This window comes from Eumetopias jubatus, unplaced genomic scaffold, assembly GCF_037043125.1.
Source record: "Eumetopias jubatus isolate StellerSeaLion01/CBP00866 unplaced genomic scaffold, mEumJub1_p1.0 scaffold_12, whole genome shotgun sequence".
Lineage (NCBI taxonomy): Eukaryota > Metazoa > Chordata > Mammalia > Carnivora > Otariidae > Eumetopias > Eumetopias jubatus.
This window is the reverse complement of record NW_028274818.1, coordinates 39,523,511-39,667,689: the sequence shown is the minus strand read 5'-3', so window position 1 is coordinate 39,667,689 and position 144,179 is coordinate 39,523,511. Positions and strand designations below refer to the sequence as shown.

The window sequence follows — 144,179 nt, the reverse complement described above, 5'->3', positions numbered from 1 at the left end:
TTTTCAGTGTCTCGTTTGTGGACCTGAAGGGCTGGGAAGGATTGTGGGGGCTATTGTTAGCCGGTAGGTTAATGGTTAACTCCTGCAATAGGCCTAACGGAACACCTAATCTTTGATGAGACCCACTGCTCGGAATGAGTAATGGTTAAACCATTCTTTACCTTTGACTGAGACCATATACCTTCCATAGTTTGTGCTCTTAAATATGTGAGACTGCGAAGGTTTTTTATTTTCCTTTTGCAAATAAAATTTACATGGCACAAAAGTCTTATGACTCATTCCTTGCAAAGAAAGCAGGTGGTATCCGTGAACAGTTTGCCCTTTTCAGGGACAAGTCGAATTACTGCTACCGAATCTTCATTTAACTCGATCTCAGTTATGTAGACACCAGTATAAAAAATCATTTTATGTTCTTCAGTGTTAAACAACCAATAGTGCTCCCATTAACAGACATGTCCTTTTAGTCTGCAGAGCTGCACGTGACAGTGAGATTTTCTTATTTGTGGGGACCAGTCTGGACTGAGAAAAGATAAAAAGTTTAAGAAAAGGGGAGCAAAGGAAAATGGGAGGTCTCCCTCCCGTCACAGGGGCTGCTTCAGGCTGGGTGCATGCCAGCCTCCGAGGAGTCAGCCACCTCTTTCCTAGTTAACGCGGGGTGCGCACCTGATAGAACGCACCACCGTGAAGATGTAGTTTCAGGTTTTCCATTTATTATGTCCAAGTGAACTTTTTGGTGCTCTTTCCCCCTTAAGAACATTCTAGAAACATTAGAAATAGCCTTTATGTTAAAAAAAAAAAAGCTCTGCTGAGAATTTCGTGCTTTATATATTAATGATTCCAAGCTCATTATCAGGGTCCTAGTTTTCTTTCTTAGAGACTGCTGTAGTGTTCTTTGTTTCCTTTTCTTCCTGGTAGTCTGTCTGTTGTCTCTGATCTAAGGATGCATGGCTGACATGGCCAGTGTCTCTCTGGCTTGTATTTACCTCTGAGAACTCATTGTAAATCTGTTCTGGACTAACAGTTTGGTCTGTGTTATAGTTCTTGCTTATTATAAACTCCTTAAATTAAACAAAAAAAAAAAAAAAAAAAAAGACTGGCCTCTTTCCTTTGTAGCTCAGGTTTTTGCGACAGTTCTGAGAGCTGGCTGCCTCTTTCAGGCTTGGGCTCCGTGTATTTGGCTGGTGGCGCCATCTCTCCCTGGGCACTGCGTTTGCCAAGGGGCCAGACATAGCGTAATGGCTGCAGTGTATATTTCTCAGCCTGTTTCTTATTTGACTTTCCTTTGGAATTTGACTTTGACCTTAGCCCCCTCTTCGAAGCATTACTTTCTTGGGCCCCCTTGACGTTCCTCTCCTACCCTGGGTATTTTCTGTCACTGTCCTTTGAAGGTTCTCCTCCCCTGATCACCTGTTGAATGTAGGTGTGATCCGGCATCTATTGTCACAGCCATCTCCAAGACTACTCGTTTAAGCTCCTCTGTCACTCATACCCCTCTCTCTTTGGGGCCCGCACGTTCCAACTGCCTACTGGATTAGCCATGTAGATTGACTTGCAAATATCTTAAACTCAGAATGGTACAAACAGAATTAATTGGCTTTCTCCTCAAACTTGTTCCTTTCTCTGTTTCTCACTTTGGTGGTGGTGTCACCTCCTATCGAGTTAAACAGAGTACTTGAGTCAACCTAAGATCCTCATTCTCCTTCACCCTCTATATGCCATAATCACCAAAACCTTTTCCTTACCCTACCATAGCCACTTTTTTCCTAATCCTAGGTAATCCCACTGTCCTTCAGATTCAGTATATACCTTGCTTCCTGCAGAAAGATTTCCCAAATTGCAGACCTGTGCCTTATCCTGGGTTATGCTTTACCTGTTTACCTGTTGGTCTATCCTTGATTGATTTTGACCTCGGCTGGGGCCATGCCTCCTTCACCGTAGTTTCCCACTCACCAAGGCAGAGTGGTACCTTGGAAATACGTCATTTAGTGCAAGTGTCTGAGTACTAGTCCATGGCTGATGGGTGTTCTACCCTTTACATGGACAACCGGTTGGGGCTGGGATATCAGTCTGTGGACTTTCTGGTCCTGGAAGTCCTGTTTCCGTGATGTCTGCCCTTTGTTTGCTTGCCTCAAGTTGAATGAGACTTCTGTGGGAAGGTGATGGAGGGCAGGAGGCAGTTTTGGTGCATTGAGAACACAGCACTTTGCTATAAAGATTAGGGAAGAATAATGCATCAGAAGCACCTGATGAGTAGCTGGTTCTCAATAATGGTGTGTTCAGGGCAGCCACCCATTGCCAGGGGCCGGGCTAGGTGCTTGGATGCAGCAGTGACAAGGTTCCCTGTCTGGTGACGTGGTGAGTGATGGAGGTCACCTCTTCATCTTTCTGACTCCTTGAGTGCAGTGTCAAAGTGGGGATCGGGGGGAGACAGTGGCAATTGCTTTACATTTTCAGTGTAAGTTGAAAGCCTTTTCTTTAGTCTCGGGTTGAGTTTCCCAGGTTCCATATGCGTGGGAGGAACTAGGAAATCGTGCCATCCCTGGTAGCATCTCTTGGCCGTCTGCTGATCCTGCGGTTTGGGGAAGGTACCAGTTTCCCAGCTATTTCTCACATGTCTCAATAACGAGAAAGCCATCGAAAGGGTTAGAGTCTGAGGAAACATGTCCTTACTCTGAAAGCTCAGAGACTCACCTGTGAGCTAAATTAAAGGAGTAAAAAGACATGAGGCAAACCTTATTGGAGTAGGTGAAGTCAGATGTGTTTGTTGCTGAACAGATAGACATATTTTATGTGCAGATAAAATAAGATGACTCCTGATCATTTTGATATTTGTGGTCTTTCTGCAGCTAAATATGTCCTAAGATTTTCCCTACTTGCCCCACCTGGTTGTTCCCAGGCCAACCTTACAAAAGTGGGCTCGCAAGACCGCACGTTCAGGTGTTGTGCTTTGCTTTGCTTTGCTTTGCATAAATGGGACAGTCCTGAGATTTGAAGTGAAACTGGAGTGCTGGTTTTGATTTTCTGCTTCTTAAACTCTATTTTTTTTTTTAAAGTTGATCTTGTCCTGCAAATACACACCTGCATACTAGAGGTAAGAATGGAAGAGAGGCAGCTGCTGATAAATTTATGGCTATGATTAAATAAGGTCCAGGCCTTCTGATGACTGAGCTGTGTCCAAGGTGCCAGATCCAAAATGTCTTTCCCCACCCCAACCGCAAAGTCAACATGCGCTTAGCTCAGCTTACCTCTATTGTGTTATTAGAGACGATTTGGAAGATTTAATGAATTCGTTCTTAATAGATTACTTAAGATAGTGTCTGTCATAGTAAACACCAAATAGTGCTTGCTATTTTATTGTTGCTGTTACTTATTTTTAACGAAGTTGTACTTAAATTTTGCTTTCAGTGACATGTTTCTCCGAATATAAACTAATGGTGGGATTTTCGCAGTTTGAATTTAAAGCTCAGAATCCCTCCCTTAACTGGATTTTGTCTTTTTGGTTGCAAATTTCTTTTGAGATACTTTGCTTTTGTCAGATTAGAGCTGCTGCTGTTTTTGATCAATAATCTATACTGATTAGTTTTTAAATGACAAATTTTCAACAACTTCCCATTTCATTTTTCTGTCCTGTTAAAAAAAACTTTGAAGGAAATCTGGTTATATCCATGCAAATAATTGCAATGAGAATGATGGTGTGGTTTCATTTATATTTTCCACATAGATATTTTCTGTAATACTGTTATGTCTAACGTTATCATGCTGTGTTTTATTAGGGAACTATTTTACATGATCAAATCACTGTGCCTTTGTTTTTGATAATTTCTTCTTAGTTCCTTGACAGATGCTATATTTCCTCCAAAGCTTAAATTACAATGCCTATCATTTTAACTTAGCTTTTAAATTATAGAAATGTTTAATATTACAGACATTTTTCAAGGCTTATGACGTGTTGGGCACTATTTGCATCTGTTTTTCATGTGGAAGTCTTGCCACTCTGTGAGCTGTAGTTCAGGAAAATGAGGCCTATTTTGCACCTGGGAAAATAGCCCTAAAAAATGCATATCATACACATACCCCCACCCCCACATACAGGGCACATCATTTGCTGGGCTAGTAAGGGACAGAACTGGATTGAACCTGTGTTTAAAGTCCAGACTCTTAACTACCACAATAAAAAATTTTCAAAATAATCGCTCTTGGAGTCGATTGAGTATACAGCATGAAAAGTGGATTTCTATTAGTTTTTCTCTATACCCTATGTAGTGACCCCAATTCATTTCCTTAGCAGCTATTTATTGAGCTCTTACTATGTTCCAGGTATGGGGTTGGGTAGGAATTCAACACGTATAAGACAGGCATAGGGTCACCTCTTAAAGAGTTGATAGCTGCTTGTGCATAGAATTCTTACCGTGTTTTTGCTGATGAAGTTTTCTGTTTCGCCAGCTCTCATATGGCTTATGAGACTATAAAATTATTATAGTTGCACTGTAATATTATTAAAATATTAAGAGATGAATTTGACATTTTTGTCCATTTCTGCTGGATGAATTTCACTATTTGCTGTATTTTCCCTTGAACTTTGGTGTTGACTTCAAACTGCACACCGTATCAATCAGAATATGTTTTTGTCTTTATTTAGTTTTCTCAAACTTACTATGGAGCATGGTGAATCCTTCATGGTGCGTGTTTTAACAGTAATGAATAGGGATTGCCTGGGTGGCTCCGCTGGTTAAGCATCTGCCTTCGGCTCAGGTCATGATCCTGAGGTCCTGGGATCGAGTCCCATGTGGGGCTCCCTGCTCAGCGGGAAGCCTGCTTCTCCCTCTCCCTCTGTTGCTCCCTCTGTTCGTGCTCTCTCTCTCTCCATATAAATAAAATCTTTAAAAAAAAAAAAAAAACCCAGTAATGAATAATTACCATCTTCCAGATGTCTTTTTTAATCTCTCCTGTAGTGTGCACAACCATCCTCCAGAACCGAGTCTGTGTTTTCCTCCTATTATTGATGCAGGGACCTGAGGCACCACATGCCCCACAGACATAGTTCCAGAGAAGTCCTCTGCCGGCTTCAGGTTTCTTTTAGTCTTTCTTCTGAAGACCATACATGGGCTGTAACAAAGTGTAGACCCTTATCCCCTTCTGGGATAGCTAAGGTTCATGTCATTGAAATCTGGTGCGACCTGATGATTGAACATTTCTGTCTGTCTGCTCCTCAGTGGTTCTGACACCTAGAAGGTTGTTCTTCTCAAGACAGATTTCCGCCCCTTATTCAGTAATCCAGTGGTCTTAGAGCCACTTCTCTCAGGAACCAAAAAAGAGTTGTTGTTTAATGAGCCCTAGAGGAGGGTATTGGTGACTTCCTTGTGTTGCTCAAAGGGTGGCACTGATTATAGGAAGCCTGTCTCGTAGAGCACATGCAGGAATGTGAAGCCACATCCTGTGGAAGAATCTGGGAAGTTGGGCGGAGGGGTTTAAACGAAATTTGAATTGACTTGGGGATGTTGTAGAGGAGATTGAAGACTTGGCTCAGAAGGGAACGGGGTATGGACCCTTCTGATTAGGGATCTGGGACCTGAGTCCATCTCTTGTCCCATCCAGGCTGCTAAGATCACTTTCCAGGTATCTTTCCTAATTGCCACAGATATGTCAGCAACATGAACACATGTGGGTGTGTGTTACTTATCTGGGAGAATGTTCTGCAGAGAACTCTTGTTCTTGGGCACATCCTCACTGATGTTTTAGAATTAAGTATAAGGCCAGGACGCCATAAACTGGAATTACGACTCATTGCCTAGAATGAGAGAGTTGTCACATGTGAGTTGCGGCAGAAACACAGGTAGGACTGTTTGCCCTTTCCCCTCCTCAAGTGCCTGGTACAGATGTGTCACCGGGAGCAAGAGTTCCTATAGGAACTGTAGTGGCGTTTGAAGTTGAGTTTCCTGTCATGTGAAGGGCGTTTCTGTGTTCAGAGACATCAAATAAAACTGAGTATTTTCTTTTTAGGAATGGCCTCATAGGCATGTTTAGAAAATTTAGACTTCAGTTGGAAATAATATAACAATGTTACAGAGAGTTTGACAGGCCAGCCGTTTAAAAAATTGCAGTTCCTTGGACTTTGGCAGACTTTCTGAGTTCACATAAAGGGCTAATTTTACTGTATGGAGTATTGGCTTTGAAGTTTTCTTTAGAGGGCAGAGAGAAATGTATTATATTTAAACTCAAAGTTATATTTATTTTTGTTCGAATGAGTGAAAAAAAATAAGGCAAAACTTTAAAAATACAAAAGGTGATGTGGTAAAGTCTTTATTCTACCCTGTTTTCTAGTCTAAGGTTCCCCTCTTAGAGGTCAACTGTTTGTAGTTTTTAATATGGTCTCCCAGCAGAGGTATTTTGTATACATACAAACATACATACATATTCCTGCCCTCCTTTTCACACATAGCTAGCACATTACACCACCCCTGTTGTGTATGAGAATTGTCTCTCATCCTGGAAGCTATTCATTTCAGTGTATAAAGGACCTCTTCATTCATTTTTCCCTTCTTTGGGCACACCATTATTTACACTGTCTTCTGTGATGGACTTTTTATGTTGTTCCCAGATTTTGCGATTTCAAAGAATTTTTTCACACGTGTGAGTCTTTGGATAAATTTCTAGAAGTGGAATTGCTGAGTCAAAGACTTGTGCATTTGTAATTTTCATAGATATTGCTAAATTGCTTGCCATGGAAGTTACACCACCAGCAATGTATAGGAGTACCTTGTGGAGGATGGGCTTTGAAGTCTTGGGGCTAGGAATTTGAAAATTTGAAAATATGCATATTTAAATATATAATACGTGCATATTTAAATATGTTTCAATAGACATGTCATTACCGCGTTGTCATATTTGAGTCTCTTTTCAAAAGGTGGCTGCTTAAAGTGGCGATTTTCAAATGTAAAGCGCTATCAGACTGAGAACAGATGAGTAATAAGGTAATTTGAGAAACTGGGCTCACATCCTCTTTTTCTCTCTTACGCTGCTCCGAATTCTTTTTTTTTAAGATTTTATTTACTTATTTGACAGAGAGAGAGAGAGCAAGAGCAGGAACACAAGCAGGGGGAGTGGGAGAGGGAGAAGCAGGCTTCCCGCTGAGCAGGGAGCCCGATGCGGGGCTCGATCCCAGGACCCTGAGATCATGACCTGAGCCGAAGGCAGACGCTTAACCATCTGAGCCACCCAGGCGCCCTGCCTGCTCCGAATTCTTTAAGATCCACTCACTGTTGCCTTTTTCCATGGAACTTGCTCTAATTATTCTAGCTTTTATTGATATGGGGCAACATTTAGCTCCCATACTCAATTATATGTTTTTATTATAATTAATCTGTATCATGTTTTTATCATGTCGGAAGAATCAAAATGTTAGAGTGGAAAGAGCAAGGAGGGGTTTAACTCTTGGCTTTGCCCTGTGTTTTTGGTCTTGTTCTTGGGACACAAACAATAACATTCAATAAATACTATTTTCTCAAGTTTTTTTTTTTTAAGCTCCCCCTCAAGCACTTCATTGTAACATTTGAAGCATAACTCTTAATATTATTCTGAGTATAAAAGCAATAATGATCATTATAGAAAGTGTAAGAAATAGAGAAAATTTTATAAAGCAGCGAATCAAAATCACCTAGAATCCTAACACCCATATGTAATTACTCCATCAGTTCTTTTTTCCGTGTGTGTGAGAAATTAAATTGGGAGCAGCATGGCTGATGTAGCTTTTTGTGTTTTTTCCCGAAGATTTTATTTGTTTATTTGGGAGAGAGAGAACGCACACACGCAAGAACAGAGGGAGGAGGGGCAGAGGGGATGGGAGAGGGGGAGAGAGAGAATCTCAAGCAGACTCCACGCTGAGCTGAGGGTTCAGGGCTCCTTCTCACCACCCTGAGGTCGGGACCTGAGCCAAAACCAAGAGTCAGTGGCTTAACTGACTGAGCCACCTAGGCACCCCTGAGGTAGTTGTATATTCTCCCTTTTCACCCTGCCAGCAGCTAATGTTTGGGGTGTGCCCTCCCAGAACTTTTCCTTTGCACATACATAGGTAATATGAAATGTAAAGAAAGTTTTTAAAACAAATTAGAAGCAAAACTATACCATGCATGTTTTTTTGCTGCTCAGAGATACATGGTCAGTCCCCTGTTTTGTGAGTTTGTGTTGGTCTGAATTCTAAACATTTGCACCATGTTCCCTACAGCACTCTAGTGTATCTAGTTTTCCCTATTATAAAGAATGCTGAAGTGAACATTTTTTTTTTAATAGATGCATGTAGAATCTTGTGGACAGATTCCTAGAAGTGGAAATACTGGGTTAAAGATCATGCACACCTAAATTTTTACAGGTGATGCCAGATTTCCCTTTAAAAAGTCTTACTGTGTGTATATTTCAATAAATAACACTTCTATATCATCAGCACTGAAAATGATCAGTCTCGAGGTTTTTTTTGCAACTTGAGAGATTTTTTTTTTTTTAAGATTTTATTTATTTGAGAGAGAATGAGAAATAGAGAGCACGAGAGGGAAGAGGGTCAGAGGGAGAAGCAGACTCCCTGCTGAGCAGGGAGCCCAATGCAGGACTCCATCCGGGGACTCCAGGATCATGACCTGAGCCAAAGGCAGTCGCTTAACCAACTGAGCCACCCAGGCGCCCTTGAGAGATTTTTTTTAAATGACCTCTTTTGTATGTTTAATTTACCTTTTCCTGATAGTGAGGTTGAATGTCTTCATATGCTTCTTAGCCCTGTTTCTTTCAGCGATTAATGGTCTGTTTTTCTAGTTTCTTAATGGTTATTGACATTTCTTTCATATTAACTTTTGTGTTACATATGTTGCAAGATTTTTCTCCCAGGTGGTTATTTTGTCACCTGCTTTATGTTGTCTTTAGCCATATGGCATTTTTAAATGATGTAACAAAATCTGATATGGTTTCAGAGTTAGAGATTTTAGGAAAGACTTCCGTACTTTCACATTTATAATGTATTTTCTTGTGATGTTTTATAATTTTGTTTTCTTGCATTTAGACTGAGCTAGATTGATTGGATGGTTGAATTCTATTCCTTTCCCTCTGTAGTTTGATCATGGAAATTGGCATATTTTTGTATAGGATTCTTATGACTTAACAGAGCGATTCTGTATAATAATAAATCAAGTTAAAATTGAATGATGGAAATTTACATGTGCCAGATAAATTTTTTTCTTGAGGATTTACTAATCTTTCTCCAGCTCTCCTTTAGTTTGTCTTTTCAAATAGTGTTTCCTGGTCATGTTGGAAGTCCCAGGCCTTGGAACTGGGGAAGGGGGGGTCACAGAGGATATACAGGTGCCAGGAAGTCAGTTCTGTTTTTATCTGTAATGTTTTATTTGAAAATAAAGGTGTTGCTTAAAAAAAACAAAACAAAACAGAAAACCAATGATTTGCTAATGTATTTTAAGTTTTGGAAGCTGGGCAGGTAATAGTAACTCATTTTCCCCGAGGGGTTCCTGCGTGTTGGTGTTGGTCATGCAAACGGTCAGTGTTCACTGGAGCTAGAATTCCTTGCCCGGAGGGGCTGGGCTGGGTTGGGTTGAGCCTTGCTCTGTTTCCAGCCCTATCCTGTTACAGTTATAAAGTGTGTTCTGTGGTTTGACCTTCTGCTCTAGAACACTTTGCCCGCTATTATTCCACATTTCCTCTTGGATACCTTTCTCATCCGTACCCTGGGATCTAGTTATGTAGAAGCAATAAATACTTCAGAGCATCAATATTTTTGTTAAGACCCGAAGTACTTTTCTCAGTCTGTGAGCACACTAGTAAAACGGAAAGTTACTGAGTACATTAGAAGCTCAGGACCAAGAATGCCAGGAGAGTTTTATTTTTATGTTTAGAAAAGAAACATGAAGTGTTGCTTATCCGTGGGTGTGAAAAAATATATTAAAATAGCAAATGGTGACTATTTCAAGAAGCCTTTTTTTCCCCTGCCCCATCTGAATTTGACAACTGCAGTCTGGTCCAAAGGCACTTTTTCCTGAAGCAGATTAATGGCACATTATTTCTTATTTGGACTCTCTTAAGGCACTGCAGATTTTTTTGACTATTCAATTCTTATTCCTCACCTTTAATTTGTTTTTCAGAAGGTATCAGATTAATTTTAGTTCTTAGTATCCCCTTTCAAATCTTTTTATTTTTTGAGTTAACTTTTTTTTTTACCTTTCCTCTAATTGTAATAGCTATAATAATAGATAACTTATTAGGTATTTCACTGTGGCCAGATACTCTGGTAACTGCTTTATATGCATTACCTCATTTAATCCTCCCAATAACCCCGTGATGTGTAGTGACTCTTACAGTTGACCCCTGAGCAATGTGGTTGACCTCCTCCCCCGCACACAGTTGAAAATCCATGTACGACTTTTGACTGCCCCCAGACTTAACTATTAATAGCCTACTGTTGACCAGAAGCCTTCGTGATAACATAAGCAGCAGCCTATTAACACATAGTTTTTAGGTTATATGTATTATAGCCTGTATTCTTACAATGAAGGAAGCCAGAGAAAAGAAAATGTTAAGAGAAAATACATTTACAGTATCGTATTGTAAAAACTCCACATGTAGGTGGACCCATGCAGTTCAAATCCATGTCATTCAAAGACATTTATTTTCATCTGACAGATGAAGAAACTGAGGCTCAGAGAAGTTAAGTATTTTGCCCAAGATTTTACAGTTAGTTAAAACTCAAACCTAGTATCCAAGCTCAGGACTCTCTTACTTCCAAGCCCAAGCTCTTAACTATTATAATGTCTTCAGATTTTTTTTTTTCACCTTAGGGAGTAACTGGATGTGTCCCCATCCATTTCCAGGATGAGGCTAAGAAGAGAGAATACATCCCACCACAATGGCTGGTCCCAGGTCTCAGACAGTTGCTACTTGATCCAAAGAGAATTATGAAATCATCTCCAAGACTGGTTTAGTTTCATGAGTTGGACCAGAGAAATTCCACATCTTGCAGGCATCTCTTTCCCTTAAGTCCACTTGTGGTGAAGATGACTTGGGGTTAGCGTTGCTAAGTTATCCTCTCCTCCCTCTTTTCCTTGAATCTTGTCAAGGAACAGAGCCCCCTCCGCTGTTCCCGCTCTTCCATTCAATAATGCAGTGGTGACTCTTGGCGTTAGAAATGTCACGAGAGGCTGCACTTCCTTTGAACTCCCGTGTATTTTGTTAGCTTTGGTTCAATCTGCCTCGCTCATGCAAGAACTTCTGCTGTATGGGCAGTTTCCTAGCATCTTTTCTTTCCACTTTCAGAAAAAAAAAAGAGCAGCTCTAACTTCCTCACGTTAGCTAACAATGACACACAACAGAGCATGCAGTTGAAGTTGGGTAACTCAGTGGGTAAAGAGAAGTGTATGCAGGGCTCGCTCCTGTTTTGACTAGAAAGCATTAAAGCTAGCAGGAATTTCCAACCTCTGTAATGCTGGGGGATGCTAGCCCATCAGTAGGGCCCATAGGACCACTGACATCCCATGTAAGGTGAGGAAGAGGGAAGGGGGGAAACGAGGGGAAGGAAGGCACTAGGGATGGGGGGGAGCGGACACTGGCAGGGAGGACCCAACCATTTACCTTGTTGTCTCTATGTTAAAGTTGAGCACTGCTAAAGTTGAGAAGTTGTTTCCTCCAATAGATGCCAACAAGACTAAGTTCTGTAATAGATCCTCCTCCTGGGATAATCACTCTGCCCCTATTTCAGGTTTGAGCAGCTCCTGGTCATGTATAGGTGACCCCATAAGAATATAAAGTGGGTCTGGCATGGGCTGCCAAATGAGCTCGTATCCTCCTCACTGATCCCACTGTGCCTCTGAATAGATTAAAATTGTGTAGAAAAGGTCAAGTTCTCGCTTAATGTTCTGTTTTTAGACAAGGTGCTAGTGTAGTAAATGAGCCTTTTTTGGAGGGAGAGACATGAAAGAAAAACATGAAAGGGAAACGATGGAAGTTTGCTCTGGTCTGTTACACAGATGAACTAACCTGGGGGGGAACATCTTGTGTCCCCACCTCAATCTATAGTCTCTTTCCAAAACCAACTTTGTAAGTTCCGAAGTTTTCATGACATGCCTGGCGGGGGGGGCAGCTGGGCTTTTACCAAGACCAGTGAGTGAAAGTTGGAAGATGCCAGCAGCCTGGGTTCTCTGTACCCTCCGCAGAGCTCTTATCTTACACTTTTATCTGGGAAATAATATGACATTGCGGCACCATGAAAGCATGTCAGGGGAGCGTTGATTTTAGAGTTTTTCTGGGCCATTCCTAGTCCTACATAATTATTATAATGAGCTCTGTAGATTTTAAAAACCTATTAAGGAAAATGTAATTTTAAAAACAAATCATTCCTAAGCCACTGAATATGGAGTTACACCGTATGAAGTGAATTATATTTTTTTAAAGTAGCGTAAATATAACTGGGAATTCTGACATCTTTCATGGTGCTGTCATGTGTATATACAGAATGGGAAACCCTTCTGTTGTCTAATGTATAGCCAAGGATGTTTTGGTGAATATGGCATAAAATGACGAGGATCTTAAACTATGACCTAGTGATGCACACTATGCGGCTACCGATACTGCTGTCAAAGGTAAATGTCACACAGGCAACTGCTGTATTCGGAGCTAGGTTATCGGTTCCCAAGGAAATGCTTGTCTTGGGAGAAAAGGTTAAGTGTAAGGTTTTGTGTGACACATTGTTTTCCCCTCAAAATTTTATGGAAAAGCCTAAATCTTTATATTTTTTAAGATTTTATTTATTTGAAAGAGAGGCTGTGCAGGGGGAGGGGCAGAGGGACAACCAGACTCCCCGCTCAGGACTACGAAACCATGACTTGAGCCAAAACCAAGAGCCCCCCACCCAACTGACTGAGCCACCCAGGCGCCCCAACCTAAATGATCTTTAAATATTTAGGTCTGGAAGGGACCTGGATTGGTTGTGGAAATGAGCCTTTGAAGCCCCCCCCACCACATTGTGGAAATGAGCCTTTGAAGCTCCCCCCAACCACATTGTGAGAAGAGTGACTATATTTGCTCAGAGCCTTGAGATTAGAGGGGAGAGAGAAGCCCTATTGAGGCAGAGTTCGTTATTATTATTAGAGGGCTGGTTTTTGTCCTATACTTTACTACTCATAGCTAACGTTGATTGAGCACATACTGTGTGTGCCACTTACTGAGCTAAGCTGCTAAATCGAAGCCCTTGGAACAGCCTTTTGTGCTAGGTGCTACTTGATAGCCTTCATTTTGTAGATGAGAAGGCTTAGAAAGGTGAGTAAATTTGGTCAGGTCGGTAAGAAATGGAGTCAGGACTTGAACTCAGGGATTTCTGGTTCCAGAGACCTAGCATAAGTCCTTAGCCTCCATTCTCTTCCCTCATTCATTTGTTCAACCAACTGATAGCGCCGATTTGCTGCCTGCTTTGTGTAAGTGCTCTCCCTGGGCTCTCACTAGGGCTGTGCAGCTGCAGAGTCGGATATCAGATGGCCCATGGCCTTGAGCAGCTCATGACCAAATGGCTGTCATGGGAGAGTGCTGGGGGAGAGGGTGGGTCCATGCCCAGGGCAGAGCCGATCCAGACAGGAGGCATTAGACTTTAAAGGGGGCGTCCAGATGGGTTTTCTGGCAAGGTGACTCCAAATGAGTTCTGAAAGACAAGTAGGAGTCAACCGGACGCAGACTGGAAAGGAATAGTACTTAACAGCCTGGAGGCTAGAGACGCCACCACTGCAGGTGTTCGGTGCCCTTGAGGAAAGGGTGGCTGAGGGAGGCCACGTACGATGGGGAAGCATTTGGGCTTGACTCGGCCACATCCTGGCATTGTGTTCTTGAGCCAGATCTCTTCAGTCCTCAGTTTCCTCATCTGTACAATGGGGGTAAATAATATGCCTCTCACGTAGGTTTGTAATCATCACAGTGCTTGACGCATAGTAAATGCTCAGTACATTGAAGATGCAGTTATTAATTACCATCGTCACTGTCAGCATCCTCTTCCTCCTCATTATTTAGGTAGACAAAGAGCAGATCTTAAAGGACCTTCCTCATACTACTGTATTTAATCTTTAGGAGCTGCCTTAGCCACAGCGTTGACTGGGGAAGATTCTGATGCCTTTGAATGCCGTGGTGGGAGGGTAGACTGAACTTCATATTTGGAGAAGGGGCAGAAAGCTCATTTGGATGAAATGCATTTCAACATAGCAGAGAGGTCAAGAGCCTGTTCTGAGGTCTGTGCTTGTTATAGGGACATTTGTAAGGAGAAAAAGGCAATAATATTACTTTGTGTCAGTTTTGCAAAACACTTTCTTAAACACAGCTGTTAAAGCTCTTTCCAGAGAATGCCATTTGCCCTCCGATTCTCAGGAATTCACGCTCCTTAGTTTATGAGCTTCTGAAGACAAGAACCGTGCTGTCCGCTTTGTATTTCCACTGATACCTGCTAATTGCTCGGAAGAAATGGTTGAGTGAGTGCAAGTTGGTGGTATTCCTTAATATTCTGGTATTTGATAGTTCAAGGAAGGCAGATACTGCTAAGAAGAAAGAGAAGACTTGTGCCAGTGCGTTAATCAGTGATTTTTATATGCTCAGCGATAATACCGCCCTGCTTAATTTCAGTTCCTTGGTGTGCCTGTGCGGACAGTTGTTTTAAGACAGTTAAGGTGTCTTATGGTAGGTGAGCTCTGTGAGGACAACACAGCTGTGTCTCTTCTAAAATAGTTTTATCCCTACTGTCTAGCCTAGTGCCTGGCACGGAGTAGGTCCTTGATAAATATTTGCAGTAATGAATTTCTTTTAAAAATGTGGGTTAGGTCGTTGTCCTGAAATATGATCTTTTTTTAAAAATTTTTTTATGTTATGTCAGTCACCATACAGTACATCATTAGTTTTTGATGTAGTGATCCACGATCCATCGTTTTCATATAACACCCAGTGCTCCATGCAGTACATGCCCTCCTTGATACCCATCACCAGGCTAACCCATCCCCCCACCCCCCTCCCCTCTAAAACCCTATTTGTTTCTCAGAGTCCATAGTCTCTCATGGTTTATATAATCTTAATCTAACAAGGGAAAACACATTTGACTTTCAGTTACTTCTCTTGGTTCCTAAGTAGGTGGATTGCCTGTGGTCAGTACAAAATTCAAGTTTGGGTGGAAATGCTCTTCTGTTTAAAAGGTTGGCTTATGTGCCAGATGGTGTATCCAGAGCTTTTTCTTTCTTCCACTTGTGTCCTTCATTAGCAGTCCTGTTGTAAGGGCAAGGTCTTTGCGCTGTGTGGGTACAGTGCTTTAGGGTGTGGACTTTAGGTCCCAGCTCTGTTCCGATTCCCTTTGCTCGTTACCATGACGGGATTATGGGAGGTGCGGCAGACCAGGGAAGCCATCCAGTAATGCTTTCCCCCCACCCTCTCTCAGATGCATCCGTTTCTGTGGCCTAAAGATCCTATTGACAGTATCTGCCTCCCCTTCCGGAGCCTCCCTCCACCCCACCGGCTTAAGTTTAAGTCACTGTGAGCATGTTATCTTGCGACAAGATGCTTTCAGACCTTTTCATACGTTATTTGCAAGGCACAGGTTGATAAGCTCTTTTCCCTTGTTGCTCTTATAATTGGATTTAAGAATCTTTGATTCACTTTCCTTAATTCATGTCTGGCTAGTTTTTGAGACTTTCAGTAAGCTGTTCACTGCCTCCTTCCTTTCTTTTCCTTTCTCTACTCAAATGTGAACTATCCACAAATCAGTAACTTTACTTGAATTTGTTTCCATACTGGAATTGGCTCACGAGGAGCATGTGTGGTGCAGTTTGTGTTCACATCTGCACTTACCCATGATATTTTCTATTTAAAAAGCATAGCTTTTTTTTTCCTGGTATTCTTTTAATTTTTTTAAAATTTCAGCTTTATTGGAGTATAAGTACGTATAAAATTGTAAGGTATTTAAAGTGAATGCCGTGATTTGCAATACATATATATTGTGAAAAGATTCACACACACACACACACAAACACACACACACACCCCGCCCCCAATCTAGTTAATCAACACATTCATCACCTCCCATGTTTATCTGGTATTTATTATTCTGTTGGTAGAATGAAAAGATGCTTTGGAGAATTTGACCGAAGTGTACAAACTAATACAAATAGGTAGAAGGTTGTTACCTCTGGGTGACAGTGGGTCAGCTTTTCTAGATTTCCTGAGAAGTGCCAAAGTTAAAGCTTGGGCTGTCCCAATTTGTCATGTAAATATCTAAGACCTTTCTCACATTTTGGTTTATTTTTTTTTAACACTACAATATCAAGATTGGCCTCCGTTCACCTTTGGGAGGAATGTGAGGATCCATGGGAGGTTGTTTTTGTCTTTGAAAGAGAGGAACAATATGGGAAATGCCAGGCATATGTCTAGAGCAAACACTGGGCTCCTGTGGGTGAGGACTTGAGCCTCCCTCTCCACTCCTTCTAATCTCAATTCTTGCTTTTTCTTCTGACCCTGGGGTTATCTAGCAACTTCTTCCCATTGTCCTAACCCTAGGTGCTCCAAGAGTCTGTTTTTCTAATGTGGTTAACTAGTTGTATACAACACTGTCAGTAGGTCTTGAGCTCTAAGTTAGATTTCCATCGGCAGAGATTGACTTCCCTGTAACCCTCCAGACTCTGTAGAAAAGTCCTAATAAAGCCTCCTTTCAGATATGGAAGAGGGGAGACTACGTAGCCTGAGACTGTGAATTCCATCGCTAGCTAGTATGTTTCTTAGGTGAGTTAAACTCTGTAAGCTTCAGTTGACTCATCTGCAGAATGGGTATAATGCCTACCACAGGGTTGAGGATGTGAGTACTAGAATGTACAGAGTTTAGTATGGAGGAGATGCTCCAGAAATGGTAACTATAATTTCAAAAACAAAAAAAAAATCAAGATCCAGAATTTTGATTTTAATACAAAAATGTGTTCAAGAAAGAAAACCCAATCTAAACACCACAATTGGCTAAGCTGTAAACATGACTTGCGTATTTATACTGAACAGAAAGCACTGAACTGAATCTAACCAGAGTATTAGTGAGACGATTCTAGAATCTTTTCACAATATGTAACACAAAATAGAATTAATATATACAATATACGTGGATTTAAATTAAATTCCTTTGAAGCCAACACTAGAGCCATAGTCATTGAAGTAATAGTCATTATGTATATATATATATAAAATATGTATATAATTCATATATACACTATATGAATCTTTTCACAGTATGTATTTCAAATCATGGCATTCACTTTAAATATCTTAGAATTTTATATGCAGTTACATCTAATAAAGCTGAAAATTAAAAAAAATTTAAACATACTAGGAAAATTTTGATTTAATTAAATTAAATTTAAATTCCAAATTTTTGAATTTCTGATAAAATTAGGGCATGGCTTTGGTCATGAACATTTGGTGACCATAACATCGACCCTCTCAGTAATACCGCTTTTAATGGTTCAGCGTCTCTGGATGTCCGTGCTCAGGGGATCACCACATACATATAAAAAGGCTGGATGTCTTCAGCCCCACTCTTCATGGGTTTAGGCTCAGTACAAAAGCTGTCTGTGCTTGCGTTGAGATTAACCTTCTGTATTATTTGGGTGGTGGAGGTGAGGAGTTGGAGGGCTAGGTCAGTTCTCTTCAGGTCCACTTCTCCCAGCTCCGTGTCCACTGGCCCTTCTTTATTCATCTATTCTTGTCTAATGAGGACTTACTTCTGGCAGTTATCATAGACTTCCTGAAGTTGGGTGGGATGCTTCGCCTGTCCTTGCTGAAAGAATTCCAAAGGCTGACTGCAGGACATTCGAAGGAGACTTTCCTTGCCAGAGAAACATCCCTCTTTGCTCAGTCTGGGAGGCTTCATGATACCTTTTGTTTTGTGGCAGACTCCTGGTAGAGATACAGGACCCACTTACGAGGGCTCAGTATGAGAACTATAAAACCTGCGAAGTGATCCATGGTGTTAGCCAGGATGATGGTGATGGCAGCGGCAGGGAAGGACCTTAGCTCATTTATACCCCATCTTCCTTGCCACCATCATTCCAGAATCGTTGCACTAATACTCTGGTTAGATTTAGTTCAGTGCTTTCTGTTCAGTATAAATATGCAAGTCATGTTTACAGCTTAGCCAAGTGTGGTGTTTAGATTGGGCTTTCTTTCTTGGACACATTTTTGTTTTTTCTTGAGTTTGTAAATGCTTCACCTTTGCATTTGCTTGGTTTTCTTGAAACATCTGACTCAATCTTCCCACACACCTCCAACTGCTTTGAGAAACTCTTACACGACTTTCCACATGAGCCGGTCTTAGAATATTTCACCCTGCTCCCCTCTTTCTTTCCTCCTGGAGCCCTCTGACTTCCTGTGCCATCTGGACTGGGAAGAGTAACACGCCCTTATAAAGACATTCAGACAATTCCCCTAATTTCAAATCCTTCCCTACACACTTCACAAAAACAAAAGGACATACCCACCTCACAAAACAAACCCCGACACCTGGTACCTTGTGCCTCTCAAAGTTAAGCTTCCAGAAGCCCCACCTAGCTTACTCTCCCAGGTTTTTTCCTTCTGTATTTGTATTTTTTTTTTTTTGGTGTGGGGTTTCTAAAACCCCCCCTTGCTTCATCAGACATGGGGCTTGTATCATTTGTGTTGTGTTCCCCTCCATAATTTGAAGTGATTTTTCAATGGGGGGAACATCTTTGTTTTGTCACCTAAACCCTGTTGTCTCCCAACTTCTAGCTTTAACTTTCTAATTATTGATGGGATTCAAGTAACCAGACGGAGCTAGGAATTAAGCCTAGGTACTCCAGACCCACTTCATACTTTTTTTTTCCTTTGTCACATTCTTCATTATCTGACACAAATGAGAGCATGGTGGGGCGCCTGGGTGGCTCAGTTGGTTAAGCGTATGCCTTCGGCTCAGGTCATGATCCCAGGGTCTTGGGATTGAGCCCCGCATTGGGCTCCCTGCTCAGCAGGAAAGCCTGCTTCTCCCTCTCCCACTCCCCCTGCCTGTGTTCCCTCTCTCGCTGTGTCTCTGTCAAATAAATAAATAAAATCTTTAAAAAACAAAACAAAAAACAAATGAGAGCATGGTTAGATTTTCTTTTGGTGTCTTCTCTAGTGAGCGATCTTTTTGTTCAAGTGGAAATTTCATGGGCAAATCCAACATGTGTTGTCTGTGTTTTCTGAAATAAGCCCATCCCCATGAATTAGGTTGTAAAGATAAACTTGCCTCATTTTAGGTCTGCAACGAAGAGAAAACAAGAAGGATTTAGAGTGACTAGGGAACCACAGAGATGATTACAGGGCAATGAATTAGTACCTCAAAAGAGAAGACAAGCAAGGTAGGAATATTTATGTTGGAGAATCTGAGGCAGTGTCGTAATAAGAGTGTTAAATATATGAAAGTGTGTTCTGGAGAGGATGGTTCCCAGTTTCCCTTTTCAGGATGAAAGACTTCAAGGAGGAAATAGATAAAATTATCAGTAGAGATATCAGTATATTTTACAAAGAAGAAATTGCAATATGGTTGTTGAAAGATTGTTACTGGACTGAGCCATCAAAGTATGGCCATTTTGAATAATTTTGCTTTTTTTTAAGATTTTATTTATTAGAGAGAGAGAGAGTGAGAGCATGATGAGCAAGGTGAAGGGCAGAGGGAGAAGCAGACTCCCCACTGAGCAGGGAGCCCAATGGGGGGACTCGACCCCAGGACTCAGGATCATGACCTGAGCCGAGGGCAGACACTTAACCAACTGAGCCACCCAGGTGCCCCGCCTTTTTTTTTTTTTTAAGATTTTATTTATTTTCATGGGAGACAGAGAAAGAGAGGCAGAGGCCGAGGGAGAAGAAGCCAGCTCCCTGCTCGCAGGGTTCCATCCCAGGAGCCTGGGATCATGACTGAGCCACCCAGGCGCCCTGAAAAATTTTGCTTTAATGTGTTTTATTTTAATGTAGATTTTATTTATTTGAGAGAGTGAGAGCGCATGCGCACGTGAGTGGGGGGAGGGGCAGAGACAGAGAATCTCAGGCAGACTCTGCTGAGCATGGGGCCCAACACAGGGCTTTATTTCACAACCCATGAGATCACGACCTGAACCCAAACCAAGAGTCAGATACTCAACCGACTGAGCCACCCAAGTGCCCCCGCTTTGTGTTTCTAAAAGTTCTAACTTAGTATGGAAGGGATTCCCCACCATTACATTTTTTTCCTCCCAGTTAGCTCATTCTCCCTTGAGAGGGTCCACGCACAGGTAGTAGAACGACATCTTCACTCTTTACTACTTGCCTATTTTAGTTGCTAGATCAGAATCCTTGTTTACCAGTCTGACTTTCATGCAGCAGGCGCCCCTGAGGACCAGTGACGATGCTCCAGTGTTGGCTTCAGTGGAACAACGTAAAGAAATAGAATGTACTAGTAGGATGAGTAGAATAACTTTTATTCTTGCCTTGTGCTGAATTTGTGTGCCCCACCCCCCGCATTGCTCTTGCTTCAAATACTGCATTTATATAGAATAAAATGAGCTTTGACATAATCTTCAGTCAGAATCTCTCCACGCGGGCTGCTCTTCTTTTTTCTGCCTTTGCCATCTGCCCTTCTACCTTTTATAGATTATCCCGAACCAGAGAGCAGCCTCCAGGGGGTTGGTGTGCATTTTCATCCACTCCTCGTTCCTTTCTTGTGTCTGGGCTCCTCTCTTGCCAGCTGCCCAGCCTATGTGCTGCTGCTGTTTTTATGCTTACCTAGCATTTCCTACAACTTGGTAGGCAGAGAGGGTGTTTTTACTTGTTCTTTGGGATTTCCCACAATCAGTAGTCTGTGCTGAGTGAATAATAGTTTTTGAGGAAATGATATATAAATATAAGGAAGTACAGTCATTTGATGTGCAGGCCAAGTAATCTCCATAGTTACCACTTGATGGAGGACACCACGTTGTATTTCTTAAAAGCTCTCCTCAGAGCTGCTTCTGAAGTTGTGGTACTGGGACATAGCGCTGTAGCTATCAGTGAAGGGATCCTATTTATTGCAGGCTGGATTTGGGGAGACATTCTGCTGCCCAGACCTGCTCTCACCTTAGGACTTTGATCTGTCCTTTTTGGGTTGAAATTTTCCTTTATGAAAGCTTTTCTGCCTTGTTGAGGAGCCATGCTTAAGGTAACCCAGTAAGAGAAAAAAAAGCTGTTACCTGATCTGGGTGCTTTTGACTCCCAAGTTTGATTCCTTTCTGTTCTCCGTTATGCAGCTTTTCATTGAAGCACTTGAGAAAACATATTATTTCAATCATTTTGCAGGTAAAGAAATGGAAATTGTGGCAATTTATCATAGCTTCTGCATTTGACCTTTGGGAATCAGTTTGGGAGTATGCAGTAAGAGACGTCTAGAAACATACAGCTTTTGGCTTGATAACTAACTCTCTTCCTTAAGAATCTACCCTAAAGGGGTGCCTGGTTGGCTCAGATGGTTACTCGTCTGTCAGTCTGCCTTCGGCTCAGGTCATGACCCCAGGGTCCTGGGATCCAGCCCTGTGAGTTAGGGGTCCTGGGATCAAGCCTGGCTTCAGGCTTCCTTGCTCAGTGGGGAGTCTGCTTCTCCCTCTGTCCCTCCCCCTGCTCCTGCTCTCTATCAAATAAATAAATAAAATCTTAAAAAAAAAAACTACCCTAAAGAAAGAATCAGAGGTATAGGCAAATCATTTTAAACAATCACAAAAAAAATCAGAACCAACCCAACATTTCAACAATAAATAAATGTTGATCTTAACTTTGGAATATTATGTAACAGTTTAAACTTGTTTTTGAACACCTTTCAGTAAGTTTTACTTATTGAACTTATTTTCAGTAAGCTTTTCAGAAACAATAATAAGGGAAAATAATAAGTAGTAATCAGAAAGACTGAAAGATATCAGACAATGTAGTACAGTCCAAACTATGTCAACAAATTTAAAATATACTTAATTAAAAGAATGGGATTAAAGTATGCGAAAGTTTGAAATTGATCCTGTTTTAGTGGTGACATTTTGGGTGATTTTTGTTTTTCCCTCATAGTTTTCTATAATTTTCAATTTTTTATAATGAATTTTTAATCAAGAAAGATTAAAGATGATTAAAAATTTTAAAGTAGAAGAAGAATAGCCTGTCTAGGCCTAATAATTCAAAAGAAGGAAAACTCATGGAAGTCCCAGGGATTAAGTGGCTTTAATTCTCATTTTGTAAAGGAATGTTTGATCCCAAGTGATTTTTTTTTTAATTTTGCTTTTGTTCTTCATCAAGGTATGATTTATATGTGCTAAAAGCCACGTGGTTAATGAGATTGTGTTCTAAATATTGTTATTTGTGAAGGGGGCATATATGGTCAAGGTGCATCTTACTGTATGTATAATCTAATTGTGAAGACAGAGCTTTGGAACTTTGGCCAGGTTATGTAGTCCCAGTTTCCTTGTCTGTAAACTGGGATTGTGAGGGTCAGATGATACAGTGCCTGTAAACGTCTGGCTCAATTCTGGCACATGGTAATCACTCAGATGATATTCTAGCTCATGTGGTAAATGATGACAGATAGAATAGTAGTCCTGAAGGAAGACTTCTCCCTGATTTTTTTTATATCTAGCATTTAGGAGAGGTAGTATTTATTTATTTATATTTTTATTTTTAAAGATTTTATTTATTTGAAAGAGAGAGAGGAGAGCATGCATGTGCATGCATAAGGGGAGGGAGGGGCAGAGGGAGAGGCAGACTTCCCACTGAGCAGGGAGCTGGACTCCACTGGACTCAGGGCTTGAGACCAGGACCTGAGCCAAAGGCAGACACTTTATCTGCTGAGCCACCTGGGCGCCCCAGGAGAGGCAGTATTTAACATAAGGGTTTTTTGGTTTAACACAACATTAATACTCCAAAGACTGAATAAAGACAAAGTAGATGTTCTGTTTCCCCTTTTATCCCTCTGAAGATGGACATGTTTCACACCTTTCTCCAAGCTTGTGTAAGCATGAACACATACACGATGACTAGCTTTGCTTTGATTTTTGCCTTATGTATTACCCTGCAACTTTTGCAACCAGCCAGTAGGTATAGAATTTTTAATGGGTGTTGCTCTGAGTTCATAGGTTCAGAGTTAACTAATTTTTGATAACTGCATAATACCCTAAAGTGGCTATGCCAGAGTTAATTTGGTCATAACTCTATAGATAGGTTGTTTTTAGTTCCCCACCTCCTACTACAGACGATGTTTGCTGCACCATCCTTCTACATAAGCCTTAAGATTCATTGCTTTTATTTCCACAAAGTGGCATTGCTGAGTTCGAGTATGCGTTAATTATAGCGCAGAGGGATTTGGGGTTCTAAAAGCTGTAGAAAGCATTGTTGGTTCCTGGCCTCACACAATCTAGTTGAAGAATAGATAGGCATTTATTTTCCCAGGGATGTTTTTGCTGATGTACAAAGTTTTCTGTAGACAGGGTTTATTTCCAGGGAGATTTGAAATCCTTAACATTCTGAAACGTAGGTATAAATCAGGAGAGCAAAGGGAGCCTCATGAAGTAGGTTTACTCTGTGTAGTGTTTGCTGTATTTATCAGATATGAATTTGTTAGAAATCGTACATGTTTAAGTTTCTCAGTTTTTAAGAGCTGAGAGTCCAACTTGAGACCTGAAGCACTTGACATTTGCCCTCCTGTTTTTTCCTGTGCCTACACCCTCCAGGGCTGCGGATGTCCCCCACCCAGGGGGAGAGCCATCCTGCAGGTAGCATCTTGTCTCTAGAGGCCCAGGTTTGCTCGACACTGATGCACGCAGCTGAGCATATCTTCAGTTTTGAGGTCACCAATGGTAACAGGAATGTTGGTATGCTAACAAATTGTTTTTATAACAGCAAAGTGACTGTGCTAGAAGCAGGTGCCTTTTCTTTGTAATGTCCCTGAGAGCTGCTTAGTACGACATACGTTTTTCCAAGTACCCACTTGAGGGTGTGTGTGTGTGTGTGTGTGTGTGTGTGTGTGTGTGTGTGTGTGTGTGAGAGAGAGAGAGAGAGAGAGAGAGAGAGAGAGAGACAGGGGACAGAGAGAAGACAGGACGATTATGACGGGCTTCCTGTGCGTGTGTGTGCATGTGCACATGTTGGCTACCTATTATGTAGATGCCAACCTGTAGCATGACCATCTCTGTTTAGAAGCTTTGTTTTTTCCCATTAGTAATTAACATCTGGTTACGTCAGTTGGGATTATGCAACTCTGAGCAGCTGACACTAGTTCATACCTGTTTCCATTCTTTCTCCCCTCTGATTCAGCTTCTTGGCTCTGGAGAAGTGATTGCATTGTAACACTTTAGACCCTGCTTGCTTGTATTCCTGACTCACTGAAATGGTCACCGTATCTGAAACCCACTGAGCAGCCTGTCATGGTTTCCAGTCCGTGAGACCTGTAGTTGCTTGTTTTGCATTCATGTTTTATCGCCTTGTGGGACATCGCCTCACTTTTAAAAATTCGATAACCATTGGCTTGTTGGAAAGCAGTTCTTACCCTTGTGACACTTGGCAGTCTGGGTTTCCTTGGGCTGCCTGCAGTACTCAGTGACAGGAACAATAAGGACAGTGACTGCGGACGAACAGCGCTCACCGTGTGCCAGGCACCGTGCCAGTGCTTGATATATTACTAATGGGTATAATCCAGCAGCTCTGGCTGGTGGGCATTGTTACTACCCCATAGTACAAACGCAGCAAGTGTGGCAGCTTCGGAGCTATGATTCTACAGCCTGTAGGTGGCTTATGCAGGGAAATCACTCCACATCCGGGTGAGGTTCACTGGTGGGGCTCGAGAAACCAAGGAACGGGGCGATGTACTCAGGGAACCTGGGCGCTGCATGCACCGACCCACTTGGAGAGAGAGTTGGCAGAGAGGCGGGGCTGCTGCTGATGTTTGGATAGGAAGTGACATGGGTGAGTCCTCCCATCTGAAAGCCCTGGCCATGTGAGGGGGAAGTTGAGGGAACTCAGGCATGGGCAGGAAGGAAACGGGAGAGGGAGGTGTGGAAAACTTTGCTAACAAGGGAGGTCACTGGTAACAGCCTCTCACAGAGAGTCCCTCTCTTGATCAGCTTTGTCCCTTCGGGGTGCACATCCCGGAGGAGGGTGAGGCAAGCTGGAGGTACGTTTACCTTCAGCGAGTTTCTTTTGTTTTGATGAGTGAGTCATATGAACAGGCTGGAAAACCTCTTCAGTTGCTCTTGTGATTGTGTTTTTCAAATTGGTTTTTGAAGAGGTCGTATGTGATGGGCCAGGATGACCCCTGTCTGCAGCACAGACTGGAACCGTAGAAGGGAAGTTGTCTAGGTAAGAAGCACCGGGTTGGGGGGCGGAGGTATGGGATGCTATGCCGGGGCAGGACCCTGATTCTGCTGCCTTGCCCTCTGCATAGAACCTCCTAGGGCTCAGGATACATTTCCGCCGTATCTGAAGAGCGTCCACTCTGGGTGAGCAAAGATAGACTGCAGATGGCATGGTGAAGCCTTCCTTACAGAATGTGGTTGTTTGCTCTTGTCATGGTTATTTTTATGTCACCAGGTCGTTTTCTACCCCCTTTCTGGGCATTTTTAGCATGGTTTTAGCACTGAGTAAGAGCACAGGGTAAGACAGTGTCATTAGTAACTGTGTGATCTTGGGCAGGGTCTTAACCTCTCGTGCCTTGGTGCCCTAGTCTCAAAATGGGGGCATTAGGAATAGCCATTTCATAGGGCCGTTGGAGACAATGCTTAGCAGAAGGCCTCCATCATTGTATCTGCTTTAAAAATGGAGGTGCTCATTATTGCCTTCTTAGTGTTGTGACACTTGCAGGACTCTCCCATTCTGCTTCCTATGATTAGCTGTGACCTTCTAGGACGCACATCACCCTGGGTGTAGACACTGATGGCGAAAAGAACTGGATTTGGAGAGTTGCGGATTCTACAGTCTCTCAAAGAAGGGTGGAGTCTCTTAGGACAAAGCATTCCTGGCATGAATAGACAGAGAAAGCTCATCAGAGAAATAAGTGAGAGTCAGGTGTTCTGATAGAGTTGATTAAAAGCAAGTTGCACAGGAAGAGTCCCTTATCCTCTGCCTGATTGTTCTTTGCATTTTATTCAACTTGTCAGCTTTACCTACAAAAGGAATTTTTCTTGCCTTCTTTTAAAAATGGAATGCAAAATGATTACTGTCAATTTGATGTAGTTAAATGCAAGCTTTTTTGGAAGGGCAAGAGGGGTTTGCTTGGAGGAGAATTCTGACCCCTTTTTTCTGTGACATACCCCTGCAAAGTGGGCACTGTTTTCTATTTTACCAGAGTACTTTATTAAGTGCCGTTTAAGAAATACTTCTTTATTAAACAACAACAACAACAACAAAACCCCCTAACTTTTAATATGGAAAATTTCAAGTACATACAAAACTGTAGGGAATGGTATAAGCCCTGACATCCCGACTGTCTGCTACCTACAACTGCCAATATCGCTTTACCTCTACCCCCACACAACCCCCCTACCCTGTCTGTTTGTTTGTTTTGAGAGAGAGACCATGGGCACGGGGTGGGGGGGGGCGGCGGCAGGGCAGAGGAAGAGAATCTTAAGCAGCACACTCAGCCCAGAGCCCAACATGGGGCTCGATCTCACCACCCTGAGATCTTGACCTGAGCCGAAATCATGAGTCCGATGCTTAACCGACTGCGGCACCCTGGCGTGCACCACCCCCACCCTGTTATTTTTAAGCAAATTCCCGACAAGATATTATTTTATCTGTAATATTCAAGATGTACTTTGAATGCCTTAAAAGTTTGAGTAAAGTCAAAAATGAACACTTTCATGTTTTGAGATCCTTCCTGTGGGAAGATCATGTCTCTCTAGAGACCTAAGGGCAGTGATCCTCAAAGCAGGGAATGGGGAAATGATCTTTGTCAATGATGACTCGGGGGCTTTTTCAAACTCCTTGTCTCCCCAGGCTTTGCTCCCTCCCTACCACCCCCTCCCACATACAGTTGAAAATGTAGCCTTTGATTCTTCATAGAACTGGTTTGCTTTGAGTGTTAGAGCAGGAATAATCAATAGAGAACCACTGCTTGGGGGAAAAAGTGATTCCAGAAGCTTTACTACTCAACCAATTTTTTTTGTTGTTGTTGTTATTTTTAACCACCATGCATGGGACCGTTTACAAGTATATTTGTTTACTGCCATCTTAACCAAAGTATGCTGGATGTTAGTCAGCCGTCCCTATTTACTACAGGGTGCTTTCAACACAGTTTTCCATGCTGTGGAGTGATTATTTTTATAGTTACCTCCCTCATTGCCATTTTATTCCCTGCCAACGTACTTTATCTCTTTTAAATCTGCTAAAGGCTAAGAAGCAAGGTATGTGAAGGTATATCAAGTTAGAGTGAATGAACTGTGAGGGTGGTTTTCTTTTGTTTGTTTCTTGAGCACAGTGTATGTTGTTGGAATTAAGGACTTTGTGATATTTGATAGCTTCGAGGACTTTTTGGCTCCATTTCCTGGTTTCCGGCGCTATTCCGCGTGCGTGTAGTTGGCATGCAGCCCCCTTTCATGGAGGTCAGGTACCACTGTAGTGGGTCCTAGAGCAGGAATCATTGTTCTAACCTCAGATACGGCTCCAAATACAGAAATGTAGACACATTTCTCTACCTCCCACCACGGGATGTTTGCAAGAGAGTTAGCTGGAGGGAGAGGAAGGAATTTAAAAATGTGACCATTCTGCTTTTGTTCTAGTTATTTAGCAGCTAACAGTTAGGGGCTTGTGCTTTAAACCTTGCACCACATTTTACTTGGCTTCAAATAATTCGGTATATGGCTATAATTTGGGTATTCTATAGTACTAAAATTTATAGAAGAAACCGACAGTGTGATTTTTTTTTTTCACCGAACAGAACTGCGTTCCTCTCAGCTCTTCTTCAAGGGGGAATCAGAGAAGGCATTTTCCATAGTCTTTTTTGCCCCATGCCCTCCTAACCCTTTTTAAAAGTCTCCTTAGAAAAATGACATAGTACTTTTCAAAACTGAGCTGTGCCTCATGCAGGTTTATACACAGGATGGACTAATTGCATCATTTTTTCCTTTCTCACACCCAGACCAGGGTTACATAGTTCTGTGAGGTGTGCTTGGGAGTTGTAATAATGTGGAATGCTGGAAAAATTCCAGAGACTGTTAGTAAATACAGAATGCAGCTGAACAGCAGTTAGCTTCTGTTCGTGATTTCAGAACTCACCCTTAGGAAAAAAGCTTAATCCTCTGTCCTGAATTACCTGCACAGTCTTCAGGGTGCAGGTAATTCAGGACAGAGGATTAAGCTGTATTTGGTTGGTATTCTGAAAGGTCTCTCCACTTCTTACCCATCATGTTTAAAATTTTTTAGATCAGCCAACTGACTTTTTCTATATTATGAGAAAGCTGGCTTTGCTTTGTGTTTTCAACTTGGCAGGTGTTTTGTTGATATGTTTGTGGGGGGAGAGAAAGAAGGTAAATCCACAGCTGATAGTTAAAAGATGGGAACTTACATAGTAGATCTTTTAGGAAGCTGATTGGTCAGGAATGAGTTTTAGAAGTGACTTTGAAGCTTTTCTGTATGTTCTCTCCTACTGTAGCCTATTCTATTGAAGGCCTTTAAAGTGTAGTGTTTACAGAGCAAATATCCCTACAAATTGCTTTCGGCGATCATGGGCACATTGGATTATCACGTGACTAATTCCATTGTAGTTTTTGCAAAGAACTTCCATGGGATGTGGCATCTCTCTGGTCTCTGAGACCACCCCCAGTCTAAGACACATCAAGGGCTGGAAAAGGCAAACTCGGGTGGCGGGAATGTTCTTTTAGAAATCTGGGTTCAATTTATTTTTTTTCCCCAAAGAGCACCAGTGAGCTGAGTGACTTCTCATCCCTTTCCTTCTCCACAGTTTAGCCTCTTACGGCCCCGAAAGTCAGACCTATCTCAGGCTCCAAATTCCTCAGGTGTCACTTGAGGTCACCTGGAGGCCCCTGCCCTAGCTTGGCCTCAAAAACAACTATTTCGGGATTCATTCTTTCTTTCATCATAATGACAAATATTTAGTTAGCTTTCTGCCGTGTCCAAAGGAGACCACAAATCTGAATCTGACACAGATCCTTCCCTTCAAAATTCTCTTTGGGGAGCTAAGACACATCCAGGGGTTTCTCTGGGGTGAGGGAGACTGATATCAGCTCTAGAGACACAGCCGTGTGGATTATAAGACCAACAGCAATTTGGAATCAATTTCCACTGGAAAAAAAGTACAGTTGTTTAACAAGACAATATACACATTATTGATGAAGATAAGAAAAAGGCTACAGCCTGCTTACCCTCTTAGGATGGGCTCTTTATGGGAGCATTTCTTCTAATGATGGACGCCTTTCTGCTCCAGGTGTCAGTGTTTGGGGGATTACAAGGTGGAGTGCTAGGAGAGTACATGGTTCAGGTTTTATACTTGGTCAGTTTCGCTGTGGACTTGTCATACCTTCGTGTTCAACTCCTGTGTTGTTTGCTTTTTTTTTTTTTAATGTAGGTGGTAGGGTACTCAAGCCCTTCCTTTTTTTTTTTTTTTAAAGATTTTATTTATTTATTCATGAGAGACAGAGGGAGGGAGAGAGAGAGAGAAGCAGAGGGAGAATCAGGCTCCCAAGGAGCAGGGAGCCCGATGCGGGACTCGATCCCAGGACCCTGGGATCATGACCTGAGCAGAAGGCAGACGCTTAACCGTCTGAGCCACCCAGGCGCCCTCAAGCCCTTCTTTTCATAGCTGCTGTGCTATCCTTTGAGCAAACTTGGCTTCCTGTGCAAGGGGGAAGGGGACATGTGTACACCCACAGAAGCATTTTCTCATTGACTTCTCACAAACCGGTGGGGTGGGTATTATCTTCACAGATGAGTAAACTGAGGCTGGGAGAGGTTAAGCCACTTGGCGTTCACGCAGGCCGGTTCTTGAAGGAAGGTTTGCACATGTTCCGTTTGTTTCCTGAGTAAATTTTGGTCCTTGGAGAGGACCTCCCTGCTCCATTGCACGTCCCGCCTTCTGTCACGTGGGTGTCCTTTCTCTGGGCAGCCTTCAGCATGCACTTGTCAGTTACTTCATGGACCCACAGACCCCGCGAGCTGCCGGGGAGGTCAGAGAGTTGGTGGCACTTTCCTTGCGATTTTATTTTTTTTCACATTTGCTTCTTATTCCCAGCGACTCTCATCCCTAAAGGGCTAGGGTCTAACTCTTATCCAATGCTCCTTTTCTCACTAAGGTACATCTTTGAAAAGGAGGATCAGCAGATGATGTTTTGAAGTTAGAATATGTTCCTGTTGGCCTTGAAAAAAAAATCATGAGTCAACACTGTTGGTTTTACTGTCTATACTGACAATAACTACAAAGAGTCCCTTCCATTAAACTTCCATGAATGGGTCTCAGCAACATTTGCAGCTTGGTGTTATTTACTGGATATGTTCCTGAAGAGTAGATAAAACTCTATCTTTTAAGTGACTTTATTTGTAAGGGAACTTTCCATTAAAAAAACAAACAAATCTTACAGTAAATAGAATGATGACCCCCTAATTTGATCTCTTGAAAACCCAGTTTCATCAGGAAAATCTAAAGCAGCATAAACATGTGACCTTTTCAGGAGAATATGGCACTTAGTTCTAGGTTTTATAATGTTGTTCATGTGCTACAGTAAATATGAGGAGGCCCCTGAGAACCACATGGGCGAAGTAATTAGAGTGCCAAGAGCCAGACTGTTTAACAGAGAGGACTTGCTTGTAATAGGTTTTCACATCCAGTCTACTGTCCGGTGGTGTATCGTAATCCTTGCTCCCTCTGGCTAGCAAGGACAAAGAGGAGGAATTAGGCTTAAAATACAGAGGGTGCTGGGTGCTGGGTGCTGGGTTCCGTGTAATGAAGAACTCTGTGCCTGTTTAGTAGTTAAAAGATGGACTCGTGATACATGTGCTATGGATTCTTTTGAGAGCTAAACATGGCAGATAATTCATAGACTATTAAGATGGTAAAACAGAAAGGGACTAAGAGGTCCTCTTCTCAAACCGTATGGTTACAGATGAGTGTCACATAGATTATCTACTTGAAATCATTCAGGTGGAGCCCATGCTAGAGGTGAGGGGTGTCTTAAATGAGCTCCTGGAAGCCCTTCCCAGGGTTACAGCTCTATGACTACACAAGTTCTGGGTGTAAATACCAGGAGCTTTTAATTTAGGTGGAAGATGTAGGTGTGAAAGATGGAGAAAATAGGTCTCTGGCTCTGGAGGAGTTTAGAGTCAAATGTGCTAATACTTTGAACACGAGTTTGATTGGTATGTTAAAATACACAGAAATGATGTGGGAGTTCAGACAAAGAAAGAATACTTTGCTGGGAGGGATCAGAGAAATCTATTGAAAGAGGCAGCTGCATTTCAACCGAACTGTGAGGGCTCTGTTTGGTACTGGCATTGAGGGTTGCCTTTTTTTTTTTTTTTTAATCTTTTGACTAGGAACATTTTTAGGTATACAGGAAAGCTGAAAGAACAGTGCAGTGAATATCTGTACACCCACCATCTAGATTCAACAACTCTTAATGTTTTGTCATATTTGTTCCACTCTGAATTCTTATATGTACATATTGGGTTTTTTTAGCCATTTGTGAGTAAATTACAGACATTATGACATTTTTACCCCTAGATGTATCCATTGGTATCTCCTGAAACATTCTGTTAGACGAGCACAATTCCGCTATCAAAAACGGAAGAAAATTATCAGTAATACATTAATATCTAATTTCCATTCCCTATTTCAAATTTCCCTGTCTCATGTCTTTTATGGCTGTTTTTTTAAACCTGGATTTGATTAACGTTCACACATTGCATTTTGTTTTTAGAAGTCCTAAATCTCTTTTACTCGAGAGCCACCCTCCTCCCCCACTCCCCCGTTCAATTTTTTTGTTTCATGACATTGACTTTTCAGACCAGTTTTCTTATAACTTTTTTCTTGATACCTTACCTGGCAAGTTTCTTACAGATTGAAGATTTAAATTGTTTTAAAACTCTTTAAAATCGTTTGGTATTTTCTAGGAGATATATTGCCAGATTGTCAGACGTTGCTTCTGACATGCCATTTTTAATAGCTAACATATTTAGAATATGCTAATCTTTATTTGCAAAAATAACATAAGGCAGGGCACCTGGGTGGCTCAGTCATTAAGCGTCTGCCTTCGGCTCAGGTCATGGTCCCAGGGTCCTGCTCCCTGCTCCGTGGGGAGCCTGCTTCTCCCTCTCCCACTCCCCCTGCTTGTGTTCCCTCTCTCGCTGTGTCTCTCTCTGTCAAATAAATAAATAAAATCTTTAAAAAGAATAAGAAATGTGTACAATATAGAGAGTTCTATATAATTAATCAGCTCTACCTAGCCCTGTTCATCCTTTTAGTGAACTTACATTCTTTCCCATTACTTTGCGTGTTTTCATTTATTATAAAAATTGCAATCATCTCTGTGTGTACATTTACTTTTTATTTCACTAATTGTGCAGTATGCATGGCGTCCTATAGAATACACAGCAGGGATTGTTTTTAATAGTGGCTGGGATAAAGGTGTACCCAGCCAGCCACATTCTTTCATAGGTGTTTAAGGTGAGACACACCCAAATATAAAGTACCTGGCCCAGGATTAGAAATGTGGCTTCTGCCCACAGTGCAAATATTTTTCTTTGAGGCTCCCTGGTTAATATACGAGTGAAATCTTGGTGTCTTCTTGCCCTGTGCTTCAACAAGTGAGGGAATGAATGTGTGAGTAGTCAACTCTTAAGGGGTCTGTGTTTGAATTCGGGCTCTCTCTTTTTTGCTTTTTTGGGTGGGTCCCTACATCGTCTCTTCTGCAGATATCAGATCATCAGGTTGGCCTACCTTAGAGGTAAACATGACACTCTGCCAACACAGAGTGATTTAGAAACGTTAATAGATCTTACCAAGCCACAGTCTCTAGCATGTGTATTTTAAGCCATCATAAAACATACCTGTCATGCTAAGGAATGTGCCAGAGGGCAGGCATCAAAGACGGGCCGAGGGAGTCTGGGGAGTATGTTTTGCTGTGTTGTAGGGTTGTGCCCTGACAACCTCGGTGAGGTCTGGGGTACTGACAGGGAGTAGTTCCTAAATATTAAAGTCACTTTATTTATTAATTCAGGAATTTCTGTAAGTAGTTATTCATATTTGCCCATCTAAGTGTCCAGGGGCTCAAAGGTAATTCTGTGGATGAAGGGTGTGAAGATAGGCTGAATCTGCTTGAGTTAGGGAATCAAGGTAACAGAACGATCATAGGAGCAAGAGATGGTCTTTTAGGCTGAATGGAGAAGGGAAAGTGGAACAGAAAGGCTGTCTGGACCTTTCTGGCTTCTTTGGTAGATACAATTAATGAGCTCCCAGTGGGAGTGTTACTGGCTCAGGGTGGAACGGTAAAGCCACTTTTATTGTTGTTGTTTTATTCTTGTGTTCTCCATGGCAATCATGTTACCAGTCAACTTTGGTGGGACATCAGGGTGTCCGTACATCTCATAATTAGTAAGTTAAAGTATCTGCAATTTGGTGACAAGACACTTGCATCAGGCGTTTTGTAAAACAAAATGATGGTGGGGTGGTTCCACATCGAGGTGTCTTACCTATTTAGGGAAGAAAAGCACAGAGTTGTGATTTTAAATGCACAAAAGGATTCATGTATTTGAAACGTTTTAAAATGCAGAATGTTGCTGACTCTACAAAATGTGCATTCCTTCCATTTTTCTATCCTCCATTCTAAATGTATAAAGTAAATAAGAAGATAAAGCAAATAACAGAATAAATATTAAAAGAAAAATAAAGACACCTGTTAATGAAAAGAAGGAGGCAGTATTGCAAAGAGGGAGGGAGGAACAAGATAAGATCCTAAGTTCAGGATCAGCGAGCACTGAATTCCTTGAGCCTCACTTCTTTCTTCCCTAAAAGGGGGATCATAAAATCTACCCCATCAGGTTGTTAATGAGATCGGAATGAGATAATCTATTTAGAAGTTAAACAGTGCTCAGATTCCACTCTTGCTGCTTTCTTGAGCGGACAGGATGGTACAGTGAGAAAAGCATGTGAAGTTAACATTGAACAGACATCGGTTCGGATTCTGGCTTTGCCATTTACTCTGTGCATCCTTGGGTGCATTCTTTTCATCTCCCCGACCCTCAGTGTCCTCAGCTGTCCAGTGGATTTTATCAGATCTCCCCAATAAGGTAAGATAAGGTAAAGAGCATGGGCTCTGCCAAGACGTTTGGGAGCCGCAGAGCTTGCTGGTTCCCAAAGCTGGGTGTTCATCCGTCCCGGGGCTGTGTGCTCAACTCGTGCGGACTATCTCGAACTTCCCTCGCAGCTGATGACCTTGCTGCTTGTCCGTTTGCAGCGATCCTCCGGAGGGCTGCGCTGGGCATGGACACCTCTCTCGGCATCTGGAGGAGCACGTGCCGTAGTGTCGTCACCCAGTCACGAAGCTGCTAAGGCCGTCTCAGGGGCGTGGGCGCCAGGAAGGGAAGGCGGCGTCGGGGGGCCACATCGCCATGCCTTTCGGCCTGAAGCTCCGCCGCACGCGGCGCTACAATGTCCTGAGCAAGAACTGCTTTGTCACGCGGATCCGCCTGCTGGACAGCAATGTGATCGAGTGCACGCTGTCGGTGGAGAGCACCGGGCAGGAGTGCCTGGAGGCCGTGGCCCAGAGGCTGGAGTTGCGGGAGGTAAGAGCGGGAGTGCGCGGGTGGGCGGGGCGTCTGAGGCTGGAACTCGCCGAAGGGACCGGCCACCTGCCCTTTGGCACCTGCCCGGCTTTCCAGCCCCAGCGTCCTGTGTAGAAGGGTCCTGCTGCCCTTGGCCTGGGCTTGATCTCGCAGCCTCAGTGGATCAGGAGGCCTGCCCGGATGCGATGCCGTGACAAGCAAGGACCCCGCCCAGAGCTTGCATGGGGTGGCGGCTTTCCTTTCATTCCGCCGGTGAGGGGGGGGGGGTGTCTAAGGTCATTTTCTCTTTGAAACCATTGAGTGGGGTAGCTGGCATTCTGGCGTTCCAGCTGCAGGTCTAGGAGAAAACACGCACAGAGGGGATGGATGCAGCTGCTTTTCGTTTTTGTTTGTTTGTTTCTATATTTTCCTCTTCAAAGAGGGGGGGAAATTGGAGAAGTATTTAAAAGGAGCATGACCAGTGAGGCTTTTTGTGGGCGCTTGTAAAATGGGCGTTTTGTGCCTTTCAGGATTCTAACTGACCCTCCTTTTCTTGGCTCAGTCTGTGAGACTTCTTTGGGCTTGAAGCAAAGCCAGGGTTGACCGTGAAAGCGGTCAGGTTATCACTCTTCAGAATGAGACTCCTAGGGCAGCCCTGCTTTTTCCAGCCTTACAGACATTCAAGAGAAGAGGGTTTCGTGAGATCCACCCCTTCGCAGGTGTGTCCTGAGAGCCACGGGGCAGGCAGGCCAGTGGGTAAGATGATGTAAGAGATAGAGTGGTTACCAGCGTGGAAGGGACTGCAAGCCCCTGGGATCTGAGGACCCGGAAAAGCTCTATGGTTGTCCTAGGCCCTGTGCCCACGTCGCCTGCTATGGCAGGGTGGTAGGGTGAGCGGTGGTGCCTGCTGGAAGTGATGGTGTTTGACGTCATCTTGCACACCTTCCTCATGATCCACCTTCTCGCCACATGCACACAGGAAGGGGGGTCCAGGAAGGTCTTCCTCTCCCCTTGGCGTCCTCCACAGGCCGACTGCCGTCCTCTGGGGGGGCTGTTTCACCTGAGCACATCTGTCTCCTGCCAGTCTGCGGGTTTATGCTTTGGTTTCTGTGATCGGGGCTTCCTCTGAAGTGTATTTTCCTGTGACGGAGACTCTCCTGTCCCACAGCTACATGCAGCTTGGTAGCTGACCCAGCGGAAAAACATGGGAAGTGTTCTGATCTTGTTGGTTGATAGCTGGTTCCTTTTTGCTTATCAGTGGCCCATTTGGGTATACGTATTTAAATATATGCATGGGCATAAAGGAGAAACCTTAAGACTGGAGATAGGTCCATTAGAAGACTGGTCTAAATTTCTTGTGAAAAGTTTAGTTATAGATCGTGCCACTTTTGAGTATTCTCAGTAACTCGCATTAGGATAACGATTCTTTGCGTGCATCGGGAGGCACTATATCATGTGCTGAAGCAGTTATAAGTTCAGTCTTTCGCATCTTGGACTTGGGTTCAAGTGATAGTTCTGTCGCTTATGAGTTAGGTGTGCTTGGAAAAGTTACTGCCCTTCTCTGGGTATCAGTTTCTTCACCTATAAAAGCAGAATAATGATACTCACCTTCCGTGTCTTATGGGGGCTGTTGTAAATATTAAAAGAGATTTGGTATGGGAAATGCATAGTGCTGCATCTAATAATTTATGATTGTCCCAATTTTAGTGTCTTAAGAATTTTTGATTGAAGAAAATCTTCAGCAACCGCAGTGTGCCAGTTACTGTGTTAGGACTTGATGAATGAAGATAAATAGGGTATAATTTTGTCTTCAAGCTATGCACAGGTGAGTAGGGGAATCCAGCATTTAAGTGAAGTGAAGATCGAATGCGATCCATCCTACAGGGTAGTGCAGGGGCAGGCCCCAAAGGCGAAAGCTACCCTTAGAGTTGTGCAGTACACAGTCTGTACCACTGACCACCATGGCCCTGGGAGGGGGAGAGGATGCTCGGTGAAAGATGAACAGAGCCCTCACTCTCTGAATGGGGACTTGAAGGATGCCTAGGACTTCAGGTGGAAAAGAAAGCAAGGCCATCCGGGGCATGGGGAATTGGATTTTTGAAGATACAGGGGCTCAGAAGGGTAGGTGCCATTCTTGGGGGCTAAGAAGGCATCTGTGTGCATCACCAGGTAGAGCTAGAGTCTAAGGTGCAACGGGAGGCGGGTCTGGAGGAGACGTGTATGCTAATAATTACTCTCAACAGACCATTGTTTCTCTCAGCAAGAGGGCAGAGGTCAAACCCGGATTAGGCCACGACTGTTGTCACAAAGGATAAAGCTGTGATGTCCAGATTCTACTGTCAAGTGTGGGTTGCAGTGTGATTGATCTTCTAATGCTAAGATGGGGTTGACATTTAACGCTGGCTTTATTTTGACATGCTCTAAATGGGCGCATCCACGTTAGAGCACATCACTTTCTTTTTTTAATTGTATGCTTTTGTTCTGTGACAGATGGCATTGAAGGTAATACTATAGCTACTCTGGTGAGATCAAGCAATCTATTACTTTGTTCTTCATTTGCACATACACACCTCGAGGAGGAATGCATTGTTCCAGAAGCAGGAGGAGGAGGGGATGAACCTAGGGTCTGCTCTACTCACTTGACTTTCTTTGGATTCGGGTCATTTTCCAAATAGAGCTGATGGAGCTTGAGAGGAGAAAGTGAAAATCTGTCTAAAATATAGCAAAATGTTTAGTCTTTATTAAGGCTTGGAAACCAGATTATGGTGGCTATTTGGTTTTGCCCTTAGAAGTATTCTGGAGTCTAGATGTTTCCTAGATTTTATAATAGCTTTATATTAGGAAAGGAAAATTAATTTTGATTTAACTTTTGATCTACATTAATTATCATTTGTGTTTTGCCAGTTTATCATTTTAAAAATTGATTTTTTTAAAGTTTCTCCTTTTTTTAAAAGATTTTTATTTATTTACTTGAGAGAGAGAATGAGATAGAGAGAGAGAGCATGAGAGGGGGGAGGGTCAGAGGGAGAAGCGGACTCCCCGCCGAGCAGGGGAGCCCGATGCGGAACTCGATCCTGGGACTCCAGGACCATGACCTGAGCCGAAGGCAGTTGCTTAACCAACTGAGCCACCCAGGCGCCCCTAAAAATTGATTTCTTAAAGCACTTTAGCTTTATAGCAAAATTGAGTGGAAAACAGAGTCCTGTATACCTCCTGCTCCCCTACCCCCACACCCTCCTCCACACCAGAGTAGGACATATGTTAGAATCAGATGAACCCAAGTTAACACATCATTATCCGGATCCATAGTTTACATTAGGGTTCACTCTTGGTGTTGTGCATTCTGTGGATTTTGACAAATGTATAATGACACGGATCCATATGGCAAGACTTTCTGAGAACCATGTCTGGTTTTGAATGTACGGATATGCTGCCATTTCAAATGGCATTGAGAGGACCCAGGCCAGGCTCATAGTGTCAGCATATGCAATCAAGGCCTGAGGGAAGCTGAATATGAGAGGGTCCCTGGTCCCTGAAACCCTGGAGTTTAGAGACTAGGACAAACAAGAAACAAAGCGAAGGGGTTGTGTCTGGCTAGGGAGTTTCAACTGGATTCTGTTTCTAAAATGTGTCACAAAAATAATTAAAATAACCGCCACCTTTTAATGCACCCCGTCTTGTGCCGAGTACCCTCTCCATATCAATTCATCGAATTCTCTTAACTCCGTGAGGTGGCTTCTGTGGCTGTCTCCATGTTGCTGATGGGGACATTGCAGCACAGGGTGACCTGCTGGCCATGCCGGGGCTGGCTCAAACCAGGCGGCCTGACTCCACTGTTAGGATTCCCAGGGGTGCATGTGTAGCCGCAGAAAAGGAACTGTGGTAAAATGCTTTGGGAAACACCCTCATAAGTGCTATTTTTTTTTTTTTAAAGGTGTTGAAGTCAGTGTTTCACAATTATTTTAGCTTCATGTTAAATCCTCTTTGAACTGTTTGGAGAATAAAGCGCTGTGGTGAGATGGGGAAGCCATCTGAGGATTTCAAGGTGGAGCGTGACATGAACACCTTGCATTTTAGGAAAAGTACCAAATAGAGAATGAGGATTGGGGTGACAGGAGGGACAGAGATGCTAGCTGGATGGACTTAACGATAGTCCTGGCAAGAAGAAATAAAATGGATTCCTTAGGGGAAAAAAAACAATTTTTTAATTGGTTTAAGTTCAGAAAAAAAATTATATATGAATTTCTGGCTAGGTTCTTTTTTTTTTTTTTTTTAAGATTTTATTTATTTATTTGAGAGAGAGAGAGCACAAGCCGTGGGAGAGGCAGAGGGAGAAGCAGGCTTCCCGCCGAGCAGGGAGCCCAGTGCAGGGCTCTATCCCAGGACCCTGGGATCATGACCTGAGTGGAAGGCAGACGCTTAACCTGCTTAACCTACTGAGCCACCCAGGCGCCCCTAGGAACTCTTATTAAGGAAAAGACTTAAGATGTAGAGGCTCAGAAAATTAGAATTCTGATAATATGGTTAAAACATGTTTGGATTAATGGTGGTCACCCTTTCCTTTGCTTCAAATGAGATCTTAGGTGGAACTCCCATGTATAAAATGGAGCTGTTGTGTTTACAGAGGGGGTGCATATCTGCAACCCCGTGTCCTTGTGCCCTTCCTACCTTCCAGTACAGTTTGAAAATCACTGGCCTAGGTTACGAGAGAAATAGTGAAAACAGTGTGTCTTATGACTAATTCTTATATTCAAAAAAATAAATGCATGGAGAAGCAGCAGGGTTTATGGCTATGAATGTGAGTGTGGACCAAGCTGCCTGAGTTTTGAGTCCTGACTCCTCCCACTTATTACCCGTGTTATCTTGGATAGTTACTTAACTGCTCTGTGCCTCTGTCTCCTCATCTGTAAATGGAGATGGTAATAGTAGTAACCTCCATGAGTTGTTGGGAGGATTAAAAGAGTTAATTTTTGCAACGTTGCCACAGTATTACAGAGCTTGGCACATGGGAAGCACTCAATACGGTGGTCTCCTCTGTGAGACACCACGTGGGCTCTCTAGACTCTGCCACATCACCTCCAACGAGTGGGCTCCTACCTTTTTTTAAGTCTGCTTGTTTCATTTTTAGATGGCTCGAATTATTAGAAACCGTGATCAGACACTGAGTCAGAATCTTTCAATTTCTTGAACAGTTATTAAGGTTGTATTGTCCAATATGGTAGCCACTGGCCACATGTGGCCACTGAACACTTGAAGTGTGGCTAGTTTGAGCTGAGCTGCGCCGTTACTGTAAAATACACATCAGATTCCAAAGATCTAGTATGAAAAAAGTTAAAATATCTCTTAAAAATCATTTTTATGTTAGTTACATGTTGAAAGCATACTATTTTAAATATATTTTTAAAAAATTTATTAAAATTTCATTTCACAGTACTTTTTTAATGTAGCTGTTAGAAAATGTAAAATCAAATACGGGGCTTACATGTATATTTCTGCTAAACAGCACTCTTCTAAGAAAGGCAAGGAGGCCATGTTAATAGGAATAAGGACTATTAAGAACTTTATTGGAATATAAAGAATCCAATAAAATGTAGAAATACGCTAGAATTATTTCCTTTAGGGATACTCCTGACTCAACTTTTAACTAAAGAATAATAAATGGAGGAGGGATAAATAATTTCACAAAGGTACCTTCACGGCTAAACTCTATTCAAGACAGAGAACCATTGCTTTATCAGGAAATCTACTCTTGGGAATGGTGAATTCGATAACTCTTGGATCTCTTCTATGGCTAGACTAAAAGCCCTGGTTTTTTAAAGGAGCCTTAAAAAAAAAAATCCCTGATCATTTCATAGGGTGGGTGATGATCCTCAGATTTATCCCCTTTTGCTTTTGTGAATTTCTATTTTCGTTTTTACTAAAAGGTGATTTATCCCAAGCTATGGGCTACAGTAGAAATGTCCCACATTTTGCTGTTTTCATAATGGCTAGAATTTGTAAAGACCCCGAATCTTAACTAGCTTAAGCTAACTTACATTAAGGATATTTCTGTGGTTTGATTCTATGCTAATTTTGTGGGCATTGGTTACGTAACGTGTGATGATGAGAGTTTTCGGTTAAATGGAATACCTCATTTCCTGGCCTGTCTGATAGTAGTGGAGTTTGCTGTATTTGAGACCCTGAGCCTCACCATATCCATATATGTTTGTATTTGCCCAGGGCTAAAATCACACTGATCAAGAGTCAGCAGAAGAGTAGACTGCTGGGAGATCTCTGGTCTTTGAATTTTGTATTGCTTTTTGCCTTTGTAAAGATTATAACATGAGACCTTGTTCTCGTGCTGTCAGTTCTGTGAGGGAAACTGGCACTAGCGTCTGTTTTCTAGATAGATTGTAGGTGAAATAATTTCCCCTGTCTTAACTCGTAAGTCTTCGTCTTTCTGGATATTTGAGTGAGCCGTACAGCCTCAGAAGAGTGATTTTTCTCTCCCCCCCTCCCCCACTCCCTTGGCTATGAGGTTTGTTTCTTGGGCCTGTGTTACTCTGCAGTCACTTTTCCGATACTTTTATGAAAGATGGGCTAGGCAAATGAAGCTGGGGCAGTTGTTAATTACAGATGGGTCAGTTACAGAAATCCCAGACCTGCCCAGAGTAGAGGTGGATTGCATACAAGTTGTTCGCCAGGGTCGTCCAACTCATGTCGAGCGGTTTATTTTCCAAAGCCGTTGGAATGAAATGGCATCAAGTGCTGTTTCAGAGTCTGCTTTTTGAAGCGTTTTCCATGCCTCAGTGAAAGTTTTAATGCTTAAGTGTAATTCCCGTCTATTTTATGTGGAGGCATACCAACTCTCTGTTTCTTAATTTACAACCAAAATGCTAGCTATGACAGGCAATCTATTACAACGTAATGCAAGATACTTTAAACTCAGGCTTCTGGATGATTAACTCTTCAAAATGCTTGAGATAAGATCATGGATTTAATCCTTGGTAATTGCCAAGGCTGCATCTGTAACCCTTGCAAATAGCATCAGAGCTGCGCCATTGGTCGCAAAACTGGAAAAACAAAGTCCTCAAAGAATCTTTCCCTATTAATAATAGCTCATGTGGGGGATACCACCATCTCTCCAGGTAAATGAACAAACGACAACAACTCCAACTATTTTTAAAGGCCTTCACTAGAATCTTTTTCTTTGTACTGAAGAGGGATCTTACTTTGGTGCTAAAATATTCACACACCAATCTACCACTGAAGAAACTAGCATATTTTTGACTGGATGCATGCATTTCTGCTTCCTCCGTTAAAATGAAAAACTCCAAACCAAATAGACCAGGGAACCACTCATATGAAAATGTCACGTGAGTGTCTCTCTCTTTATACTGTTTCTTAGTAGTGCATACCTTCTTAGTCATTGATTCAGAGATGTGGTTCCTTTCCCTGGGAACTGATTCTTCTGTCTTTTTTCTTCATTGCGGTGAGCTCATTGCAGAACTCAAAGCACCAGACCTGTTTTCCAAAGAAAACCAGAGAAATTAAATGGGATTTCTAGCTCACCCAGAGGTATCATGGAGGATTAGCTAGACCTGGCTTAGGTTTGCAGCTTCAGAGAGAAATAAAAGTGCCTGGGGTCTTTACTCGGGCGATATGATGGATCCTTTTGGTCAGGAAGGGAGTGGTTTCTATTTGGAATCACCCTACCACACTCTCCTGAACCATGTGGCAGTGGTTAGCAGGGAAGCTCAGCTTTCAGGATTCAGCGGGAGTTTAAGTTGGCAAGTCAGTTATGAACCAGCCTGGTGTGGTCCCAGCTGGGCCTGATGGGATTAATGGTCCCTTGACTAATACACAGGAAGTTGATGGATGCACATATAGACACAGTGGAATAAACCTGTGCTGCATCAGAAACTTGAATAGAGCAGGCCGAGAACTTTGAGACAGGGTCTTTCTCCTCTGTTGAATACTCCAGGGTAGGGATTTAGCTAGAGGAAGAATGGCAGGGATGGTAGGGGGGTAGTTGGAGAAAGTTACTTTGGGCATAGCTTCATAAAACGGTGTGGGAATGGGGATCTTGTAAATGGATTTTCTTTTCCACGAGATAACGGAATTCAGCATCTCTAAAATTAGGTTATTCTGGCCATTTAGGGAGGAACTCTCTCAATTCTCCCTTGTACTGGACACCCCATTTCTTGAGTAGTAATGTATTTCATTGGATAAATGCATAGTAGGTCACTCAAATATTCTCTGTCCTCTGGAAAATACCATATTGTAGCAACAAAAAAATCTTATGCCATGAATTAGGTTTTTGCCGTAGAAGTGGTTTATGTCGTTATTCACAGCTCTGTACTGTTAATTTTGGCTCAGGACTATTACTTTGACTTTTCTTGTACCTCATCCACCTTTTCATTATATGCACGTGTGTATCCGTGAGCATGAATGTGTGTGCATGTGCCATGGAATATTCTTTATCAGGGTGCTTTTTGGGGAAAGATCAGATCTGATTTAATGATTCGGTGGGTGAGAATGAGAAAAGGAAATTTAAAATGCTAGCCTTTGGGGGCGCCTGAGTGGCTCAGTTGGTTAAGCGTCTGCCTTCGGCTCAGGTCATGATCCCAGGGTCCTGGGATCGAGCCCCGCATCGGGCTCCCAGCTCAGCGGAGAGCCTTCTTCTCCCTCTCCCTCTGCTTGTGTTCTCTCTCTCTCTCTCTCTCAAATAAATAAATAAAATGTTTTAAAGAAATAAAATAAAATGCTAGCCTTCAAAGCACAGAAGCAGTAAAAATTTTTTAAACTTTTTTTTTTTTGGCAAAATTGATTGTAGAATGTTTATGCAGTTGATGTGGACCCGTTCTATTTTGAATGTTACTCATTTGAGTGGATGTTGTCATTTGAATGAAGTATGGATCATAAAATTATACCCCCAAATGTCAGGACTATTTTAGTGAAAGTTAATAAATCATGGTTTGGCCTGTTAAGCAACTGCAAAGCTTGTCCTCCCTTTCTCCACTCAGGCTTATAAAAGGGCTCTTTTCCAATGAAAATAACTATTACATAGCATGTTACTGTTTATATATATTACCTCATTTATTCTATGCAAACTCACTCCTAGCCACCCAAAAGTCAGTGGCATACCCTTAAACAGCACTGTGCACCATACAGGAATTCAGTAGAATGCAGAACTACCTTGGACCCTTTTCAGACAGTTTAATAAATTAAGTACCCTGATTACCTCATTTTCACATTAGCTTAAGTCTACATCATAGATCCCCTAGGACAGCATCAGGGGTACGTTCCTGGGTCCCATAAACACCTGTAAGCCTCTAAAGAAAACTTAGGGGAGGCACTTATTTTGTGATTATTTTTTTTTCTTGCCCCTTTTAGGTTTTTATGTTATTTATAGGGCTTCCGCTTCTCCTTTTGCCTGCTTTTTCCTCGTTTATTTCCAGATAACCTCTGTTTTCTAATTCTGTGGTTCATGGACATGCCGGGAGTGCCAGCAGAAAACCTGCTTTCATTCCCCAATGGCGATGGCTACAATGGTGATGGTGTTGATGAGGGCAGTAGCAGCAACAGAAAGATCCATTATTGAAGGAGTTATTAACCTGTGCCATGCGCACGGTTTAAGACAAGATCTCATTTATGCTTCTCACAGCCTGTGGGCGATGGCTGTAAGCGTCCTCCCCATCTAGCAGATGAGAAAGCTTTGACACTCTGGAGGCTCAGCAACTTGTATGGAGTTATTAAGACAGTGAGTGCAAACGCTGGGAGATGAATGGACTTCATAGCCTGTTTTCTTTCTGTTCAGCCACATTTCATTTCCTCTACACCACCCATCACAGTGGAAGAGCTAACAGACTCCCTGAAGCTGGAAAGTGAATGATAGGGTCACAATTCACTCAGGCAATTGGTCCAAGCTGATGGAAGTAGAACCTTGGCTTTGTTGGCATTCTGTTGCTCGAGAAATGCATAGATTCCTCCTATGAACTTGCCCCTTAGAACATCATGGAGCAAAGTTGGTGAAATCCTTGTTCTCATCTGAAGGCACGTGCATTTGAAAATATCCTATAGGGTATGTGCGTCGGTAGCTTTATAAGCAAGGACATGCATGTCTGGTTTCCTAGTGAAGTCAGAGTCAAAACTTTCATTACAGATTTTGGTAGGGCTGTGGCAGGGATTGATCCGTGGTCTTGTTGAGGAGACAGCCAGCTGCAGTGGGAACATCGGCACAAGAATGCCTTTGGAAATTAGACATCGCAATGAAAACATTCTTTTGAAGGCAGATTTCCAGGTGTGCTGTAAACCGTTCTAAGCTCTAATTGAAATATAAAAGAATATTTCAAAAGCAGTGATCTATTTTTTGGTGATTGTTGTGCTAATCCTGAAATCCTAGCACGAATTAATGTAAAGACAGGATTGGAGGCATAAAAGTACCTGTTTTAATCATTTAGCACGTTGTTCAAAACTAAACTGGTTGAGGCTCCAAGTCTAAGGGTGAAAATCTCACTTTTATCTATCAAATCCCACCATAATCTGCCAAGAACAGTCACCAGGGGCTTCTGTGGCAGCTGTGAAGACATCCTTCCATTCTCAGAGCTCGATGTGCGGGAGAGATTTGCTGTAGTTCATGTATAATGACGTGGTGGAGGCCGATGTTTTTCAAAGTACTTCATTAAAACTCAAAATGAGTGAATCAATTTTCTGTGAAGCCCTGCTACTGCGTGTGGAAATAGTCTACAATGTGGAAGCCTTCAGTTTGCAGAAGGTTTTGTCTTAGGAGTTGACTAATAAGTTACTTTGCAGCAGGTGCAAGAACTGTGTTTGCCTTTGCCAGCATGTTCCGCGTGAGATCCTGAGGCATTCAGAAGGCACGGGAAGATCAGCCTTGGGAGCGTAGGAAAAAAGCCTACAGGGCCCCCACCCTGCACTCACCCCCCTTTACCAAACATAGGTGCATCAGTACCCATGTGGTCAAACAGTAACCATGGGTATGAATCCTGCATCAGGTATTCAGAGTAGATTGTGTTGCATGTGCTTTCTTTGAGCTTGTCCCAAAGTTAGAAAGTAAAAGCTGGATCCTCGTGTATGAGCTGAGGAACCAAACGTGACATAAGGTGCTGGAGTCTTGTTTCCTGTGCAGTTGTGGGGTACCCCTTATAAGCATAAACTGATGCTATTTTACCCTTTTATCTAGACGCACTACTTTGGCCTTTGGTTTCTCAGCAAGAGCCAGCAAGCACGATGGGTGGAGCTGGAGAAACCTCTGAAGAAACATCTGGACAAATTTGCTAATGAGCCTCTGCTTTTCTTCGGAGTCATGTTCTATGTGCCAAATGTGTCATGGCTTCAGCAAGAGGCCACAAGGTAGGTGCTTTTTTTCCCCTGTGTTCCGTATAAGGGTGTGTTAACTGTGGGGCTTCAGGTGAAGTCAATGAGCAGGTTGATTGAGGGGTGTGTACGTGTAGGTGTGTGTATTTGGGGAGAGGCTGGAGCAGTTGGGGATTGTTTACCAGTTGCTTTGCAGCTTTAGAATTGTGGTTTGAATCCATGGTGCTCATAATCCCGGTCGTTCCCTGTGATGCTAATAAGGTAGCAGTGATCCTGAGGCAGTTGAATATAGTGTCCAGCAGCATAGAAGTATCAGTTGGAGACTGTGGATAAAATAGATGTGCCAGAATTTAATAAAGAATTAACCACATCATACTTGTCTGGTCTGCTCTTTCCCTTAAAATGCTCCCAAGCAAAATGTAGCATCAGACTTTGGATTTGAGGATTGAGAAGGTAACTAAAGATGGGAACAGAGTTGAGGAGAATGTCTGGAGGGCGAGTTTTACTTGTCCTCTGTCATGTAAGAAGGGACAGGAAGCCATTGGTAGAGAGGAGACCTGGGATTGGTCCTGCCCTCCTGCTCATTGGCTGTTTTGCCTGGAAGAAACCACCTGCCATCTTTGAGATGGTACTTTTCACTCATCTGTAAAGTGAGGGATTTGCGTATGTTTCTCAAGTTCTGCTAAGTCTGCAGTTCCATGAATGAAACAGTTGGTGTTGTTTGGTGTTAGTACAGTTCCCTTATTGGTAAGAGTTTTCCCTTAAATTATGCAGAGGGGGCATATCTCCTCATCAAATCGTTCTTTCTGGTGATAAAGGGGATTAAATTAACCCTCAGTTTTTCACTTTGTACGTGGATGATGGCATTCAGAGTACCTGGCAAGCGATGCTAGTGACATATCAAGAAGGAAGGAGCAGTGTTGTCCTTGACTCTTGCATGTGTAGTTTCTTAGAGTTTAAACTTTTAAAACAAGGATGCACTTCAAATTTTTGTATACATTTTACGGTGATAGTTTCCATCTTTTTTTTTTTTTTTTTTAATCAAAAACTGTTGTTAACTAGGTGGTATTTCTGTCAGCAGAGGCCATGAAATAGCTCACAGCCTGATCCCAGAAAACCCGTGTTCGGTCTTCCAGGTGTCATTCATTTGAAGCCCTTGGCTGGATGTTGTGCACCATTTTCAAGTTTGTTCACTTACGCAGGTTCCTTTCTGTGCAAGAAGTTACTAACTCTTCAGAATGGGACAGTTTTCCCTGGCTTCTGAATCCTCCTTGAGTACTTTACACAGGGTCAGGAACACAGCATTAGGTTAAGTCCTTGCTGATTCGCAGCTCTCAGACTGTGAAATGCAAGGCAGTGGGTAACAAGGATGAAACATGGACTGTAAATTAATGCCTATTAGGCAAAGTTCAGTCTGTAAGAAAAAACAAAGTGTTGCTACTCTGGACATACTCTGTAAGGTCTATTGTTGAGGAAGAGCAGTGGAAGTAACTGGTGAGGGACTCAGCAGTTGTGCTTTGTGAAACTAAAACAGGTTGATTAAGCTTAGAAAAATGAAGACTTGCAAGAGTGCAGTAGCTGTCCCTGGAAATTTGAAGACTCTTGTGGGGAGGGAATTTTGTGTTAACTCTGGAGCACAAAATTTGGGCCCATAATAAGTGAAGTGCAAGGAATTGAAAAACTTTGGTTATATGACTCAACCCAGGAACACTGTTTCTAATTATTAAAACCGTAAAAATGTGGAACAAGCAGACTTCTGAAAGGGTGAGTGCCCTGGTTCATAGTGCTGTGGTACTGAGTGGATAGATGGAGACCACCATATTGGGTTGGGTGTTGGACTAGATCAGTAGTTCTCAGACTGACCAAGGCCTGCTAGAGAGCATTTACTATAAATGTGATTCTAGGGCTGTAACAGAAGTCTGAACTGGAACGTCTAGGGCTGGGGATTAGGAGACTATATTGTTTAAAATAAACAGTATTCTTCAGGTGGTTCTGATATTCATCCAGACTCAGTAACTAACAAATTAGTTAACCTCTAAAGCTCTTTACAATTTTAGATTTTCCAGGCAAGTAGACTTTCATGCCAGATTATTTGACTGTCAATATTTGCATTCACAAGCTGACACAGAAAGTGTTTAAATCTCAAAAACTGATGTAAGAATTATGGTAGGGATTGAGACTGGAGATCAGGAAGGAATTCTTTCCTTTTTCTTTAGAATTTCTTTTTTGCTCAGTTAGCATGGTTCATTTCATATGTTTTGGTAAGGAGTGAATGAAATCTTTTCCAACCAAGGATTTTGAAGTGAACTCTGTTACTGTCCTCTGATCAGAAAAACTAACAAAGAAAATAAAACTTGAAGGACGTTTTTAGACTTAAACATGGAACTAAACTGTATAGATGTAAGGCACAACCCTCGCTCTTTTTTTTTTTTTTTTTAAGATTCTATTTATCTGAGAGAGAGAATGGGAGAGAGAGAGAGAGCATGGTGGGGGAGGGTCAGAGGGAGAAGCAGACTCTCCGCCGAGTGGGGAGCCCGATGCGGGACTTGATCCTGGGACTCCAGAATCATGACCCGAGCCGAAGGCAGCTGCCCAACCAACTGAGCCACCCAGGCGCCCAGGCACAACCCTCTCTTTATGGCAGAAGACGTTTAAGTTAGGAGCTAGGTTAGCATGAGGAGTTGTGGGTTTTTGTTTGTTTGGTTTTTTTTTTTCCCCAGCGTTGCAGAAATTTTTGTTGCTCCAAGGAGCCCCAAAACTGGAATGTGCCAAAGAGAGCAAATGAAAGACTAGCTGGGGAGACGAGGAAATAAGAAAGAAAAGTGTTGTTAAGTACAGAAAGGAAAATTGATGGAGAAAGGAGAGAGAGAGAATGGCATATACTTGGGAAGTGACCCAGGTGTGATTCATGAGATGTACCCTGGGTTGTGGGCGTATGGACTAGATAAGAGTACAAAGGAGACCTGGTTTGGCCAGAATGCCATTTTAAAATGCTCACGGTTCCTGGGTTTGGTGTTAGAGACCAATAAATGAGCTGAACTCAAGGTGAAGAATGCTACTAATGGTCATTAGGAGCCTTTGGGAATCTGAGCCTTCTTGGGAGGTTTTAGAAGCATCGGGGTCCAAAATGAATACTGAAACCGTCTTCCAGGCAGGGCAGCCAAGGAAGAAGCAGTGGTGGTAGGGCAGGATTCCAGAGGAATGTTTCACAGAAGGCCCCGACAACATTCATTAGGAGCTGGTTAGTGACTAACGCTTCAGCCATTCGCTGTTATCCCAGTTACCAGGCATTTCAGGTGGAGCTGTGCTTTGGCATCTCTGAGAGCACCTGAGATCTGCCACTCTGACACAAAACACTTAGTCTTTGTGATGCCCCGCAGAGTAAGATATTTGCATAGATTAGAAATAGGAATCTGTCTTTGATTGTGGGCAGCCCGTTGGAGGAGGCAGCCATTCAACCATCTGTGCTTAAAAAATAAGCCTTTGTCTGGAGCCAACCAAACTTGTTTTCACCCAACACATGTTTGCAATGGTTTGGCTACTTCTATTTGAGAATAAAACAGGTTCTATAGCATTAGTAGGGCCCAGCCATTTCTTCTTTCTGACTGAATAAGGACAAAGAGTTTCAAATGAGTACTGTAGTTGTTTTGGGGGGTGGGTGTATGTGAACCCATATATATCAAGACACATGCAGTGGTGGAAGGAGGATATATTTACAAGTTGTGTATCTCACCTCTTGTCCCCAGACAATCCCGCCCTTGAAAACTTGCAGGTTAACAGAATACTAGGAACAGCACAACAAAAATTTGAGAATGATGTTGATTGTAAACTATCTCAGAAAGTGATTGACTTTATGACAATTATCAGGCCCAGATTTTTTAAATTAGAAAACTGAGAAGCTCTGCTTTTTTTGACATTCATTTTGACATACTGTGTTTCATCTCATCTCCTGGATAGGATTTTTGAAGAACAAATCTCTTCCTAAGAGAAGGAAATCTGCCTATGTACTGTGATTGAGTTGGAGAAGAAATGGACAATTGAGGCCCTACCTTTAGGTGATAATTGAACAAGAAGACAAAAGATATCAAAAGGAGAATACACAAAGGAGTACCCATAGAAGGAAAAAAAAAAATCTCTTGATATTCTTACAGAAGTGCGAAAAAGCTGATACAAAGAACACACTAGTAGAGAAATGGGAGTTGAGTCATGAAACCATAGGAATTAAAGAGATTAAGACCAGGGTTTGTTAACCCCACTCCAAACTGCAAGACGCATTACCTTGGGGCTTTGAAAATGTCAGTTTTCCCACTCTGGTTAAAATGATGCAAGGGATGGGACCACCATAATTTTTTCCACGTTGCTTTGCTTCTTCTGTTCCTTTTTGCCAGCTTCTCTGTTCAGCAAAGGGACTCCTGCTAGCGATTCCTCTTTCTCCATTATGTTCTCCTCCTGACTCAAAGGAAAGATTTTTGTAATGTGTTTTAATGATTTGCATAGCAACGGGCTCAGTACAAACACAGGGTTTTCAGATTTTTCTGGACACAGAAAGAAAAAAGATGGTTGATGAGAGGTGGAGAAATCCTCCGTCAAACAGAAGGATACTTAATAATAGCAAGGGGAAGCCAGAAAGCTGGCCGAGGTTACTGCTTCTAGTTAAGGGTTGGGGTTTTTCCAAGTCTTCCTCCAGTGAGGAAGTTCCTCCCCAAGTTTTTTCAGTACTAAAGAGAACACTTTGAAGAGACTAATTTTTTTCAGGGTGAATTTAGGTTTCAAAGCGTTAGTTACTGACCGTATGCCACAGTTTCTAAAATTTTTAATTCTTGGATGTTTTCCTTTTACCAAAACACGTTTGTCTTTGCATCACTCCGTGGTGAATGGTACATTTGCTCGGTGCCCAGGAGCTTCTGCTTGTCCTAATGAAGTCCGATAACCTTTCCTTCTTTTCCAGGCCAGGTCTGTAGCCTGCCTGTTCAGGTGGGGCTCTCTGCCCTCCTAGTGGCGAGTGCTGTGCAGAAGCAAAGCCCCCGCTCTAGCCAGCACTGTCGCTCCCCTTGCCAGGGACCGTCTTAGCACATCTGGTACATCTGGCGGCCACTCCAAGGCTGTGGGCCCTGTTCCAAGCTCCCTCTGTGGAGTGGGTGCTTCCTCTGTGTTTTCTGCACTTCTCGGCCTCCGTGGGGCTCCCTCCTTTTTAGGCTCATGGGTTCTTCTGTCTGTCTTCCACCTTCTCTCAAGTACTGGACAATGAGGCTGAATTCTAGCCTGTGAGGTGCACCTGCCAGTTACTATCAGAAGCACTTAAAAAGAACTTCATCTCTGCTTGGGCCCGTATAGTGTCCTATGTTAAATGACGTTCCTGTCTGGGAAGAACTTACTGGACAGGGTGTCATTTCACTTAACTGGGATAAACACCCACATTGAAAACCGCACCGTTGAGGTCTCATCAAGAGCGTAAGTGCATTTTTTCATGATGGTGAGTGACAAGGGAGTTAGGTTATTAAGTGTGTAGACTCTGATGGCGGCTCTTTTCCTCCAGTTACATATTTGGGCCTATGGCATATTGATGGCAAAGCCAGATTAGATGAATCCTTACATCCCTTTGAAGGCCAGAATGGTGTTTTGGTTTTTGTTGTTGTTGTTTTCTGTTTTGTTTTTAACTAGGTTTCAGGAGGTAGTTCCAGTGACCCTAACAAAAGCTTTCTTCCCCTCTCCTTTCTTGTAAATACCGATGCAATGTGCCTTGAGTGCAACTGTAAACAAGTCAGCGTTCAACCACTGTTTAAAGTGTCTCTTTTAAAAGCTCTAATTATGGTAATGTTTCCATTTCCTTTTACAACACCATTTATTTTGTTTCTCCGGTTCTTTGAGTTCTTTTATTGTTTTGAAATGTCATTTTAATGGCTATTTAAAGTTTACCCGTGGGCTGGGAAATAGGGACTCCCTTCAACTCAGACTTAAGATTCAGCATGAGTCCCCCGTAGATAATATAATTGGCTGAGAATGGCAGCTCTTCTTCCTGGCCCGCTCCAGCTGGTGAATGGGAACTTGTTTTCTCTCTTTCTCTCTCTCTGTTGATGGCTGAGAACGGAGTTGTTTCTGCCAGATATTTTAGATATTTTAAGATGCCCTTGCTACTCTACTAGGATTTAACCTTAAACATTATTCTGAGTGGGTGATGTATTGTTTGAGGAGAGGAGAGGGCAATGTCTAGGAAGAGCAGAGCAGTCTCCAAGGGAAGAACTGCTCCCCAAAAGAGGATTAGTTGATGAAAATGTTAGTTGCCATTTGCATTATTTTGCATTTCAGCCATTATTGGGCACCTATTCTGTGTCAGGCATTTTGCTAGCCAGAGGGAGTGTAAGATCGGACAGATCTTCACAGTCCCCCTCTTTGCAAAGAGCTGTGTCTCCAAGCAGTTTTTATTTCATTTCCATGTATGTGATTTATTGCTGTTTGAGTTTGCCCTGCAAGCTTACACTACTGACCCCGCTTGTTTCCTGGGGAAGGCTTTCCCACTGTTCTGGAGAAACCCTGAGAGCCTGGCAAGTGTCTTGCACAGTCTGGCTTCATGGGCCTGGGACCTGGGCAGTTAGTTGCCCAGCCCCTAGCTCAGAAAGGCCCTGCGCTTGGTTTCATGCTCTGCTGTGGCCCTCTTGAGATTCTTAATAATTTTGGAACCACGGATCTTGCATTTTTGTTTTTCAGTAGACTCTGAGTTATGTTGCCAGTCCTGCCCGGAGAGCCTCCTTCCTTCCATCTCTGTTAATTCTCTTCTTGTTTTGATGTTGCCTTAGGATTTGCTCTCAGTTATGGGTGGATCTGAGTCTACTGTTATGGGCGTGATCAAAGAGAAAAAGAAAAAAACAAAACAAAAAACCTGCTGTGGAACGAAAATAAAATTTTCGCTACCTATGCAAATATGAAAATAAAAACATGGCCCTGGTAACCATTTCAGCTCCTGGACCTGACTCACGGGAAAATCCTGCGCAGTCTGGGAGCTGTTATAAAATCAATTTGATTTCCTTTAGGGAAGCTGATTGATTAGCGTATCTCATTCCTCAACTAGGCTTTCTTCATATTTTACTGTGAAGATGACTCTGCAAAGTTTATATGTTTCTTAATTAAATCAGGGGTGCACCTTAGCCCCCTTCTTGATTGTTTGAGTCTTCCCAATGCATGGGGCGGCTTCCTGTCCCACTCCCTAACCCCTCTGCTCCAGGAAAAAGATACAGTTTGCAAGACATGCAGGGAGGTTGTTAGCTATTTTGGCAACCTACTACCATTAGAACAACAAAGTATAGACAAATGAAGTGAAGTTAACCCTTAAACATAATCTATGTGGTTTTTTTATTCTTTCCCTTTAAGGGAGAGAAAACAGTAATAAAAATTCAGTATATTTTAGTAATATCACTTGACATGATTATTCATTGTAGGTGTCCTATGATGCATGGAAAAATGAAAATTTCTTTTTTTTTTTTTTAAGATTTATTAGAGAGAACACCAGTGGGGGGTGGGGGTGGGGGGTGCGGGGAGGAGCAGAGGGAGAGGGAGAAGCAGTCTCAGGGCTCAACCCCAGGACCCCGGGATGATGACCTGAACTGAAGGCAGACACTTAACTGACTGAGCCACCCAGGTGCCCCGAAAAATGAGATTTTCAAAAGGAAATACATCGGTGTCATTCATATTTCAAAAGAAGCTCTGACGTCCGATTGTTACCGTTTGTAAAGTAAGATATACTTATGTATGTCTTAATCATGAGTAAAGCAGAGTTTCCCCAAAATAGGTGAAGTAGTATACCTCAAAAAGCCTTTGCTTTTAAAGTGTTAAAATTATCTCATTTGTAATCCTATGGTTAAGGTGTGTTTACCGGTATTTGATGATCTATCCTGAACTTTTCCAAAAGCAAACAAATAACGGGTTCCTAGTAAGCCATTTTGAAAATAACTTAATTTCTTAAGCAAGGGTAATATTAGCGGTCTTTGTGTATTTCTTGCTTTCCAAAGATAATTTTATTCATTTGTTCATTCACTCAGTCGTTGATTCCAAATAGTTCTTTATCAGAGTTACATTGCAGAAGACTGAGAGATTCCACATTCGACCCAGGGAATATCAAAGATTTGGAATAGAGCATGGACTCAAATTTTAGCATATTCTTTTTTTTCAAAAGCTGAGTAGAACCTGAAGATCCCACACAGCAGTGTTTACCTTTAGCTGAGGGGTGGAAATGGGAAAACAAACAGAAGCTATGGGAAGAGGTGTTTGGTCATGTCAAAGCATGCCAGCTATGCTTTATGAATTTTTTAAAGATATCCACTTCCTTGTGAAGGATTCTTAGGATTTGTAGGGGTATCATTATAATGGGTGGGATTGCCAATGGTGTGTTAGTTTCAAATGGGCTTTTGAAAATCTTGGGAGCAGAGGGAAACGGGGAGTAAAGGTTTTAGAATCCTTTGCTCTACCTTTTTCCTGGACTCTCAGGGCTGGGACCTTAGGTTGGGGTTGAATGGGTGTGGAAGGGGGAGGAAAGTCACAGATGTCATGTTTTTAACATCACAGAGACCCACAGTGCCTGAGCAGCACAGGGATCTGGAAAGCACAGAATCCTTCGTTGTGCCTTATGGCAGTAGCGCTGTTGTCTGACCCCATACCAGACTTCCAAACCTCCTCTTTGGGGTTCTGTGCAAGAATGTGGTTTGCATTCCATCAACTGATATAATTTAATAATAGTAATAATGACACTGACCAGCATTTATGTGCGAGGTGCTGTGCTAAGTATCTTCAACGATTATCTTTTTCAGTTCTCCCCAGAACCTATGAATGGGCACTATTATTAGCCTTTGATAAAGGATTGTTTTTCTGACAGAAGTTTTATTAATAATAAGTAGAGATTTCATCCATCAAATAAATTGAATCTTTTATGTTACATTGCCAGCGAAATACATCTGTCCATATGTCCCTGTACTCTCCAGCGTAACAGGGGGGTTTAATTTTTACTGAAGTGTCAAAAAAGAAATCCAGACAGCTAACATTCCTGTGAGGTGACAGGTGGTAAACTGGTGCCATAAGGGTGGATTCTGGTCTCCCAGTAGGTTTTGTTTCACCTGGACATTTTTTAAAAAGTGAAATTTTTTAAAAAAATTGAATTTGGATGCCTTACGTATAGGCATATGCTCTGCAGTTTGTCCCACTTCCCGCCCGGCCCATAGTGTTAGAGTGGACAACATTTACTCCTTCCTGTGACCTGACTGGTCCTGTAGGCCTTTAGACTGTGGCCACTATCCATATAACTTGAAGGACTTCTCGGTACTTGGGTCAACCCATACCTTTTCATTGGCCCAGTCGGTTTTAATGTCACTCGGCATCTAACTGTCTTAACACTTTGGCTACCTACCAGAGACTGTAGCTGGATATGGGAGGATCATTTCCCTTAAGCCCTCATTTGAAAACTTTGTTTCAGTGGAAGATCACTCCAGGGTGCTAGATTACATAGCCCTGTACTTTCTGTTGTGGAGATGTAGCTCAGATTTTCCAGATTTCCTCTCCCTATTCCTTTCAGCATCTGCCTCATTCATAAATGGTTCCATCCAGAAGAAAGGTACCAAATGTTCTTTGGCCAAAAGAAAAAAAAGTCACCAAAATCATAAGCAAACGTGGTCTATCTGAGAAAGTATAGTTCGCCTTCTAGCAAGGCAGATCAAGCTTTACTAGAATCATAGTTTATGTCTAAGCTCAGAACATCACACATTACAGAGACCAGTTGCTTCATTTTACAGATGAAGAAGCAGAACCAAGGAAGTAAGGGGACTTTGCCCATTGTCACACTCTGCCCATTGACAGAGCCTGACTCTTCCTAAGGATGGGTTTAGGTGAACCAAGCAGGCAGACATGGCAGAGCCCATGGATAGGATTTGTTTAAACTTCCAGAAACCCTTGCCCATCTTCCCCTCCCTTGCCCTGCGATAGCTAAAACACACTGGAACTGGAAGAGATGAGTTTTGTCCAAGGGAAGGAAGTAGTTCAGACAGAAGAAACAAAGAGTAGAGGAAAACAGGCACTTCTTTGAATGGAGTCATTTAAATAGCATTATGTAGAGATTGGAACCAAGATGGGTTTTATTTAATGTTTTTATCAGTCATCTGCAGCCCTGGGCACAGAGCGAAATGCCAAGCTTTCAGATGACACTAAGCCCTTTAGAAGAGTGGAAAATTGAGACATTGGAAATAAACGGTAGAAAGGTGTCAGCCGGTGTCAAGTTACCAGGTGCAACTAAGAAATAAGGATCCTCTTTTCTGGTGCGGTTTGGGAAAACAAGGGGGGCAAGAGTCCTCGTGGGGGGACATGTTGCAACATGTTTCATTTTACCCCAGCCGAACTCTCTTTCAAGGTCAGCCCGTCAATCTTAGCCTGCAGCTGGGGAGAGAGAGTAGATGGTTTGCCAGCATAAAAATGTTTCTTGCCAGCATAAAAATGTGTTACTGTTATTCAGAGCAAAACCCAGCAAATTTTACCTAAGTTGAACTAAAAGCAAGTGAGACACATGATACTTTAATAGAAACTCACGGAGATAAAGCAATGTTAGAAACACGTGTTTTTTGACCAGGACAGATGTTTTGCAGGAGGTAGTCAAGACATTTATGATGATAACTAAAGCAAGAAACCCGTAGATCTAAGGAAAACTGGAAAAGTTAAGTAATTTGGATCCTCAAAATAAATGACCAACTGTGGATGGAAAAATTTGAAGGCAGGTTATGTATCTGCCAGACTATGTTGTATATTTGGAATGATTGATGGAATCAGCAAAGAACTGGCATTTGGTCTAATCGTAAAAAAAAAAAAAAGGGAATAAAATGTCATTCAGAAACAAAACAACTTGTGTAGCAGCACAGACCTGAAGTCAGAAGACCTGACTCTCCGGTATTTGTTTCTTGGCCAGGCTCTGTAAACTCCCCAAAACTCACCTTCTGTGTTTATAGTCAATCAGGAGATGATATTAGCACAGCTTCAGAAAATGCCTATCAGTGCGTTCAGTACATAGTAGGCATCCAAATAATGTTTGTTTTTAAATGAAAAAGATCTGTTAGATGGTAGTGACAAATTGCTGCATCCCTCAGGAAGCTGTGTGGGTAGGTTATCAGTCACCTGGAAGAATCAATCCTGGCCCACCCCACCTGGAAACACACAGCGAGGCGCATTCTGGGAAATGCAGTTCAGCCTAGCCAAGTCGAGACATTACAGTGCCACCAAGGGGCTTAGTACATAATTCATGATTAGCAGAGTCCAAATCACTGTTTAGCGCTATTGAATCCAAAGTTGGTACTGACTCATGAGTTCGGGAAAACAAAATTAATCTCAAAAGGTAAAAATTTTAATGTGGTTGAAGATAACTTCAAATTTGTCCCATATTCTCTTGGACACTTCCCAAAGGCAGAATTGCAAAGACTCATTTAAACAGAAACTGTATTGTTATCATAAATACATATTTCCCGGGGAGGTTCTCCATCCTCAACCCTCTGCCATGTGACGGAGCAGATCTAATCCAGAGGGCCCAGGCTGGCCCTGCTCGCTGTGCTGAGGTTATCAGATGAGTGTGAGGAAAGAGGGTAAGGGAGGCCTGGCCTCACAGCTTCACAGATGGTCAGAGCAGCTGCTCAGGGTCTTGAAGCCAGGTTGGCTGCAGCAGGAGGGACCAGGCTGACCTGATGCTAATCTTGCAGTACTTGTAACTTGAAGAGAGTGTAGTCTGAAGAAGATAAACAGATTCCAGTTAAAGATTATTTAAGGAGATGATAGACTCTTGGTAAGTGATGATGATTTTTTTAAAAAACAAAGCAAAACGGAGAAATTGGGAGCCCATTGACTCTTGAAATGTGGTCCTTAGCAGAATTGTCCGTTGGCATTCTTTGAAAATGCAGATTGCTGTACACCGCTCCTGACTTCCGGAATCTTTTTTCATTTAGTGCCACAGGTGATTTTTACACTTATTTAAGTTCGGTTAAATGGAACACAGCTCTATCTTGATGTTCCTTCAGCAGTCGCTGGTGTTTTATGTTAGTATATGGATGTTAGAAACAGAGTGGGTTTCAAGGAACTGGGAGGAAATGAAAGAGTTGCAAAGTCTGGAACATCTGGTTTAGGCTGAGGAATTTGGAGGATGGATGGTGTGGACTCATTTGCAGAATAACGATGTGTACCTTCATGGGACCCTGGCATATACAGAACGAGCACCCAAGGTTCTGCAGGAATTTTGGTCAGTTTGTATTTCCTCTACTTTGAAATGTAACATTTTAACCTTTCGATTAAACTTTGATAATGCATAATAGATTATACGTAATATAATGTATAGTTTACATCATAGGGGCGATACTGTGCAAGAATTTAGTGTTCTTTGCATCCGTAATAAAAGCAGTAGTAACTGGCCTGAATTATACTATATTAGTACTCTAGGACCTTAAAGGAGACCTTTGCCACTATTTCCCCAGACTTAGACATTGTAGGCTTAATTTTAATTTAAGAAAATGAGAATTTTTCAAAATTGAGAATTCTGTTCATGGATTTCTCTGGTTTGTCGATTTCTACTGCATTTAAGTAAAAGATGAAACAATAGGTAAACTGAGAAACAGGAATAAGATCATTTCAGACAATTAAGTCTAAAGTTGTGAAAACATTAAAGTTTCTTTTCATGATCAATTTTTTAAAAATATGTATTTTTCTAGACTGGTTCATTGAATCCTTGGTTCCAAATACCAATGGAAAAGCACAATATATTTCAGTTAAAAATTTTTTTTAATAAAAAGGCTCCATTCCTGATAGGATTTATCTTAATTTTTCAAACAAATTTTTGTTTACTATACATAGAGATTTTGTGTTGCTTTATGCTCATGCACCCCCCCCCCATGATTTTGTGATGCGTTCCCTCTTGTTATGAGTAGTGAATGTGTTATCCTGAGAGCTAATATTCTGACAGTCTTTCACAAAAAAATTCCACGTTTATTTTTTTTAAAAAGGCTTGGAAATATTTTATCCACAGGAAGTTGGCAAGTATCAGAGATAGGAAAATTGTATTCTTTATACCTGGTTCATGTTCAAAAGAGTGTCACAGATTATTTAACCATTATTCTCCCAAAGTAGGCGTTTTTCCTTTCTCATTTAATGTGATTATTTGCTCATTTATAATATTGTGTAATTACAACTACAATTAGAAATGCATTTAGAGCTTTAAACATCTGTAGGAGAAGAATGTTGAATTGAATTACAGAGATTCTTATCCACTGCTCTGTGATACTTGCATTTTACCTGAAAGCACATACACAAAACAAATCTAAAACATTTTACTCCTCCTTACCCTTGACTCAGTATATAAATAATTGCGTTAGAGAGCATTCAAATAGAAGAGAGAATCAATCTAGCTTTTTGACCATGAGGAATGAAATATATATATTTAATTGTCTAGACTAGTGTTTGCTGATATGATGAAGGAGGCTCATTTGGGCATTGCACAGATTCTCCTCTTATGGTTTTCATTTAAGAAACACAGAATTTTGTAATGGTAAAGGACATTACAAATCATCCAATCTGACTCCTCCTTATGAAACCAGCCTGATCAGAGCCAGCCCGAGCATTTGCTTCCAGAGTGGTGCCGCATGCGCATATCCTGTGCTTGACACAGTCCACAGCTGTTGCCTGCCTCCCACCTCCGGCTGAGTCCAAGGACTGGGTGTCTTGCTCTTTGCCTTTTTTCTTGATTCTCAATGCTTTACCCAGGCTTACTCCAATTTCCCATAATTTTCAAATATCTTTTTTTTTTAAAGATTTTATTTATTTATTTGACAGAGAGAGAACACAAGTAGGCAGAGAGGCAGGCAGAGGGAGAGGGAGAAGCAGACTCCCCACTGAGCAGGGAGCCTGACGTGGGGCTCAATCCCAGGACCCCGGGATCATGACCCAAGCCGAAGGCAGCCGCTTAACCGACTGAGCCACCCAGGCACCCCTCAAGTATCTTTCATATCTGTTTCTCCTAGATTCCTTGCCTTCTGTTTTACCCATGTTTTTTTCTCTGTCTTAAATATTAACCACAACATATTTATACTTGTGTCTATTTATACACCTTTATACGTCCTAATTACTACTGAATATCTCTCTTACCTTCGGATATCTGGTTTTTGGCTTCTTTTCTATGTATTTACCTGCTGCCTCCGTCATTTTTTGTTTATCTGTTCCTTTTGAGTCCTTGAAAAATTACATTATCAATTTTGCTCACATTGACCTCTTTTACCAAAGGACACGCCCACCTCTGAACCAGTGGCCTTTTCTTCTCTTCACTCACGGACAGCACTAAACAGGAAGAGCCCACTCCTTGAAATCCTCCTGCTCCTTGGTTTTTGGTGCCTTTTGCCTCATCCAGTCTTGGACCTACTTCTTTTCAGCTTCTGGTCCCCAATTTGCCAGAACTCTGCGCTTCTAAATATTTTTCTCTTTATATATGATCTGCAGTAGACCTTAGTCATCTTCAGCCTTTAGAAGTAGTTTCTGACAGATGGGTCTTCATTTGGTATCACCCTCATCTTAGTGATTTCCTGCTGGCAGGACAGTCTTCCATTCATTCATTCATTCATTCATTCATATATTGAATATCTACTGTGTACAGGTCACCAGAAGTATACATAAAATACTACTCTTTCCTGCAGGAGCATGCATTCATGTGAGCCCCTCTGCTTTGTGTTGCATTCTTGCTTCAGGCTCTTTGGGTGATGATGACCGCTACCCTTTGTCGATCAGCTCCACACAGGACACTTTGCTCACTCTATCTCAACCAATCCTCCTAGGAACCAGGAAGATAGAGGCTGATGAACTATTTTCCTCCTCTTACTTTCTCTTGACCTCAAATTGTTTCCTAAATACCCCATTTTTCTCTAAATGACTCTGTGATACTTTTGCTGTCACAAACTGAAGATTAGAAGTCACCTGGGTGCTTCTTCCTTATATCATTTGTTACACTGGGCCTGACCATTCCTCCAAGCTCTGGTTAGACATTTCTCTTGGAGTCATGTTGTCACCTTCTTTACCAATAGTCATTTTGTAGATAAACTGTTGAAGTTGAACATATAGACAGGTGCAGAAATCAAAGTGTACAGCTCAGTGAATCTGTGCAACATGAATACACCTCTGTAACCAGTCCCTCGATCAAGAATTGAAACAGCAGCACCCCAGAATCCTCCTCCACCTTCCCTCTCAACCTCTGTCCCCCGAGAGTAACCACTATCCCAACTTCTAACAACATAAGTTGGTTTTGCCTGGATTGTTTTTAAGGTGGGATAATATAGCATGTGCTCTTTGGTGTCTTCTTTGACCAAAATTTTTTGAGAGTTATCTGTATTGTGTGTAGTTAGAGATTGGTCATTTTCAATGCTGCATAATATTTCAGCAGGAATATACTGTATTTAAAAAAATTGAAGTGTTACCGATGTACAGTATTCTGTTAGTTTCGGGTGTACGTCGTAGTGGTTTTAATATTTTTATACATTGTGAAATGTTCCCCATGATAAGTCTAGTTACCGTCTGTCACCAAACAAAGTTATTACAATATTATTGATTGTGTTTCCTATGCTGTATGTTACATCCCCATGACTTATTTATTTTATAACCAGAAGTGTGTACACTACATTTTACTCATCCTACTGTTGAAGGACAATTGGATTGTTTACAGTTTGGAGCTATTATGAACTGTGCTGCTGTTTACATTTCTAGTACGTGTATTAAGGGCATCCTAGTACACGTCCTGTGGATAATTCTTGCATGTGGCTTTTGTGCTGGTACTCACTTTTGCTGAGTATGTATACACAGGTTTTACCCAACAAAAGTTCTCCAAAATTTTTATTACTACCGGCAAAATAAAAAGCACATTTTTAAAAAAGATTTTATTTATTTGAGAGAGAGAGAGAGAGAGAATGAGAGCTAGAGAGCATGAGAGGGAAGAGGGTCAGAGGCAGAAGCAGACTCCCTGCTGAGCAGGGAGCCCGATGCGGGACTCGATCCCGGGACTCCAGGATCATGACCTGAGCCGAAGGCAGTTGCTTAACCAACTGAGCCACCCTGGCGCCCCTCAAAAGCACATTTTTAAGGCTGAAAAATTTTAGATACTTGACCTTGCTGTCCTTTTACTTCCTATATTGAATTCATCATTAATTAAATATTTATTGAATGCCTACTATGTTTGAGGCCCTTAGGCTACATCCGTAAACATAAAAGCAAGTACTCTGGCACTTAGTTGCAGATCAATAGGATTATTGATCTTTCGTAATAGTAGCAATAATGACGACCGCTAAGATGTATTGAGTACTTACTTTGTGGCAGGGCACAATTCTAAACTCTTTATATGTGTGAAGTCATTTAGTTCTTACAGCTTTTAGAGTTAGCACTGTTATTCTAATTTTACAGAATAGGACAGAAACTAAGGCACAGAGAGGTTGTATAACTTACCCAACATCGCAATATGAGTAAGTGACAGAGCTGTGATTTGAACCTACACAGCGCGGCCCCAGAATCCATATGTTTCCTACTATCTATACATATCTCATTTAAATCTGTTCCAGCCTACGCTGCCCCTACCATATGTTTTCTTACTTCCGGCCTGAAATACAGTGAAGTGGGGAAGAGCATAGGCTTTTGAATCGAGTAGGCTTGGATTTGAATCGGCTCCGTTGCTTTCTCTCTGCCCTCAGGTGAGTTATTGGTCCTTTCCAAGAATCAGTTTTTTCATGAACAGGAGGATCCTTGAGGATTGAACTGGTTAGTAAATGGAAAAGCAGGCTCTGTACTGCCTGACCACCATTCCCATTATTATTTGGCCTCTTGTGTCTCTGCAATCCATCTGTTAATGTGGTGTGCACACCAGGGGTACCTGGGTGGCTCAGTCGGTGACCCTGGGATCATGACCTGAGCCGAAGGCAGACGCTTAACGACTGACCCACCCAGGCGCCCCCCGACTTCTTGGTTTCAGCTCAGGTCATGATCTCAGGGTCATGGGACTGAGCCTCTCATCAGGGTCTGTGCTCAGCAGGGAGTCTGCCTGAGGATTCTTTCTCTCCCTCTGCCCCTCCCCCTGCTCATGCACACACACTCTCTCTCTCTTTCTCTAAAATAAAAAAATAAATCTTCAAAAAAATATGGTGTACCCACCAACTCTAAGCATCCTTCTTAAAGGCTGTTTTCATAATTTCCTTCTTTTATCAAAAATGTTTGATGACTTACCATCACCTGGCAGGTAAAGACAAACATACAAAGGCATTGGAAGCGTTGCAAGTCTGCATCCTCCTTATTGCCCTCTACTTCTTCCACAAACCCTTACTTCTCTGACTGATCAGTATTCAACACCCTGGGCTTCGGCTTCCTCGGGTCTTTGCCAGTCACTGAGGTATCTCCCTTTTCCTTTTGCCTTTTGTTTGGGAAGCCTCCTCTGCCCTCTGGACTCATCTCTGGGCATTCATTCCACCCACGTATTATTTTCTAAGTATAAAGCACTCTGTAAAATGCAAACTGGCACACGATGCTACTCCTGTCCTGAATGGGTTTTCCACTCTATTAGGGAAGATTCAGATGGTCACATAAATATACCTATTACTACAGGGTAGTATAATGTAGGTACCTACTGGGGTAGGTACCCTTCATGGGTGGAGTGGTGAGGGGAAACTTTGGCAAGGTATCTCAGGGTTTTCCAGAGAAACAGATCCAACAGGATAACGATATCTATATCTAATATATACACACACACACAGATTGATTTATTTTAAGTAATTGACTCTCATGATTATGGAAGCTGGCAAGTCTAAAATCCGCAAGGTAGTTCTGCAGCCCGGAGACCTGGAGACCCCGGGAGGCATTTCAGGTTGAGTCCAAAGGTAGAGGTCTGCGGGCAGAATTCCCTCTTCTTTGGGGGAAGTCAGTCTTTTTTTAATGTCTTCAACTGACTGGATGGGGCCCACCCACGTTATGGGGAGTCACTTGCTTTACTCAGTCTACTGATTTAAATGTTTATCTTATCTAAAAATTAACTTCACAGACACATCTAGAATAATCTTTGACCACACATCTGGGTAGTATGGTCCTAGTCAAGTTGACACAGAAAATTAGCCATCACAGGAAATGTCTGTTGAACTGGGCTTGTGCTAAGTGAATCAAGACATTGGATTGTGCTAAGTGAATCAAGACTATTGGAAGGGAAGACAAGCCAGGCGAGGGTCTGTAAGCCTGTTTTCTCCCCAACATACCCAAAGGGTAAGATAATCCCCACCAGTAGCCGGGGCTCACTGATGGGTGAAGGTGGGAGGTGTGAAGGGAGAACTTCGGAGAAGAGGAAAATTGCAGTGTAAGCACCTCATGGGTGTCGTAGAATGTGGTGGGAAGGGGCCGAGTGTAGCAGATAGAGCCCTGGATTTATATTTTGGCTCCACTCCTTCACTCCTTGCATAACTGTGTACGAGCTGACTACCTTCCATGAGCCTGTTTTCAGATGTATAAAATAGAGATGATGAAGTTTATTCCTCTCTTCTGCCAACAGAGACGTATCTGCTTGTCCAATTATATTGAATCAATGTGGTTTCAGCAAGAAATAGAGAAGACTAGGGGATAGCAATTTTGCATTGCTTTTGGTGCCCCTGTTATCTTGCTTTGTGACCTTGGGGAAACCAGTTAGCTTCTCTGTTATCTCCCTAATCTGTTAAATACCTCCTCTACCACAGCAGAATTTGAAAATTTCTATCTTACAGAAATAATTAAATCACTTTGCATAAGGTTTTGATTTCTTGGAAGACAGAATTTTTTGAAGGACAAGACTTTCCTGTTACTATTGGGTCATATATTCCTGGTATGAAGTCTTGTTCTGTGTCATGGAACTAAATTATGTAATTTCTTCTTTAGAGTTTTAAATTGGTGATTCATTAGGGAAAAGTATTACCTTCTACATCTGGAGTACCCAATACTTTAATTATGAAGGGACCACTCTTCTTTTTACTTTCTGTCCTCATTATAAAGCCCTATGTTTTGAGATTATTTGAGGGGGGGGGAGGGGCAGAGGGAAAGAGAATCCTGAAGTAGACTCCCTGCTGAGCATGGAGCCCGATGTGGGGCTCAGTCTCACGACCATGAGATCATGACTTGAGCCAAAACCAAGAGTCGGCCGCTTAAACCAACTGAGCCACCCAGGTGCCCCAAAACCCTGTTTTTAAAAAGTTATCTACCATTAGTACTTTCTGTAAGTATTTTTTTATTAAATATTACATATTTATCCTTAACATGGAATAATTAATTTACCACAATTTTGCATAATCAATATTTTAGTTAACGTGGACAGCTGTTTTGGACAACGTACCAAACACTGTGGCATTTTCATTCACTCATTCACGTATGTGTGTATACATTCAGTAAGTATTCACTGAGCGTTTGTTGTACGTTAGGAATCTTGCAGGTACTAGAGATACGGCCGTGAACAAAATAGAGAAAACCCCTGCCCTCATGAAGGTCACATTTTTGAAATATTTATAGTTGCTTATGAGTGGCTTCTTTCATTTTTATAAAATTCCGGTTGGGAATTATAAGAGCATATGGTACCCTAGTTATCAGAATGATTAAAATTAGATACTGAACTATATTCTCTAAAAAGAGCATGAAACAGTGTTGTTCAGCTCCCAGATAATGGTTTACTTTCATGTGCTAATTATTATAGGTCCCCGCCATAGACAAGGTGATAAACATATAGGAGAGTTTATATAAACACTTATAAATGAAGATGTTTTCCTTTTATATGCTTTTTTTTTTAAAGGTTTTATTTATTTGAGAACGAAAGCATGTGAGCAGGTGGGAGGAGCAGAGGGAGAAGCAGACTCCCTGCTGAGTACAGAGCCTGACTGGACTCAGGGTTGGATCCCAGGACCCTGAGATCATGTCCTGAGCCAAAACCTTAACCTGACATTTAACTGACTGAGCCATCCAGGCACCCCTTCCTTTGTATATGCTTTTGATCAAATTCTACTTTTAGACTTAACCTTAAATCTATGATCATAACTTATACAAGAAAAGCAGTCTGTCGATAAGCACAGTCATTCCTGACTGCCTGAAGTGTTGGAAGTTACACAGAATGTGCTGACTTGAGAAAGTGGAGAAAGACTTGGGACTTAGTTCTGTGTATAGGAATTTGTTGCCAGGGTAGAGGTGATAGTGGCTCTAAATGAGTTTTCATAAAATTAATAAAATCCTCAATAACAGAATGCGTGGACTTGTAACTATTAATTACACAAACTTGTTTTTCTTCTCTAATTTTCTTAGGGCATGTTTTTTGGTCAAGTTATACTGCAAAGACCATTTTTAGTGTTACTGTTCTTTACTTTGGTGACATTGGTTTTTCTTTTGTGTTTTTTTTTTTTTATTTAAGTATGACAGTTTTATAATGGAGATCATGTGGGAAGAGGCCATGATTTGGCCTCTCCAGAGATTTTGCCAAAGATGGGGTGAAAGTAGTATTTCATTTCCCGTTTCCTACCACTTAACCTTTGCTCATTTCACACTTACTGCGCGGGTCTCCTCACCTCTTGGTCTGCACAGAAAATTCATATAGAAAACAGGTAGAGGGGCGCCTGGGTGGCTCAGTTGTTAAGTGTCTGCCTTCGGCTCAGGTCATGATCCCAGGGTCCTGGGATCGAGCCCCGCATGGGGCTCCCTGCTCAGCGGGAAGCCTGCTTCTCCCTCTCCCTCTCCCCCTGCTTGTGTTCCCTCTCTCACTGTGTCTCTCTCTGTCAAATAAATAAAAATAAAATCTTTAAAAAAATAGGTAGAAATATCTGTGAGCTTCATTCTGTAAAGCTATGTCTTATACAGAATTATGAAGCAGAGGATTTAGGGGACAGGAAGGGGAAGAATGATGAACAAAAGAAGAAATCCATTACTATATCAGAAAGAGATCCCCCCGTCCCCCAGCTTAAAAAATGATGGGATCAGGGGCGCCTGGGTGGCTCAGTTGGTTAAGCGACTGCCTTCGGCTCAGGTCATGATCCTGGAGTCCCGGGATCGAGTCCCGCATCGGGCTCCCTGCTCAGCAAGGGAGTCTGCTTCTCCCTCTAACCCTCCCCCCCTCTCATGTGCTCTCTCTCTCTCTCTCATTCTCACTCTTTCAAAATAAATAAATAAATCTAAAAAAAAAATGGGATCAAATGTTTGAAGTGGTTTGATGAACTTACAAGTTGTAGTGAAAGATAATCTGGTTATAATTTTTTTAAAGCAATAATTCAGTCTATTTTCCCCAAAAGAAAGTCTTTATCTGAAATTTTTATTTTCGGGGCGCCTGGGTGGCTCAGTCGGTTAAGCATCTGCTTTTGGCGCAGGTCATGATCCCGGGGTCCTGGGATGGAGCCCCACATCGGGCTCCCTGCTCAGTGGGGAGTCTGCTTCTCCCTCTGCTGCTCCCCCTGCTTGTGCTCTCTTTTTCTCTCTCTCTCTGACAAATAAAATCATTTTTAAAATTAAAAAAATAAAAAAATAAAATTTTTATTTTCGTGGCTCAGGCTAGCGCTCTCGTAGGTGTCCTTGAGTGTTCCTTCTCATGCAGCCCGCGTCCAACCTTCAGAACACGTCCGGAGTCTGACTGTCCCCTCCCACATGCACTGCTGCTCTTCCAGCCCGGGCCACTGCCCCTTCTCCTGCCTGCTGTCCTGACTTCCACCCCTGCCCCTTACCAGGGTCTACGTAGCAACCACTGCCTTTCTTTCCAGTGTGTGTCTGTTTATGTGGCTTCTTTGCTCTGCACCTTCCGCTGCTTTGCCACCTCACTCAGAATAGTCCAGATCCTTCCATCACAGTTTGCCTCTGTGACCTTCCCCCCATCGTTCCCTACCATTTGTCCTCTTGCTCGCTCCTTGCTCCGCAGGCTTCCTTGCGATTCTTGAACACACCACTACACCTGTTCCTACCAGCCCCTGTATCTGCTGCACCAGAGCATCCCTCCCCCAGATATTAAGGCTAGCTCCTCATTTCTTTCAGATCTCTGCTCAGAGTTCGCCTCATCAGAGAGACCTTTCTTGACCACCTCCCACTTTGTTACTCTCCATAGCTTTTATCTGATTTTATCTCAGGGAACTTATTTATTTACTTAATTATTGCTTGTCGTCCTCACTGGAATGTAAGTTCCTTGAAGGAGAGCAAGGACTGTGATTTTTAGGTCGCTGCTACAGTTCCCTAGTGCTGAGAACAATTCTTGGCATGTAGCGTGTACTCATTGAGTTTTGTCGAATGGATGAATAAATGATTGAATGTATTTACTAGTACATATCTAATATTTTGCCAGTAAATTGGGTCTAAGTTGGTGTAATTTTTAAATAAAAGTGCTGTAAGAGGCTAAGAAATCATTATAGTCATAGAATTGGACAGCTTTTGTAATGATTTCCAACCAATAGATTAGGGACTGGTTTCATGAACATACTTAAATATTAAGAGGCCATATATTTTCTGCAGGCTTAATTTTTAGGAAAAGCCTCCTGAGCTTTTTGTTTAAGGGGGAATTTGAGTACCGACCGAGTACTTCTGTTGTGTAGGAATCCTGTCTTTTGGACATGGAGTTGTGCCCACTGCACATGCCCAGTATAGCCAGTGAATGTCTGGAACTGATACCCTTCCTTGGTTTTATGCCCCAGTGAGTTTTTGGCTCCTAAAGAGGCATTTGATGTGTTCGTATATTAATGAGATAGTTTTAAATTCTTAAACTTATGAAAAGGAGGAGTGTGTTTATAGCAGCTTTCTCCACGAAATGGAAGAAATGAAGAATTTTCTCTGGTGTGCCAATTACAGTTCTCTGCTTGACAGTCCCCCTTCTTTGTCCCCATACCTAAACAAAGGGCTTCTTTCCACCTGTGTGTAGTCTGTTGTCTCTGTAGATCATCATTTTCTTTTCGAGGAAATGGCATTTTCTACTTTCAAGTTTCCTGTGTGTTGGGGGATGTGGAAGACTGCCTTTAGAGACTGGGGCAGTTAGAAAACCACACTCCAAAAGAAGAAAGGGCATCCAGAAGTATTTCTTAAATTGCATCCAACAAAAGGAGTATCTAGTCCTTTAATCCTAGAGCCCTAGACGGGGGTTGAAAGGAAGAATTGTAGACAGACATTTCCATGCCTGAAAATGTCAAGAGCAGTTTTGGCAGACATCGCAGCATAGGAAGATGCTAGATTCTTGGGCAGTGAGATGTTTGCTGGTTCGGTATTTTATCTTTGGCAGTGGCTGCCACGCTTGATATCCTCAGCTGCTTTTGATGATTCTGCAGAAGAAGAGTGTTCATTTCCAGCAGCAAAAGTTCAGCAAATGGTCCCTGGATTCATGTTGTAATGTGTTTACAGCTTTCTGTAGTTTCTTTTTTTCGTCCTTCCAATTTTTCCTTTCAGATTTATGCTCCAGGCTGACAGAAATGACAGACCATGCCAGTTGACTACACAGGCACAATGTCATAGTGAAAGAGCACTTGACTCTAAAGTCAGAAGGCCTGGCAAGTCACCTTGCCTCTCTCAGTTTGCATTTCCTCATGGGTAAATGCGAAACGTGTCACCCATTGTCTCAGAGAGTCTCTGTGAATATGAAATGACATGAGCTGTTGCACCTGGAAACACTTGGAAAACAATGCTGTTAATCTAAGGCACCGTTACAATGAAGGATTATTTGAGGGGCGCCTGGGTGTCTCAGTTGGTTAAGCGTCTGCCTTCAGCTCAGGTCATGATCCTGGAGTCCCGGGATCGAGTCCCGCATCAGGCTCCCTGCTCAGCGGGGAGTCTGCTTCTCCCTCTGACCCTCCCCGCTCTCATGCTCTCTTGTCTCTCATTCTCTCCTTCTCAAATAAATAAATAAAATCTTAAAAAAAAACAATGAAGGATTATTCACATCTTCTGATTCCTTAACATCTAGAGAAACTGAGGACAGTTGTGGAGAGTTCAGGTCTCCAAAGCGTTTGATCGACATGTGGTGTATTTTTATTATTTATTGCAGAGTATAACCTAGGAACAATGTAGAGTTTCTTTCAGCCCATCTGTAATTAACGGGTTCTTAAGAAAGGCCACATCACGGGGCACCTGGGTGGCTCAGTCATTTAAGCGTCTGCCTTCCACTCAGGTCATGGTCCCAGGGTCCTGGGATCGAGCCCCGCATCAGCTCCCTGCTCCGCCGGAAGCTTGCTTCTCCCTCTCCCGCTCCCCCTGCTTGTGTTCCCGCTCTCGCTGTCTCTGTCTCTCTCTATCTGTGTTAAATAAATAAATAAAAATCTTTAAAAAAAAAAAAAAAAGGCCACATCACATATGGCTGTCATGATGTCTTGCTCCAATGTAAACATACAGTGAAGACCTACTCTATGCTAGATGTTGAGGGGAAATACAAAGATGAACAAAACAAGCTTTTAAAATAGCCAAGGGAACAAAGTAGATATTCATAATTAAATGAATTGCCTAATCAGTACCATGTTAGTTTCAAAATGCAGTGGGAACAAAGAGGATGGAATGAAATATTCTTATTCAGTGGCTGGGGGAAAGCTTTATGTTGTGCAATACCTAGAGTTTAGGTGATTTTGGGTTTTTGTTTTGCTGCTGAATCCCGTATTGTTTTATGCCAATTATTTGGGTGGCTAGCTTCCAAAGAAGCATTCTTTTTGCCCACTGGGTTTCTCTGAGTCAGTAAATGATCGTAATGCTTTTTGCACAGTTCCCAAGTCTAGGATCATCTACTGGATCTGTGAATTACTGAACAAAGAGGGGTGGTTCCTGCCCTCAAGGTACTTATGGGCCCAGGGAGACGGGTGAGCCTGTCATCGTTAGAAATATATAGAATCTGTGATATTGAAGAGCTGTGATTGGTGAGAGGTTGAACGTGGATCTTATTGGCCAGATTCAAAGTGGGGAGGGCTGAGCAGTTGTCTCCCAGTAGGGTCCATACTGTGAAGATAAAGGTCATCCAACAAGATCTCAAGGGATCTCCTGTATTTCTGACTTCTGGGCAGAAAAGCAGCTCTTTTGCCTTTTCTGATGAATTTCCCATCCAGCTTGTGTGTGTGTGTGTGTGTGTGTGTCAGTGTTTTTAAATATACTTTAATGTGGGTCATTTTTTCAGTACTCAGACATTTTTAAGCCGTGACTATGAGAAAATGTACATGAAATGACTAAGAGTGCAGAGTGAATGGGTACCTGCGGAGTTTAAGCACTAAACCTAAAAGCCCAGTGATTAGATGTATTTAAAATTTAGTTTGGTCGATAAGTCAAAACAGTAGCCAGAGTGTAAAATTAGACTTGGCTAAACTCTTAGGGACAAAACCTGGGTGGGGTCATGGGTTTTGATGACAGAGATGCTGGAGGGAGGGATGTAGAAGGTGACGTTTGTTCAGAGTACTGATGTGTCAGAGTCCAGGGTGGACTAACTGTAGACAGAAATAAAGTCAGGCAGGATTCTCAGCCCATCACCCTGAACAGAAAAAAATCACAATCAATGACAGATCATTCCCTTTCAATACTTATCTTAGGCTGGACGGTCCCCACAGCTGGAAGGTGTTCTCTTGGTCTGGCTTGTCACTTGCCTTTTGGCCAACATAGAATCTTCGGTGGTTTCTTGAGTCTACTAGGTATGTGAGAATTGGGTCGGCTGGCACATTCCATTTCTAAGAGCAGAGGATGGCCTCTGCGTTGCACTGACCTGCTGCGATGGTAGGAAGCTGGGTTGAAGAAGATAGAATGCTAGTACCCAGTGGTCTTCCTGTTCATCTCCATCCATGGTCACCAGTAATGATCAGATCCCCTGTGTGTCTAGCCATGTGACTTAATATACGGTGGAAACTTCTATTTTTAGCTTCTGTTTCTCTAGGGATACATAATTAATTACTTTCATTCCATCATCCATTCATCAGACATTTATTAAGCCTGTCGTACTCACTTCTGGGACATAACTTCATTGAGAGAAGACTTAGCTTCTTTTGGCAGTTGTTCACTTGTGAGAATGTAGGAGCTACCTTTAAGTGGGGACTATAAGGAAGAATTCACGGCCATCCGTGATGGCCATGAGAGATGATTCTCTCACCTCATATTCGTTGATTTTCATTTATTTTCTCCTTCAGACCAGGCAGATGGCTGACAATAGTCCTACTCTCCCATCTGCTAGCTCACCACATTTTTAAGGATTCATACAAACTTCTCAGCCACAAACCTGGCTCTTTACCAGGAAGACAGATTTTTTGGAGAGTTGACTCACCCAGCTTACAGATGTAATTTAAGCTCCCTTTTCCCACAGTGGGGTTATAGGTAATATTATGAAAATAAGATTTTTGGGGCAGGCAGGTATATAGTTTGAGCTGATGAGTCAAGACATATTTATTCCTAGTATCAGAAGGATAAGGCTCCGTATTTTCCAGTGGCAATGCAGAGGAGTGGTTTTGGTCGTGCTAATCTGCATGGACCCTTATTCCTCCTTGATCTGAACTCCTTTTGCCCACCCTGAGAACTGCTTTCTTTCTTTTTTTTTTTTAATTATTTATTTAAATTCCATTTAGTTAACATATACTGTAGTATTAGTTTCAGGGGTAGAATTTAGTGATTCATCAGTTGTGTATAACACCCAGGGCTCATTAAATCACGTGCCCTCCTTAATGCTCATCACCCAGTTCCCCCCTCCCCCTACCTCCAGCAACCCTCAGTTTGTTCCCTAGAGTTAAGAGTCTCTTATGGTTTGTCTCCACAAGGGTTTTTTTCATGCTGTTGTTGATCCTTGACTGTGATTCAGCCCTGAGTTCCTTCTTTGCTACTTGGTGGCTCAGAAAGCAGTATAAACCATCAACAAGTAAAACAAATGGGCCACACTGAAGGAAAGTTTTTTTTTTTTTTGTAAGATTCTGTTCTTTTTAGAACAAGTTTAGACTTACAACAAGATTGAGGAAAAGGTACAGAGATTTCCCGTACACCCTCCACCCTCACACACGCAGCGTCTCTGCCATTATCAGCATCACTTATCAGAAGTTTTACCAAGAATGACCTACATTGACACATCGTCATCACCCAGAGTCCGTAGTTTACTTTAGGGGGTTGACTCTTCGTGTTGTACATTCTAGGGATTTGGACAAATGTCAGATGACATGTATCCATCATTATAGCATCATACAGAGTATTTTTACTGCCCTAAGGATCTGTGTGCTCTGCCTATTCACCCTCCCTTCTGCAGCCACTGATCTTTTTACTGTCTTCATAGGTTTGCCTTTTCTAGAATGTCACACAGTTGGAGTCATATAGTGTGTAGGCTTTTATCTTGGTTTGTTCCACTTAGTAATGTGCATTTAAGTTTCCTCCATGTCTTTTCATGACTTGATAGCTCATCTCTTTTTGGTGCCGAATAATAATCTATTGTCTGGATGTACCACAGTGTATTTATCCAGTCTCCTACTGAAGGACATCTTGATCGCTTTCAAGTTTTGGAAATTATGAATAAAGCTGCTGTAAACATCTATGTGTAGGCTTTCGTATGGACGTAAGTTTTCAACTCCTTTGAATACCAAGGAGCATGATTGCTGAATCATATGGTAAGAGTATGTTTAGTTTAAGAAACCACCAGACTGTCTCCCAAAGTGGCTGTACCATTTTGCATTCCCACAGCAGTGAATGAGAGTTCCGGTTGCTCCACATCCTTGCCAGCACTTGGTGGTCAGTGTTGTGGATTTTAGCCATTCTAATAGTTGTGTAGTAGTATCTCGTTGTTTTAATATGCATTGCCCTGAAGACATGATGCAAAGTATCTTTTCATGTATTTATTTGCTACCTACTTATTTTCTTTGATGAAGTGTCCATTATGATCTCTGGCTCATTTTTAATTAGGTTGAGTTTCAAGAGTTCTTTGTATATTTTGGATCAGTCCTTTATCAGATGTGTCTTTTGTAAATAGTTTCTCCCAGTCTGTGGCTTGTCTTACCATTCTCTTGACATTGCCTTTTGCAGAACAGAGTTTTAAATTTTAATGAAGCCAATAATTTCTTTCATGGATTGTGTCTTTGGTGTTGTATCTAAAAGGTCATCGCCATATCCAAGGTCCTCCAGATTTTCTCCTATTATCTTCTGGGATTCTTACAGTTTTGCATTTTGCATTTAGGTCTGTCATTCATTTTGAGTTAATTTTTGTGAAGGGTATAAGGTCTGTTTCTAGATTCTTTTTTGGGGGGGTATGTAGATTGACAGTTGTGCCAACACCATTTGATGAAAAGGTTGATTATCTTTGTTCCATTGCATTACCTCTGCCCCTTTGTCAAAGATCAGCTGACTCTATCTATGAGAGTTTATATCTGGACTCTGTTCTGTGCTGTTGATCTTCTTTCACCAATACTACACTGTCTTGTCTTTGTCTTTATAATGTCTTGAAATCGGGTAGTGTCATTTTTCCAGATTTGCTCTCCTTCAGTATGGTGTTGGCTATTCCAGGTCTTTGAAGGAATATTTTTTTTCCCTTTGCCTAAAAGCAAAAAGGTTAAGCCTTCCTGCTCAGTGTGTGATGGGTTACATTTTTGAAACTTTTAGGAGCCTCTTTCATACCATAGAAAGAACATGTCCTAATCGTACTATGAGGCAATTAGTCTCCCTCCCTCCTTCTCTCTGTCTGTATGCGTTCCTCTCTCGGTATTTCATCTACTCGGAAATGTTTATTGAGGGTCTACTTAGTGTCAGGTACTGACATTAAATGATAAGACCCAGTCACCAGTCTGTGAGGAGGTTGTGGTAGAATGGGGGAGGTGCAGAGGACATTGCAGGAGAGACCCGGGCCAATTACTGCGGGGGCTGGGGGAGGCTCCATTAACTGGTTGAGGTTTGGGAAGCCGTACAAGAGGAGATAAATTTCAGCTGAGTTTTGAAGGATGAGTAGGTAATTGTCCAATTGGAGGAGGTTGGGCAAGGGCAGTCTGATGGCAGAAGCAGTAAGGAGGCAGGAAGGAACATACTAAGTCTGGGGAAGCACCATAAACTGATTACAGCTCAGGTATGTCGTGTGCCGTGAGACATGAAGTCAGAAAGAAAGGAGTTCTGAGTGGACCATGAGGAGCCTCCTGGGCTCTATTCCGAGTATGAACTTTTTCCTGATTAAGGTTATTGGATGTTTTGTTGAGACAAAATTCACATAACGTAACATTTAATATTTTAAAGTATACCATTCAGTGGTTCTTGATATATTCACAATGTTGTACAATCATTGGCAGGATCCAATTTCAGGAATTTTTTTCTTGCCCCCTCCCCTCTTCTCTTAGCCTCTGACAACCGCTAATCTACTTTCTGTCTGTCAGTTTGCCTATTCTGGACATTTCATATAATTGCAGTCATACAATATGTGACCTTTTTGTCTGTCATCTTTGACTTAGTGTAATGTTTTCATAATTCATTCATGTGGTAGCAAATATCAGTACCTCATTCCTTTTTGTGACTAAATAACATCCCATTGTATGGACAGAATGCATTTTGCCTATCCATTCATAAGTTGATGGGCATTTGGATTGTTTCCTCTTTTTGGCCATTATGAATAATGTTGCTGTTTGTGTGGGAACATGTGTTCTCAGTTCTCTTGGGGATATACCTAGGAGTGGAATTGCTGGGTCAGATGATAACTCCATAATTAACTTTTTGAGGAACTGCCAAACTGCTTTCCAAGTCACTGGAGATTTTTAAGACGGAGCAAAACAGACTCGGATTCTATTTTAACATCACACGCTCTAGGACTGTATTTTCTTTCGAGACCAGGTATTTCTACTTCTGTTATGTTTCCCTAGTTCAGGGCATCACAGCCAACAGCAGTGAAACCTGTCTGGTTCTTTTAAATGCCATCGTTGTGATTGTCATAAAGGAATCTGTACCCACTAGCACAGAATGTGGCAGAAAGAAGTGGTGTTGGGGTGTTCTCTCTCCCTCTATGATGTATTGTAGAGAAAGAGTTTTTCTTTTTTTAAGAAGAACCTTGATTAAATTATAGGCTATTATTAGGGAGTTTATTGTACTTATAAACTGTACTTGGATTCCCTGTAATTTGTTATAATTAATGCAGGAGTTCAAGAGCAGAAAGCAAGGATCAGGTTGTGGCATGCTTTTCTCTTTTGCAACACCTTGCTATCGTTGGCCTTTTTTCACTAGTAGTGAAGTGAAGGCCTGTGTGTGTTTGTGTGCATTTAAACAAACATTATCCTTTTTAGGAAAGAATTGCAGTCCTTTGACTCACTGAAACTTAAGGAGTCCTGATAAGAAGTTAGGCGTCTGTGGCAAAATAGGGTATCGATCGATGAACGTTGAAAACTTCTGGAATTGACTTTTTGCCGAGACAGTCTTGCCTGTGTGTGTGTGTGAGCATATGCACGTGTTTGTATTTTCATGCATGCACATGTATTGGCTTGTGGTGTGAAACGGCGAGGAGAAAAACTTTCCCTTTTAAGGTTATCTTTGCTGAGTTATAGTTTTAGTCTTGCCCCCACCCCCACCTTGGGTTATTTCAATTTTGCAGTTGCAGGAGTGTTGCCTTTGTTGTCTGCTCAACAATGCAGAGTTTTAATTGACTGTGAACTTGAACACTCATTAAGTATAAGATAGTGCATGGGTCAGGTGGCAGATACATTATTATACTCGAATAATCATCAACTGAAATCTTCTCAGGGGTTTTGAGGATAGAGGGACAGAGGCATTCAGGTTTATCTGGTTGCAGGCCTGCGTGTGTCCTGTTTATCTGGTCCTGGCAGACAGAGAAAACAGGGTGGGCCACCCTGGCCATTATCTGGATTTACAGTGGTGAACACCCTTTGGAATGGATGGAATGTTCTCTTTCTCTCCTGCTGGTATCTCTGTCAATCTCAGCGTTAAAATTATGTTCCTTTGCTGTTCTGTACCCCAGAATTCTAGGACAGCCTGTCCTCCATCCCCTCTTGTCTTTCATAGTAGAGAAACTTGTACATTTATTTCTTACTTGCCCCATATAACGTCAACCAGAAAGCAATGGTAGTGCTTTGGTACATCCTGCACTGTCCTGGGAGAGCTAGGTTCCAGTACATTCTAGCAAGATTCTTCTGATGTGGCTGATTGTGAAGGAAGCTTTCTAGTGAGGAAACCCTTTCCTTTATAATAACAGTAACAAACAACCCATCTTTCTCTCGCCCTCCCACTGGAGTAGAGCCTTCGCAGACTGAGGAATGTAGGGATGGTATTGACATGCTCCCCTCTCTCTAACTTGTCACATCTGTACTGACCAGGCACATGGGAAGAGAGAAGCTGGGTTGACTGACCTTGACCTGTAGAGAAGGGGGAGGCAGACCGGAGCTGCCTGATAACAATGGTAGGCAGGTCGATAGTTAGAGCTTACAGAATGCTTTCACTAACCTATTTTTAACTCTGAGAAAGCATTTTATTTCTCTCTCCGATCTCCTTGGGCACTGGGGGTAAAAGGAGTAATGCATGGGTGATATGTGCCCATCGTGCCACTCATCAGGGGTTTATTAAGTCAGCTAGCAACAGAATGAAGTCTAGATCCCTTCTTCATGATCCATAACGTAGAAGTACCTCGATTCAGCGCAAGAGTCAGTGAAGACTGTGTGTGACACTTAAGGATGAACTACAGTCTGCTTTTTTAAAAAAAAAATCTGCCTTCGGAAATACATACACGTAAGGGCCGTTCGTACCCACTTCTGGCTAGAACCTCTCCTTCTAGGTGGGAGCCTACCGTCAGAGACCCCGCTCTCTCGATTCTACTTTGCCCCTCTGTGCGTCTTACAAGGTTGTTAACGAGTCATCAGAATACACAGCTTGGTCTTCCTTCCCTCCGCCTACCTCTGGAGGAGGAAAGTGAAATTTCCCGGAGGCTGCAGCTGGGACCAAAACCCAGGTCCGAGTCCTCTTACAACTGTCCTGCCCTATGTTTGACAGAAAAGCGCCTCATGTCAGCGTCTGCCTCGTATGCGGTGGCACACGCAGTCGGATGGGGCGGAAGGCTGCTTGGTGATCGAAGCCTTTCCTTAGAGGCAGTAGGATCCTAAAAACCACCAGGTAGTGTCATTTTTATTTTCGTTTTTATTTTTGGACTTCGGTGGAACCGATGGCTTGGTCACAAGGGCTTGGAACCAGATCCCACTCTCACCGCCTATGTGGCTCTGGTCCATCGGGCCCTGCCTCCAAGAGCAGTGTGACCTTGGGCAAGTCATTCTTCTCCCTCCTACACAGTTTCCTTCTCTAAAAACAAAAGGGTAGGACTTGGATTTTGAAATCTTTCCCTTGTCAGATAGCTTAGGCTAAATCATGTCGTGACGACATATGACCCACGGATCTCTGTGGCCTTCAGAAATAGAGGCTTGTTTCTTGCCCACCTTCCGTGTCCACTGTGTCCACTGCCTTCCCTCCCGGGAGCTCAGGCCAACCAAGGGGCAGTCGTACTTGGACGCTGCAGGTCTCAGGGCAAAGGGAAACAGACGGCTTGGAAGGCTTCTGCTCCTGGGTGGCATGCCATTCCCTTGACTCCAGAGTTGATGAGGTTGGTGGGCAGGTAGGGGGAGGACAGAGGGGAGGCTTCACGGAGAGCAAACATTTGGAACAGTCCTAATGACCACCCCCTCTCCTGTCTCCACCATCCTGTGATTTATGCTGAGAACCGTGGAGCCCTTGAGAAGCACCATGGCACCATGACCAAAATCAGCTCTTAAGGCTTTTAGACTTTCGTGGCTATTCTCTGTTGGAGACACTTCTGCTGAACTGGACTTGGAATGAATATTTCACTTGTGGGAGGGGTGGGAGAAATACTTTAAAAGCAACATGTCCTCGGCCTCTGCGTTCCTCTCGCCTTATTTGTGGTTCTGTGGTAGTACACTCCATACTTTTCAGAACACCACATGGAATGTCTCAATCTGAGAGGTAGTAACAGACCTGCAAATAGAGCCGAGTTGCATAAGTGCTTAGATAAATTCCCCACATATAAATGGAAAAGAGAGATTGAAGATCTGAACGGTACATCTATAAATGTTGAGGATAATGTTACAGGGTATAATTTTGAAAGAGTTCTTTGATATGACTGTCAGAAGTACTGAATGCTCTATTGATTTGACCTTTTGGCATTTTTTAAAACTTCCTTTTCAGAATCTCAGGGGGAGGAAGGAACATGGAAAAGTCACTTATTTTCTTGAGATTGGATGGAACTGTTCCAGACAGATGAGACAAGACCTCCCAAGACTGGTTCATATTATCTGTCAGTTTCCAATTGTAATATTTAACAGCACTGACTATCAGGAAGCTTTTCTGTTTCCCCTAGAGAAACCTGAATTTTAATCTCTATGGATTAAAAACAAAACAAAACAAAGCAAAAAACTTTGAAAGTAGAAATTTTACCTTTCCTCAACAAGCGTAGTTATATTCATCAGTCGGTAGAGGGAGAGCAGAATCCTAACCTAAAACCATTCATTGGACCCCAGCAGTCAGATGGACTATTTACAGGTCTTTGGATATGAAAAATATTAAAAAGTTTTCCTTGTGAGCTTGGGTTTTCAAAGAGGATCCCTTTGGAAAGTTGGCAAATACTTACTTTCCTGGCATGAAGATTGATTGTGTGTGTGTGTGTGTGTGTGTGTGTGTGTGTGTGTTTCTCCCTCCACCCAAAGCTATGACAGGGTGGAGTATACCTCCGTGAAATTGCATGTTTCCAAAATAGGATTCGCTGTTGTATTTTTACCACCGTTAGAACTGAATCTCTAATCAAAAATAAGCAAAAACCAAACATTCTAGAAATAGAATTTCAGCTTATATTCTCTAATTTAGTCTTCATAGAGGATAGAATTATTATACTTTACAGAAGCGCCTTTTGAGCAGAAACACTCCCAAACGGTTTCCAAAGTGGTCCAGTTTCATTCTCATTTCTGCGATCACACATCCTAATCTCCACAGTCTTACATGGTAATAGCAGCATATCATTTAATGCCGTTCAAATTCTCCCGTAGTCTGGATGGCTGCCAGGAAAGAGCTTTGCTTTCTTCAGCTCCTCTGTCTTGTGTCCCAGTACAAGCCTATGTCTAACCTGAACGACCAGGAGCAATCCTGGTGTTCCTTGCTAGTGGATGCGGACACACCGTTGCCTCGAACGGAGTGGCTCTGTTGTAAAACTCCCTCGTGTGTTACAGAAGTGATAGCTGTAGGTGAAGTTGGAATCAGCAAGATAAGAAAACTGTACCTATTGTTTTGCTGGATCCCGTGGATTATATTCCCAGAGGTATCAGCTGATCAAAGGCTCTAGCCATGGCAGATGACGCTAGGGTAACACCTTTTAAAATGCTTTACTCTTTGGTTCTTAAAAATTGAGCCCTTAATAGCACACTAGAGAGAGAACCATGACGTCAGTGGTTCAAGAGCGGATGAGCATCCCCGCAAGGCGGAGACTCTTGTAAACCTCTCCAGGATGTCCCTCAGCATCGAACCAATTTCTGCATATAGGAAGTGCTTAATAAGTGTGAATATCCATGTTTCTCCTGGGCTTGGAGAGCAGAAAATAAGTCAGAACTGCTCAAGATGGGGTGCCTGGCTGGCTCAGTTGGTTAAGTAACAGACTCTTGATTTTGGCTCAGGTGATCTCAGGGTCGTGGGGTGACAGGCTCTCAGCTCAGTGGGGAGTCTGAGGATTCTCTCTCTCTCTCTCTCTCCCTCCCCCCTCTGCCCCTCCCCCTTTCTCTAAATTAAATAAATCTTTAAAAAAAAACACTCAAGATGGCAAGGAACGGATGGCATTATAGAAGAGCTGCGACGTTGTAAGATTAGGAGGAGTAGGTGAACTTTACCACTTTTTCCTACCTTGGGAAATTGGGTGTTCTGGTTTGTTTTGTTTGTTTTTCTTTTTTGAGAATTCCATTTGTACCTTTCTTCAGTAAACTTAAGATTCCTTCCTATCCTGAAATTCTGGGGTTTTGTTGTTGTTATTTGGTTGTTTTATTTGGTTTTCATATCCTGTAAAATTTTTCTGAAAAAAGTCCCAACAGAATCCTCTGGTAATAAGATGAAGTAACACTTCCTCATCATTCTTTTCTTCTTCTCCTCCTACTTTCAGAAGTATGGTCTTCAGACTAAGTGGCTCCTCTTCAGTGATCTATCTGCTTTCACAAGGAACTCTTGACACTTAAAAGATCTTTTGCTGACTTAGGACTCCCTTGCCTCAGTTTCCACAAGGAGGTGTTCTCCTCTCTAAGAACCGGCTAGGTTAGAAGCATAAAAGATCTTCCATAAAAGGCTCCTGGGCAGTTCCCAGTCTCCTGAAGGGAAAGTGACCTTACAGGAATGAGTGGAGCTTTTACTATTTCCTTGAAAACTGGCCCAGAGGCACAAGACAGGTGACAGCGGAAAACCAAGAACCAGGCTGGGGAACAAGGAAAGAACATGGCAGACGTTGCTGAGGAGGAACCTTGAGGGGAGGGAACACAAACAGGAAACGTGCTGTGCTACATGGAAAGGGAAGTAGGCTTCCGAAGCCCATATTTTCCCTCCTAGTTCAGGTTTTACTGAGCTCTCTCCCAGGTGGTGAACTAGTAGTGTGCATCAGATTATACTTTTAGACATGAATCTGTTATTTAGGTAAGGCTGTAAAAGCTGAGCTTTGCTCGTGATTGACAGGGGGCACAGTCCTTGAAGCAGAGGCGCTAACATAAGCCATTTCTGTTGGAGCGCTTGGAGCTCCAGATAAAACCATGGAACCCGAGAGCCTTGACACTTACCATGTGCCCAGATTGCTCTCTTTTCCGCCTCGGAATGGGAGAAAAGTAGGCAAACAGTAGGCGCCTGTGTTACGGGAGTGCGTGGGACTACACACTTCTGTAGTGTTAACTCACCTTGGGCTAAACGTTTGCAAACGTTGAGCTGGAATACACCTGAGCTTGGGGACTTTAGTGAACAGGTGAAAAAAGGAAACCAGCAGATAACATGAAGCATATTTTAACTGTAGCGAACCACATTTCTTTAGTCTTCTCTATTTTGATCTACTCTTGGTGTTTCTTTAAATTCATACACAATTATTGCTTCAGAATGTTTTCATTTACTCTCTTCTCTGCTGTGACTAATGAAGAGACAGGTTATGACTTCCGCTTTTCCTTCCACAGCAGATGATCGCCCAAAACTACCCCCTACCCCCCAGGCAGTGCCTTCAATTTCACAGCGTTTTTGAAAGTATCCTGCCTAGGATTGCCTCCTTATTTGTGCACTTTCGGGAGACAGCAGCACTGCTCCTTCATTACCAGCAAAAGACTTTTAGCCACGTGATCTTCTGTGTAAGGGCTTCGAATCCATGATGCGCCTCACCAGCTAAGGAGAGAATACTAGGTGAAATGGAGCCGTGTCCGCTGATGTCAGAGCACGGAGTGGGCACAAAGCTTTTCTGCCCATACCAGGGACTTGTCTCTGAAAATCAGCACTGATACTTATTATATACATTGCTTGATTTAATCAATTGATGTGGACAGGAAGTACAATCACTGATTCGGTAGCAGAGCCTGTAAGATGATTATGGCTAATTTTAGGTGAAGGTAGGGTGGGAGTAGAAAGAACATGCTGTTTTTCTATTATATACTAAGTTTTACTAAAACGAATTTTTTAATAACTCTGCATTGGTCCTTCTGATTGGAATACAGATTTTTCCTACCAGAGACTGACGTGGTTGTCTGTACCCCCATCCAGTCGACCCAGGAGGAGAGAGGAAGTAGAGACTCTGTGGAGGAGGTAGAGACCCTGAGTCCTTCCCTCAGATAGGCATTGGATTGCCATGTAATGATGTCCATGATATCAAGGTAGAGACGACAGTAATTAGCTCTCAGTGCTGATTGCCCCTCTCTAAAAGAGTTGAGCTTTGGATCACTCTTGAGCTCCCTGGATTGCCATGTCCCAAGTTTAGAAAAAGTAGAGAGTTATGGTTACCAAGAGCAGAAAGGTTGTTAGCATTTGCCAAGAATTGATGCCAGGATAAGTCTGTTCTAGAGGGGACTGTGTTTTAAGAGTATGGTCAAGGAAAGGAGAGTGCTAGGAAGAAAGGTTTGGGGTGAGGAGGTTTCTAAATGTTCAGGTAATTCCCAGAGTCCAGCTTTATTGGCTTCTGAGGACAGCGGTCTGCTCTGAGGCTGGATGTTGCACATGGGCACACACTGTTTACCTGCACTTTGCTGGGTTGAGGATGTACTTTGGGTTGGATTTTTGTGAGTCACAGACCTGTAGGGTGAGCCTCGCTCTGAAAAGCTTTGTCCTAGCCACTAGCAGAAGGCCAAATGATTTGGCCTGTTTGTGATCCACCCCACCAAACTGTTGAGTTTAAAAAATGGCGTGTTTCCAGAATTGTTGTAGGAATACACCACTGTTGGATGTCGGTTTGGCAGCCCTGCTGCCATGGGTGTCCAGGTGTGGAAGAACATTTTCCTTCCCGGTCTCTGTTATGAAGAACTGGTCCTTATCAACTGTTTCATCCTGCTGACCTACAATGAGATGATTTGATGAGAATGCTCTCAACCTGAGAATGCTCTCAAACTGAGAATGCACGGGATGTGGCACCTGCCACATCAAACAAAGATAAACACAGGCAGAGGGCACTTTCCATCTTTTATGGAGCTGACCTTTATCGGCATCACCTGTGTGTCCTGCTGGGTACACAGGGTTTTACATCCAGAGACATTGATCTTGTGGGAACATATTCCAAGTATGTGTTTTTAAGGTTATTTGTTCCTCTGTTCCCACGACCAGATATCAGTATTACCTGCAAGTCAAAAAAGACGTGCTTGAAGGGCGGTTGCGGTGTACGTTGGAACAGGTGATCCGGCTGGCTGGCTTGGCTGTGCAAGGTAAGGAGCGCGATGGCCGCCATGTGAAATCCCAGTTTTTCTGTGACTGCGGTGTTGCTGGCCTCTCAGAGGGAAAAACTGAATTTACTTAGATAATCCCTTAGTAACTCTCACTTTTCATTCCAAGATACATTACAAATGCAGAAATAGAAAAAATGAAGCAGAAATCGTGATTTTTTTTTTTTTTTTGGTGGCAGGCTGGTGGCTTTCCCAAAGCTGTTTGCAAATTGTTCATGCTTGTATAATTTTAGTTTTATTTGAAGAAATAGCAGCTTTCATCCTGCCTTTAATTAAAGCTACATTCAGGGTTTGTGGAACATTTTCTCAGAATTATTCCACTGCCCACTGTGGTCATATTTTGTGGCTTCATGTTATGACTCTTTGACTTTCCCATCACTTTCAAGTGTGATAGCTTTAAACATTGTGGTATAATTTATTCTCACACAGTTACTTCATTTTTTTTTAAAAGATTTTTCTTTTTTTTTTTTAATTTGAGAGCGAGAGAATGAGTGGAGGGGAGGGGCAGAGGGAGAGGGAAAAGCAGACTCCCTGCTTGAGCAGGGAGCCAGATGCTAGGCTCAGTCCCAGGACCCTGAGATCATGACCTGAGCCGAAGGCAGACGCTTAACCCACTGAGCCACCCAGGTGCCCCTATTCTCACAGAGTTGAAGAGAGAAATTTAAAATGCACAATTGTAGGGGCGCCGGGGTGGCTCAGTGGGTTAAGCATCTGACTCCTGATCTCAGCTCAGATCTTGATCTCAGGGTCGTGAGTTTGAGCCCTTTGTTGGGCTCCACACTCAGCATGGAGCCTACTTAAAAAAATGAAAATAAAATAAAATGCACGATTGTAATATGAAGCAACAAACCCATAGTGGAGTATATTTACCTTTCAGTCTGTCCTATTTAGATTTGTTTTAATTTTTCTAAATTGTTACATATATTTTTATTTAACCTATGTTACATGATTTTCACATAGATTTATACATGACTCTTTATTGAGTGGTGGCTTAATTGCTTTTAGTCAGTATCGGAAAGATCAGAATGTGATTTTTTAAAAGAAACACGCGTCTCTTTCAGTCATTCTTTTTCCTTAAAATCAGTTCCTGTCCAAATGGAATGCCAGCCACCGAGTCCTTGCTGCGTGTGGACTGCTGTTGCAGAAGCTGTGAACTGAACTTCCCATCCCAAACTCTGAACTGAAGTTGAACCTTTTGGGTTCTGGAATGTCTAAAGAGGCAGCTTCCTTTGATTCTTTCATCCTGGGCTATTAGCAGTTTAGCAATTTTTGTTGGACGTATGATTCCTTGTAGTTAGCTGCTCTTGTTACCTTATGGATGAAAATACACAAAATATGTTGGATCATATCCGTCCACTTAAAAGACTAGAAGGGGAAGGAACAGTGCCCAGAACGACTAATAGAACAGAAAAATCATCAAAATAACAGAGAAGACACCTTGAATAGGAAAAAGAGAGAGAAGATCCGCTCTGTCCCTCATCTGCAAATTGGTCCTTTCTCCTTTCAAAAAGCTTTCTCTTCTGTTCCCCTTATTACTCTCTGTTTATCCCTCTCACTCTTCAACCATGGGGTTTATTACATATTCTGGATAGTGGAAGACCCTGACGATAGCGCTCAGGCTGAAGGAAGTTGGTGAACTTAGCCTGGCTTCTCTTTTCCCTGGGTCCTTAAAGCTAGCCGTTCAATCTGAGGGAAGCTCCCCCAGCTATAATATTTGTAAAATAATTTTCTCGAGAACCCTTATTGGGCGGTTAGAAAGACCCAGCCACAGAGTTATAAGTTGTGATAAAATATGACGACTGGTGAGTAAACTGGAGATTAGGCCGAGCACATGATCTCCGCTGTCTTGAATGCCTGCCCTAATTAATCGATCGTTCGTTATGTGATGACTTAGTAGGTGCGTCCTTGTCGTCTCAGCAACGTCTGTTCACTGGCCTTCTGTGGGGACTCCTGGATTCCACGTCTCCTGTTAGATGCCAGATCTCTTACATGAAATTAAATTTGTATGCTGTTTTGATTTTTTTTTTTCTTCTTGAGAGCAAGTGGGGTGAGAAGCAAGACATTGACGATAAGGACTCACTGTATTTTTTTGCATGTGTTCAGATATACCATCGTGAGATGAAAACAGGACAAAACAGAATTTCTGGCATCTTGCAATATGGGAACTTGTTTGGGAGGTGTAAAAATTTGCAAGGTTGCTTGCCAAGGGTGATTTACAGTGGGAATTTCCAGCTGCAAATATATGAAAAGATGCAGATGGTCTAGGCTCTTCAGTTCTCTTAATTAACCTTGAGTTAAAAAGTCCCCTTGGCAGATATTCTTAAGATATGTGTTGATGCATATTTAACAAAAACATAAGTATAGGTTTGTTTTAAATTTTTAAAATAGCTTAGGGATCACTTTCAAATTTCCGTTTTTTCTTCCCCCTAGAAAATTGTGTAACAGCGCTCACATGCCGATATTCACAGTATTGCTAAGTAAAAGTGGTAACGATATCAAACGCCTTGTGGCACTGTTTTCATTTACTAGTGCAGAAATAGGATGAAGTGGGAATAATAAATGTGGCGGTAATTTTACTCTTATTTTATTCCATCGTTAATATCACATAATAAATACTAACCCTCCCCTCTCTTTTCTTCTCAGCTGATTTTGGAGACTTCCATCAGTTTGATTCTCAAGATTTCCTCAGAGAATATGTGCTGTTTCCTATGGTAAGTGTAATTTCCTTTTTCTTAATTAATTTTCTACCTTCTTTGGATGTTTAATTCTTACCTTTGAAAATCTCAGAGGATTTTCCATACACGCATTCCCTAGGGAGGCAAGTCCATGCGTTTGTAAAGAAGCGACACATTTTGTAAAAACACTGAAAAAGTAAATGTGCCTCTTTCCACCTCCTCAAGACACTTCCCTGTCCCCTGACACACACACACACCCCGAGTCCCCAGTTCCACTATTCTCCAGAGCCCTGGTGCTCTTCCTTTCTGAACACATCAAGCTTGTTCCTATCCCAGAGCCTTCGTCTTGGCATTCCTCTACCTTCAGTGCTCTGCCCCACATCTTCCTAGGACTTGATTCGAATATCACCTCCTCAGAGAGGCCTTCCTTTCCTTTTTTTTTTTTTTTAAAGATGTTATTTATTTATTTGAGAGAGAGAGATTGAGAGATAGAGAGCACGAGAGGGAAGAGGGTCAGAGGGAGAAGCAGACTCCCCGCCGAGCAGGGAGCCCAATGCGGGACTCGATCCCGGGACTCCAGGATCATGACCTGAGCCGAAGGCAGTCGCTCAACCAACTGAGCCACCCAGGCGCCCGAGGCCTTCCTTTTCTTTAACAACCCATATGATAGACTCCAGCCATCAACCGCTTCCTGCTAAATCCCCTTTATGTGCACATACGTCAAAGTTCTTTCGGTATCTAAACGTGATCAGTATTGATTGGTTGCCAGCCAGAATGTCAGCTCTCTGGTCCTTAAGCAGGGACCCTCTCTGTTTTGTCACTGTTGTCTGGCATGTAGTCTGCCTGCATAAAAATTCATTGAATGAGTCAGTGAAGTCAAATGTCCAATCTTGGGTTAAACTAGGAATGAGGCTAGGTTTTAATCCCTGGGGAGGCGGGGTGGGGGGGGGAGAGGGGGAGAGAGAGAGAGAGAGAGAGAGAGAGAGAGAGAGAGAGAGAGTGTGTGTGTGTGTGTGTGTGTGTGTGTGTGTGTGTGTGTGTGTGTGTTGGTAGCTTTGGGGTAAATGAGAAGAGTTATGAGGAGGGATTAAAACGTTTGAAAAGCTATACCCGCTCCAACATCCTGGCTCTGATTTTAGAAATCCCAATCATTCACCGCTCTTTTTTTTTTTTTTTTTTTTAAATCAACTGTTTTGCCCAAAGCACTAACCTGGGTAACTAACTCCCAGGGGATAAAGTTATATAAGAAACGGTGCTTGTTCTCAGGGAGGCAGCAGAGTAGTTGAGTAAATAGGAAGTTTGCAAAATCAGAATGCAAAGCCAAGTGTAATAAAGTGCGGTCAGGATTTTATGTGGGGAGAGGTTACATCTGCTTGGGGGGTTTGGGAAGGTTTAAAGACTAATGGTGTGTGAGTTGCAGCTCAAAGGGTGGGCAGGATTGCAGCAGACAGACAGGTGGGGAGCAAGGAATGATCTAGATGGAGAGAGAAAGGGCGGGGTGGCATGAGTGTTCACGAAAGAGTCGATGGTGAGTCTGACTTCGCTCAGGAGTGGCAGAGGGGTGGCAGCAGATAAGATGAAACATCTCTAGACTGAGAACACCTGGGCTCTGTCAGTGGATTTGCAGACCCCACACTTTGAGGACCACTGGATTAGAGCAATAAGACCATTCGGGAAAGCAGGTCAGATGAGAATCTGCCTGGTGCTCTTGGCAAGGAGATAATTTAGGTGTTATGAGAGACAGTAAAAACAAGAAAGCAATGCAAGAGATATTTTGGAAATAAAATGGGCAGAACTTGGCATCCAGTCGGCCAGTGGTGACAAAGGTTCAAGTTGTGAAAGCCTAGGATAAGTAAAGCCGCAGTTATTATTCCCTGTCGGTGTGTTCGATGAACTTAAATGGCTGCAGACTTACCTCATTCTTATTGGTTAGGGAAATACCATAAGATCTCTATGTTTTTCATGAATAACTCTATCCTTATTCTGCTTCCCTCCAAGAAAACAGCAGTATTATCTGATTGGCCTGTTGTTTTTCATGCCTTGTTAATTCTACCCAGCAAATCAACCTGCATTCAAAGAGATTAGCATGTTATTTAGCAGAGAAGTTCTTCATAGGATTTGGTGCCAACAGGCTTGAATCAGATGGTCTCGGAGGCTCACCTCAAGCATTGGGAGGTTTCCTGGTGTGCTTGGTGGGGGGAAAGTGAAGCTCGTACCTTAGAATTTTAGAAAGAGTGCATTTTTCTGTCAATGGAGGCAATGAATTGGGTTGATAATTTTCCACTTTTCCCCCCGCCCCTTCTCTCTTTAAAGGTCTTAATCACATAGCCTTTAGACAGAGTCCTGGCTTGGGTGCCACTTACAGTTTTTATGGGTTTGTAGATGTTAAAATGCTTTGACAGGTCCAAGTGCTATCTGTGAAGCCTGGAAGGAGTTATTTTGTATGTCATACCTTTTTCAGAATAAGACTGTCTCCTCCCGGCTCTGAGCAAATCAGATGCTTGAACAGCATAGACCTAGTTAAATCTCACTATGGACAGACAAATGTGGATGTGTTATTCTTGGATGTAAAACTTTCCTCTTCAGGGGGTGCCTGGGTGGCTCAGTCGGTTGGGCGGCCAACTCTTGCTTTTGGTTCAGGTCATGATCTTGGAGTCTTGGAATCAAGCCCCACTCACCAGGGAGTCTGCTTGGGGAGTGTCCCCCTCTCCCTTTGCCCATCTCCCCACTTTCTTGCTCTCTCTCTCAAATAAGTCTTAAAAAATAAAAATACAGCTTCCCTCTTCGGGACAGTAGCTACTTACATTGACAGGTGGCTATTTATATTCAAATTTAAGTTAATTAAAGTTAAAATTAAAAATTCAGTTCCTCAGTTGCATTAGCTACATTTAAAAAACGCTCAGTAGCCACGTGTGGCTAGTGGCTACTGTACTGGAGAGCTCAGATCTAGAACATTTCCCTCATTGCAGAAAGTCCTGTTGGATGGCACTAATGTCAGCTTGTGTATCTGAACCATGAATGTTCGTAGGCTTCTGTCGTGTCATTCCATCCCATGTCACAGCCTGGATATGCTGGGGCCTGTGGTCAGGTGGTTCAGGCTCCAGGAGCCAAACATTCTGTGCCCATGTCCTGGTGGTGCCACTTAACAGCTTTGTGAACTCGGACCATTATTTAATTCCATTTATTTTAAAATTTAATTAATTATTTAACCGAAGTGTCCATTTCTTCATCTAAAAATGGGGATAGCAAGCCTACTCCAGTTGTGGGGGCGAAAGGAGAGGGTGCATGTGACATAACTGGGCACATGGTAAATTCTCAGTAAGTGTTTATTAGTTGTCCTGGTCCCTGCCATCATCATCATCTTATTATTAGCATGACTGTCTCCTCTGTTACGCAAGCCCAAGGATGCCCAAAACCGTGCTTTTCAGGCAACAGTACAACGTGCGTTTTGAAATGTAAGCAGAGGACAGGCAGAAGGTACAAATGATCAGTAACCAGCTCTGCATGATTGGAAACTCCAGTTTGATCGTGTGAAACTTACACGTTGCTTATGGAGTTCAGTTCAGTGATCGTTTCTGGATCACTTCCTGTGTATGGAGAGCATATAAGCTGGCATTGTGTAAGAGCCCTGGCGTGGGCCCAGCAGTGATGTGGATGATGAGCTGCTGCCCTGAGGTGCCTATAATGTAGTAGAGGGAGGGTGACAAGGGTACAGGGTGGGATGAGCATCCGGGTAACTGTGTAGGAGAGGCCATAGGCGCCTGCGGTGAGGGCTGTAGGAGCCACACCCAGAGCGGAAGTGCATAGGCTTCCGTCCAGCTTGGGGGAATAGGGAAGCCCTATCAAGGGAACAGGAGCTGGGATGGGACCTGAAGGATGGGGTGACATTTCACTCCATGTGGTGGGCCCCGGGGGGTGGGGGGCATTCTTCCAAGAAGGGTCGGCATGAGTGTGTCAGGAGATGTACACACATTCTGTTAGCAAGAGGAGTTTGCCTGAAGCCTTGAACCGTTGAGAGAGGAGGTCTGGAAGGGAAGGCTGGGTCACCCTGAAGAATGGTCTGAATGCCAGGCCCAGGTGTTGACCTAATTGAGCAGGCAGTGGGGAGCCATGGAAGGTTGTAAACTTTCTGCTTGGTTCCACTAGAGCTTTCAAAGAGAAGAATGCATTCCTTTGGTGGGGGAGGGAAGATGGGATGAATGGCCTTGTTTGATCTTATAAAGCACCCGAATTTGTCAAATGGCATTTCTGCAGCAGAGAAAAGAACAAAGTTAAGTACACAGGGCACTCCACAGGTGTGCAGTTGTGTACAGACATGCACTCTGCCAGTCTTCATTCACGCGGGGCCGCTCGCGCATTCTCTGCGGCAGGGACACATACCTCAGGGAGGCCCTAGACGCAGAATTGAGTACAATAGCAGAGGGGCACCTTTGGACTTTTTCTTCTTTAAAAGTAGGAAGCTGAGGTTTAATGGAGCACTTTTTGATCCTCACTTCCCTGTCTTTATTTTATTCTATGGCCACATGCCTTTCATTAGCTTTTCAAAATTAGTAGCAGGCTATTACCACCACTCCGTAGCTGGAGGCACGCACGTAACTCCATTTCTAAGCCATGCAGTATCTCTGTTGTTCTACAACGTAGAACTGAGCTTATTTCTTACCATGGACTTGAGTCATTTCAGTGGATGGCTAAACAGGAAGCAGCAAATTAATCAGTTAATGCATGAAAAATAAGAGCTGCCAGGAATTCCCTCCACCTTCTCTGAGGTTTCTCATGACCATCTGCAGGGCTATGGAATTTCCAGCGTGTAGTCACACCATCATTTTCCAGCTTTAAAAGATACTGATTTTGGGGGCGCCTGGGTGGCTCAGTTGGTTAAGCGACTGCCTTCGGCTCAGGTCATGATCCTGGAGTCCCGGGATCGAGTCCCGCATAGGGCTCCCTGCTCAGCAGGGGGTCTGCTTCTCCCTCTGACCCTCTTCCCTCTCGTGCTCTCTGTCTCTCATTCTCTCTCTCAAATAAATAAATAAAATCTTTAAAAATAAAAAAATAAAGGATACTGATTTTTCATGTTTTCATGATTTTGAGATGGGATGTCTCTTGCAGCTTTGAGGGAGGTACTTTTTGGGGGTAGTGTTTCATCCATGGAAAATTGTTAAATTGGAAGTCATCTCTATATAAATGGTATTTTAGAATCAAGGTAGTGCAGCATTTGGGATGTTTTCTGCCCAACTTCAGCCCCCAGCCCCCCACCCCCAATGTCTACGATGAGCCTCAGAGGGCCTCACGGGGACACATATCTCAGAGCCCCTTCTGACACCCCCTCTGGAGCTCAGAGGGAAATGGTGCATGTCTATGTTCTCCTCAGTGCTTAGCAACCTGGGGCAGGGGGCGTGAAAGCTGGGAGGGTCTGAGGCAGCTGGCCCTTGGCTTGAGCCTCCCCAGGCTACCAGAGATGTGAGAAGCTCTAGAATCACCAGGTCTGTCAGGCTCTCAGGAGCTGGTTGCTGTGGCCTCCATGTCTTGGATTTATTCTTTCAGATCATTTCTCCATCCCAGACAGTGCTGTCAGCATTTGTCACAAATACTTAACAATCTCTGATACACTCCCACTGTCATGGAAGGGGTGTTGGGAAGAAGTGTGTGCGGTTGGCTCTCATCCCTTGGGAGCCAGCACACCAGTGGTCCCAGGGGCCTGGGAGTCAGGTGGTTGAGACACCAGCTGGTCAGCTACACACTGTGACTTTATAGAACTCCCTAGTTTTAGCCAGCATGGACTCTTATGCTCCCAAGGCCATGTCAAGTAACATCTGAATGAGCCTTCTCTGCCTTCAGGTAGCTCTGAATTAGTTCATATTATGGTGGTGGACAGAAAAGGCCAGGCACAGTCCCTTTCTAGGCTCAGCTTTTGAAAGGATAATGGGCTGGAAGTTCATTTGCCTGTACCCTGATTGTTAAAAACATGAAGTACGGGGTGCCTGGGTGGCTTAGTTGACTGAGAGTCTGACTCTTGATTTCAGTTCAGGTCATGATCTCGGGGTCCTGGGATCGAGCTCCATGCTCAGTGGGCAGTCTGCTTGAGATTCTCTCTCTCCCTCTGCCCCTCCCCCAGCTCGTGCTCTCTCCCTCCCTCTCTCTCTCTCAAATAGAATAAATCTTAAAAAAAAGCCACGTAAGTACAAGCAATTTCAATTAAAAGTAAGTCTGAGAGGCAGATGGGGAAAGTGAATGAAAAAAGTGCTATTCCCAGATCCTGCAGAATGTAGGCAGCGACCGAAACTATGCCTTGAAATAGTTATAAGCTTATAAATAGTTATAAGCCGAGAGCCTAAGTTATCGTGGAGTGCCATGTTATGGAAGTAACAGTGGACCCTCAGTCCTACAATGGACAGCCTTTGATTTGAAGGAGTATGGGGGAGATCGATGAATGGAGGCTCCTCAGGAACGTCTTCTGGAAAAGAGAGCTCTTAAGGTTTACAAGCAAAACAGTAAATGGCCCTAACTGCTTTTGTGTGGATAGGATTTGGCCCTGGAAGAGGCCATTCTGGAGGAGCTGACACAGAAGGTGGCCCAGGAACACAAAGCGCACAGGTAAAGCCGGACTAGACCCTGGCTCCCAGCCCCAGCCCCAGCCCCTGGCTGAGTCAACCGCCTGTGTGTCTTCTAGCCCGAGGGTGGATCTGAAAACTCTGCTGCTTGCCCGCCCGCCCCTCTGTGCTGTTCTCTTTTTATTTCCTCTCCCTTCCTTTTTTCCTTTTCTGCTTTACCACCAGCAAGCCCATGCAGACGTGGAGAATTCGTCTCTCAGACCTTCCTTTTAAAGCTCTGTTGCCAGAGCTGGGGAGGCCTGGGGCCGCTTGAGCTGAGCGTGCAGACCTGAAGAGGGACTTTGGGTGGTAAAGTCAAGGTCAAGAGGGAGAGGATCAAGACTCAGGGAGGCACTGAGAGCTTGCTGTCAGGGCTGTGCAGAGTTCTGGGACCAGTGGAGAACAAACAACCTTCCTTCAGACCTCAGAGGACCTATGCAGTGGTCCCAGGCTCTCTCATCTCGGCCACTTAGCTCCCAAAATAGCATCCTCATAAACTTTTTCCTTTACCCCCTCTTTTTTTTCCTCTTAACAGTGGAGATTTTTTTTCCCCAGGTGGGAGAAAAATAACTTTTTTTTTTTTTTAAAGCAGGCAGCATTATTCACGGGGATGTCTGGAATAATTAGTGTTTATAGGGCTGTGGCTCTTAATTAAACACTTTACCTTCCTCTGATTATTCCCCATTGAGTAAAGGCCAGTGGGGAATATGTTAATGAATTACTTAGTAATGCACCATGTCCTCACAATTGGGTGATGATTGCTCTTCCCAGAACTAGAGCTAAACCACAGCTCTGGAATTTGCCATCAGGAGGGTAGGACCTTCCACTACCTTCGTTGCCCTTAACCATTTCCTTCTTTGATGCTGTTGTGATTTTAGTGGAATCCTGCCAGCAGAAGCTGAGCTCATGTACGTCAACGAAGTGGAACGTTTGGATGGATTTGGACAGGAGATCTTCTCTGTGAAGGTAGCAGACCCTGGCCCGTTCTTCAGCTTTCTCACAATGGCTCAGGCAATCAGAAAGCCAGTGATGATAGGCAGCGGGCCCGAACGACCTGGCTTTCTTATCGCTATGTGGCATTAGTTGGCAAGTCCAGTTTACTTTAGGAAGCCAACAGTTTTTCTTTTTTTTAAGATTTTATTTATTTATTTGTCAGAGAGAGCACAAGCAGGGGGAGTGGCAGGCAGAGGGAGAAGCCAACTCCCTGCTGAGCAAGGAGCCTGATGTGGGACTCGATCCCAGGACCCTGGGATCATGACCTGAGGCGAAGGCAGACGCTCAACCAACTGAGACACCCAGGCGTCCCACAAACCTTTTTTCTTAACTGAGAGATTTTGAAAGTTTTCCATGGTCTCGAGCAGAGTATCTTGTTGGTAAGACAACCATCTGAGTGAGTCCCAAATACCAGCCCATCCAGCACCGTGAAGGTATCCAGTCACCTGAAGTTTTGCAATAAGACAAGCAGCTAATGTCATGTGTGCATTAATATAAAGACCCTGACCACTGGTTTTACCTGCTTATTCTCTTTTCTCTCCTTTGAGCTGATACGAGGATAATTGCTTGTGAGGCAGCATGAAACATTTCCTGTATGCAATCACACTATTTCTTGAGCTCCATAGAGCCTGCATTGCGGATTTCCAGCCCCTTTGGAGTTTTCTGGAAACTGCGCCTAGGAAACTGTTACAGCACAGCACATCTTTTGCAACAGATCCACCTCCTGAAGTGGGTGTGGTTGGGGGCGGGGGTCATGGTGCGTGGTCATTTATAGAGCTGAGCCCATAATTCAAACTCATTTTCTTCTCTCTCCTGACCAACTTTACAAAAGACAGAGTTTGCTCGGAAACCTAGAGCAACTGGCACATTTCCGCGATCTGGGAGATGGAGCAATTTTAGCACAAACATTTCAGTCTGAAGTGGCTCTGCTGGCTGTTTTATAAGTGTTCCGTTCCCCCTCGGCTGCATGTTTGCAATTTGCCTTGATGAGAACTGCCCATGTGCATCAAGTAGAACGAGCAGGGTGACCGAAGCTTGCCGAAAGGGCTAAATGGCTCTTTTTAAAATTTGTTTAATTTTCTTTTGCTTCTCTAATGGCTGCCCTTCGTAGGGCTGTAATCCATTTTCCTTGCAGTAATGCCTTATGAAGCCATCTGCATCCCACTTACAGTTCAGCAGCCCATACATAGTCATGATATTTTGGGTCATTGAAAAATCAGGGTAAACTTTTCTTCCCTTCCAGAAAACCCACTTCTCTGTCCCAGGAAGTTGGGGGTTTAGTTGTCCTGCTCATTTACTTCTGCTGTTTTTAGGAGTTCTGGGCTGTGGGAAACTGGGGCAGTGGAAATAGTGTCGAAATCCACTGTGCTTGTCTCTGATGCACTTTCTGGTGTGTTCTTTAGTGGAAAGAGCGCAAGGGGGATACAGTACCTTGGTCTGAGGGGGTGGACAGGCACAGCTGACTCACGGCCAGGGAGTGTGACTTAGCTGGGTGGCATCTTTTTGCCCACATAATCTGTTCATGACTCAGGTGACCACCTCCAGACCACGTGATTCCCAGAGACCCGAGGAGGATGGGAGGGGCAGCAGTACCAGCTGGGGCAGTGCTGTGGTCAGCTCTGAGATCCGTGCTAACACAGACAGGAGAGGGTTCAGGGGCAGACTGAGGAGTGATGGAGTCCCTTTGGGTTAGTACCGGTCCTTGTTGACCAAGTAAAGCAAACGAGCTTGTTGTGGCTACGTTGCAGGGAAGAACATTTCCACGTAGTGTGGGCTTTTCCATGAGTGGTTCTTCAAATTTCTTCAAGGTGGGAGGAGGACCAGTCCACTCCCTGACAGGCCTGCCCCGCCCCCCCCCGCCAGTCACTCCCGTGTTGTGAGAGCGCATGGACACGGAGAGGCTGCTGGTATCTGGAGCCTCCATCCTTAGCTGAGTTGGACACTGAGCCTTTAAGTTCTGACCGATGCAGTGCCCGGGCATCTGTCCTGTGTTTTTGCCATTGCCCGGCCCTGGGGAACTGCTCCTCCTGCAGCCCCATCACCAGCAGACTGCCGCACCCATCCATCTAACGGCAAAGTGCCCCGGGAAGGATTTCCACAGAATTTTCTCTCCCCTTCCCATGTCCTGGCTTCGCCTGGCTTCTTTCCCCACATATGTTTTTCTACAGTATGATTTACCTTGTAACTTCTCCTGATTTCCAAAGCACTTCTTTTCCTTCCCATGGCTTCCTCTCCTGACCCTCTCTATGCTTTGCCTCCAGCAGTGGTCTGGCCCTCTGTGTGTCCCTATTCGACGAACCCTGTCCTAATGTGTGCTTTGCTGGGTGGGTTGAGAAGAGGTCCCTGCAAAGGGACACTGTAGTCATTGTGTCTTGCATGGGATCAGGTGTTTCGAGGAATATAGAGATCCTTCTTTTCCATCTTGTGCCCAGTTGTGCGTGCCCCTCTGCTCACTCCACAAAGAGGATGTCCCCAGTAAAAGCAGGGGGCTGAGGGACAATTAACTCCCTGGATGGTGAGCCTTGTCCCCGCTCCACTCTCAGGCACACTGGCAGCAGGTTATGCTCTCCCAGGCAGGAGGTTGGAAGTACCTGACTGGACCAGGAGACCAGACTGAAGATGAGTCATCTGGACTTCCTCAGCACAGGGCCCAGCAGACTGCCCCCAAGCTCTGCTGTCCTCATGCCCATCCTGTGCTCATGAAGCTCCCAGCCAGTGCTTAGCATCCCAGACTGGAACGTGAATAGAGGGCCAAGCATCACCCTGCAGGCTGCCCTCCCGGGAATGACAGAGGCCAATGCAAAGGGAGTGAAGCAGCCTGGAAGATGCAGAGACTCTATAGGGTGAAGAACCCCCTGCCTGAAATACTGTCCTCGGAGTCTCCAAGATCAAAATATATTACCTCCTTAAAGGAATAGATTGCTTTTAAAAAGAAACACTCAGGGGTGCCTGGGTGGCTCACCCGGTTAAGCATCTGCCTTTAGCTTAGGTCATGATCGCAGGGGCCTGAGATCAAGCCCTGCATTGGGCTCCCTGCTCAGCGGGGAGCTTGCCTCTCCCTTTTCCTCTGCCCCTCCCCCTCCTGCTTGTGCTCCCTTGCTCGCTCTCTGTCAAATAAAATCTTTACAAAAAAGGAACATTCAGAGAAGAAAGAAGAAAAAAGACAAAACTCTCAGAAATTAAAAATATATCAAAAATAGAAAAAGTAATAGGTTACAAGAAAAATTTAAGAAAATCTCACCAAAAGATGAAGGTATGGAGTAATGTGGGAGGTGGGAGATAAGATTAGAAGGCCAGCCCAGGATGTCCAACATCTGAATAATGGGAGTTCCAGAAGAAGTGAACAGAGGCAGTTTGAGAAAGGATCCCAGGACTGAGGACCGTGAGGTTGTAAATCAAAAGACCAAACACAGCGGATGCAAATAGACACTCACGAGGGCATTAAGTAGTGGAAGTCGGTGCCTCTGGGGAGAGGAAATGGTGGGGCCAGGTCTGCTGTTGGCTTCTTTTAAACAGGCTCCAAAGGATGCACTCAGTCCTGCAAACTGTGGGCACATATAATCACACGCTTATGACATGCATACATAAACTATGGACATGTACAATTTTGATTTAAAAAAACCAGAATGAAAAAGATATTCATTGATGTCCATGAAAGAGAAAACCGTAACAAATCTGAGAAAATCCTAAAATTCTCTCTGGGACACGAAATGTGAAATTGGGATAAAAGAAAACAATATGTATCTATGTATATGGTCTGCTGGGGTGTGCAGCGGGGTGAGTCCCTTCAGGGCTGAGTTGCCCATTGCCCTGATGCTGTCTGTGGTTCATTCGTCCATGGGCAGGAAACGGGGTGTGTACCCCCCACCCCCAACCCCGGGTAGGCTGTAGCCCGGGTGCTTGGCTCTGCCGGTCTGGCTGGTCATCGGTTTGGTCACATCGCTCTTCTGTTGATCTTATGCAGGACAACCATGGAAACAGTGTGCACCTGGGCATTTTCTTTATGGGGATATTCGTGAGAAACAGAATTGGAAGACAAGCAGTAATATACAGGTAGTCTTACTCGTCTCTTTTTCCTTTTTCCCCTGAGGGACTCTAGAAAAGCCCACTGAGGATGACAGTGATCCCAATGAGTTAAGAGCCAGACTGTGGGTCAGAGTTGAGCTTGTCTCAACTTAGATAAGATCAGCCCTCTGTGAGACTTGAGCAGTTAGGGAGAAATGCATCTCATTTTTCCTGGAGGCCTGTTTCGGGGGTGAGGGATAGAGGAGGTTTTTTTTCCCACTTGACTGCAGGAAAGGCACTACTGCACCCTGCTGAGCCAGAAGAGTGGCGCTAAACTCTGTGAGTCTGCTTTGGAAGCAGGTTGTCCAGTCAGTCCCGCTCGTTGCCTTTGCCCGTGTTATCCATGACCAGCCATTAAATCCAGACTGGCTTCTTCCCATTTTCCATCACCCTCTGCCTAACCGCACATGCTAGAGGAGTGTGGACTAATTTCTATATTAAATATATGACATTTTATATTTGTGAAAATGCATTTTAAAAGCAGTGAATTTGTTATCACAAATTAAAGGGCTGGTACTTTTATATCATTTTGCATTTTATTTTTTTCATTCATTCATTTATTTAGGGGAAGGGATCATTGGGTGATTGTCATTATTTTGCATTTTAAATCCTCTTCTCCACTGAACATGAGAGAGAACAAGTATGGGGATTTGGCAGAGTGTCTCTTCCATTACATGTCCATGAGCTTGCTTGCGTTGGTGCCCATAGTTGTCACCATGGTGTGCACGATCTCAAAAACTGCATGCTTGCTTTCATTTACAAGGGCAGTATGGCTGACTCTTTATTAGAAGAACAGCTTTCCTGCATGTGCATCTGATAGGCAGAGCTTTGCACCTTGTGCAGATAATCAAAGACAGCTCTTAGAGCCAAAGCCAAGTCCACCTTCTGGAAGCAGATCTTGCCCAGCTGTGTACTATCTGGATCAGCAGTTGATGCAGGTCATTTTGCGAATGTTTCCCCACCAAAAGCTTCCTAATTGGCTCTTTTCCCTGCTAGGTCTCCACCCTGCCATTATTTTTGTCCACTGATTTTTCTCTTACTCTTTGAATGGAGACATTATTAAAGGAGTGGGGAGAGAGATATTTGTGGCTGCAGAATAAACTTTTTTACTTTTGGACATACTCCTTCAACTCCATATACCTACAACAAATTATCAAGTAATCAAATAAAACACATAAATTGTGCAGAGTTGTAACTATACCTTTTTATGCCCACTTAAAGCTGCCCAGGCATTTTGTCCCACACAGTTCCCCGTAGCTAAATCAATGCTTCATTTTCTCCTTGAGGTTAGAAAAGTAGATGACTCTTGTGTTCCAGCTATGGAGGTTAAATAGAAGAAAATAGCCATTTGAAACTGCTGATGATTAGCCACTCATGGTTTGGTTCAGTTCCTTAGGAACGGCTTCCAGACCTCTTCAGCACTTATCTTGAAACTCCTACAGGATGGGAATTTACTTCTGCCATACTATCATGGTAAGAATGTCCCTAGGTGGAGTCGCGTTGTGGAGTGAGGACTGGATTCAGAGTTTTGGCAGTTGATTTGAAGGAATGGAGCCTGAGGAAACCAGATATCTCTTATCTCTAGAGACCTTCAGTGAGGAATATGTGGCTATGGGTCTGTGTAGATGTAATCTCACGGAATTATAAGTCAGCAGACAGCTGTCTCAGCTGTGCTGAGCGCCTGTAGAGAGTATGGCCCCAGCAGATGTCTGTGAACACAGTTGGTACTGGAGTAATGGAAGGATGACTGGAGGAAAGCCTGGAAGGATGACTGGAGGAAAGCCTGGAAGCCCCAAGTATAGAACTCCTGCATCCCCAGTGTGCAGAGTGAACATGGCTAAAGTCCTGTTCTCATTTGTGCTGAAATCGTCTCCTCTCTAAAGTAGGAACAAAAATAGCTGCCTTGTCTACCTTAGAGAGTTCACAAAGAAACCATACTCTCTACAGATGGGAGGCAAAATTATGACTCTTAATTCTTTCAGCAAACATTGCATGCCGCATGCCAGGTGCTTGGCTCAGTGCGTGGAGGACAGAGACGCAGAAAGCAGAATCTCTAGGCACGGGGCCTGTTTTCTCCTCTGCCTCAGTTAGGGATCTAGTCACAGAAGTAAACAATTGTCATACCATGCGGGGCCCCAGAGAGGACTACACCAGATTCTTTCCTGCCATGTGGGTGGTTGGGGATGAGGAAGAGAGAGAAGGTGACTTCTGAGCTGAGTCTTAGAGGAGGAGGATAGGGAAGTATAATGTTGGCATGAAGAGGCAGTGGGCAGGGAATGATAGACTGGGGCACAGAGTGAAGGTAGGCAGTAGTAAGAGATGGTTGAAGACTGGCTCCAAGTAGGATGGGAAATAGTAGCTTACCTTCCCTTGTCTGGTAGTTATTTCATGTGTCTCATTTTAGCTAAGGTCTTCATGAGGAAAGGGAAGCAAATGTGTGTGTGTGTGATCAATCACAAAAATGTAGGCACATTAAACATTCCTTGGGCACTTTCTCTTGGTGGCATCATCCATCCATAGCATACACTGCAACACAGAAACTGTGTGGCTTCTTTGGCCTAGATTCCTGGAAACACATTAAAATAATATGCTCCTCCATCATTAAAAGCAGGGATCATGGGAAATGCTTTGCAGTTTGGAAATGTGAAAAGCAAGGCAGAGGATCCTTGAACGTTTTCCTCATTGCTAATCCTAAAGGAAATAGTACCTTATGAACAGCAGTATCTAGATGTGGGTTTTACAGAAGTTTTAGGTATTTAAGTTGACGTGTGTTGTGTTTTACTTTTTTGCTTGGAGAGAAGGACTATTTAGCTTTAAAAACTATAGTTAAATCATAATTTGTCGAATGAGACTCACCAGTAGCAGATGACCCTCCTACGCTGATTCATAACTGCATGGGACATTGTTGGCAAACCCAGTTGCCTACCTTTTGACCAGGTGGAATGATATCGGGAATATCGCTCACAACAAGTCTACTATTCTGGTGGAGCTCATCAACAAAGAAGAGACTGCCCTCTTTCACACGGTAAGCAAAATGGAAAGACAGGGGCGGGGTCCCACAGGCAGGTGGCTGTTTGATTTCTCACCTCACAATATCCTTTCCGTGCTGTCCATATTGTGAGAGAGTAAGTATTCTCTTGAACTGATAACTGCCCAGCCCTCGCCCAGTGCTATCATTACTCATTTCCGGGTAGTGGTGGTAATTTCCTGTTCAAAACACCAGGTTTCCAAGCTGAGTTTGGACTCTGGGATTTGGGTTCCTCCACCTGCTGTGTTTGTGGTGGATCACATGTCTGGCATGCCACGTTCCTCAGCGCTCAAGTTACAGCCCGCATTCAGTAACCCCTCGATGATAATGCCTGGCATTTTCTTTAGCTGGCTGACCTGGATTTCCTTCCCCACCACAGCCCAAGCCTGGCCTGAAGTAAAGGGAGTGCTCGCCCTTCTGTTGAGCGCCCCCTTGAGGGCCAGGGCTGTTCATGCACCTCACTGCCATTTCAGTGGTGCTCAGTGTTCATTCCAGGCTCTGTCTTCATTCATTTCTTTCTTTTTAAAGCAGTTGGTTTGGAAACTGTGTGAAGACATGCTGGCTCATCAGTGTAAGCCCTGTGCCTTGAGCCTAGAGGATTCTTTAACTGACGGACTGTCTGCATCCTTGGGTGGGCTTCCTAGCCACGCTCGCCTAGGGTTTCGGCACGTGGGTTTGCGGCTCAGGGTGCTGTTTTGTGCTTGGCCTGATGGGAGGAAGGGATGTGGCCCTGTTCAGGAGAATCCTAGGGAAATGCATTTACAACCAAACCGATGTTTATTTTTTTTCCCTCTCTCTTCTTTTCCAAGGACGATATTGAAAATGCCAAGTACATTTCTCGGTTGTTTGCTACACGGCACAAGTTTTACAAACAAAACAAAATCTGCACTGAGTAAGTAACCAAGTAGTCCACCCCCCTCACCTGGTGGCTTGCTCCCGTTCAATTCGTGTGCTTTAGGGATGTCGTGGATCGCTTAGATTGCATTTTCCATTTGCCCTCTTCCCTCCTTCCTCGCGGAAGCTAAAGGAATAAGCTGAATGCAGGCAGGAGTGAAAGAACTTTAATGATGAAGTGTCTGGCGTAGTGCATATGCCTGGAGAGAAAAATAATTCAGAAATTGACTGTGAGTGCTTGACTACCTGGATGGGTTGGCCCGCATTAGTGCCTTTCCGTCCTCTGCTAGGAGTTTGGAGGAGCCGAGCCATTCCCAATTTGCCAGGGTGCCCCTTCGTGTCAGATGCAGAGTAGGTTCAGAAGTGTGTAACAGAGTGGCAAGCCAACTTGAAAGAAAAGAAGCCTCTGTCATCCTCAGCCCTGTTTCTCTTACACAGTTGGCTAACCCTGCGTGTGCCTCTGGGTCATGTCATCTGCCTGTAAATGAGAGGCCAGGGTAATTACAGGAAGCCTTGGAAGACACTAATAGATGTCATGAGTCCATGTGTGTTTTTTAAATCTAATTTGGAAATAAAGATGATAAAGGGAGTCTGATACGGGAACTTAAATGTGACCTGACCTTGGATGTGGCGTCGCTGGGCCTCACGCTATCATTGCCTTTATTTTGGTTGCCTTCAAAAGACGGTCCTCAGCAGAGAACATTCGGCAGTTGGCGCGCCCAAGGTGCTTAATTGTGTTTCAAAGAATTCGGGGATATAAATGCAAGAGAGGAACTGCTTTTCCGTTCCCCCAGTGGACACATCCAAGAGCGTGAGAGCATTGTCCCAGAGCTGTTCCTGCTGAAAACAGCGGCCGCTTTAGAACGGGAGCCTCACGTCCTGACAGACTTTCTTCTCTACACGATGGAGGCTCTTTCAAGCCAGTCATTGCAACTGGTCACTGTTGGAGTCTGAAAGGCGAGGCCACAGTAGCAGGGCTGCCAGCAAAGTTTGCAAATGTAAATTCAGAGGGGCAGTGACCGGGGAATGGCAAATCAAACAGCTGTAACGATGGCCGTGCGCGCATGCGCACACGCACACAGGCGCGCGCACGTGCCCTTCTTTTGAACAGGTTCCCTACAGATCACTTCTGTGCGTGCGGGTCTGCTCTGCTGTTGCCTTGCATTTGTGGGGGTGTCTTGGACGTGAACGGGAAATCCGTGGTTGACTTCTGGAGGGGGAATTAAAACTTCTGAGAAGTGAATTTTACTGTGGTCTTGTTTGACCACTTCTCAGCAAGTGGATTTATCATGAAATTTTCTGGGTATTTTTATCTTGTGGTCTTCTAATATTAGTGAACAGCCTATGTGAGAGTGAAAACTAAAGGAAATTGTGTTTTCTTTTCTACTCCTGTGATAACTGTTCTTCTGTTCCTAACCAGTGTGAGAGGTTCCTAACCTCTTATCTGATAAGAACCAGAACTCTCTAATATTTATACACACATACCCCATATACACAATAAATTCAGAATCTCAGTGCAGGCTGCATTAAGGCCTAGGATAACCCCATGGAGTTTTATGGAATCTAACATCATCTTAACAGCATCCTCCTCTAGAGGTCCGCATCCTGACCTCTAAAAGACTGTCATTGATTTTTATTTTTATTTTTATTTTTTTGCTCACAGAGCTGCTCCTTGTTTTCTTCCCATGTAGCTCCAGGGGGTGCTTCCCATATTTCTTGACTTGAGAAGAAAAATTGCAGGTCTTATAATAATATTATAAAATCCATAATCTAGGTCTTATTGTATTTGGCCAGTTGTTAAAAAACATCCAACATTACTATACTGTTTCCATCACTTCATAAAAGAAAAGATGTAAAAGAGTAGGAAAGATGAACTGTCAGACTAAGGAGAGTGCTTTAAATTGAAGAATTATAGCTTTATGGAAAACTCTACATGTCCTTTTTGTTTTTGTTTTTGTCTTTTTATGATTTCACTGAGGACTAGAGAAAGTGTTGCTCTGGAATTTGGGACCCGTTTCTCAAAGGCACTTTTGATTTCAGTGCCCCAGAATTTGATAATACTCTTAGTCCCCACACATTTTTATCTCTACATTAAAAAAAAAAAAATTCACATTCATTCTCAGTCTGGAAAGGATCTGATTAGATAAATATTTGTAGTTGGTGTTGTCTTAATTCAAAAAGACCGTTATATGGTCTTACTCAAACATGTTTAATCTATTTTGGATTTCATTTGACTGGCAGCATTTTAAAAAGTATTTTTTCTACTTGCTGTTTTTCATGATGAAAGATTTTAGACATTCACAAAGATACAAAGAATACAATTTTTAAAAATCCATGTAATAATAGTGATATTTTTCAGTCTTGCTTATTTCTCTCATAATCTTTCTTTGGAAATAAGCCTTATTCTTCTGTAAAACTTATTATCTAAGGGTCATATGCTCCAAACATTTTGAAAATAAAATAATAAAAAAGGAAATTAAAATTTTTCATAGCCTCATCATTCAGAAATAAATGTTTACATTTTTATGTAAACTACTTACCCATCTTGTCTTTTTTTACCCTCTCTTGTCTGTTTGGTTGTCTTATGTCTTATAAATATAATGACCGTTCTCATTTTTTAACTTTTCACACAGACAATCAAATTCTCCACCCCCCATCAGACGCCAACCCACCTGGAGCCGATCCTCTCTGGTATGTATAAAGTCTTCAATAATCAAGTGGTCTGACTGTTGGGGATGGAGTGTCCTTTTGTTGCTAATTTGAGAGGGGACATGCCTAGGGCATCATGACCAGGTGAGATCTGATGAGAAAACAGAAGAGCATCAGTTTGCCAAGCAGGTGTGATGAACATCCATGTCCCATTCATGTCCCATCACGTGGGACATCCGTGTGCCCATCCACGGCCATCACTTCTTGAGATGTGACTCAAGGTTCACCCCTTAAGAGTAAGTCTCAGGGCCGATGAGACCATGTTTCTTCAGTGTGCAACCTATTGTGTGTGTTTTTGTCCACTTGCTCATCTTTGGTTTTATCACTCACTGTTCCTGGTTGTTACATACAGACATGTCTTCAGTTTCAAGCTCCACGAATTCTTTAGTATTCACTGCCCATAGATAGATCTTAATAAACTAGATAGAAAGTGCTTTCTAGGGGAGCCTGGGTGGCTCAGTTGGTTAAGCATCCAACTCCTGATTTGGGCGCAGGTCATGATCTCACGGTTGTGAGATCGAGCCCCACATCGGGTTCTGTGCTGGGTGTGGAACCTGCTTAAGATTCTTTCTCTCCCTCTCCCCCTTTCCCTCTCTTAAAAAAAGAAAAGAAAGAAAAGGAAACAGAAAGAAAATGCTTTTTAAATGAACCCCAATTGAATGAGTTTACTGTTGATGGTTTCAGGTAGGGTATTTGGTAGAGAAAATTAATTACACATCTTCTAATTTTAAGGTCAACAAAATTGATCTACTGAATTGATCTACTTTTCTATCTAACATTAGTTTTTTTAAAAAGGCTCCTTCTGAATAAGGAAACACAATTTCAGTATATATGTTCTGTCTTAGGCTGTGTTTTATTTTGAGGATGACTTAAGGATAATATTGTAGAAAGATCCAGGAGAGTTGGCTTCCTTTAAAGTATCTACTTGTTTTAAGTCATAATTCTTATGTTTTAGGTTGTGATGTCTGACACAAAATCAAAATAAACATTGTGACCTTTAAAATTTTTTAGGTGAGCATTCGAGATAAGAGAATGAAATTGAATTTTTCCTCATACATAATGTATACCCTATAGCACATCTTTAACTTGTCTTTTAAAAGGAAAGTTTTGAGGATTTTTTTTTTTTACTGGGAAATGCATAGACAATGAACTCTTAGAATTCTAGAGTTGCACCATTATGTAATCACATTCCTGAGTCCCCACATGAATATTATTAATCTTGCTATCATGCACAGTATCTCACAAGTAGCCCTCGCCTTGGAGATCTAGAGGGTCACTTTGGGCTTTTCCCTTGTGGCATTAATAGATTTGTTCACGGCACTGGCTTCTTTATGTTTCTCCTTTGTGAATGTTATTTTTATTTTTCTTTAGAGTCCACATGTCATCATTAGGGTGATAGTTTTTCACTTAAGTCGGTGAAACACCGTGAGGACAAAGTATTGTAATGCTGTCTTGTGATTGGATCTCATCTTATCTAGAGAAGATAAAGAGGCTTTAGACAGTCTTTAGGAAGCCAAATTCAAGGCTTCTCTCTTTCCTACACCCTTTAGGCTTAAACCATTTCACCAGGAGTTCCCTGGGATGAGTGGATGAGTGACGTGGTCTCTTTTTGGCTTCCTTGCTCTGATAACCAGGACTGCTTTTTTTTTTTTTTCCCCCTTGCCCTTCTGCTGCCTATGTTTTGGCATCTCACTTGTTTCTGTATTAGCAGGTCTGGAAAGAAAGAGAATAATATGCATTATATATATGTTATATATATATATATAAAATATGGAATAAATAATATCCTGAAATGGTATTTGGAGGATTCACTAGTGTTTTGCTGTACACTATGCCAGTTCATAAACAGTCACTTATTGGATTTTTTTTTTTTTTTTTAAATAAGTGAGAGAAGGCAGCGAGCTAACTGTGCCTTGCCGTGTGTTCCTGTTATCTCCTCTGAGTCCCTCCCTGCTGTTTTTGTTTTGTTTGTTTGTTTCAAGCCTCAAAACTGGCTGTCCCACTCTGGAAAAACTGAGTTGAATTATGTATTACCATGAAGAGGAAAAATATTTTAAAATTGTAATTCAAAAACCAGCCAAAGGGAGATTTGGGAATATTTAGAAAAGCTGATACCGATACAGCCCCTTTTCTTTGTTACCATGAACTAATTTCTTAGATTAATTTCAGTTCTTTATTTCTTCTGTCTTGACTCTTTTAAATTTGGGATCCCTTGTCTTCATCACCTTCTTTATTTGCCCTTCTGATGCTTAAGCATTATTTGTGGCAGAGGAAATGGTAGATGAGTTACTTACCCAGCTTCAAATTCTGGAGAGTGCTCTTTTACTGAGGGATTCTGAGAAAGTGTGACCCCTGCTGGCTTCAGGTTTTTTGGCTTGATCTCAACTTCCTTCCTAGAGCAGTAACATTTAAACCAATCTCTATAAGGCTAATTTTAAAATAATCAAAAAGAAATATAAGATATCCTGTTTGGTGGTTTACAAGCTTAAAAAGTTTTTAAAAGATTTTTTTTTTTTTTTTTTTTTTTTAGTCTCAAAGCTTTTTCTTCAAATTCGCATCTGGAACCCCAATATATAAATAAAATGGATATTGTTTGTGATGGGGGTGGGGTGGGGGAAGAGGCCTGATTTGACTGACAAGAAGCTGAGACCTACTCAGGTTCAGCGTCTTGTTTTAGATCACCATTAGCAACTAACCATATTTCCCTATTTGGCTTACCCAAATATTGAACCTGTCTAAGCATTTTTTTTTTCCCTCTGAGTTTACCCTGGCCTACAGCAGTAAGTTAATCAGATTGAGCCTCAAATGGCCATCTTTAAGAATCTTTTGGAAAAGATTCTTCACCGAAGTGGGGGGAGATGGTTGAACTGAATTCCTGCAAGGCCTTCCCACATTGGGTTCTACAATGTGAGGGTCCATAGGTGGTCTTGAGAACTACACACTTACTGTTGTGGATCACCTTTCAGATTTTTACACGAGTTTGCAAGTGGACGCAGCTCAACACTCCCCCTGTCCCTATTGGAGATCGATGTGGTGTTGCGAACAAGGGTCATAGGTACAGCCAACTTTGAATAGAATGAATGAGAGTTCCCCCATAGTCTTTCACTATTTCTTAGGTAGAAGAGAGTAATATCTATGTTCTGAGTTATCCCCGAAAAAAGGCATTGGGAGTTTTGCAAGTGTATCGGGAACTAGAAGATACGTTCATTGTAGCCTCTTTCTCTCTCCCACCTTGAACCAGCCTCCCTGTTCCTCCCTTTCCTGTTTCTCCAGTCCTAAACTTAGTGAGGAGACAGGGGTACAGATGAGCAAAAGAGGGCTGGGTCAAGGGCGGACAGGCAGGTGCTTCCCTGCAGGTGTGGGTGAGTGATGGGCGGGTTCCCTGCGAGCGAGCGCCCACCGCCCCTTGGGCCGTGGCCTTCCCACCTTTGTCGTGTTTTCTCTTTCAGCCCCGACAGCAGCCGTACATCTTGCCTCCCATGCACGTCCAGTGTGGGGAACACTACTCGGAAACGCATACTTCACAAGGTAACTGGGGCTTGCCATTTTCCCTTCTTCAGATGAAAAGTTGAGGACCTGTGAGCAGTAAAGATGATTTTTTTTTTTTAGATGACAGTCATACTTTTGTTTTGACTGTGTCATTGTCTGAATGACAACAGGCAGCAGCTTCGATTTATGAAAGGCATAGAATGTCATTGGCCCCCAAGAGGAAAATTTTTCCAGAATTGGCTGCCAAGGGAGTTGGGAGAAGGCAGGGGGCAAGTTCCTTTTCCTCCTGCCTCTGGTAAGTGGGCTTGGAGAAGAGAGAGGGACAGTAAGCCCAGTGGAATACTCTTTACCCTCGCTGCCCCTGTCGGAAAGCTTGGAACAGTCAGCTGGGCTCTCATGGGGACAGAGAATACAGGCGTCCAGAATAGTAAAAGAAAGGCACAAATCCTCTGAACTCCTCTTTTTCACCATTGCCTGCCAGTTGTCTGTGCACTTGTTCTTGCCTCTGAGTACATCTGTTTTCTTCCTCTTTTTCTCCCCCAAACACCACCATACAAGATGTGTGAGAAAAATTCATTCCAATAATAATGATTATAATAATCACAATTAACGTTTATAGGGCAATTCCTCTCCCTCAGCAGTTTGCTAAGCCCTTGCAACGTATTCATTTAATCCTTGAACCCATGCAACGGGTACCATTATTCCATTTTGCAGATACAGAAAGTGGGATACAGAAGGAGTGTTGGAGGAACTTGGAGAGGAAAACTGGTGTCAAGAGCTAGGGCTCTTCATCATTACACTAAACTGCATTTCAAAGAAGGAATGATATTAAACTTGGATGTTGACAGTCTGTTAAATGGATAATTCGTTTCTGTGTTACCGTATGCCGCCTATTTTGAATCTCTCTGTGCTGTCAGAGTGTGCGTATGGAAACTTAGATAATCAAGACTATTTAATAAAACTCTACTTTTTATAAGCAGACGAGCAGAGTTGCCCCGCTTCTGTGGGAAAGCACGAAACCCCACTAGAGGTGGAGAAGTGGGACACCTTTGTCTCTGTGTTTTGCTGGTTTTTCTTGCCCAGCTCATCTCATCTGGTCTGGGACCATACTCCTCTTCAGGCAGCTGAGTGTTTTCAGTCACCTTTTCTGGTTGGTGGGGGTGTTTTGTTTTGTTTGCCTTTCTGCCTTGTCTTCCTCTACTTTGCTCATGCTTAAATCCATAGTGTGAAAATGAATGTACTTTGCCTACCGAAAAGTGTCTCAGCAAGAGGTTGCCTTTGTGTGTGTGTGTGCGCGCGCGCGTGTGTGTACACGTGTACGTACCTAGAATGGGCCTGACTTTAGAAATCTCTTTATCCCTTTAGATACCTCCTTAAGGTATTATTAATTTTAATGTGAATTAACCTCAGTGAGGAAACCGATTCTAGAGGAGAGTTTTAGGCAGTGGCTAAAAGAACCCCTGATTCTGATTTTGCCTCCTCTGGTTGCTGATCAGAGCAAACTAGCCATGCATGCTGACATCCTGGCTGCATCGCTTGTCTTGTGTCTTAATGAATGCTCAGCCATCCCTCGGGTAAGGGGACCTTTTCCACTGCCGTCAAGAACATGAGCCTCAGGTACTCAGTAACGTCAAATCTGTTGCCCTGTTAAAGTTCTTGACTTCCTGGCCCTAATATCCAGTCCTCTGTTGCTGGACCCTGCACAGGCAGACCGGTTTACCCACCATGAGGGCCATTGTTGGTGCCTGATTGCAGAGCTCATGGCAAAATCGAGAACTGGGCCAGGTGATGACTAATCCAAATGTGCCTAGTTTCCTTTGATTAGATTCCCTCTTTCTTGTTAGTATGCTTTAAAGTGTTCCTTCTGTATGTTGGCATCTCACCCAAGAGTTACTCGTTTTTCCATGGAATATGTTGGGGGGAGACCACAGAATTTCACTCTTAATGACTTGTAAAAATCACACCCCTGAGTGTGAGGATGAAGGTAATTGAGGCAGGATGATGTGGAGGCTCACGTGCCTTTGTTTGCCTCCCTGTAGACAGCATTGTCCCCGGGAATGAAGAAGCCTTATACCGCAACTCTCACAACAGTCTGGACTTAAACTATCTAAACGGCGCCATCACCAATGGCAGTGTGTGTAGTGCTCACAGCGTCAACTCCCTCAGCTGCTCCCAGACGTTCATCCAGGCCTCTCCCGTGTCCTCCAACCTCAGTATCCCGGGCAGTGACGTCATGCGGGCGGACTACATCCCTAGCCACCGGCACAGCGCCATCATCGTGCCATCCTACCGGCCAACGCCTGACTATGAGACAGTCATGCGGCAGCTGAAGAGGGGGGTCATGCACGCGGACAGCCAGAGCCAGTCTCTGCGAAACCTCAACATCATCAACACGCATGCCTACAACCAGCCAGAGGATCTGGTGTACAGCCAGCCCGAGATGCGGGAGAGGCACCCCTACACCGTCCCCTATGGGCCGCAGGGAGGCTACAGTAACAAACTCGTCAGTCCGTCTGACCAGATAAACCCAAAGAACAACATGGTGCCGAGCAAGCCAGGGGCAAGTGCCATCTCCCACACGGTGAGCACGCCGGAGTTGGCCAACATGCAGCTGCAGGGCACCCAGAACTACAACACGGCCCATATGCTCAAAAACTATCTCTTCAGGCCGCCACCCCCTACCCGCGGCCGCGCCCGGCCACCAGCACCCCGGACCTTGCCAGCCACCGCCACAAGTACGTCAGCGGCAGTAGCCCTGACCTGGTGACCCGCAAAGTGCAGCTCTCAGTGAAGACCTTCCAAGAGGACAGCTCGCCGGTGGTGCACCAGTCTCTCCAGGAGGTGAGCGAGCCCCTCACGGCCACTAAGCACCATGGCACGGTGAATAAGCGCCACAGCCTGGAGGTGATGAGCAGCATGGTGCGGGCATGGAAGCCATGACCTTGAAGTCGCTCAATATCCCCATGGCTCGCCGAAACACGCTCCGGGAGCAGGGACCCCCCGAGGAGGTGTCGGGGAGCCACGAGGCTCACCAGCTCCCCATTACCACCACAAGAAGACTTTCTCGGATGCCACCATGCTGATCCACAGCAGTGAGAGCGAGGAGGAGGAGGAGGAGGAGGCCCCGGATCGGTGCCCCAGATCCCCGTGCTCCGGGAGAAGATGGGCTACAGTGCCCAGCTACAGGCAGCCTTGGCCCGGATCCCAAACAAACCCCCACCCGAGTACCCTGGCCCAAGGAAAAGTGTTAGCAATGGGGCGCTGAGGCAAGACCAGGTCAGCCTGCCTCCTGCCATGGCCAGGGCCAGGGTCCTGAGACACGGGCCGGCCAAGGCCATCAGCGTCTCCCGAGCTGACCAGCTGGCCGTGGCTGGGCCTTCCCTCGGTCCGTCTATCTCGGAACCCGACCTGACGAGCGTGAAGGAGCGGGTCAAAAAAGAGCCTGTGAAGGAGAGACCCGTGTCCGAGATGTTCTCCTGGAAGACAGCATTGTAGAGAGAGAGATGGCCCTCAGGGTAAGTGTCTTGCTCGCCCAGGGCGGAGTCTGGGCCCCCCCACCCCCACCCCAGCCTCCTCTGCTCCTTTGCCATGACTCAGAGAGTAAAAGCACCCGGATGCTGGGCACTGGAGAAGGTTCGGGGCCTATCCAGGGCATGTGCTTGGGAGTTGGAGAATCAGTGGGCATTTCATCAGGCCCTATTTTCTTCCACAAAACCATGTGTTTTACTCTTTCAGCTAAATCTTCCATGTTCATTCAGGGCTTCTGATTGGTGTACTTGGCACCCAGCACCGTCATGGAGTTAGCATGCTGCAGGCTGGTTTTCGGGACGGAGTCCAGGCCAGCATCATGCTCTTTATTCAGGGTCATTTAACGCTATTGTGTGAGCTGCTGTGTCTCTTGTTGCTTCTTCCAGGGGAAAGCATTTTTTCCTGATTAGATAGTGTAAGAGAGAAGCATCCCTTCAGAACGTAGCTTTGTGTGGAGATCTCTGTGTCAGGATGGCTCACCAACATTGACTGGACCATGATGTGTCCGGCCTTATTTTCAGATTTTCTTTCAACAGATGTTTAATACAAACCATGAACACTGCAGTAAACTCACAAGTTCACCATTGAGCTTCAGTTCCCCATTAAGCTCATTCTGTCAGAATTCACACACGTGCGTGTGAATACACACATGTATCTACACACACAACATTTGAAGATGCCTGATATTAGACATAACTAACTCTCATTCAGGTATGTACCAGCTGGGGACCAGGTCTGTTGCCAGAAGCAAGAGCGCATAGGTAACAGACCAACAAAGTGAATTATCTCCTAATGAGAAAATTGATAGATTGTAGTTGCTACTTTAAAATTCTGTTTATTCATCGTATTTTAGAGAGAGGGAGAGAGAGCAGAGGGAGGGGCTGAGGGAGAGAATCTCAAGGGGACTTCGAGCTGAGTGCAATCCCACAACCCTGAGATCATGACCTGAGCTGAAACCAAGAGTCAGATGTTTCACTGACTGACCCCCCAGGCGCCCCTGTTGTTGCTACTTAAAAAAACAAAAAAACAAAAAAAACCTTCAGATTACCATTGCTGCTTGTTCTGGAAATTTTCACTCCCTTAAAAAATGAAAAATCATTTCATTACCAGTAAGCAGACCCTCCTTGACTTTTCCTCTGCAGGTACCACATCTCTACTGTAAGGTAGCTGGCGCTTTGGAACTCCAGAGTGGCTGCCAAGTTAAAATTTGCTTTGAGAGGGTTCTTAGACTCCCTTCCTTTATAAGTCTCCCTGCACCCCAGTGGGTAATCAAGCTGAGAGAACAGTTAAAGGCCCAAGTTTTAAGGAAGCCACGTTTTGGGGTTCAGGGATCTAATCTGTAGCAACATTATTACTTTATTTTTTAATTTTTTTAAAGATTTTATTCATTTATTTGACAGAGACACAGCAAGAGAGGGAACACAAGCAGGGGGAGTGAGAGAGGGAGAAGCAGGCTTCCCGCTGAGCAGGGAGCCCGATTGGGGGCTCGATCCCAGGACCCTGGGCAGATGCTTAACGACTGAGCCCCCCAGGTGCCCCTGTAGCAACATTATTACTTTAGACAAATTTTCAGAACATTACCAGCAGCTCCAATTTGGCCCTGAGTAGAGTAGCGCTAAGAATTTGGTACAGGCATAACTTTTTCCACTTTTTGCAAACCTAGAGGGAAATTGTGAAAGATGTGCTTGTGCCTCTGGCCAATAAAACCATTTGGCTGGGGGATGGAATGAAACACAGGGGTGGCGCCATGGGGGAGAGCTTTCCCAGCTTGGAAAAAGTCATGCAATGGTAGAAATGGATTTTCAGCACGTCTTGGCCCCAGGGGCTCCTTTACCACAACTCAAGAACCTGTCAGTCCGAACATTCGGCTCTGCTGTTTCCCCTGCTGATTTGACATTTATTGACACCTACATGGTCCCATAGCTTCATGGTGGTCATCTTCATCCTCTCCTCTTGTTACCTGTATTCATCAAAACCCTGGATCCATACCCATGGTTCTGACTCCCTACATAGAGCTTCATGCACCCTTACAGAGAAGCAAGGGAGTGTCCACTGTTTTTCCTGCATGCCCTCCCACCCCATCCGTATGGATTTCACCCCTTAATTGTAGCTCAGGAACATCATTACCCCATCCCTACTTCGTTTTCCCATTGACTCCCCCCCCCCCCCCCGCAAATTATATATACTCAGGAGCTCAGGGACTGCTGTCCTTGGCTGGTGTCTTGACCTTAGAGAAGGACTAGGAGGTTCTCCAGTGAAGCCACTGTGCCAGTGAGTGGCTCTGAAGGTTGGGATGGTTCTCCATCTGCTCTTTTTTATCAAGAAGCTCCCTCCCCCCACCCCCGCCATGCCTTTCCCACCATGGACAGCTTGTGCCTGGCCTGTTAGGAATGGGTAAGAATGGAGAAAGCTGTCCAGGCTTCTCTAGGATAAGAAAACAGAAAATTTAACCAAAGGGGAACTGGAGGGGGACAGGTATGGTGAGAATGTACCCTGTGGGCAACTCTCCATAATTTTGGAGCCACTTGTCTCTTTGATGGATGATTCAGGCCTGCTGTTGTGGTAGGTTCCTCCTTCCGGCTTCTGCTTGCGTGAGCACATTTCACTGTTTGTAGCCCCTGAACCCCAAATTGGGTGCCAGGAACAGAAAAGGCCAAATCAGATTTTTGAGTTACTTATTTTTTATCTCTGATAACAAGCTGATAGGATAAGTGAGAAGGAACTAAGAGAAATCGTTTATCGCTGGGGTTTCAGTTTTCACTAGGTGACTAGTAATCCTTTCCTGAGAAAGACACGTTGGTTACTTTTTGCCTTAGGCCTCGTTAGTGTCACCTTATGGTACAGATGGGAAGGAAGCAGAAGGACTGTTTGGAGGATCTTAGGGACATTTTTTTTCCCGAAATGATTGCTTTTCTCAGAATTTTGCAAAGGAAGTGAAATGTTCCCAATTAAAAGAGGTGACAGGGGAAAAAAATTATTTCTCAGAGACACAAACTAATAAGCAAGCAGACAAACAAAAGCCCAAAATTGAAATCTAGAATCTTCAAAATCTTCCTGGGTTTGAGAGGCCAGGGCCGTTCTTTTGGCTGAAGGTGAATCCGCCTTTTCTCACTTTCCCACAGTTGGTCTTCCTCTGAGATGTTCCTTTAGTTTGTGTGGTGGGTCGGTCCTGTCACTGGATGAAGCATCTTATTGGCGGTCACTCCGAAGGGCCAGGGCTCCGTTCTGACTAGGGACATTGAGAAGCTGATGGGATGCATGTGGGGTTCTAATGCCCACCCATCCCCGCACACCTGGAATAATCCGCTAACCCTTTGTCCTCCGCCAATACCATGGCTCCATCACCACACCCCTCGGGGGAGTAAATTTTTAAGTGATAGGCTTGGAAAAAAAAAACAACAAAAAACCTTAAGCCTTGAAGAGAAATCAGGGATAAGATGACCCCCTGCACCTGTGGCAGCCAAAGGAATCTACAGAACGGTTTCACCTCTCTTAGGATCAAAATCTTAAATGCCGTTTAACTCCTCTGCTCGTATGCTGTAGGAAGTTCTGCTATTCTTCTGCCTTCTAAGACAAAACTATTTTTGGGAAATGCTCTAACTGGCTAGCCTGAGTAAAAGGAGATTTCTTTTATACCTCAGTCCATTTAGGGGGCACAAGAAAGCACAGCAGTAGGTGTAACAACCAGAACCTTGACTGATCCAGTTTCAGAATGTTGGTGCAGGTGAGGATGGAGAGGAAATCAAAATGCCACAAACAAGGGCCACGTGTTGACCTCCAACCCTTTTCCCAGAATGGGCTGCTTAGCCCCCAAATCCATATTCTCCCATAGCTGTGTCCCATTCAGTTCCACCCTGGTCATTGGGAGCCATGGTGCCCATTCCTTGGGGCCTTTTGGATGCAGCAGGAGGGGTAATGCCTCCTGGAGCATGTTAGATGACCACAGACTTTGGTGTTGGCAAGTCTGCTAACCCACGTCAGCCCTCGCACCGGGGATGGTGACCCAGGGACCAAAGCTTCAATATAGGATTTGACATCCTCCATCTCAGCCCCTCAGAATGGAAACTTGGGAAGGTTTTTCTTTATGGTTTATGAATCTAGATTTCTTAACAATGCAGCAAACAATGTTTATAGATTTTTTTATCATTTAATCTGTATAAAAGGCCCATCACTGTGACTGGATTGGATTGTTCATGACGCTTTTTCTCTTTCCCCCCATCCTGTATTCCTTCAGCCCTTACCTTCCAGAAGTGTCTTGCTGGTACAGAGTTTTGCTTTTTTTTTTTCTTTTTTTTCCTTTTTGAGTGAGCCCCATGGCAGGGGGGCATTTGCATGGAGTCTTTGCTCTTACTTGTTTGTTTGTTAGTTCATTCATTCATCCATTTTTAGATAAAAGCTCAGGAGTCCCGGAGGAACTGGCTTCCGCAGCACAGTGGGAATAATGGGAAGGCTGTGTTTGAATTTGCCCCACTAATGGTGATTGTCTGCATTCCTTGGCTGGGGAGTTACAGATTTGGGGAGATTAAAACACATTCCAGCATTCTACCCGTATAATAAACAATGAGAACATGCCTTTTCTTGCCACAAGAATCTAGAGAAGCAGAAGATGGCAAGCCTGGAGGCACAGAAGCGGCCGCTCATGTTGGCAGCATTGAATGGACTCTCGGTTGCCCGGGTCTCAGGGCGGGAAGACAGTCGAGCTGATGCCACCCGAGTTCCCATGGACGAGAGGGTAAGCGCTGGGCTTGTCAAACGTGTGATTCATGCTCTGTGGCCTTGGGATTCCAGAGCTCTCTCTCTCCTTGCCCAAACATGCCAGCACTAAGGTTTCTTTGATGAATTAATTCTCCAATTTGAGATTAGCAAGACCCAGTGTGTGCATTGTATTAAATTGATTCCTTCCAGCATCTCAAGTTTCTTTGTCAAGTCAGCACAGTGATGCCTGCATAACGGGACCAGCCCCTAACAGGCTGCGTGGCCTTGGTCCAGTCATTCCGTTTCTTTGGGCCTGTTTCTGTTTTTGCAAAACGAAGAAGTTAAGCCCTTGCCGCAGCTCTCAAACCTCTATGAATTTTGTGAACCCTTTCTTAGGGAGTGATTATCTTACCCAAACACTTAAAGGATTCTTTTAATAGACCATCCCCTTGTTTGGCTATAAGGCATGGCTGATTTATCATTGTTAGGATAATGCGTTGTGAGAACTTTGGTTTTGAAAAGCGGAAAGAAGATCCATGGTAGTGTTTTAGAGGTGAAGAAAGGTGTTCCTTTAGTTCCCGAAATTCCTGTCCAGTTAAGAAACATGTGTAAAAAAAAATTTTTTTTAAGACTTTATTTATTTGACAGAGAGAGACACAGTGAGAGAGGGAACACAAGCAGGGGGAGTGGGAGAGGGAGAAGCAGGCTCCCCGCTGAGCAGGGAGCCCGATGCAGGGCTTGATCCCAGGACCCCGGGATCATGACCTGAGCCGAAGGCAGACGCTTAACCACTGAGCCACCCAGGCACCCCGAAACGTGTGTAAATTTAATAGAGTGCTAGTAACATTCCTGTTTTAGATTTCTGCCAGTATATGTGAAGTACTAGAAAGGTTTTAAAGGCAGAAGGGACTTTAGAGGAATCCGCATTTAATCCAATGAATACCATGTTTTTATAATTAGTTTGGCCATGGGAAAATAAAAGAATCTCATCCTCAGAACTAGGGAACTGTGGACCAGTACCATCTTAAATTTAGCTCAAAAAGAAAAAAAAATGCCCGCTCTGGAAGCGGAGAAAAGGATGATGTTTGGATAATTAAAGGTGAACATTCTTATCACAGGACTTTTTTTTTTTTTAAGATTTTATTTATTTATTTGAGAGAGACAGAATGAGAGAGAGAGAGCATGAGAGGGAAGAGGGTCAGAGGGAGAAGCAGACTCCCTGCTCAGCAGGGAGCCCGATGTGGGACTCGATCCCGGGACTCCAGGATCATGACCTGAGCCGAAGGCAGTCGCTTAACCAACTGAGCCACCCAGGCGCCCCTTATCACAGGACTTTAAATAGAGGTGTTAATAACGAAAATACTGATGTTGAATTTCAGTTCTTGCCTGGCCTTAGTGACCGGTTCTGTTTAAAGCATGAGTGAGAAGGAAATTGGTTATTGGGCCAGAGAAACTAGCAATATGGTGAATAAGGAGACCAAAATAATCAAGCATTCATTGTATGTCCTGAAACTACTTATTAACACGATCACTGCAGATATTTAAAGGAATCTGACTTGGAGTTTTTGGATAAGGTAATCCAGAGAGCTGAAGGTTAGTTTCTCTTGCAGTTCAGAACCCTGAAGAAAAAGCTAGAAGAGGGAATGGTGTTCACAGAATATGAGCAGATTCCAAAGAAGAAGGCCAACGGCATTTTCAGCACGGCCACTCTGCCCGAAAACGCCGAGCGAAGCCGCATCCGCGAAGTGGTCCCCTATGAGGAGAACAGAGTGGAGCTGATCCCGACCAAAGAGAATAACACAGGTTACATTAATGCCTCCCACATCAAGGTGAGAAGGGGAGCGTGTTGGGGAGGCTTGAGGAAGATCGCTGGGTTAGGGGCAAATGTGCAGGGAGAAAAAAAAAATCGTAAGGCTCCGGCTGAGCATCTTGGCTCGTCCCCAGCCCCCGAGGGAGTGTTTTGAACTCCTGTGCATCTCAGTCAGCTGGAAGGGCATGTCTGTCTCTGCAGAGAGAAGGAAGCCTCGCAGCCTCAGGGAAAACCTCAGGTCAGCTATTTCTGCAGCCTGCTCACCATAGAGGGTTTCACTTTTTCCTCTCTGAGTTGTAACTCTCCCTAACACTCACAGGGAAAAGCTGAGGATTGTCCTCTTCAGTTCCTAATTAGCACATGATGGAGACTCTGGAAGTTGCAGGCATTGTATTTCTCCTGTCAATGAAGTTTTTAGGATGTTCAGGAGCAACGGAAACTTACCAGTTCTCCCTGGTACTGCTACGGGTTATGTGCTGTCCCGATGAAGTCCCAAATTTGCATGTTATTTAGAAGAGTGGATTCATTTAAACACAAGCCAGAAAGGTGTGGTTGATAGTGACTCTTGCAAGATTGACCGCATTATTCAGTGCATGAATATCGTTAAATTTTTGTTGGTATTTCAGATACTTCAAATCTTCACATCTCAGTATTTCATCAACTTTAAAATTAGCGTAGCTCGACCCCAGCTAAAATTTAGAGTTCTGGATACAGGTGTATATGGTTAAATATTTCCTAAATGGCTTACCTTCCTCAGTCTTCCTAGTAACAGAACATAGTTGCTTAGAATGTCACTGTATATGTACTGATTTCCACAGTGGGAGAATTTATTCATATACTAATATTACAGCAGGATGTTTTTAAGTAATACACAGTTCATGGTAATAGTCCTTTATGATCATAACCTTATAAATCTGTTTTTGGCCTTTGGAGTTACTTCCTTTCTTCATTGGACTTTCCAACTGTAGCTGAATTTTTGGTAGTTTCCTTTGAGCTTCTAAAATACAGCCAGATGTCTGGTGCATGTATCCGTCATAATAGTTGCAGGACAGAATAGGAAAAGAATACTGGGGTTGGATGGAGGGGTTTTGTACACAGAGCATAGAGAACTCCATGTATATCTTTAAGTACCAGAAACTACTGTTAAAAAATGTAAAGGAGTAACAATTGTGGATCATATTGGGTACTTTAGTTTTTGAGAGTGAAAACTAAAACTATAAAAAATGAACCTCAGGAAACTCTCACGTAAACTGACGCTAGTCAGTTTCCTGGGCTTAATTTAGATTATGGAATAACAACCAAAATAATGAATCAAACAAAGATACAAATCGCACAGCTGCTCCTTGATAGAATGTCTTTGGAATCTGACATAGCTATACTGTGCTATCTTCTTCTTTGGGCCAAATATCCTTCGTCATTTTCCATCTGCTCTTGCCCATTGGGTATTGTTAACAGAAGCATCCCCTTCGTCTGTATTCTCCAAGGCTTACATTTCATCTTGTGGATCTGAGTTAGACATGGGTGCATTTAATAGACCCATAGAGCTTGCAAGAACTTGTCCTTGTGTTTTTGGAATAGAGTTGTGTATCTTGCCAATGTTTTCTCCCTGGGTTCCAAGCAGCTATTAACACAGAGCAGAGATTGATTTGCTCCAGAGGTAGAATCATCACATCTGTGAAATCTACCTCAGTAGCATTGGTTGTTGTGTTTTTAATGCAGTTTTTAATGCCCTCCTGTCAATACTTGGAATTTGCTGAAAGGCCCCAGGCAGCCGCATACTCTGGAAGTATTTATGGTTCCTATATTTTGGGTGCCAGAGAGGCTAATGTCTAAAATCACAATTCCACAGATAAACGAAACCTGGCCAGCCAGCCAATATATGAATGTTATCTCCCACCAGTACTTGGAAAATGGATTTTGCTTGCCAGCTTTGACCTAAACATGTCTTGTGTAATGAGACAATAGCTGACATTGTTTTTGTTGGAATCCAGTTAGTGTATAGTTTCATAAAATAAATGAGGGAAAAAAGTTTCAAACAATGATCACTTCATGCTCCAAGAGCTATCCAGAGATTTGCACTGGTGGATGTCTAAGGAGGCCTGACTTTGCACAGGAATGGAAAGGAACACAGAAAAAATGCCCCCCCCCCCCGGGCACGGTTTCACCCTGACGGCATGACCTTCAACACTTTGGGCACGACTTCCTCATGACTCTCTGCCACTGATACTTAATAGCTGCGGAATTAGCCTCCCAAGATCACCCTGAGCTGCATGGGGTAATACTTTTATTATCCAAAATCATCTCATGACTCCAAATTTTGTTTGGATACTGTGGTACTGCACAAGGGAGAAGTTAACAATCAAATATCATGTGTTGTTGATTTAAGTGCATTTGTAACACCCCTACCGTATATGGCACCACGGAGTAGCGGGAATGATGGAGGTTTATGACACAGTTCATAGGTCATCGGTACAAAGGCATCGCTTCCAAAGGGATGTTATTTCATGAACACTTTTTTTTTTCATTGTTTAAAAGGATGCCAGAGAGTACTGTGCCCCCAAACTGTGGATCACGGTATAATCGTGGGGTGTGAAATCAATTTAGTAATCAGGACCAGTTTTGAATTGTATGTGTGTGTTTTAAATAGACTAGATAGAGAAGAGGAAAGAATAGAAACGATCAAAGTACATCGCACATAGTAAGCACAAGTATTGTTTCTGCAACAAATTCTGTTAGGTTATACACACCCATAGGGTCATGTAATGTGTATGTGTTTTTAACACTGGTTTGTATATAATTTGAAATTACAGACAAAAATTAGGTGTATTTTAATAGGCTTGAGTGGCAAAAAGTATTTAAATGTGAGAATGTGTCCCCAGGCTTTTTGATAATGGCACTAACCCATTTGGCCAAAAAAATATTATCAGGGGTTTTCAGGTAGAGACAGATGTTCCCATGGTCAGCAGGTAATGCTGTCCTGGATTTGGGGTTCATTTACAATTGCTTTCCTTGGTTTCCAGGTGGTGGTTGGTGGGGCAGAATGGCACTACATAGCTACTCAGGGGCCCCTGCCACACACATGTCACGACTTCTGGCAGATGGTGTGGGAGCAGGGAGCGAACGTGATCGCCATGGTCACTGCAGAAGAGGTAAGGGCACCAGGGGTACAGCCGTCTGTTCCCGGGGCGGGGGGGTGGCCAGAGATCAGCTTTGCATCTGGTGACCTCACTGCCTCATCCTGCTTCCTACAGCACCATTTCCCTGCAAATCCTTTTTCTCTCTGGGACCCATTTCTTTTCTCTTCTCCCACATGGATTTGTTTTATTTCCCAAAGATAATTTATTGTCGTGTCCCATTTTCATCCAGCTCTTTAGCGCTTTTCCTTAGACTGCCATAAACTAAAATCAATCAAACAAATAAGAACCAAACTTCGGTTCAGCCAGCTCACTTTTGTGTGCCAAACAAAGCAATCATCTTTCCCCTGGAATCTGAGGGAGAACTTGGGGGCTGCTGTGGGTAAATCGGCACACATTCCCCACCTCGGGCATAGCCAGCCCCACACAGCTTCATGCTTATCAGCTGAAAAGAGACCAGAAACTGTTGTTCCTGTAGAGGTCTCTCTATTCTTTGGGGAGAGGGGAAAAAAAAAATTTTTTTCTGTCTTTGCCAAGTCAAACATAGTTTTTCTGTTGTAACTAGAGAACTCTGCGTGGTGTTATAAAAACCGGTCAACCTAGCAGTTTGCTCCGAGCTTGCCGCCTCTAAGGGAAGAAGTTTTGTATTTCTTCTCTTGTCACATTCTCAATTTTTTTTTTATGTTAACCGCTTCCTTCTCTTCCTTTCATGAAATTTTAACTTCTGTTTTGAAGTCATTTAAGGGACCTGCTTCATCTGTCTTTCACCAGTATCTACGGTAAGGCCTACCCTCTTCCTACAAAGTTTTAAAGGGCGGGGAGCAATGAACTGAAAAAAACAAAAAACAAAAAACACGTTTCCTTCATTGACTGTTCTGAGCAGTTGCTTTCCAGAACCGCCCCTTAAGAAGATAGTGGTGAAAGGCACTTCAAGCCCTTTAAAGCCAGTGGTGCTTCTCTCAGCTGACCCATATAAACTTCCCATGAAGAGTAAATTCTCCATAAAATCTCTGGAGTCGTTTTATCGTCTTATCAGATCTCATTACTGGAAGGGATTCATTGAACTCAATGTAGTGTGTCATCTGTGCTGATCTCCCGGGCATGGTGGCCGACAAGATAGGCGTGATCCCTGTCCCCAGGGAGCTTCCGTCCTGGTGGGAGGGACCATACAAAATGAACAAATAAAGGAAGCTCAGTGGGAGTCACGGCCACCCACGAAGGAAGCGGAAGGGAGGGTGGGATAGAGAGTGGTGGGGGGGCTGCCTTCAATCAGATGCACAGCCAAGGGCCCTCCGAAGAGGTTGCAGTTGAGCCGAAAGGGTGACCAGGAGGCCAGCCTGACAGACACGAAGGCTGGTGATCTGTGTGGCCGCCAGAAGCTTAGAGTCTCTTGGAATCTGTCATCCACTTGGACACTTAGGAGTGATAGAAATTGAAGCTAAACCTACTTTCACAGGATTGGTCAGTGAAAGAGGCAGGTGTCTTTCACACTTCCTGCTCTGGGGTTCCTTCCAAGCCGCCGTCTGATCCACCCCCGACTCCAGTGACATAACTGTGCAAACCTTATAGATAGACCCCATTTGGTTCCTGCTTCTGGCCCCTCTCCACTAGCTCTTCTGCGACTGCAGCTCGGTTGTCAGTCTTCTGAGTATTTCCTTGCTGTAACTACCCTTGTGAAGCTTATTAGGTCTTAGCGTCAATGCGTGGGATCTCCCCTGTGATGGAGACTGCACAGTGCCCTGAGTTCGTGACCTAGAAGCTACTTGCATTTCCTCTGTCCTCAGATTTTAAGATGCAGAGGATAAGAGCTTCCCCTGACTTATTTCCAGTTTTGCTTTTGTGTGTGATTCAGGAAGGCGGAAGAACCAAGAGCCATCGATACTGGCCCAAACTGGGTTCCAAGCACAGCTCAGCCACCTACGGCAAGTTCAAGGTCACCACAAAGTTCCGAACAGATTCTGGTTGCTATGCAACCACAGGCTTGAAGGTCAAGCATCTTTTGTCTGGGCAGGAAAGGACAGTGTGGCATTTGCAGTATACGGACTGGCCAGATCACGGCTGCCCAGAGGATGTCCAAGGATTTTTATGTAAGTTTCTTCTTTGCAGTCAGAATTTTACCAGCTGCCTCCATGGTCTGATCAGTTGGAAGTGAAATGGAAAGAGATGTTTTCTCATAAGTGGCAAAACTATTATGTTATTGAAGTATATGTCCCTCCATATGGTATGAACAGAGAAGAATACGTGTCATTTATCATAGTCTCCTTACCTTTTACCCAAATAAGCTGAAACTGTGGTAAACTAGTTCATTCTATCTTATGTAGGCTTTTGGATATTCAATAAATGGCTGCTCTTGACAGATGTCCCATGTCTGAGCCTTGGAAACATTATGTTAAGTAGAAGAAACCAGACGCAAGAGGACAAACATTGTGTGATTCCATTTTAATGAAGTACCCAGAATTGAAAACTTCACAGAGGTAGAAATGATGTAGTAGAGGTTACCAGGGACCAGGGGAAAGGGGGAGTAGAGAATAGAAAGTTATTGTTTGAGGAGAACAAAGTTTCTGTTTGGGGCAATGGAAAAATTCTAGAAATGGATCCCGGTGATAGTTACACAACCCTGTAAAAAACATTTATTTTTTATTTTTCATGGGGGTTTGTGTCTCATAAGCCCTGCATTTCCCTTCCGTATAGCAGAAATTTCAATGAGTACTTTCTGGTTACCTCTGATTAAGATACTGGCAATTACTGGAATCAACTTGTTTTTGAAACCATCATTTTTGAATTCATCAATATATTTCTGAGAGAGTATGGTTTCCTTAGAAGCTCACTGACCTAGAATATGTGCAATACTTTGTTTGAAAAGCCAGAAATTGAGTGTGTACCCACTGCATTGCAGGCTGTGGACCAGGCTCTTAGAATGCAGGAAAGAGACCGTCTCTGTTTTGAAGGCACTCATGGTCTCATGAGAAAGGCAGGCCAGTGAGGGCAGTCCGGGGTGTGAGATCTGACATTGCCACCATCTGCTTTTTGGTAATGGCTACAATGCTCCCCATTCCTTTCCCACAGTCTGGCTTAATTGTCCTGCACTTGTGGGGACAAGGCATTCCTGCCTCTCCCGGTGAGACCTCGGGCTCTTGGCAGATTTTTTACTGAGATGTTGTTGCCTGTCCAGCTGAGAGCAGACAACAGTGGGAACATCACCTGCAGGTTGGATAACATCGAACGCTTGATTTTAGTTTGATATTTACTTAGAATTGGGGTATGCGGAGAGGAGAAGGGGGAGAGAGAGAGAATAGGTTCCCAAGAACCTACAAGTGCCATTTCAACCAGTTCCAGCAGGAAGCTTCTGATGTATATGTGTTCACTGATGCAAGGACTTCATTTCCCACTGGGGCAGTGATGATGGCACTTGAGGGGCAGTCACTAACAGAACAGGAGGGGGATGGGAACCCGAGGACCTACAGCATGCCCTAGAGCATGATCTAGAGAGGGTTAGTGCCTCGCCTGAGGTCAGACAGTTACCTGTAGCTCCAAATACTCCTAAGGAGGGCATGAGCATGCCCTAGAGCATGATCTAGAGAGGGTTAGTGCCTCGCCTGAGGTCAGACAGTTACCTGTAGCTCCAAATACTCCTAAGGAGGGCATGAGCATGCCCTAGAGCATGATCTAGAGAGGGTTAGTGCCTCGCCTGAGGTCAGACAGTTACCTGTAGCTCCAAATATTCCTAAGGAGGGCAGGGACCTTTGTAGAACTCTCTTTCCTCGAAACGGTGCTCTTTTAAATTTTTTTGTCTGGTAATCTTTTGCTAATTGATTTACTAGAATTATCTCCAAGATGCAGAAAATGGAAACAATAAAAGTAGATCAGTTTGATGATTGGCGAACAGCCCTGATAGAAGATTTGAGTCTATAAGGTGATTAAAATTATAGTCCGATCTTCTCAATCAGAACCAATTTAAGGAAGGCCCATCTAAATTACTGAAAAACAGAATATTTTTTAAAAGATTTATTTTTTATTTTAGAGAGAGAGAGAGTGGGGTGGGGGCAGACGGGTGGGGAGGGGCAGAGGAAAAGGGGGAGAGAGAATCTCAAGCAGACCCCCTGCCAAGCGTGGAGCCCCATGCGGGGCTCAATCTCAGGACCCAGAGATCATGACCTGAGCCAAAACCAAGAGTCAGATGCGTAATGGACTGAGCCACCCAGGCACTGCCATAGAGAATATTTTTAAACAATGTAAATTTAAATGTGTTGGGGGGTGGGGGTCTTCGAACTGTTGGCTCTTCCAGGTTTTTAGGAATTTAAAAAGATTTTTGCCTGTGTTTAAATTAGATTCCCTGCAGGCAGGGGACTTAGGGCACATTGTCTTCCAGCCTGGAGAAGTCTTCACTGAGTTACAGCTTAAGGAACTTTATTAACGTGACTGCTAGAGAGAGCATCCATTTTAATCCAGTTTTTCTGTGTTTTATGAAACTCCATGTGGTGGTAGCATCTGCTTTATGGATCAATATTCCTTTTACTTCTCTTCTTAAATTTAGCACAAGAAAAGGCTCTCTTTTGTGTGTGAACATTGCCTTTTTTGTCAGAGAGTGCACGGTCACCAAATTTCTCTCCTCTCTTACAGAAAAACTGAGGAGAATTCCATGCACGGTATTTAGCTCACGTTGGTCCCGGATAGTAACTACTCTGGTCATCTCAGATTGCCTTCCCTCTGTTTGGTTTTGTTCTAGCTCATTTTACATTACTGGTGGTGATGGCGTTGGTAGTAATAGCTTAATTTGGTAAACTACTTCAGATGATTTTTTTAAAAGATTTTATTTATTTATTTGACAGAGAGAGACACAGCGAGAGAGGGAACACAAGCAGGGGGAGTGGGAGAGGGAGAAGCAGGCCTCCTGCGGAGCAGGGAGCCCGATGCGGGGCTCGATCCCAGGACCCTGGGATCACGACCTGAGCCGAAGGCAGACACTTAATGACTGAGCCACCCAGGCACCCCTTCAGATGACTTTTTAATTGCATTAATGTTATAAAGGCAAATAGGAGTTCATGTTAACTGTATGTAAACAGATGCTTCTAAGTTACTAGACGGGTTTGAACTCACTTTTTTTTCTCTCCAACAATTTGAGCACTTCCCCAGTCTTGTTTGCAATGCCGCATCGGGATGAGATTTTCTGAGTATCAAGAATCTTTAAATCCGTTTCTCCCCTGAGCTAGCAACTATAAAATCTCTATTACTAATTGTCTTTTTCCGGTTCTTGGACTGTTTGAGGATTACATTTTATAGGCTTTTCCTTTTTCTCATGCCCATGAACAAGAAAAATCATTAAGGCTTGTACTGCTGTAATTTTTCACTCATGCCCAATTGGAATAGTGAGCAGACCCCTGCGCAGCCCTGCAGAGCCAGGCGGATGTCAGGAGGGACGCGGGAGGTGACAGGACCCTTCCAGTCCACACACACGTTGCCTCCAGAAAGGGGAGGGCTCAACTTGAGCTGCTGACATGACCACATGGAATCTAAGCTGAAAAGCAGGGAACCACCCCCACCCCCGCCACAAGCCTATTTTAAAATCTAAAAACGAAGTCAAGCCTCAGTTGACATTCACTCATTCAGTGAGGGGAAGGAGGAAGGGGCAGATGGATGCTCTTCCCACCAGAAATTGGCTCTGACAGGCAGGCGTTTCAAGGGGACCTAGCTGGTGTTCTGATCCCAGTCTGTTAATAGTAGGAATTGCTGTAAGTAATGTCGAGAATCATCTGCTTGGGGGACTTTGGGATTTGCAGAGGGAAAACAGAATTTAATTTTTAAAAAAGAACTATTTAATTTAAAGAACAAATTCTCCCATGGACTAATTGACTCCCAGCTGGTCCTTTCTGGATCCAGGACCGTACCGCGGGTACCAGCCAAATAATTAGGGTCTTGTAAGAACTGTAAATTATTGTCACTTAAAAAACAAAACAAAAAAAGGTTCACCCTCCGTTTCCCACCCCCCACCTTCTCGTACGCAAAGCCATGTAGGACTTTGGTGACGGGATTTGCATTTTGTCTTGCAGCCTACTTGGAGGAGATCCAGTCGGTCCGGCGCCACACCAACAGCATGCTGGAAGGCACCCGGAGCCTGCACCCCCCGATAGTTGTCCACTGCAGCGCTGGTGTGGGGCGGACCGGCGTGGTCATTCTTTCTGAGCTGATGATCTACTGCCTGGAGCATAATGAAGTGAGTCATTCGCCGCTTTCCTGAATACTCCACCTTGGGGACAAATCTACACCGCAGCCAGACCTTCCCCGGGGCCCTTTTCATTTCCAGGGCTTCATTTCCTGTCTTCTGACAAGAGTTTTCCAGATCCATGATTCCTAGTTGGCCTCTGACATTTACAGCCTTTCTTATCATCCGCCTTTCTCTGCTCTGTGTAGACATGCAGATAACACACGCAAGAAAGAGATGGAAGTGTGAGATAGGAAACACTGAGGAAGGTCTGCTCTGCATCGCGTCTGCTTCCAGGAGGCTGTGGTGTTTTGTAGCTGGTCTAGTTTTATCGTGGATCATCTTCCACGGTGGGTTATCTGGTCACAGATTGTCTAGATGCGACTTGCGTTTCTGGGATGTGTTTTGGCCAAAATCCTATGTGAAAATGTGTATACTGGATCAGTGTCTTCTGTTCTTCAGAGGGAGGTTTAATCTGAAGAGGGTCGTTTGCTCTCGTCTAGACGGGCAGTGGGGTAGCACAGCAGGGTCGAGCCTCTGAGCGCACAGACATGGCCTGCCCATGCCAGGGCTGGACACCTCGCTCTTCTCCCCACAGAGGTGAGCTGCGGCTGTGGGGTGTCCCCCTGCTGCTCAAGGCCAGGGAGTCGTACAGAGGGGCTTTGGATTTCATGGAGATGAGATCAAATCAAATCTGAGGCTAAAGAACCATTCTTCAGCCTTTTATTCACATGGGTCTTTGGGGGTTTTAAATGGCTTTCGCTTATTTTATTGACGTTCTTAGTTGGGGTCTTCAGAACAGCCGTGTAGAGGAGCCAGGCACGTGTCAGTCATCCTGTTTTACAGAAAAGGAAACTGAGGCCCAGAAACAATTTAGTGACTTGTCCAGTGCCACGTGGCTCTCAAGCAGTGGTGCTAAGGTGAGAAGTGCGGTCTTCTACCTCCTGGTCCCGAGTTCTTTCTGTCTTCACTCTGCCGGCAGATGCCAAGTGCCATTGGTTCTTGTCCCATTCCCAAATTATACAGGGGCGCCTGGGTGGCTCAGTCAGTTAGGCGTCTGCCTTCAGCTTGGGTCGTGGTCCCAAGGTCCTGGGATCGAGCCTTGCTCAGCGGGGAGCCTGCTTCTCCCTCTCCTCCCCGCTCGTGCTCTCTCTTGCTCTCTCTCAATAAATAAATATATTTTAAAAAATTTAAAAAGTACCTACAGCTTGGACAATCCAAGGAAACTTTTGAAGTGGCTCATTAGTTGTTAAATTAGGGAATGTGACAATGCATGTTCTGTGGGAGAATTGGTATAATATATGGATTTACTCAGTGGTTTGAAAATCAGATTAAATATTGCCCCTACAAAAATGTGTTATATTGAAACTTCCAGGAAAACAATAAATACCAAGTTTGAACATGTTCAAAGGATTTTTAAACTCTCTGCCTATATATAGTTCATTTGGAAACTTTGAGTCTGTATATATGAATGTGCTGCTAAAAAGTAGAATCCACGTGCGTGCGTGGCTCAGGCAGTTGGTTTTGGCTCAGGTCATGATCTAGGGGTCATGGAATTGATCTCCATGCTCAGCGGGGAGTCTTCTTCTCTCCCTCTCCCTTTCTCTCTCCTCCACCCTGCTCACACACTCTGTCTCTAAAGTAAACCTTTAAAAAAAAAAGTAGAATCAGAGTTATACCAGAAGTTGCCCATTTTTAAAAACAGGCATTCTGTTGATGAGCAAAATGCCCATCGCAGAGTCAGCTGAGACTGCCTAACAGGAATTTTGTCATTCTCTGTGAGTTTTTAATCCTTTTGTCTCACATCATGAGATTTCTTGTTGGTTTGCTCCCCTGTCACTTCTGGAAGTCTCTAGAAGGGTCTAGTAGACTGAAGAGCTTGCCATTGAGTCCCAAATCGACTCGGTGCTGGAGAGATGGAAAGAGATGAAGCGGAATCGGGGTATACGTGACCTGAGTGTATCCGAGCTCCACCGGAGACACCACTGGCCTCTGGAGGAGGGCGAAGGGCCTTATCATCATCCCCTCCCCACCGGGCCGCCTTACCACCCCCTTGTGTCCCTGTCTTCCCCACAGTCCCCTTCTGTCTGTCTTGTCTGACATGAAAGATGGTTCTGTTCTGAGCTCTTTGGAGACCCATCAAAAGCTGAGTCTCAGTAATGTGATGACATGAAGGCTCATTGGCCACCAGATGCTATTGGCCCAGTAGAACATAAACAGCACATGTCCGAGCCAGTGTGGTGCTGAGTGAGGGATTCGGCCATTAGGGCCTCGCATGGACTTGGTGAGGGCTCAGGGTGATTAAATTCTCTACAGTGTGTCCAAACATAGTGGATTTCCTCAATGCCCAGTTGCATGCCAGAACATTCTTTGCTGGAACATGGTCAGTCCAAAAAGGACTTCTGTTCCCATTGATATTCAAAGATAGCAAGATGACTCATATTGTTCACTTCCCTTCCCCTAGCACAAATATAGCCAGCCTTATCTGTCCCATTTCCCATCACTGCTATTGGGAGATGGTTGGGGGAAAAAGTTCTCTACTTTGTTCTGCTTCAGGCCTGGCTAGTAAGAGTCAAACCCTTATTTCAAGAGAAGAGTGGAACATGTTTACCTTTTTTGTTTATTTTTTAAGCGAAGATTTTGGCAAATAAATATGAAATTGTATGTTCTGTTTTTCTCTCAACTTCCCTGCCTTCTTTCCATGGCTTCTGGATTTAGCATACTTTATATTTTAGTCTGTAATCCATACAGTTTTAGTTTTGTCAGTGAAATGCCTTTTCTTTTTCCTGAAATAAAGATGCTTGCAGTGAGGTCAGGTAGCTGTGAGGTGAGGAGGGAAGGGAGCTCTCCCAGGCTGTGCTGACAAGCCTCTTGGTGGCCCAGCACTTTGGGTGGGTCCCTGAAGGTTAGCTTGACATTTTAATGCCTATACTTTTTTTTCTAGAAAGCATTAGTTTTATGGTTTGCGATACTCTCCCTTGCCCCCCTGGATTTAGTGCTCTGTCCTAGATTAGTTCATAATAAAAGGTTAGGTTCTCACTAGCCAAATAATGAGATGTCTTATCTTGCTGCTTTTCTGAGTAAGTTATCCCTTCTTCATGGGGCAGAGAGGAGAAAATGCCTTCTAGACAACACTGAGCCAACACCAACTGCTGCACGCGATTCCTTGGGGTTAGGGACAGTGGACAGCAGAGACTCTGGGAATGAATCTTCAAGGCAACTAGGACCCTCATTGATTACCAGGGGAACTTTCTTTGTCTTGTTTCTACCTGCCCCTTATCAGATAACATACCCTCTTGAGGGCTGTGAATGATCATGATGGTGGGTGGAGCTGGAGGTACGGGAGGTGGCAGAGGTGGAGGAGGTGGGTGTCCTGATGGTGCAGGGGATGATGTGAGGGAGGTGGCAGAGGGGAAAGGTGTGATGCCAATGACAATAATGACAACATTATGGGAACAACCACCAACCTATACTGAGTGTTTACCATGTGCCAACACCATTCTAGGAGCCTTACAACTCAAGTAGCCTTCACAGTAACCTTTACTCTGAGAGAGGTCCCAGTAATGCCCTTGTGTGACAGATTCCGAGGCACAAGTAGATGAAGGGACGTGTCTGTCCCACAGCCAGGAAGTGTGAAGGCCAGGGTTTGGCAGATGAAGCCTGACCCGAGCTCATGTGACCCAACCTCGCTGTCAAAACCTTGGCGGGAACAGGGGAGAAGCAGCTTTAATCTGTCTTTGTATCTTCAGTGCCCAACTCAGCAATGCTCATCAGGCAGTGGGTTCTTATATAAGTTCATTGTTAGGTGCCTCTGGGTTGGACATCATGGTGTCCGTTACTCTGGAGGATCGTGTAGGCAAAGACCCACTAGTTCGAAGCTTATGCTGTGGGCTGTATATTTTGACTAACAGTTTGAGGATTCACATGCCTTTTTCTTTCCTTATTCCTGGGGACTTGCCTCTGTCGCCTTTAAGTCTGTGGTGCGCATTATTTAACTGTTTTTGGAGAAGAGCAACTAAGAAGGCTGGCATGTGCTGTGTCGTGTCTACACAAAGTTTGGAAGTTGCTGAAATGACTTGTAAAGTAAGAAAAGATCTACAGCTGAGTTTGTACTGTTTGGCCTCCAGTGGTTCCTCCATCCTTGATAACTTCACAGGGGTGGTGTTGCCCGGGGGCGGTGTTCCCCGGGGGCGGTGTTGCCCGGGGGCGGCGGCGGGGGGGGGGGGCGCTCCCAGAGTAGGGGCAGTATGCCGAGGCCACACTGGCTTTGCGGACTCTTATGATACTTCTGCCCTGGCTGGGCCAGGAGGATGGAAATGACTCAGCGGAGCCTCTGGTCTCCTCGGACACCGACGAGCTGCCATTATGAATTCCCTTCCGTTGAAGCTGGTTCTGTATTCTCAAAGAATTGACACACAGGCGATCTCATTTAATAGTCAAGATATTTTTAGTGAAAGGTTTTTCACTCTAAATACGACTGTTGTGATGAGCACAGGGTGATGTATGGAAGTGTTGAATCTCTGTATTGTACACCTGAACTATACTGTATGTTAACTAACTGGAATTTAAATACGAACTTAAAAAAAAAAAAAAGGCGGGGGGCAAAGAAAAGCTGAGAAGCAGCCTAGTTATCCTGGAGAAGACCCCAAACACTGAATTGATAGTATTTCTGAAAATGGGTGTGAGGGGTAGAGATAAAAACAGAAAGACCAACTGAATAAAAAATCAACCAACCAACCAACCAAACCAACATGACTGTGTTCAGAGATTGTACTTTGATGTTTTCAAGTTTTACCCATCAATTATCTCACTTGATAATGACCATGATTCTGTGAGGTGGCAGGATAGGTATGATTGTTCTCAGTTCATTACTATTAATAATAATGGGTAGTCTTTATTAAGAACTCAGCATGTGCCAGACACTGCTAAATGCCTTATCTGCCTTTCATTGTTGGATCCCATGAGGTGGGTACTACTGGTCACCCGCCCTTCTTGCTGAGGAAGTGTTGCTAACCTGGGCAAGGCCACGCTGTTGCTGGAGGAAAGCATCACTATTCTTACTTTACAAATGAAGAAACTAAGACCCAGAGATGTCTTAAATCCTCCCACGGAGTCCTGGTGGAGTTGAGAGTACCAGTCCGGTATAAGTAACTGCAGCCTCTGGGTTTTCTCGAACGGACGGGTGTGTATTTAAAGTATCACACCAGTATCAGTGGCACATGACAACCAGATTCTCCAGGTGCTGGTAGCAGGTCTTTGATTGGGAAACCCTAGAGGGGCCAAGCCCTTGGCTTTCTCTTGTACCTACAAATAGGCAGTGAGCAAAAGCTTCGCAGATGAGGGAATGAGGAAGGACCCAGGGGCAGCTTCTCATCTCAGGATCTTGTGCTTTTTCTCTTTTCTTGCAGAAGGTGGAAGTGCCCATGATGCTGCGGCTCCTCAGGGAGCAAAGGATGTTCATGATCCAGACCATCGCTCAGTACAAGTTTGTCTACCAAGTCCTCATCCAGTTCCTCCAAAACTCCAGACTCATTTAAAACCCCCACCCCAGCTACTGGAAGAGGGACCCAGCTCCATCTTGCCGATGGGGAGGCACCTCCAGACAACATCTGCTCCCCCAGCAGGGCGTGGATGGCCAGAGCAGGCAGGTCATGGGCTCCCTGAAGACAGGAGCCAAGATTATTCACAAACATCATATATTATTTTATATGAGATAATTTATTTTTTTTCCCCTTTTGGATAACTTCTGTGAATCATTGTAATTCAGTTTTCACAATAATATAGTACTTTTCATTTGAACCGTATTTTGACTGATCTGCATTGTAAATATGTCAGTAGGGAAGATTGCCTGGTGGATCGTTTGGAGGACAGAGGCATAAAGGGAACACATCTCTAGTGAAGTTGCAGCCAGATTAGTAACCGACCCTGAAATTCATCAGCCTGATCGCTCACGTCCAAATCTAAGATGGCAAGAAAATGAATTCATTCTAAAATAAAAGGATAAGGGCCAAGGCCCTTCCCTGAAGGAAAAAAAACAAAACCAAACCCACTATTCTCTTCTATTTGGGGGCTCCCGAGCCTTGATGGCCTCCCTTCTTCCTTTCTGCCCTCACCCTCAGCAGCTCAAGGTAAAGACAGGAACAGCTAGAGGAAATGCTGCCTATCACCCAGGCTGAGCCAGGAGCTCTGTATTGTACCTTTCTCAACACTCCTTCCTTTGGACTCCGGAGCCTCTGTTGCCTGCCGGGCACTGCACCCTTGACATTTGCTACTTACCGCTCCCTGTTTGCTCAGTGGGCCCCCGTCTGGTGGTCTTTGGGGCTCCGGGCCAGGCCATCTGTGCAGCTAGGCCTCCTGCCTGATTAAGAGAGGATAATGGACCCGAGTAGGAAGAGAAAGGAGCCGGGCAGGCCCTTGATACCGTTTCTTATTTAAATAGGATGTGTGTGCTGGGTGGGGGCCTGAAGGTCGAGGTGCTGGGTACATTCTGTCTTTCCATCAGTCACCGGGTCATTGGAAAAGCTGTAAAAGGAACAGTTGGGAAAGCTGATTGACGGGGGCTGTTTGGCACTCAGGTGGCAGGGCCCTGGCCAGGAAGCGCACCGAGTACGAGCCCCCCTCCCCGCTGTGCAGCTCTCACTGCACGCTTTGGCCTGCAAGAGCAGACCTAAGCCCACTCAGGACCCTGTCATCCACATTTTGGCCACTGGATGCAAGGTGCGGGGATTTGTCTCGCACGAAGCCCTTCACTGCTTCCCTGTTCTCCATGCACCGCCCCCCCCCCCCGCCCTTTCTGGGCACTTGGCAGCTTCTGTGTCTCTTCCTGAACCTACGCTGGTCATTGTCCTCAACTTCTTAAGGTCAGTACACAGTAAATCATATTCCACACGATTTTCCTCTGGCTGAATTTTAGGGACTTTGCCTCTCTCTTGTCTAGTTCTTCTTGAAGGCAGCTTGTAAACTGTGGTTTTGTTCTTAGAATTGACATTTGTGGGTGTCCCCTTATGTAAGCCTTCCTCCGCTGCTGCCCTTTTTGTTTTGTTTTGTTTTTGCTGAGCTGAAAATGTTAAGAATGGCATCAGGTCAGCCAGAAAGAGCGAGCCTGTGTGACATCCAGTTACCACACAGCCACAGAGGGGTGTGGAAGCAGATTCCCAGTGAACTACTTTGGAATGGGAATCCACTCAGTTTCACATCTGGCCAGGGGTTGTGGTGGCGGTTCTCTCATTTAGACTCAGAGTATCTGGTGAGGAAGGGCCTCCTCTCTTCTACTCTGAAGTCTGAAGAAACAGTCAAGGAGGGTAACTTCAATTAAGCTCTCGAGATCATGGAATTTGGGTGTGTGTTCTTGAAAAGAAAACCATGAGTATGACCTATACTTTCAATGGCATCACCAGAAGATGCCCAGAACTTAGATCATCAACAGGCAAAGAGGTATCGGTTTTCTTTCCTCAGACACTTTTCCACCCTTGGGATAGTCTGCTGTTCGGGATGTTTTCACAGTTGGTCTGCAGTTACTGGCTTATCTGATGAACAACATCAGTATTTCTCTTTCATCTCTTAGGCCCCAACGTGGCCACTGGGAAAATCGAGTCTCACATGGGCAGCATGTAGAGCCGCTGTCTCCTTGAGCTCATCACACGCGCACTTCGTTTCAGCCTGTCCGCTGTTGTCGCTTTGTGCTACAGGAATGGTGGTTCGTGCACACAATGCGGGGAAGAAGTAGCTTTGCTGTCCAATTGCCTAGCCAAAGTTGCTATCGAAACCCAAAGGAAACCACTTAAAAGTTACTCCACATATTTCATTTTTAAAAACAAATGTTTTCAGTTCTGTCGCGCATTCTGCGTTCCTTTTCCTCGTCTCCAGAGAACGCCAGCACGTGCTTGTGAGGTTAGCAGCAGGCGTCAAACGTCCTTCTAGTGGCATCTGCGTAATAATCACCCTGAGATGCTTTATATCTGGGAAGCAAGCCAAGGAATAAACCTTGAAGCAAAGTGTATTAAATTGGTTATCTAGTTAGAGCTTTTGGGATGAGCTCCTGATGATGTATCAAGTCTAAAGCTGGAACTGTCGGGGTCTATTTTTTTTTCCTGTTTGGATTTGAAGAGAGAAAATTAAAACGGGTGGCGGGGAGAGATACCATCTCACAGCAAAGCCATTCAACACTTTGGGGCCTCTGGTTTGGAAGTTCTCCAGTTGACATGTTTTGTTTCTTTGATCTGCACTCATTCGGGCACAGGGACCCAGCGTTTGTCCTTGTTTACCGTGGTCCCTGGATGGCGGGGGCTGAGTCTGATGTCTTCATCCTTGAGCAGAGCTGAGCTGAGCCTGCTGACGAAGCTGAGCCGTGGCTTGCTGAGATTATTGGCTCCCTTGGGCTCTAAGGAGACACCACCTTTGGTAGCATTTTCGTTTACACACACCTCTTTCCATGGATAGGAGGTAAAGGAGGATTTGGCGGCATTAGAGAGGGATGCCAAATGTTGATTTCCTTACAGAGAGGAAAGGAATGAGCTTCTCCTCTCAGTGGGTGGGGAACAGTAAGATGGGGAAGGAGGAAAACATCTCCACATGGAATATTTTGAGCACTATGCTTCCAAGGAGCTTAAATGGAGAGAATTTTACTTTTACAAACTTTGTGATCCTAGATTTAGGTTAAGAAGAAGAATTATGATTTATCTATGATTTATTTCTTTTTTCTATGATTTTTTTCTATGATGTATCTCTCATTGCTTGCGTGAGACTCACATGGCCATCTTTGGCCCCTTCTTCCACCAGCCTGGTCAGAGGGGCTCTGTGGGCCCTGTCGAAAGGGTTCCTGTGGGACCTGACCACCGGTTTCCCTAATACTCATTCATCCTTTATCCTGTCTACTCTTAGCTTCTGAGGTTCAGTTTTAAACTCCAGGGGGTTCAGGAGGTGAGCATTTTTATCCAGCTGCCTACTTCTCTCACCTTTCCAGCTTAATTACAGGTTGACCATAGGAAATTGACAATAGCTGGACCATTGTTTGTTACAGTGACAGAAAATTCACATGAATGAACCTAATCTATACAATATTTTTCTTCCCCCTGATATAGTAGGGTCCCCCACACACCATATGTCATTTCTCCACACAAGTGCTAACAAACACGAAAGCATGTGAAATGAGCAGCTTGGCCTTGCTGTAATGAGCTTTGCACTCAGTGTGTGGGTCAGCTCGTGGGGCTGGGAAGTCGCTCTGTGCGGAGATGTCAGTACACCTAGACGTTAGTACGTTCTCATAGGCAGGCTTGGCCGTCAGGCACGGCACTGTGGGGTTTTCAGCGGCCATCTTTTTTTTTTTTTTTTGGTGTACCATCTGTGTTAGCCGAGCTTAGCCCAGTGCTTACGGCACATGGTGTGTGGGCCTGAAGGTGTCCTCAGCCAGAAAGCAGATGTGCTTTCAAATCTCATTCCTCCACTTCCAGTGATGTGTTTGATGGTGAAAGCAGGTACAGCTATTGACTTTCTTTTTGGGGAGATGTGACCATCACTTTTGAGGTGGGGGTAGTTGGTCCAGGGAGCTGAGACACAAGGGGTGGGACTGGGTCAGACCCACATTACTGTTAATCTCTTCCTCCATTTTGGCAATAACTGTTGGGGTCCTAGAGGAGGGAATTTCTGGAAGTACCAAGTAATCACTGTTGGGATCTTTAGGCAGCCCTGTGTGGGCAATTCTGCTTCCTCACATTTTACCGAAGACTCTTCTGCTGCTCTGTTTCATTTTATTCCTATGTATTTTATCAGCTGCCCATCAGGCTTGAATTTAGTGATTTCTTTTTGTGAACAAAGTAACCACTCATCCAGTACTGCTTCCAGATGGAGAAATTTGGGTTTTCCATAGACCCTGCACAAATTTTCCAGTGGCCTACAGCATTGTGGATGACAAATTAGTTGGCCCTATAGGATGGAAATAATCTTAGTTGGCCCTATAGGGTGGAAATCTCTAAGATGTTAAATTATGTTTGAAACTTCCCTTGGATCCCGTGCAAGAAAACTGACTGGCTCTTGTCTTTGCCTCAGCTCCTGAGACGTCTGGGGGCAAAAGACCTTGGTGATGCAGTCTTTGAAAGTAACAGCAACATGCCTGGGAGAGATTGAGGGTATAGCCAATCAAATCTTCCCATCCAAATGTGTTGCCCCAGAAGTCACTGTAATTCATGGATTCCATAAAACACAACAGCCAGCTTGCCTAATATGCAACCTTTATCCTGTCTGAGCTCACATTTTGCATTTGGGTTATGAACTCAGGTGGGCGAGCATTTGTATTCTGACTACCTTTCTTATCTCTCAGCTTAGTACAGCTGCATTTTCTGCAAGGTCAAACTAAAAATGTTCCCTGTTAAAATGTCTGTGATCCTGGCATATTGAGTATCTGGCATCCATCGATTGCATAAGACCGGATAGTTTATTGTTGTTTGGTGCAGTGAAGTGGGAGGATGTGCATCAGTTCCTACTGTGCAGAGCTTCGCTCAGCCCTTCTATTTTAAAAATAAATTCAAGGACATTTTGTTACAAGGCAGGAGGGCGAGAGCTGATGTGCAGCCTGGCCATGACGAGCATCTGCGTAGAAAGTCCCTTTTTCTTCTGCGGTGCTTGGGGCCATCAGGATCGTTCTTTCCCAAAGATGCCATAAGCTTGCCCAGGGAAGTTATAAACGGGAAGAGGAAGAGGGAGGGCATTTTAGAGTAGCCCTAGAGTTGCTATCAAAAACATGTATTGATTCACAGATAATTTTCTGAGCTCTGGAACATCTCATGCTTTCTGCTTCCCTCTCCGTAAGGCCAGAGGGATGGAAAGGACGTGGCGGCAGCCCAAGGAAAGCCCGGGCTGCAGGGTTGGGGTCTGTCTCAACCCTGGCTCACGGTTTTCAACGGGCCTCAGCGCTGTGGTAGAGCTGGCTGGAGGTCGGGGATTCGGGTGTGGGCCCGGGCGTGCCGCCGCCCCTCGCCTGCTGGCATCTTCGCCTTTCCTGGCGGCCTTAATAGCAGGGGGTCCTGCCCACCCCCCTGGCCCCCGGCATCCGCAGCCACAGCTCCCGCGCATCGCCCTTCCCTCCCGCCGCCCCAGGCCAGTTGCTGATGGCGTTCCCGTTGATGGCGCATCGTGGTTATAATCGGGGTGCAGAAACGGGGAGGACGTCGGTACAGCAACCGACCACAGTCGTTCCTTGTCTCACTGCAGGGCACGGGCAGGACTGTTTTGTGACATCACTGTCTTCATCCCAAGAGCACCTCGCTTGCTCAGGGCTCTGCTGACCTCTCCTTGTTTTACATTTGCTTTATGGCTCCGCTCTTCCTTGTCTTTCCTTTCCCTACCCTAGTTCAGTCTTGTCATGGAGAATCACTCTCTTAAGCCGCTCTAAATTACATAATTAGGAAATCTAATTTTAATTTTTAAAAGCTTATAGAGTTTGAAGGAACAAGATCTGGCGAATGGAAAGAACCAGAAAGAATGAAAAATAGTGGGGCATCTGGGTGGCTAAGTCAGTTAAGCGTCTGCCTTCGGCTCAGGTCATGATCCCAGGGTCCAGGGATCGAGTCCCGTGTTGGGCTCCCTGCTCCGCGGGAAGCCTGCTTCTCCCTCTGCCTCTGCCCCCTCACCCCACTCGTGCTCTCCCTCTCAAATAAAATCTTAAAAAAGAATGGAAAATTGTCAGCAACCAAGAAGCTGCCCTTTGCCCGTTTTCCCCTTGGTGGTGGTAGATAGACATTGTCACTCCTCGGTACTGGAGGAAATGATGGATTTGATGATCAGTCCTGTTTGAAACAATGATGGTTAGCAGTAGGTACTTTCTATTTCTTTCGGTGAACTTCCATGCATTCCCAGTGGCTGCGTTTGGCAGGGTGACTTGGGTCAGATTCATTTGTATTGAGCTTCCTCCTCCTGACCTGTTCCCTGGGGCATGGCCTCTTCACCTGGCCGGGATGGCACAGCAGGGAAAGGGCGGGGCGCGCCGGGAGCTGGGACAGGTCCTATGGTGGCCAGTTCTGGGTTGTCCACCGGGAGGGGCGGGAGAAGCTGTTCGGCCACTGTGTACCTTGCCCTGTTGTTTCTCCCCAACAACCTCCTCCTGGGAAACCCTGATGCCTTCTCACCTGACCGCCGGTTTCCAGGAGAAAGCTGAAAAGAGTGGATTGGAGTCTTTTTGCGCCATGGGGGTGGAACCGTTTTTGCTAAAATCTCAGGAATCCTGCTTTGAGTCAGGATAGCTCTCAGAGCAGGGGTGCCTGGTGTTCTCTGCATTTCTCAGGGGCCTCCCACCTCCCTCAGCCACAGTGTTAGCTAATAGCCACCTTCCCCAGGGAGCTGAAAGCTGTAATTCAGAGCCTTTGTTTTTTTTTTCAGCGTGAACATTGTAAAACGTTACTGCCATTTCCTTTGGCTAAACTTTCTTGCCAGTTCGGAATCTTAAAAATCTATTAACCATATACCTTTTTAAAAGTAAGGTTACTCTTCATCAGAGATGATTTCCTGTGTCTGTCCTTTGTTCCTTCGATAGCTGACATGCTTAAGGATTCTTAAATGGGAAAATGGAAACAGTTTACATATGCAGATGACTCTTTAAACATATAACCTTATATAAATCGTGTTACATCAAATAACAGGCCTAGTTTGTTTCACTGGACTTCTTGTTGTGTTACTTAACTCAGTATTTTGATGCTTTCCTTGTCTGTTTTATAAAACGTGAATTGTCGTATCATTCAAAACAATTGACATTTCATAGGTTTCCTTTTGAAACAATGTGCAGCCAAGTCCCCAGCTTAGACACCAGTTTGTTCTTAAGGTTCTTGGGTCAGCCCACAGAAGCCTTTGGGCTTCTAACAGAGCTGAAATGTAAGGATGGGTCAGCCCAGTGTGGCGGGCTGTTGTGAGCTGACCTGGAAATGTAACCGGTTGCCTAGGATGTTGTTGCCGTGAGTTACGCATTCCAGGGTGGGACTGGGGATCCTGACAACACCTCTGTTCTCCCTCCGTTGCTGCTTGCTACCTTGCAAGATGCAAGTCCAGTCTCTTTACTACAAAACGGGGATTGTAAGGGGAGAGAGGGAGTGAGAAGTTTATAGGACATTCCCTATGTCAGGGAGTGATTTATTAATATTCATGGCAACTTTAATTTGGTATAGACTCCCTCTCAATAATATTCAAAGCCTTAAATAAAACTATGCATGCTATTCTATGTGCTTTTTTTATATCAGTAAATAAGCTTATGCTTGCCAGTTTTAGACACAATTATGAGGTGTGTAAAACTGACTTTTGACAGTATTTTTTGCACTGTTTCCTGTCTGTTTTTATAAAGTCTTTAGATAATGGTCCCAGTTGCGTATTGTTTGTTCTCACCGCCCTTGTCATTGCTGTAAAATGTTTCATACGTGCCTTTACAAATGTGAGATCTTTATTCTTTTTTGTAAAAGATACCTATTGACTTCCATATGCAATAAACCTTTTTTTTTTTTTTTTCCAGAGAAAACAGTTGAATCTCCTTTCTTCTGTGCCATACATGTTTGCATTAGATGAAAGCACCTACCTCCTTTACTTTTAAGGATTTTCACAGGCAAAAGTGCCTGGTAAAATCTGCTTTTTCACTATTTTAAAGCCCATTTATTTCTACCCACTTATTTCTGTATAACTCGATCATACTGAAGAATTAGTTTGAAATTTCCAAAGTTGTGTCATGGTTATTAAAAAAAAAACTACCAAGGTCAATCACTTGGAGTGAAAAATACATAGAAAGGGATCTTTCCCACCAGTGCCGTGATAACCCTTAGCAGATGCCAAGTCCCTTCCCCCAGCTGTCACTTCCTCAGACCCTGGACTGTCCACGTGGAAACAGCAGGCCCCAGGCTGCTCTGGGATACCCCCGTCCTTGGTTTATCCTTCAGCAGCTCCTGTCTAGGTTTTAAGAAGGCGGCCCTGCCCATATTTTCAGCCCATCACCTGCTGGAGACATCCCCCGTGAAACCCCAGTGAACCCCTGGTGATGAGGGTGGACACTGTGTCTTCGAGGAGTAACAGGGCAATAGATCCACTTCTGTGTTAGCCCATTTACCCTCCTGGACCTCCACAGGGAGTCTACCCACTGAGGTCCCAGCGTACTTCACACCACGTAAGTGAGAATCCCGTGAGCCACTCTGGGGTGAGAGGGAATGGTGAGCACATCGCATTAAACATAGAAATAATTCTGTGTATGTGTTGACGGGGGCAACAAAACAATTACAAAAATGGTAATACACAAAGTGCCCGTGGAAATGGGGAGAAGCAGAATGGAAAGAGAAAAGGTACATATGCTCATTTGTTTTCTCTTTCATGGACTAAGTACACGGACTCAGTTTATTTTCTTTGGATAACAGAAAAAAGTCTTATCGTATAATTTTGAGATAAACAGTAACCACCAGTAGCCTGGTTTATCTCCAGACTGTGAGCTGAGGAAGGAAATTTTTTAAGGGAGGTAAACCCAGAGAGCAAAACGTAAATATAAGGAAAACATACACGGACATGCAATGAAAGGACAAAAGCAGGATCAAATACTTCTATTTTGTGATTTTACATCTTGATAATAAATGGGAAAACGTTATCTGACTTACCAGTTAACCATGATGGAAGAAGAGAGCTCATTCATAACAGCTGTAGAAAACATAAAATCTAGGAATGAAGATCAATGTGTCGGACCTATATAAACAAAGCCTAACCATTTTGAGGCAAAAGAGACAAATCGATAAACTCACCACATTCTTGGATAGAAAGACTTGCGTTATGGAGAGGTCAGTGCTCTGTGTACCACTCACTCTAATGCAATTCTAATAAATAACCGAACAGCACTTTTGGGGAGGAAGGAGGGAAAGGCCATGAGCAGGCTTGGCCAAGCGATGCTCAAGGGCCGGGGGGGGCTAAATGTGGGAGAATGGTCAGAACAAGTCAAGAGAACACAGAAGACTAGCTCTACTAGATACTAAAAGTTCTGCAGTGCCACAATAATTGAGAATACAGAAATAAACCTAAATCTTAAGGGAACGATAATGGGACCATTTCTGATCAGCAGAGGAAAACAAATCAGTAAATGATGCTACTGTAGTGGCTAGCGATTTTGAAAATTAAAAATTTTAAAGAGTACAATTGGATCTCTTCTTATTAAATGATTCCAGATAAAACAAAGACTTAAAAAATTATTTCCTTTCTTCATTTAAAAATGAAAACATTTTCTTCATTTAATGATGAAAACTTTCTACAGCAAGTGTCATGAAAAATAAATGGTCAACCAGTGGAAAAATATTCTCAGGACGTGGCAAAGAGCTAATACCCCAAAATACATTTTGAGCTCTTATAAATTATTATGAGAGGGGTGCCTGGGTGGCTCAGTCGGCTAAATACCCGACTCTCGATTTCAGTTCAGGTCATGATCTCAGGGTCCTGAGATGGAGCCCTGCAGTGAGCTCTGTGCTCAGTGGGGAGTCTGCTTAAGAGTCTCCCTCTTCCCATGCCCCTCCCCCCACTAATAAAATCTTTAATAATGAGACATGATTAGCAAGATAGGCAATGGCTGTGAATGTAGCATTTGTTTTCCTCTACCGTCGTAACACCACACTGTTTGAAATTGTTTTGCCAATCTGTGTGAATTGTTTGCTCTGCATTTATTAATGAGATGGGGCACTTTCTCCTGTATTTAGGAATTCCTGTTTTTCTTCTGTGAGTCGATAAACACTCTATCTTCTTGGTACCTGAGGCAGTTTTTTAAAAAAGGAAATGGGCCAAAATTAATCAAATTTTAAAAGTTTTCACTACTGGATCCTGAAATTCCACTTCTAGGAATCCAGCCCCCAAAATGGTGCCACCTGAGAGCAAATTTCTACATCGAAGACTGTGCCTTGTGGCACTGTTCAAAATAACAGCAACCCGGAAAAAAGCACGTGTCCACAAAGAGAATGAGTAAATTATGACACATTCAGTGCAATGTTCTGACTCTGAAAAGGATGAAGCAAATCTGCAAATGCTGGAATGAAAAGAGGTCCATCTTGTTAAGTCAGAGATCACGAAATAATAGGTCAGTGGCCATTCTGCCTTTGTTTTTCTCATCTGTTTCCGTATGTACCTTACATGGGCATGGGGGGAACTGGGACCACATCAGCACATGGTTTCCAGGGCTCACCTCTGGAGAATCGGACTGGAGAAAAAGAACAGCTTTTTTCCAGTATTATTTACATTTTTTGAGAAAATATTACTTTCCTAACATTTATAAAACCTACAGAGGTGCGGGGGGGGGCGCTAAGCTGCTTTTAGGCTTAACTACAGAGTCAATTAGCATTCTTCAAACACTAAACTCCCTGGAGGCAGGATGCTCATCTCTCAGCTCTTGGAGAGAGATACAGAGTGTTTTGCACACAGTAGGTGTTCAAGAAGCATCTTATC

At 43.7% G+C, this 144,179-nt stretch overlaps 1 protein-coding gene across 1 annotated transcript; it reads left to right on the top strand.

Annotated features, from left to right (window-relative positions):
• The first annotated feature begins 34,623 nt into the window (after positions 1 to 34,623).
• On the top strand, positions 34,624 to 133,291 carry PTPN14 (protein tyrosine phosphatase non-receptor type 14). The gene is given in 23 exon segments (XM_088016715.1): positions 34,624 to 34,797; positions 45,962 to 46,131; positions 83,833 to 83,930; positions 86,592 to 86,659; positions 93,144 to 93,214; positions 94,089 to 94,176; positions 98,168 to 98,256; positions 101,206 to 101,293; positions 102,106 to 102,188; positions 104,824 to 104,881; positions 108,349 to 108,427; positions 110,428 to 111,060; positions 111,063 to 111,308; positions 111,311 to 111,427; positions 111,430 to 111,516; positions 111,519 to 111,860; positions 111,863 to 111,903; positions 116,505 to 116,648; positions 118,222 to 118,440; positions 121,442 to 121,570; positions 123,408 to 123,642; positions 127,603 to 127,766; positions 133,163 to 133,291. Coding segments are annotated over 23 exon segments (3,552 nt in total).
• Positions 133,292 to 144,179: the final 10,888 nt, after the last annotated feature.